Source organism: Elephas maximus, chromosome 2 (assembly GCF_024166365.1).
Source record: "Elephas maximus indicus isolate mEleMax1 chromosome 2, mEleMax1 primary haplotype, whole genome shotgun sequence".
Lineage (NCBI taxonomy): Eukaryota > Metazoa > Chordata > Mammalia > Proboscidea > Elephantidae > Elephas > Elephas maximus.
Window position 1 is genome coordinate 688,213 of NC_064820.1, and position 121,896 is coordinate 810,108.

The window sequence follows — 121,896 nt, forward strand, 5'->3', positions numbered from 1 at the left end:
TAGAAGGGCCGTATTAAAGCAGTTCTCCGTGCTGCAGTGCCCTTATTAGTCCCTTCTATTCCTGGTTGGTTAAGTGTTTTCATTATGAGAGGGCATTAGATTTTGTCAAATGCTTTTCCTGCATCAGGTGAGATGATCGTGTGGTGTTTTTTGTTTCTTTGTCTTTGTTTTATCGATGTGATTTGTTACATCATTGGCATTTGTGCGATGAACCACCCTTACGCTCCTAGAGCAGCTCTCATTGGCCGTCAAGTGTAATCCTTTCAGTGTGCTGCTAGATTCGGCTTGCCAGCATTTTCCTGAGGGTTTTGCCTCTGTATTCATAAGGGATATTGGTCTGTAGTTTTCCTGTGACATTTTTGTCTCCCTTTGGAATCAGGGCGATGCTGGCCTCATAGGATGAGTTAGGAAGTGTTCCCTCTTTTGTTTTTTTGAAGAGTTTGAAAAGGATTGGTGTTAATTCTTCTTTAAATGTTTGGTGGAATTTACCAGTGAAGCCACCTGGTCCTGGTCTTTTCTTTGTTGGAAGTGTTTTGATTACTGATTTAATTTTTTTACTTCTTAGAGGACTATTCAGATTTTCTACTTCTGTCAGTTTTAGTAGTTTGTGTGTTTATAGGGGTTTGTCCCTTTCAGGTAGGTATCTAGTTTGTTGGCATTCAGTTGTTTATAGTATTTCTTTATAATCCTTTTCATTTCTGTAAGGTTGGTAGTGATGATGTCCCCTCTGTCATTCTTGATTTTAGTAATTTGAGTCTTCTTTTTTTTTCTTTTTCAGTCTAGCTAAAGGTTTGTTAATTTTGTTGATATTTGCAGACTTTTGGTTTTGTTGATCTTCTCCATTGTTTTTCTATTCCCTATTTCATTTATCCTCACTCTAATCTTTATTATCACCCTTCTGCATGGTTTGGGTGTAGTTTGTTCTTTTGTCTAGTTTCTTCAGGTGGAAGTTTAGGATATTGATTTGAGATCTTCTTTTTTAACATAGATATTTACAGCTACAGGTTGCCGTCTCCGCAGTGTTTTTTGCTGCATACCATATGTTTTGACATGTTTGTTGTGTTTTTCTCTTCAATGTGTTTAGAGTCCGCCTCCTTCCTATACAGAGAAGGTGGAGGTCCAAGGAGGCGGGAATGTGCTCAGTGTCAAGTATCTGGGCAGACCCAGAACGAGAACCCAAGCTCCCTTTTCTGAGGTTTCCCCACTGTGCAGTGAGCAGGAAAGCTCTCAGCTGTAAAAATTAGTGACTGCGACCAGGTGTCATATGTATGAACTGCCTCCTGACGTCAGTATTAATAGTATATGTGATTATGATTTTGAAGAGTGATTTCCTATGTTATCTTCATTGAACTTGAGGTCCCCTTTGAGCGTGTCCACCTCCACGCTGAGGGAGTCCACAGGGTGACGTTGCTGTACTCCAGTACCCCTTAGGGTTCAACCAGGGTGGGACTGTTTTCCCTTAGTGTCAGCGTAGGAATTGGGAACCTGACATCCTTTGACCTTCTGCGCCCCATGTATCATGCTGTGGACATGCGGAGAAAAGGGGAAATTGAATTGTAGCCGAAGACTGCAGAGCAAAGGGTTCCAGAACTTTGAGGTTTATGCCAATCCCAGCGGGATTGGTTTAAGACATGTCTTATTTCAGTTGCACCAAAATATTCCTAATTAGGTACCTTACAGCCACACAGGCAGTTGCTTTCCACAGGGTCTTGGGGAATGGCATGTACCCCGGGTTCAAATGGAGATTGCTGATCGCTTTTCTTTGCAGACCCTCCCACTGCAGAGCCAAACACGCCGACTCCTTGTCTAAGTGCTTGGTCCTGGATGCTGACGACGAGGCTGTCCTGAACCTCATCGCGGAGTGTGAGTGGGACCTGAGCAACCCTCCTGGGAGCACAGGTTCCAGCCAGAGGGAGCGAGAGACGGACTTCCCCAGCTCACAAGGTATGCCTCACTCCGTACAACAGCTGAGCAAGTAGCTCCTGGCTTATTCTGGGATGTTTCAGTGCACGCCCGCACTCTAGAAGAACTTGCCTTCAGGTGTGGCAACTTTGCGAAGTTTTCGTACGCTTTTGAATACCAATAACTTGGCCCGTAGAATTACAGAAGGAGAAGGCAATGTGTTTAAGTTTAGTGCAGCCATACTGCACAATTGTTTAAATCGAATGCTTCTCTCAGGTCGTAGTGGGTGAGGTGTTCTGTGCCTGGCAGAACTGAAGTCCGCATCAGCCATGAGGGATGTTCACTTAGCTTTTAGAAAGCGTTAGGAGCCCAGGTCCTGGTTTTGGAACTTGAGACCCAGTTGAGGACGTCATGTGGACGGCTTGTGTTTGGCTTGTTTATGTGCCTTGCTTGGGGACTCTGTTTCTCACTAGGACTTGTTTCTGAGCTTCAGCTTCCTTATTCCTCTTCCATGATGGGTTTCTAACAACAGTGGAGGCTATGCTGAGCCTGAAAGTCCAGGACCTCTGCCCTCTTGACGGTGCCGTCCCGCAGCCCCGTGCTTGCCAGCTCCCTGTGTTTCCCAGCTGCCTCTTGGATGCCCCTGGGTCCGTGTCCTCCCCACCCTTGCAGTCTGTCCCAGGACTTCAGTGGTTCAGAGGCCACCTGATGTGAATTAGTAGGAAGATTTTAAAAAATGGTTTTGAAGGGCAGGATTAATAAAGAAGAGTTAGAACAAAGGGAAGTTAGCAGAGCATTTCAATAAAGTGATAAATCTGGGAGGCAGAGAATAACAGCTGAGTGAAGGCAGTTGCTTTTGTTCTTGTTCCCTCAGCTCAAATGAGGAAAGCCCAGAGGGAGTGTGGAGATGCACACCGAGACCGCCCATGTCCTCTCCAGAGGGGCCTGGAAGGGGGTGGTGTGGGGAGTGTACCACGAGACCACCCATGTCCTCTCCAGAGGGGCCTGGAAGGGGGTGGTGTGGGGAGTGCACCTCAAGACCGCCCATGTCCTCTCCAGAGGGGCCTGGAAGGAGGTGGTGTGGGGAGTGTACCACGAGACCACCCATGTCCTCTCCAGAGGGGCCTGGAAGGAGGTGGTGTGGGGAGTGTACCACGAGACCACCCATGTCCTCTCCAGAGGGGCCTGGAAGGAGGTGGTGTGGGGAGTGTACCACGAGACCACCCATGTCCTCTCCAGAGGGGCCTGGAAGGAGGTGGTGTGGGGAGTGTACCACGAGACCACCCATGTCCTCTCCAGAGGGGCCTGGAAGGAGGTGGTGTGGGGAGTGTACCACGAGACCACCCATGTCCTCTCCAGAGGGGCCTGGAAGGGGGTGGTGTGGGGAGTGCACCTTAAGACAGCCCACATCCTCTCCAGAGGGGCCTGGAAGGGGGTGGTGTGGGGAGTGCACCTTAAGACAGCCCACATCCTCTCCAGAGGGGCCTGGAAGGAGGTGGTGTGGGGAGTGCACCTCAAGACTGCCCATATCCTCTCCAGAGGGGCCTGGAAGGGGGTGGTGTGGGGAGTGCACCTTAAGACAGCCCACATCCTCTCCAGAGGGGCCTGGAAGGAGGTGGTGTGGGGAGTGCACCTCAAGACTGCCCATATCCTCTCCAGAGGGGCCTGGAAGGAGGTGGTGTGGGGAGTGTACCACGAGACCACCCATGTCCTCTCCAGAGGGGCCTGGAAGGAGGTGGTGTGGGGAGTGCACCTCAAGACTGCCCATATCCTCTCCAGAGGGGCCTGGAAGGAGGTGGTGTGGGGAGTGTACCACGAGACCACCCATGTCCTCTCCAGAGGGGCCTGGAAGGGGGTGGTGTGGGGAGTGCACCTTAAGACAGCCCACATCCTCTCCAGAGGGGCCTGGAAGGGGGTGGTGTGGGGAGTGCACCTTAAGACAGCCCACATCCTCTCCAGAGGGGCCTGGAAGGGGGTGGTGTGGGGAGTGCACCTTAAGACAGCCCACATCCTCTCCAGAGGGGCCTGGAAGGGGGTGGTGTGGGGAGTGCACCTTAAGACAGCCCACATCCTCTCCAGAGGGGCCTGGAAGGAGGTGGTGTGGGGAGTGCACCTCAAGACTGCCCATATCCTCTCCAGAGGGGCCTGGAAGGAGGTGGTGTGGGGAGTGTACCACGAGACCACCCATGTCCTCTCCAGAGGGGCCTGGAAGGGGGTGGTGTGGGGAGTGCACCTTAAGACAGCCCACATCCTCTCCAGAGGGGCCTGGAAGGAGGTGGTGTGGGGAGTGCACCTCAAGACTGCCCATGTCCTCTCCAGAGGGGCCTGGAAGGAGGTGGTGTGGGGAGTGCACCTCAAGACCGCCCATGTCCTCTCCAGAGGGGCCTGGAAGGAGGTGGTGTGGGGAGTGCACCTCAAGACTGCCCATATCCTCTCCAGAGGGGCCTGGAAGGAGGTGGTGTGGGGAGTGCACCTCAAGACTGCCCATATCCTCTCCAGAGGGGCCTGGAAGGAGGTGGTGTGGGGAGTGTACCACGAGACCACCCATGTCCTCTCCAGAGGGGCCTGGAAGGAGGTGGTGTGGGGAGTGCACCTCAAGACCGCCCATGTCCTCTCCAGAGGGGCCTGGAAGGAGGTGGTGTGGGGAGTGTACCACGAGACCACCCATGTCCTCTCCAGAGGGGCCTGGAAGGGGGTGGTGTGGGGAGTGTACCACGAGACCGCCCATGTCCTCTCCAGAGGGGCCTGGAAGGAGGTGGTGTGGGGAGTGCACCTCAAGACCGCCCATGTCCTCTCCAGAGGGGCCTGGAAGGAGGTGGTGTGGGGAGTGTACCACGAGACCACCCATGTCCTCTCCAGAGGGGCCTGGAAGGGGGTGGTGTGGGGAGTGTACCACGAGACCACCCATGTCCTCTCCAGAGGAGCCTGGAAGGAGGTGGTGTGGGGAGTGTACCACGAGACCACCCATGTCCTCTCCAGAGGAGCCTGGAAGGAGGTGGTGTGGGGAGTGTACCACGAGACCACCCATGTCCTCTCCAGAGGGGCCTGGAAGGAGGTGGTGTGGGGAGTGCACCTCAAGACTGCCCATATCCTCTCCAGAGGGGCCTGGAAGGAGGTGGTGTGGGGAGTGTACCACGAGACCGCCCATGTCCTCTCCAGAGGGGCCTGGAAGGGGGTGGTGTGGGGAGTGTACCCCGAGACCACCCACCTCTACTGAGGAGGGGCCTGGATGGAGGTGGTGGAGTGCACCCTGAGACCACCCATGTCCACTGAGGAGGGGCCTGGAAGGAGATGGTGTGGAAGTGTACCTCAAGACCACCCATGTCCTCTCCAGAGGGGCCTGGAAGGAGGTGGTGTGGGGAGTGCACCTCAAGACCACCCATGTCCTCTCCAGAGGGGCCTAGAAGGAGGTGGTGTGGGGGGCGTACCCCGAGACCACCCACCTCTACTGAGGAGGGGCCTGGAGGGAGGTGGTGGAGTGCACCCTGAGACCACCCATGTCCACTGAATAGGGGCCTGGAAGGAGATGGTGTGGAAGTGTACCTCAAGACTGCCCATGTCCTCTCCAGAGGGGCCTGGAAGGAGGTGGTGTGGGGAGTACACCTCAAGACCACCCATGTCCTCTCCAGAGGGGCCTAGAAGGAGGTGGTGTGGGGGGCGTACCCCGAGACCACCCACCTCTACTGAGGAGGGGCCTGGAGGGAGGTGGTGGAGTGCACCCTGAGACCACCCATGTCCACTGAATAGGGGCCTGGAAGGAGGTGGTGTGGAGGTGCACCTCAAGACCGCCCATGTCCTCTCCAGAGGGGCCTGGAAGGAGGTGGTGTGGAGGTGTACCTCAAGACTGCCCATGTCCTCTCCAGAGGGGCCTGGAAGGAGGTGGTGTGGAGGTGCACCTCAAGACCGCCCATGTCCTCTCCAGAGGGGCCTGGAAGGAGGTGGTGTGGAGGTGTACCTCAAGACTGCCCATGTCCTCTCCAGAGGGGCCTGGAAGGAGGTGGTGTGGAGGTATACCTCAAGATCGCCCATGTCCTCTCCAGAGGGGCCTGGAAGGAGGTGGTGTGGGGAGTGCACCTCAAGACCGCCCATGTCCTCTCCAGAGGAGCCTGGAAGGAGGTGGTTTGGGGAGTGCACCTCAAGACTGCCCATATCCTCTCCAGAGGGGCCTGGAAGGAGGTGGTGTGGGGAGTGCACCCCGAGACCACCCATGTCCACTGAGGAAGGGCCTGGATGGAGGTGGTGTGGGGAGTGTACCCCGAGACCACCCACATCTACTGAGGAGGGGCCTGGATGGAGGTGGTGTGGGGAGTGTACCCCGAGACCACCCATGTCCACTGAGGAAGGGCCTGGATGGAGGTGGTGTGGGGAGTGTACCCCGAGACCACCCACATCTACTGAGGAGGGGCCTGGATGGAGGTGGTGTGGGGAGTGTACCCCGAGACCACCCATGTCCACTGAGGAAGGGCCTGGATGGAGGTGGTGTGGGGAGTGTACCCCGAGACCACCCACATCTACTGAGGAGGGGCCTGGATGGAGGTGGTGTGGGGAGTGTACCCCGAGACCACCCATGTCCACTGAGGAAGGGCCTGGATGGAGGTGGTGTGGGGAGTGTACCCCGAGACCACCCACATCTACTGAGGAGGGGCCTGGATGGAGGTGGTTTGGGGAGTGTACCCCGAGACCACCCATGTCCCCTGAGGAGGAGCCTGGATGGAGGTGCTGTGGGGAGTGTAGCCTGAGACACCCATGTCCACTGAGAAGGGGCCTGGATGGAGGTGGTGTGGGAGTGCAGCATGCCCGTTGAGGAGGGGTCTGGACAGAGGCAGTGGGGCAGGGGGCACATCCCGAGACCACCAGTGTCCACTCAGTGAACTGGTCAGTGTAAGGACAGGTGGTTCCCCACAAGCACTGTGTCCTCCAGCTTATCTGAGTGGTTTCGTTTGTGAAGTGTGCCCGCCCGGGTTAATGGTCGTCAGAGTAGGATCTACTCCACTCTTTGCAGACTGTAAAGTCGCATTCGGAGGGATCTCCACGCCTGTACCACGTTATTCTAAATACTCTTTGTAGTTGGACACCTTTGAGGATGCCTTTGACCTTTGCTGAAACCACAGGTCACTCAGAGCTGATGGTCGTAGCGGTGTGGCTACCCTAGCTGAGCGTCAGTGTGTCTTCTCTTACACAAACCAGCTCTTGGTGACCATGCCTTAAAGCTGGGCCCTGGGGACTGAACAGGCTCTGGAGGAAGCATGTTTTCAAAGAAAGCTGGCTGTGTTGAAGCAGAGCAGATCAGGACAGCAGATGCAGATGTCCTCGCAGTCTGCTCAGAGCAGGGTCACTGTGCTGCGGTGGCCCTGGGGTGCCCCGTCTGCCTGCCCTCGCAGGGACCCTTCCCTGGGGCGCTTGCACTGCTCCTCCTCGGAGCAGACCGACTTTCGTATCAGTGATTCACTCTTGCTTGTTGGTGTGTTTTACTGTAATGAGAGTTTTGTGCCCCAGATAGATGTTTGTATATTTTAAAGACTTATTTTTTACTTATCAGGGGAAAATTATTACTCCTTTTGGACATCTTTCCATTAGCAGTCTGGTGGGAAAGGAGGTTTTTGGAATTGAGTTTAAGTTTTCTGGTGGGATATGGTCCTAAAGACTTTGTACACGTTTGGGAATTCACGACTCGTTTTTCCTCAGTAGTGACTGTTAAGGAAGAGGAATGCCTTCAGGGTTCAGGATCTAGAAGCATCCCCGTGAATTCTGTTAGCTGCTTTTGCATTTCTGTTCTCTCAAGATGGATGATTTTTCAGCTCACTACAGTTAACCCATTTCTTAAGAAAAGTAGGAAGATTCATATTGTTTTACATTTTGCTCGTAAAATGGAACTTGTATTTTCTCATATCCCACTACTTCACATTTGTGTAAAATGTGACCACGTGTTTGCAGGCTGAAATACAATGTTTGTTTTTAAATCGTCTTTCTCATGGCCTTACACACGCGCACACACTTCCTGAGCAGTTCCCCGTGCCCCTCTGCAGTCTGCTTCCACACCTGCCCTGCAGCCACTGATGGCCTGTCGCCATAGACAAGGCTTTCCTTTTCTAGAATTTCAGATAAATGAAACTATGTTTTTTCTGTTTTGCATCTGATTCTGAGAGTCATGCATATTGTGTGTTACAGTTGTTAGTCCCTCTTGCTGCACAGTATTACATGGTATGACTGTATCACGTGTGCTGTAGGTGAACAAGTGGATTAGTTTTAGTTTTTAGTTATTACGAGTACAGCTAGTGTAAACGTGAATGCGTAAGTCTTTGTGTGAACATGTTTTCCTTTTTCTTGGGTAAATACTTCAGAGTGGGATTGCTGGCTTACGGCGAGAAGGTATTTAATTTTATTAGGAATTGTCAGACTGCTGAAGTTGGATTGTGATACATTCTCACCAGCAGTGTGTGCTATACATCCGTGCCAACACTTGGTGTTGTCAGCCCCTTTAATTTTAGCTGTTCTTGTGGGTGTGTAATAGTACTTCGTTATGATTTTAATTTGCATTTCCCTGAAGACTAATGATGTTGAAAATATTTTCATGCGCTTATTGGCCAACTGTTAGCTTCTTTTGTGACGCTGTTCAAGTCTGTTGCCCCCTTGTTTTAATGGGATTGTTTTCCTTGGTATGCAGTTAAGAGAGTTTTTTATGATTTCCAGATACAAATCCTTTCCCAGATGTATGTATGTCCTGTGGCTGGCGTTTTCATTTTCTTAACAGCGTTTTGAGGAGCAGAAGTTTTAATTTTGATGAAGTTCACGTCATCATTTTTTTCGTTTTGTGCTTTTGTATGTTCTGTAAAGAAGTCTTCGTCTGCTCCACACTTAATGAAGATCTTCTCCTGAATTTTCTTATACAAGTCTTGTAGTTAGAGTGTTTTCACCTATGACCCACTTTTTTAAATTAATTTTAATATGAGGTGTGAGATAAAGGTCAAAGTTTTGTCCCTTCCCCCAGTATGGATAATCTAGTTGTTCCACAAGCATTTGTTGAAGAGACTAGCCTTTCTCCCATTTAGTTACCTGGGCCTTCCCCCATTCAGTTACCTGGGCCTTCCCCCATTTAGTTACCTACGTTTTCCCCCATTTAGTTCCCTAGGCCTGCCGCCATTCAGTTCCCTAGGCCTTCCCCCATTGAATTCCCAAGGCCTTCCCCCATTTAGTTCCCTAGGCCTTCCCCCATTTAGTTCCCTAGGCCTTCCCCCATTTAGTTCCCTAGGCCTTCCCCCATTTAGTTCCCTAGGCCTTGCCCCATTTAGTTCCCTAGGCCTTCCCCCACTTAGTTCCCTAGGCCTTCCCCCATTTAGTTCCCTAGGCCTTCCCCCATTTCGTTCCCTAGGCCTTCCCCCATTTACTTCCCTAGGCCTTCCCCCATTTTCTTCCCTAGGCCTTCCCCCATTTAGTTCCCTAGGCCTTCCCCCATTTAGTTCCCTAGGCCTTGCCCCATTTAGTTCCCTAGGCCTTCCCCCACTTAGTTCCCTAGGCCTTCCCCCATATAGTTCCCTAGGCCTTCCCCCATTTCGTTCCCTAGGCCTTCCCCCATTTACTTCCCTAGGCCTTCCCCCATTTTCTTCCCTAGGCCTTCCCCCATTTAGTTCCCTAGGCCTTCCCTCATTTAGTTCCCTAGGCTTTCCCCCATTTAGTTCCCTAAGCTTTCCCCCATTTAGTTCCCTAGGCGTTCCCCCATTTAGTTCCCTAGGCCTTCCCCCATTTAGTTCCCTAGGCCTTCCCCCATTTAGTTCCCTAGGCCTTGCCCCATTTAGTTCCCTAGGCCTTCCCCCACTTCGTTCCCTAGGCCTTCCCCCATTTAGTTCCCTAGGCCTTCCCCCATTTAGTTCCCTAGGACTTCCCCCATTTAGTTACCTAGGCTTTCCCCATTTAGTTACCTAGGCTTTCCCCATTTAGTTACCTAGGCCTTCCCAATTTAGTTACCTAGGCCTTCCCTCATTTAGTTACCTAGGCCGTCCCCCATTTAGTTCCCTAGGCCATCCCCCATTTAGTTCCCTAGGCCTTCCCCCATATAGTTCCCTAGGACTTACCCCATTTAGTTACCTAGGCTTTCCCCATTTAGTTACCTAGGCCTTCCCCATTTAGTTACCTAGGCTTTCCCCCATTTAGTTACCTAGGCTTTCCCCCATTTAGTTACCTAGGCTTTCCCCCATTTAGTTACATATGCCTTCCCCCATTTAGTTACCTAGGCTTTCCCCCATTTAGTTACATATGCCTTCCCCCATTTAGTTACCTAGGCTTTCCCCCATTTAGTTACCTAGGCCTTCCCCCATTTAGTTACCTAGGCTTTCCCCCATTTAGTTACCTAGGCCTTCCCCCATTTAGTTACCTAGGCTTTCCCCCATTTAGTTACCTAGACCTTCCCCCATTTAGTTCCCTAGGCCTTCCCCCATTTAGTTCCCTAGGCCTTCCCCCTTTAATTCCCTAGGCCTTCCCCCATTTAGTTCCCTAGGCCTTCCCCCACTTAGTTCCCTAGGCCTTCCCTCATTTAGTTCCCTAGGCTTTCCCCCATTTAGTTCCCTAGGCTTTCCCCCATTTAGTTCCCTAGGCCTTCCCCCATTTAGTTCCCTAGGCCTTCCCCCTTTAATTCCCTAGGCCTTCCCCCATTTAGTTCCCTAGGCCTTCCCCCACTTAGTTCCCTAGGCCTTCCCTCATTTAGTTCCCTAGGCTTTCCCCCATTTAGTTCCCTAGGCTTTCCCCCATTTAGTTACCTAGGCCTTCCCCCTTTTAGTTACCAGGACTTTCCCCCATTTGGTTACCTAGGCTTTCCCCCATTTAGTTACCTAGGCCTTCCCCCATTTAGTTACCTAGGCTTTCCCCCATTTAGTTACGTAGACCTTCCCCGTTTTAGTTACCTAGGCTTTCCCCCATTTAGTTACCTAGGCTTTCCCCCATTTAGTTACCTAGGCCTTCCCCCTTTTAGTTACCTAGGCCTTCCCCCATTTAGTTACCTAGGCCTTCCCCCATTTAGTTACCTAGGCTTTCCCCCATTTAGTTACCTGAGCTTTCCCCCATTTAGTTACCTAGGCCTTCCCCCATTTAGTTACCTAGGACTTCCCCCATTTAGTTACCTAGGCCTTCCCCCATTTAGTTACCTAGGCCTTCCCCCGTTTAGTTACCTAGGCCTCCCCCTTTTAGTTACCAGGATTTTCCCCCATTTAGTTACCTAGGCTTTCCTCCATTTAGTTACCTAGGCCTTCCCCTTTTTAGTTACCTAGGCCTTCCCCCATTTAGTTACCCAGGCTTTCCTCCATTTAGTTACCTAGGCCTTCCCCCATTTAGTTACCTAGGCCTTCCCCCTTTTAGTTACCAGGACTTTCCCCCATTTAGTTACCTAGGCTTTCCTCCATTTAGTTACCTAGGCCTTCCCCCTTTTAGTTACCAGGACTTTCCCCCATTTAGTTACCTAGGCTTTCCCCCATTTAGTTACCTAGGCCTTCCCCCTTTTAGTTACCAGAACTTTCCCCCATTTAGTTACCTAGGCTTTCCCCCATTTAGTTCCCTAGGCCTTCCCCCACTTAGTTCCCTAGGCCTTCCCCCATTTAGTTCCCTAGGCCTTCCCCCATTTGGTTCCCTAGGACTGCCCCCATTCAGTTACCTAGGCTTTCCCCATTTAGTTACCTAGGCCTTCCCCATTTAGTTACCTAGGCCTTCCCTCATTTAGTTACCTAGGCCGTCCCCCATTTAGTTCCCTAGGCCTTCCCCCATTTAGTTCCCTAGGACTTCCCCCATTTAGTTCCCTAGGCTTTCCCCATTTAGTTACCTAGGCCTTCCCCATTTAGTTACCTAGGCTTTCCCCCATTTAGTTACCTAGGCTTTCCCCCATTTAGTTACATATGCCTTCCCCCATTTACTTACCTAGGCTTTCCCCCATTTAGTTACCTAGGCCTTCCCCCATTTAGTTCCCTAGGCCTTCCCCCATTTAGTTCCCTAGGCCTTCCCCCTTTAATTCCCTAGGCCTTCCCCCATTTAGTTCCCTAGGCCTTCCCCCACTTAGTTCCCTAGGCCTTCCCTCATTTAGTTCCCTAGGCTTTCCCCCATTTAGTTCCCTAGGCTTTCCCCCATTTAGTTCCCTAGGCCTTCCCCCATTTAGTTCCCTAGGCCTTCCCCCATTTAGTTCCCTAGGCCTTCCCCCTTTAATTCCCTAGGCCTTCCCCCATTTAGTTCCCTAGGCCTTCCCCCACTTAGTTCCCTAGGCCTTCCCTCATTTAGTTCCCTAGGCTTTCCCCCATTTAGTTCCCTAGGCTTTCCCCCATTTAGTTACCTAGGCCTTCCCCCTTTTAGTTACCAGGACTTTCCCCCGTTTGGTTACCTAGGCTTTCCCCCATTTAGTTACCTAGGCCTTCCCCCATTTAGTTACCTAGGCTTTCCCCCATTTAGTTACGTAGACCTTCCCCCTTTTAGTTACCTAGGCTTTCCCCCATTTAGTTACCTAGGCCTTCCCCCTTTTAGTTACCTAGGCTTTCCCCCATTTAGTTACCTAGGCCTTCCCCCATTTAGTTACCTAGGCTTTCCCCCATTTAGTTACCTGGGCTTTCCCCCATTTAGTTACCTAGGCCTTCCCCCATTTAGTTACCTAGGACTTCCCCCATTTAGTTACCTAGGCTTTCCCCCATTTAGTTACCTAGGCCTTCCCCCATTTAGTTACCTAGGCCTTCCCCCGTTTAGTTACCTAGGCCTCCCCCTTTTAGTTACCAGGATTTTCCCCCATTTAGTTACCTAGGCTTTCCTCCATTTAGTTACCTAGGCCTTCCCCTTTTTAGTTACCTAGGCCTTCCCCCATTTAGTTACCTAGGCTTTCCTCCATTTAGTTACCTAGGCCTTCCCCCATTTAGTTACCTAGGCCTTCCCCCTTTTAGTCACCAGGACTTTCCCCCATTTAGTTACCTAGGCTTTCCTCCTTTTAGTTACCTAGGCCTTCCCCCTTTTAGTTACCAGGACTTTCCCCCATTTAGTTACCTAGGCTTTCCCCCATTTAGTTACCTAGGCCTTCCTTAGTTACCAGGACTTTCCCCCATTTAGTTTCCTAGGCCTTCCCCCACTTAGTTCCCTAGGCCTTCCCCCACTTAGTTCCCTAGGCCTTCCCCCATTTAGTTCCCTAGGCCTTCCCCCATTTGGTTCCCTAGGACTGCCCCCATTCAGTTACCTAGGCTTTCCACATTTAGTTACCTAGGCTTTCCCCATTTAGTTACCTAGGCCTTCCCCCGTTTAGTTACCTAGGCCGTCCCCCATTTAGTTCCCTAGGACTTCCCCCATTTAGTTACCTAGGCTTTCCTCCATTTAGTTACCTAGGCCTTCCCCTTTTTAGTTACCTAGGCCTTCCCCCATTTAGTTACCTAGGCTTTCCTCCATTTAGTTACCTAGGCCTTCCCCCATTTAGTTACCTAGGCTTTCCCCCATTTAGTTACCCAGGCTTTCCCCCATTTAGTTACCCAGGCCTTCCCCCATTTAGTTACCTAGGCTTTCCCCCATTTAGTTACCCAGGCCTTCCTCCATTTACTTATCCAGGCCTTCCCCCGTTTAGTTACCTAGGCCTTCCCCCATTTAGTTACCTAGGCTTTCCCCCATTTAGTTACCAGGACTTTCCCCCTTTTAGTTACCTAGGCCTTCCCCCATTTAGTTACCACGACTTTCCCCCATTTAGTTACCTAGGCTTTCCCCCATTTAGTTAACTATGCTTTCCCCCATTTAGTTACCTAGGCCTTCCCCCTTTTAGTTACCAGGACTTTCCCCCATTTAGTTACCTAGGCTTTCCCCCGTTTAGTTACATATGCCTTCCCCCATTTAGTTACCTAGGCTTTCCCCGATTTAGTTACCCAGGCCTTCCCCCATTTAGTTACCCAGGCCTTCCCCCATTTAGTTACCTAATCATTCCCCCATTTAGTTACCTAGGCTTTCCCCCATTTAGTTACCCAGGCCTTCCCCCATTTAGTTACCTAGGCTTTCCGCCATTTATTAACATATGCCTTCCCCCATTTAGTTACCAAGGCTTTCCCCATTTAGTTACGTATGCCTTCCCCCATTTAGTTACCCAGGCCTTCCCCCATTTAGTTACCTAGGCTTTCCCCATTTAGTTAACAGGACTTTGCCCCATTTAGTTACCTAGGCTTTCCCCCATTTAGTTACCTAGGCATTCCCCCATTTAGTTACCTAGGCTTTCCCCCATTTAGTTACCAGGAATTTCCCCCTTTTAGTTAGCTAGGCCTTCCCCCATTTAGTTACCAGGACTTTCCCCCATTTAGTTCCCTAGGCTTTCCCCCATTTAGTTCCCTAGGCCTTCCCCCATTTAGTTCCCTAGGCTTTCCCCCATTTAGTTACCTAGGCCTTCCCCCTTTTAGTTACCAGGACTTTCCCCCATTTAGTTACCTAGGCTTTCCCCCATTTAGTTACCTAGGCCTTCCCCCTTTTAGTTACCAGGACTTTCCCCCATTTGGTTACCTAGGCTTTCCCCCATTTAGTTACCTAGGCTTTCCCCCGTTTAGTTACCTAGGCCTTCCCCCTTTTAGTTACCTAGGCTTTCCCCGATTTAGTTACCTAGGCTTTCCCCCATTTAGTTACCTAGGCTTTCCCCTTTTTAGTTACCTAGGCTCTCCCCCATTTTGTTACCTAGGCCTTGCCCCTTTCAGTTACCTAGGCTTTCCCCAATTTAGTTACCTAGGCTTTCCCCCATTTAGTTACCTAGGCTTTCCCCCATTTAATTACCTAGGCCTTCCCCCTTTTAGTTACCTACGCTTTCCCCCATTTAGTTACCTGGGCTTTCCCCCATTTAGTTACCTAGCCCTTCCCCCATTTAGTTACCTAGGACTTCCCCCATTTAGTTACCTAGTCTTTCCCCCATTTAGTTACCTAGGCCTTCCCCCATTTAGTTACCTAGGCCTTCCCCCATTTAGTTACCTAGGCCTTCCCCTTTTAGTTACCAGGGTTTTCCCCTATTTAGTTACCTAGGCTTTCCTCCATTTAGTTACCTAGGCCTTCCCCTTTTTAGTTACCTAGGCCTTCCCCCATTTAGTTACCTAGGCTTTCCTCCATTTAGTTACCTAGGCCTTCCCCCATTTAGTTACCTAGGCCTTCCCCCTTTTAGTTACCAGGACTTTCCCCCATTTAGTTACCTAGGCTTTCCCCCATTTAGTTACCTAGGCCTTCCTTAGTTACCAGGACTTTCCCCCATTTAGTTACCTAGGCCTTCCCCCTTTTAGTTGCCAGGACTTTCCCCCATTTAGTTACCTAGGCTTTCCCCCATTTAGTTCCCTAGGCCTTCCCCCATTTAGTTACCTAGGCTTTCCCCCATTTAGTTACCTAGGCTTTCCCCCTTTTAGTTACCAGGACTTTCCTCCATTTAGTTACCTAGGCTTTCTCCCATTTAGTTACTTAGGCCTTCCCCCTTTAGTTACCAGGACTTTCCCCCATTTAGTTACATAGGCTTTCCCCCATTTAGTTACATATGCCTTCCCCCATTTAGTTACCTAGGCTTTCCCCCATTTAGTTACATATGCCTTCCCCCATTCAGTTACCTAGGCTTTCCCCCCATTTAGTTACCCAGGCCTTCCCCCATTTAGTTACCAGGACTTTCCCCCATTTAGTTCCCTAGGCTTTCCCCCATTTAGTTACTAGGCCTTTCCCCATTTAGTTACCTAGGCCTTCCCCCTTTTAGTTGCCAGGACTTTCCCCCATTTAGTTACCTAGGCTTTCCCCCATTTAGTTACCTAGGCCTTCCCCCTTTTAGTTACCTAGGCTTTCCCCCATTTAGTTACCTAGGCTTTCCTCCATTTAGTTACCTAGGCTTTCCCCATTTAGTTACATATGCCTTCCCCAATTTAGTTACCTAGGCTTTCCCCCATTTAGTTACCCAGGCCTTCCCCCATTTAGTTACCTCGGCTTTCCCCCATATTGTTACATATGCCTTCCCCCATTTAGTTACCCACGCCTTCCCCCATTTGTTACCTAGGCTTTCCCCCATTTAGTTACCCAGGCTTTTCCCCATTTAGTTACCCAGGCCTTCCCCCATTTAGTTACCTAGGCTTTCCCCCATTTAGTTACATATACCTTCCCCCATTTTGTTACCTAGGCTTTCCCCCATTTAGTTACATATGCCTTCCCCCATTTAGTTACCTAGGCTTTCCCCCATTTAGTTACCCAGGCTTTCCCCCATTTAGTTACCCAGTCCTTCCCCCATTTAGTTACCTAGGCTTTCCCCCATTTAGTTACCCAGGCTTTCCCCCATTTAGTTACCCAGGCCTTCCCCCATTTAGTTACCTAGGCTTTCCCCCATTTAGTTACCCAGGCCTTCCCCCGTTTACTTATCCAGGCCTTCCCCCGTTTAGTTACCTAGGCCTTCCCCCATTTAGTTACCTAGGCTTTCCCCCATTTAGTTACCAGGACTTTCCCCCTTTTAGTTACCTAGGCCTTCCCCCATTTAGTTACCACGACTTTCCCCCATTTAGTTACCTAGGCTTTCCCCCATTTAGTTAACTATGCTTTCCCCCATTTAGTTACCTAGGCCTTCCCCCTTTTAGTTACCAGGACTTTCCCCCATTTAGTTACCTAGGCTTTCCCCCGTTTAGTTACATATGCCTTCCCCCATTTAGTTACCTAGGCTTTCCCCCATTTAGTTACCCAGGCCTTCCCCCATTTAGTTACCCAGGCCTTCCCCCATTTAGTTACCTAATCATTCCCCCATTTAGTTACCTAGGCTTTCCCCCATTTAGTTACCCAGGCCTTCCCCCATTTAGTTACCTAGGCTTTCCTCCATTTAGTTACCTAGGCCTTCCCCCATTTAGTTACCTAGGCTTTCCCCCATTTAGTTACCCAGGCCTTCCCCCATTTAGTTACCAGGACTTTCCCCCATTTAGTTACCTAGGCTTTCCCCCATTTAGTTACCAGGACTTTCCCCCATTTAGTTACCTAGGCTTTCCCCTAATTAGTTACCTAGGCATTTCCCCATTTAGTTACCTAGGCTTTCCCCCTTTTAGTTACCAGGACTTTCCCCCTTTTCGTTACCAGTACTCTCCCCCATTTAGTTACCTAGGCTTTCCCCCATTTAGTTACCTAGGCTTTCCCCCATTTAGTTACCTAGGCTTTCCCCCATTTAGTTACCTAGGCTTTCCCCCATTTAGTTACCTAGGCCTTCCCCCTTTTAGTTACCTAGGCTTTCCCCCATTTAGTTACCTAGGCTTTCCCCCATTTAGTTCCCTAGGCCTTCCCCCTTTTAGTTACCTAGGCTTTCCCCCATTTAGTTACCTAGGCCTTCCCCCTTTTAGTTACCTAGGCTTTCCCCCATTTAGTTACCTACGCCTTCCCCCATTTAGTTACCTAGGCCTTCCCCCATTTAGTTACCTAGGCCTTCCCCCATTTAGTTACCAGGACTTTCCCCCATCTAGTTACCTAGGCTTTCCCCCGTTTAGTTACCTAGGCCTTCCCCCATTTAGTTACCTAGGCTTTCCCCAATTAGTTACCTAGGCTTTCCCATTTAGTTACCTAGGCTTTCCCCCATTTAGTTACCTTGGCCTTCCCCCATTTAGTTACCTAGGCCTTCCCCCATTTAGTTACCTAGGCCTTCCCCCTTTTAGTTACCAGGACTTTCCCCCATTTAGTTACCTAGGCCTTCCCCCCTTTAGTTACCTAGGCTTTCCCCCATTTAGTTACCTAGGCCTTCCCCCTTTTAGTTACCAGGACTTTCCCCCATTTAGTTACCTAGGCTTTCCTCCATTTAGTTACTTAGGCTTTCCCCCATTTAGTTACCTAGGCCTTCCGCCTTTTAGTTTCCAGGAGTTTCCCCCATTTACTTACCTAGGCTTTCCCCCGTTTAGTTACGTAGGCCTTCCCCCATTTAGTTACCTAGGCTTTCCCCCATTTAGTTACCTAGACCTTCCCCCTTTTAGTTACCTAGGCTTTCCCCCATTTAGTTACCTAGGCTTTCGCCCATTTACTTACCTAGGCCTTCCCCCTTTTAGTTACCTAGGCTTTCCCCCATTTAGTTACCTACGCTTTCCCCCATTTAGTTACCTACGCCTTCCCCCATTTAGTTACCTAGGCTTTTCCCCATTTAGTTACCTACGCCTTTCCCCATTTAGTTACCTAGGCCTTCCCCCATTTAGTTATCTAGGCCTTCCCCCATTTAGTTACCTAGGCTTTCCCCCATTTAGGTACCTAGGCTTTCCCCCATTGAGTTACCAGGACTTTCCCCCATTTAGTTACCTAGGCTTTCCCCCATTTATTTACCTAGGCTTTCCCCCATTTAGTTACCTAGGCTTTCCCCCATTTACTTACCTAGGCTTTCCCCCATTTAGGTACCTAGGCTTTCCCCCATTGAGTTACCAGGACTTTCCCCCATTTAGTTACCTAGGCTTTCCCCCATTTATTTACCTAGGCTTTCCCCCATTTAGTTACCTAGGCTTTCCCCCATTTACTTACCTAGGCTTTCCCCCATTTAGGTACCTAGGCTTTCCCCCATTGAGTTACCAGGACTTTCCCCCATTTAGTTACCTAGGCTTTCCCCCATTTAGTTACATAGGCTTTCCCCCATTTAGTTACCTAGGCCTTCCCCCTTTTAGTTACCAGAACTTTCCCCCATTTAGTTACCTAGGCTTTCCCCCATTTAGTTCCCTAGGCCTTCCCCCACTTAGTTCCCTAGGCCTTCCCCCATTTAGTTCCCTAGGCCTTCCCCCATTTGGTTCCCTAGGACTGCCCCCATTCAGTTACCTAGGCTTTCCCCATTTAGTTACCTAGGCCTTCCCCATTTAGTTACCTAGGCCTTCCCTCATTTAGTTACCTAGGCCGTCCCCCATTTAGTTCCCTAGGCCTTCCCCCATTTAGTTCCCTAGGACTTCCCCCATTTAGTTCCCTAGGCTTTCCCCATTTAGTTACCTAGGCCTTCCCCATGTAGTTACCTAGGCTTTCCCCCATTTAGTTACCTAGGCTTTCCCCCATTTAGTTACATATGCCTTCCCCCATTTACTTACCTAGGCTTTCCCCCATTTAGTTACCTAGGCCTTCCCCCATTTAGTTCCCTAGGCCTTCCCCCATTTAGTTCCCTAGGCCTTCCCCCTTTAATTCCCTAGGCCTTCCCCCATTTAGTTCCCTAGGCCTTCCCCCACTTAGTTCCCTAGGCCTTCCCTCATTTAGTTCCCTAGGCTTTCCCCCATTTAGTTCCCTAGGCTTTCCCCCATTTAGTTCCCTAGGCCTTCCCCCATTTAGTTCCCTAGGCCTTCCCCCATTTAGTTCCCTAGGCCTTCCCCCTTTAATTCCCTAGGCCTTCCCCCATTTAGTTCCCTAGGCCTTCCCCCACTTAGTTCCCTAGGCCTTCCCTCATTTAGTTCCCTAGGCTTTCCCCCATTTAGTTCCCTAGGCTTTCCCCCATTTAGTTACCTAGGCCTTCCCCCTTTTAGTTACCAGGACTTTCCCCCGTTTGGTTACCTAGGCTTTCCCCCATTTAGTTACCTAGGCCTTCCCCCATTTAGTTACCTAGGCTTTCCCCCATTTAGTTACGTAGACCTTCCCCCTTTTAGTTACCTAGGCTTTCCCCCATTTAGTTACCTAGGCCTTCCCCCTTTTAGTTACCTAGGCTTTCCCCCATTTAGTTACCTAGGCCTTCCCCCATTTAGTTACCTAGGCTTTCCCCCATTTAGTTACCTGGGCTTTCCCCCATTTAGTTACCTAGGCCTTCCCCCATTTAGTTACCTAGGACTTCCCCCATTTAGTTACCTAGGCTTTCCCCCATTTAGTTACCTAGGCCTTCCCCCATTTAGTTACCTAGGCCTTCCCCCGTTTAGTTACCTAGGCCTCCCCCTTTTAGTTACCAGGATTTTCCCCCATTTAGTTACCTAGGCTTTCCTCCATTTAGTTACCTAGGCCTTCCCCTTTTTAGTTACCTAGGCCTTCCCCCATTTAGTTACCTAGGCTTTCCTCCATTTAGTTACCTAGGCCTTCCCCCATTTAGTTACCTAGGCCTTCCCCCTTTTAGTCACCAGGACTTTCCCCCATTTAGTTACCTAGGCTTTCCTCCTTTTAGTTACCTAGGCCTTCCCCCTTTTAGTTACCAGGACTTTCCCCCATTTAGTTACCTAGGCTTTCCCCCATTTAGTTACCTAGGCCTTCCTTAGTTACCAGGACTTTCCCCCATTTAGTTTCCTAGGCCTTCCCCCACTTAGTTCCCTAGGCCTTCCCCCATTTAGTTCCCTAGGCCTTCCCCCATTTGGTTCCCTAGGACTGCCCCCATTCAGTTACCTAGGCTTTCCACATTTAGTTACCTAGGCTTTCCCCATTTAGTTACCTAGGCCTTCCCCCGTTTAGTTACCTAGGCCGTCCCCCATTTAGTTCCCTAGGACTTCCCCCATTTAGTTACCTAGGCTTTCCTCCATTTAGTTACCTAGGCCTTCCCCTTTTTAGTTACCTAGACCTTCCCCCATTTAGTTACCTAGGCTTTCCTCCATTTAGTTACCTAGGCCTTCCCCCATTTAGTTACCTAGGCTTTCCCCCATTTAGTTACCCAGGCTTTCCCCCATTTAGTTACCCAGGCCTTCCCCCATTTAGTTACCTAGGCTTTCCCCCATTTAGTTACCCAGGCCTTCCTCCATTTACTTATCCAGGCCTTCCCCCGTTTAGTTACCTAGGCCTTCCCCCATTTAGTTACCTAGGCTTTCCCCCATTTAGTTACCAGGACTTTCCCCCTTTTAGTTACCTAGGCCTTCCCCCATTTAGTTACCACGACTTTCCCCCATTTAGTTACCTAGGCTTTCCCCCATTTAGTTAACTATGCTTTCCCCCATTTAGTTACCTAGGCCTTCCCCCTTTTAGTTACCAGGACTTTCCCCCATTTAGTTACCTAGGCTTTCCCCCGTTTAGTTACATATGCCTTCCCCCATTTAGTTACCTAGGCTTTCCCCGATTTAGTTACCCAGGCCTTCCCCCATTTAGTTACCCAGGCCTTCCCCCATTTAGTTACCTAATCATTCCCCCATTTAGTTACCTAGGCTTTCCCCCATTTAGTTACCCAGGCCTTCCCCCATTTAGTTACCTAGGCTTTCCGCCATTTATTAACATATGCCTTCCCCCATTTAGTTACCAAGGCTTTCCCCATTTAGTTACGTATGCCTTCCCCCATTTAGTTACCCAGGCCTTCCCCCATTTAATTACCTAGGCTTTCCCCATTTAGTTAACAGGACTTTGCCCCATTTAGTTACCTAGGCTTTCCCCCATTTAGTTACCTAGGCATTCCCCCATTTAGTTACCTAGGCTTTCCCCCATTTAGTTACCAGGAATTTCCCCCTTTTAGTTAGCTAGGCCTTCCCCCATTTAGTTACCAGGACTTTCCCCCATTTAGTTCCCTAGGCTTTCCCCCATTTAGTTCCCTAGGCCTTCCCCCATTTAGTTCCCTAGGCTTTCCCCCATTTAGTTACCTAGGCCTTCCCCCTTTTAGTTACCAGGACTTTCCCCCATTTAGTTACCTAGGCTTTCCCCCATTTAGTTACCTAGGCCTTCCCCCTTTTAGTTACCAGGACTTTCCCCCATTTGGTTACCTAGTCTTTCCCCCATTTAGTTACCTAGGCTTTCCCCCGTTTAGTTACCTAGGCCTTCCCCCTTTTAGTTACCTAGGCTTTCCCCCATTTAGTTACCTAGGCTTTCCCCCATTTAGTTACCTAGGCTTTCCCCTTTTTAGTTACCTAGGCTCTCCCCCATTTTGTTACCTAGGCCTTGCCCCTTTCAGTTACCTAGGCTTTCCCCAATTTAGTTACCTAGGCTTTCCCCCATTTAGTTACCTAGGCTTTCCCCCATTTAATTACCTAGGCCTTCCCCCTTTTAGTTACCTACGCTTTCCCCCATTTAGTTACCTGGGCTTTCCCCCATTTAGTTACCTAGCCCTTCCCCCATTTAGTTACCTAGGACTTCCCCCATTTAGTTACCTAGTCTTTCCCCCATTTAGTTACCTAGGCCTTCCCCCATTTAGTTACCTAGGCCTTCCCCCATTTAGTTACCTAGGCCTTCCCCTTTTAGTTACCAGGGTTTTCCCCTATTTAGTTACCTAGGCTTTCCTCCATTTAGTTACCTAGGCCTTCCCCTTTTTAGTTACCTAGGCCTTCCCCCATTTAGTTACCTAGGCTTTCCTCCATTTAGTTACCTAGGCCTTCCCCCATTTAGTTACCTAGGCCTTCCCCCTTTTAGTTACCAGGACTTTCCCCCATTTAGTTACCTAGGCTTTCCCCCATTTAGTTACCTAGGCCTTCCTTAGTTACCAGGACTTTCCCCCATTTAGTTACCTAGGCCTTCCCCCTTTTAGTTGCCAGGACTTTCCCCCATTTAGTTACCTAGGCTTTCCCCCATTTAGTTCCCTAGGCCTTCCCCCATTTAGTTACCTAGGCTTTCCCCCATTTAGTTACCTAGGCTTTCCCCCTTTTAGTTACCAGGACTTTCCTCCATTTAGTTACCTAGGCTTTCTCCCATTTAGTTACTTAGGCCTTCCCCCTTTAGTTACCAGGACTTTCCCCCATTTAGTTACATAGGCTTTCCCCCATTTAGTTACATATGCCTTCCCCCATTTAGTTACCTAGGCTTTCCCCCATTTAGTTACATATGCCTTCCCCCATTCAGTTACCTAGGCTTTCCCCCCATTTAGTTACCCAGGCCTTCCCCCATTTAGTTACCAGGACTTTCCCCCATTTAGTTCCCTAGGCTTTCCCCCATTTAGTTACTAGGCCTTCCCCCATTTAGTTACCTAGGCCTTCCCCCTTTTAGTTGCCAGGACTTTCCCCCATTTAGTTACCTAGGCTTTCCCCCATTTAGTTACCTAGGCCTTCCCCCTTTTAGTTACCTAGGCTTTCCCCCATTTAGTTACCTAGGCTTTCCCCCATTTAGTTACGTAGACCTTCCCCCTTTTAGTTACCTAGGCTTTCCCCCATTTAGTTACCTAGGCCCTCCCCCTTTTAGTTACCTAGGCTTTCCCCCATTTAGTTACCTAGGCCTTCCCCCATTTAGTTACCTAGGCTTTCCCCCATTTAGTTACCTGGGCTTTCCCCCATTTAGTTACCTAGGCCTTCCCCCATTTAGTTACCTAGGACTTCCCCCATTTAGTTACCTAGGCTTTCCCCCATTTAGTTACCTAGGCCTTCCCCCATTTAGTTACCTAGGCCTTCCCCCGTTTAGTTACCTAGGCCTCCCCCTTTTAGTTACCAGGATTTTCCCCCATTTAGTTACCTAGGCTTTCCTCCATTTAGTTACCTAGGCCTTCCCCTTTTTAGTTACCTAGGCCTTCCCCCATTTAGTTACCTAGGCTTTCCTCCATTTAGTTACCTAGGCCTTCCCCCATTTAGTTACCTAGGCCTTCCCCCTTTTAGTCACCAGGACTTTCCCCCATTTAGTTACCTAGGCTTTCCTCCTTTTAGTTACCTAGGCCTTCCCCCTTTTAGTTACCAGGACTTTCCCCCATTTAGTTACCTAGGCTTTCCCCCATTTAGTTACCTAGGCCTTCCTTAGTTACCAGGACTTTCCCCCATTTAGTTTCCTAGGCCTTCCCCCACTTAGTTCCCTAGGCCTTCCCCCATTTAGTTCCCTAGGCCTTCCCCCATTTGGTTCCCTAGGACTGCCCCCATTCAGTTACCTAGGCTTTCCACATTTAGTTACCTAGGCTTTCCCCATTTAGTTACCTAGGCCTTCCCCCGTTTAGTTACCTAGGCCGTCCCCCATTTAGTTCCCTAGGACTTCCCCCATTTAGTTACCTAGGCTTTCCTCCATTTAGTTACCTAGGCCTTCCCCTTTTTAGTTACCTAGGCCTTCCCCCATTTAGTTACCTAGGCTTTCCTCCATTTAGTTACCTAGGCCTTCCCCCATTTAGTTACCTAGGCTTTCCCCCATTTAGTTACCCAGGCTTTCCCCCATTTAGTTACCCAGGCCTTCCCCCATTTAGTTACCTAGGCTTTCCCTCATTTAGTTACCCAGGCCTTCCTCCATTTACTTATCCAGGCCTTCCCCCGTTTAGTTACCTAGGCCTTCCCCCATTTAGTTACCTAGGCTTTCCCCCATTTAGTTACCAGGACTTTCCCCCTTTTAGTTACCTAGGCCTTCCCCCATTTAGTTACCACGACTTTCCCCCATTTAGTTACCTAGGCTTTCCCCCATTTAGTTAACTATGCTTTCCCCCTTTTAGTTACCTAGGCCTTCCCCCTTTTAGTTACCAGGACTTTCCCCCATTTAGTTACCTAGGCTTTCCCCCGTTTAGTTACATATGCCTTCCCCCATTTAGTTACCTAGGCTTTCCCCGATTTAGTTACCCAGGCCTTCCCCCATTTAGTTACCCAGGCCTTCCCCCATTTAGTTACCTAATCATTCCCCCATTTAGTTACCTAGGCTTTCCCCCATTTAGTTACCCAGGCCTTCCCCCATTTAGTTACCTAGGCTTTCCGCCATTTATTAACATATGCCTTCCCCCATTTAGTTACCAAGGCTTTCCCCATTTAGTTACGTATGCCTTCCCCCATTTAGTTACCCAGGCCTTCCCCCATTTAGTTACCTAGGCTTTCCCCATTTAGTTAACAGGACTTTGCCCCATTTAGTTACCTAGGCTTTCCCCCATTTAGTTACCTAGGCATTCCCCCATTTAGTTACCTAGGCTTTCCCCCATTTAGTTACCAGGAATTTCCCCCTTTTAGTTAGCTAGGCCTTCCCCCATTTAGTTACCAGGACTTTCCCCCATTTAGTTCCCTAGGCTTTCCCCCATTTAGTTCCCTAGGCCTTCCCCCATTTAGTTCCCTAGGCTTTCCCCCATTTAGTTACCTAGGCCTTCCCCCTTTTAGTTACCAGGACTTTCCCCCATTTAGTTACCTAGGCTTTCCCCCATTTAGTTACCTAGGCCTTCCCCCTTTTAGTTACCAGGACTTTCCCCCATTTGGTTACCTAGGCTTTCCCCCATTTAGTTACCTAGGCTTTCCCCCGTTTAGTTACCTAGGCCTTCCCCCTTTTAGTTACCTAGGCTTTCCCCCATTTAGTTACCTAGGCTTTCCCCCATTTAGTTACCTAGGCTTTCCCCTTTTTAGTTACCTAGGCTCTCCCCCATTTTGTTACCTAGGCCTTCCCCCTTTCAGTTACCTAGGCTTTCCCCAATTTAGTTACCTAGGCTTTCCCCCATTTAGTTACCTAGGCTTTCCCCCATTTAATTACCTAGGCCTTCCCCCTTTTAGTTACCTACGCTTTCCCCCATTTAGTTACCTGGGCTTTCCCCCATTTAGTTACCTAGCCCTTCCCCCATTTAGTTACCTAGGACTTCCCCCATTTAGTTACCTAGTCTTTCCCCCATTTAGTTACCTAGGCCTTCCCCCATTTAGTTACCTAGGCCTTCCCCCATTTAGTTACCTAGGCCTTCCCCTTTTAGTTACCAGGGTTTTCCCCTATTTAGTTACCTAGGCTTTCCTCCATTTAGTTACCTAGGCCTTCCCCTTTTTAGTTACCTAGGCCTTCCCCCATTTAGTTACCTAGGCTTTCCTCCATTTAGTTACCTAGGCCTTCCCCCATTTAGTTACCTAGGCCTTCCCCCTTTTAGTTACCAGGACTTTCCCCCATTTAGTTACCTAGGCTTTCCCCCATTTAGTTACCTAGGCCTTCCTTAGTTACCAGGACTTTCCCCCATTTAGTTACCTAGGCCTTCCCCCTTTTAGTTGCCAGGACTTTCCCCCATTTAGTTACCTAGGCTTTCCCCCATTTAGTTCCCTAGGCCTTCCCCCATTTAGTTACCTAGGCTTTCCCCCATTTAGTTACCTAGGCTTTCCCCCTTTTAGTTACCAGGACTTTCCTCCATTTAGTTACCTAGGCTTTCTCCCATTTAGTTACTTAGGCCTTCCCCCTTTAGTTACCAGGACTTTCCCCCATTTAGTTACATAGGCTTTCCCCCATTTAGTTACATATGCCTTCCCCCATTTAGTTACCTAGGCTTTCCCCCATTTAGTTACATATGCCTTCCCCCATTCAGTTACCTAGGCTTTCCCCCCATTTAGTTACCCAGGCCTTCCCCCATTTAGTTACCAGGACTTTCCCCCATTTAGTTCCCTAGGCTTTCCCCCATTTAGTTACTAGGCCTTCCCCCATTTAGTTACCTAGGCCTTCCCCCTTTTAGTTGCCAGGACTTTCCCCCATTTAGTTACCTAGGCTTTCCCCCATTTAGTTACCAAGGCTTTCCCCATTTAGTTACGTATGCCTTCCCCCATTTAGTTACCCAGGCCTTCCCCCATTTAGTTACCTAGGCTTTCCCCATTTAGTTAACAGGACTTTGCCCCATTTAGTTACCTAGGCTTTCCCCCATTTAGTTACCTAGGCATTCCCCCATTTAGTTACCTAGGCTTTCCCCCATTTAGTTACCAGGAATTTCCCCCTTTTAGTTAGCTAGGCCTTCCCCCATTTAGTTACCAGGACTTTCCCCCATTTAGTTCCCTAGGCTTTCCCCCATTTAGTTCCCTAGGCCTTCCCCCATTTAGTTCCCTAGGCTTTCCCCCATTTAGTTACCTAGGCCTTCCCCCTTTTAGTTACCAGGACTTTCCCCCATTTAGTTACCTAGGCTTTCCCCCATTTAGTTACCTAGGCCTTCCCCCTTTTAGTTACCAGGACTTTCCCCCATTTGGTTACCTAGGCTTTCCCCCATTTAGTTACCTAGGCTTTCCCCCGTTTAGTTACCTAGGCCTTCCCCCTTTTAGTTACCTAGGCTTTCCCCCATTTAGTTACCTAGGCTTTCCCCCATTTAGTTACCTAGGCTTTCCCCTTTTTAGTTACCTAGGCTCTCCCCCATTTTGTTACCTAGGCTTTCCCCCATTTAATTACCTAGGCCTTCCCCCTTTTAGTTACCTACGCTTTCCCCCATTTAGTTACCTGGGCTTTCCCCCATTTAGTTACCTAGCCCTTCCCCCATTTAGTTACCTAGGACTTCCCCCATTTAGTTACCTAGTCTTTCCCCCATTTAGTTACCTAGGCCTTCCCCCATTTAGTTACCTAGGCCTTCCCCCATTTAGTTACCTAGGCCTTCCCCTTTTAGTTACCAGGGTTTTCCCCTATTTAGTTACCTAGGCTTTCCTCCATTTAGTTACCTAGGCCTTCCCCTTTTTAGTTACCTAGGCCTTCCCCCATTTAGTTACCTAGGCTTTCCTCCATTTAGTTACCTAGGCCTTCCCCCATTTAGTTACCTAGGCCTTCCCCCTTTTAGTTACCAGGACTTTCCCCCATTTAGTTACCTAGGCTTTCCCCCATTTAGTTACCTAGGCCTTCCTTAGTTACCAGGACTTTCCCCCATTTAGTTACCTAGGCCTTCCCCCTTTTAGTTGCCAGGACTTTCCCCCATTTAGTTACCTAGGCTTTCCCCCATTTAGTTCCCTAGGCCTTCCCCCATTTAGTTACCTAGGCTTTCCCCCATTTAGTTACCTAGGCTTTCCCCCTTTTAGTTACCAGGACTTTCCTCCATTTAGTTACCTAGGCTTTCTCCCATTTAGTTACTTAGGCCTTCCCCCTTTAGTTACCAGGACTTTCCCCCATTTAGTTACATAGGCTTTCCCCCATTTAGTTACATATGCCTTCCCCCATTTAGTTACCTAGGCTTTCCCCCATTTAGTTACATATGCCTTCCCCCATTCAGTTACCTAGGCTTTCCCCCCATTTAGTTACCCAGGCCTTCCCCCATTTAGTTACCAGGACTTTCCCCCATTTAGTTCCCTAGGCTTTCCCCCATTTAGTTACTAGGCCTTCCCCCATTTAGTTACCTAGGCCTTCCCCCTTTTAGTTGCCAGGACTTTCCCCCATTTAGTTACCTAGGCTTTCCCCCATTTAGTTACCTAGGCCTTCCCCCTTTTAGTTACCTAGGCTTTCCCCCATTTAGTTACCTAGGCTTTCCTCCATTTAGTTACCTAGGCTTTCCCCATTTAGTTACATATGCCTTCCCCAATTTAGTTACCTAGGCTTTCCCCCATTTAGTTACCCAGGCCTTCCCCCATTTAGTTACCTCGGCTTTCCCCCATATTGTTACATATGCCTTCCCCCATTTAGTTACCCACGCCTTCCCCCATTTGTTACCTAGGCTTTCCCCCATTTAGTTACCCAGGCTTTTCCCCATTTAGTTACCCAGGCCTTCCCCCATTTAGTTACCTAGGCTTTCCCCCATTTAGTTACATATACCTTCCCCCATTTTGTTACCTAGGCTTTCCCCCATTTAGTTACATATGCCTTCCCCCATTTAGTTACCTAGGCTTTCCCCCATTTAGTTACCCAGGCTTTCCCCCATTTAGTTACCCAGTCCTTCCCCCATTTAGTTACCTAGGCTTTCCCCCATTTAGTTACCCAGGCTTTCCCCCATTTAGTTACCCAGGCCTTCCCCCATTTAGTTACCTAGGCTTTCCCCCATTTAGTTACCCAGGCCTTCCCCCGTTTACTTATCCAGGCCTTCCCCCGTTTAGTTACCTAGGCCTTCCCCCATTTAGTTACCTAGGCTTTCCCCCATTTAGTTACCAGGACTTTCCCCCTTTTAGTTACCTAGGCCTTCCCCCATTTAGTTACCACGACTTTCCCCCATTTAGTTACCTAGGCTTTCCCCCATTTAGTTAACTATGCTTTCCCCCATTTAGTTACCTAGGCCTTCCCCCTTTTAGTTACCAGGACTTTCCCCCATTTAGTTACCTAGGCTTTCCCCCGTTTAGTTACATATGCCTTCCCCCATTTAGTTACCTAGGCTTTCCCCCATTTAGTTACCCAGGCCTTCCCCCATTTAGTTACCCAGGCCTTCCCCCATTTAGTTACCTAATCATTCCCCCATTTAGTTACCTAGGCTTTCCCCCATTTAGTTACCCAGGCCTTCCCCCATTTAGTTACCTAGGCTTTCCTCCATTTAGTTACCTAGGCCTTCCCCCATTTAGTTACCTAGGCTTTCCCCCATTTAGTTACCCAGGCCTTCCCCCATTTAGTTACCAGGACTTTCCCCCATTTAGTTACCTAGGCTTTCCCCCATTTAGTTACCAGGACTTTCCCCCATTTAGTTACCTAGGCTTTCCCCTAATTAGTTACCTAGGCATTTCCCCATTTAGTTACCTAGGCTTTCCCCCTTTTAGTTACCAGGACTTTCCCCCTTTTCGTTACCAGTACTCTCCCCCATTTAGTTACCTAGGCTTTCCCCCATTTAGTTACCTAGGCTTTCCCCCATTTAGTTACCTAGGCTTTCCCCCATTTAGTTACCTAGGCTTTCCCCCATTTAGTTACCTAGGCCTTCCCCCTTTTAGTTACCTAGGCTTTCCCCCATTTAGTTACCTAGGCTTTCCCCCATTTAGTTCCCTAGGCCTTCCCCCTTTTAGTTACCTAGGCTTTCCCCCATTTAGTTACCTAGGCCTTCCCCCTTTTAGTTACCTAGGCTTTCCCCCATTTAGTTACCTACGCCTTCCCCCATTTAGTTACCTAGGCCTTCCCCCATTTAGTTACCTAGGCCTTCCCCCATTTAGTTACCAGGACTTTCCCCCATCTAGTTACCTAGGCTTTCCCCCGTTTAGTTACCTAGGCCTTCCCCCATTTAGTTACCTAGGCTTTCCCCAATTAGTTACCTAGGCTTTCCCCATTTAGTTACCTAGGCTTTCCCCCATTTAGTTACCTTGGCCTTCCCCCATTTAGTTACCTAGGCCTTCCCCCATTTAGTTACCTAGGCCTTCCCCCTTTTAGTTACCAGGACTTTCCCCCATTTAGTTACCTAGGCCTTCCCCCCTTTAGTTACCTAGGCTTTCCCCCATTTAGTTACCTAGGCCTTCCCCCTTTTAGTTACCAGGACTTTCCCCCATTTAGTTACCTAGGCTTTCCTCCATTTAGTTACTTAGGCTTTCCCCCATTTAGTTACCTAGGCCTTCCCCCTTTTAGTTTCCAGGAGTTTCCCCCATTTACTTACCTAGGCTTTCCCCCGTTTAGTTACGTAGGCCTTCCCCCATTTAGTTACCTAGGCTTTCCCCCATTTAGTTACCTAGACCTTCCCCCTTTTAGTTACCTAGGCTTTCCCCCATTTAGTTACCTAGGCTTTCGCCCATTTACTTACCTAGGCCTTCCCCCTTTTAGTTACCTAGGCTTTCCCCCATTTAGTTACCTACGCTTTCCCCCATTTAGTTACCTACGCCTTCCCCCATTTAGTTACCTAGGCTTTTCCCCATTTAGTTACCTACGCCTTTCCCCATTTAGTTACCTAGGCCTTCCCCCATTTAGTTATCTAGGCCTTCCCCCATTTAGTTACCTAGGCTTTCCCCCATTTAGGTACCTAGGCTTTCCCCCATTGAGTTACCAGGACTTTCCCCCATTTAGTTACCTAGGCTTTCCCCCATTTATTTACCTAGGCTTTCCCCCATTTAGTTACCTAGGCTTTCCCCCATTTACTTACCTAGGCTTTCCCCCATTTAGGTACCTAGGCTTTCCCCCATTGAGTTACCAGGACTTTCCCCCATTTAGTTACCTAGGCTTTCCCCCATTTATTTACCTAGGCTTTCCCCCATTTAGTTACCTAGGCTTTCCCCCATTTACTTACCTAGGCTTTCCCCCATTTAGGTACCTAGGCTTTCCCCCATTGAGTTACCAGGACTTTCCCCCATTTAGTTACCTAGGCTTTCCCCCATTTAGTTACATAGGCTTTTCCCCATTTAGTTACCCAGGCCTTCCCCCATTTAGTTATATAGGCTTTCCCCTATTTACTTACCTAGGCTTTCCCCCAGTTAGTTACCTAGGCTTTCCCCCATTTAGTTACCTAGGCTTTCCCCCATTTAGTTACCTAGGCTTTCCCCCATTTAGTTACGTAGGCTTTCTCCCATGTAGTTACCTAGGCTTTCCCCCATTTAGGTACCTAGGCTTTCCCCCATTGAGTTACCAGGACTTTCCGCCATTGAATTACCTAGGCTTTCCCCCATTTAGTTACCTAGGCTTTCCCCCATTTAGTTACCTAGGCTTTCCCCCATTTAGTTACCTAGGCTTTCCCCCATTTAGTTGTCTAGGCTTTCCCCCATTTACTTACCTAGGCTTTCCCCCATTTTGTTACCTAGGCTTTCCCCCATTTACTTACCTAGGCTCTCCCCCATTAACTTACCTAGGCTTTCCCTCATTTAGTTACCTAGGCTTTCCCGAATTTAGTTACCTAGGCTTTCCCCCGTTTAGGTACCTAGGCTTTCCCCCATTGAGTTACCAGGACTTTCCCCCAGTTAGTTACCTAGGCTTTCCCCCATTTAGTTACCTAGGCTTTCCCCCATTTGGTTACCTAGGCTTTCCCCCATTTAGGTACCTAGGCTTTCCCCCATTTAGTTACCAGGACTTTCCCCCATTTATTTACCTAGGCTTTCGCCCATTTAGTTACCTAGGCCTTCCCCCATTTAGTTCCGTAGGCCTTCCCCCATTTAGTTACCAGGGCTTTCCCCGTTTTAGTTACCAGGACTTTCCCCCATTTAGTTACCTAGATATTTCCCCGTTTAGTTACCTAGGCTTTCCCCCATTCAGTTACCTAGGCCTTGCCCCATTTAGTTACCAGGACTTTTCCCCATTTAGTTACCTAGGCTTTCCCCCATTTTGTTACCAGGACTTTCCCCCATTTTGTTACCAGGACTTTCCCCCATTTCGTTACCAGGACTTTCCCCCATTTAGTTACCTAGGCTTTCCCCCATTCAGTTACCTAGCCCTTGCCCCATTTAGTTACTAGGACTTTTCCCCATTTAGTTGCCTAGGCTTTCCCCCATTTAGTTACCTAGGCTTTCCCCCATTTAGGTACCAGGACTTTCCCCCATTTAGTTACCAGGACTTTCCCCCATTTAGTTACCAGGACTTTCCCCCATTTATTTACCAGGACTTTCCCCCATTTAGTTACCAGGACTTTCCCCCCTTTAGTTACCTAGGCTTTCCCCCATTTAGTTACCAGGAGTTTCCCCCGGTTAGTTATCGAGGCTTTCTCCCATTTAGTTACCTAGGCGCATTTGTTGAAAGTCAGTTGAACTGAGTCTATTTTTGGATTCTGGAGTCTGACGACTGATCTTCATGTCTGTCTTTATACCAGTCCCGCAGTGTCTTGAGTACTGTAGCTTTACAGTAAGTCTTGAAGTCAGGTAGTGTTAGTTCTCCAACTTTATTCTTTTTCAAAGATGCTTTCACTAGTTTACACTCTTTGCGTTTTTTTATAAATTTTAGAATCAACCTCTCATTTTCTACCAAAAAAAGTAAAAATGAAAAAAAACTGCTGAGATTTGGATAGGGATTGCATTGCATCCGTAGATAAATTTGGCAAAAATTGACATCTTCCTGATATGAATGATCTGGCCCATGAACATGGTGTATCTCCATTTATTTAGGTCTTTATTTTCAGCAGTTTTCTAGTTTTCAGTGCCACATATTTTACTAAACTTATCCATATTTCATGTTGATCCCACTGTAAACAATGTTCTTTTAATTTCATTTTCCAGGTGTTCACTGCTAGCATATGGAAATACAGTTGATTCTTGTATATTGAGCTAGTATCCTGCAAAACCAAAACGAAAGCAAACTTGTTACTGTCGTGTTGATTCCAACTCATCCTCACCCTATAGGGCAGAGTAGAACTGCCCCGTAGGGCTTCCAAGTAGCCGCTGATGGATTTGAACTGTTGACCTTTTGGTTAGTAGCCTGAGCTCTTAACCACTGTGCCACCAGGGCTCTGGTATCCTGCAATCTTGTTTAACTCTCTTATCAGTGCTATCATCTTTTTTGCAGATTCTTTAAATTTTTTTGTGTATATATCCCCCTTTCGAACATTTATGTCTTTTATTTATTTTTTTGGTTATTTCAATAATTAGGACCTCTAGAACATCATAGAATAGAAGTGGCGAGAATGGACATCCTTGTCTTTTTTCTGATCTTGGGGAGGAAGCACTCAGTCTTTCATCACTGAGTGTGATGTTTGTTGTAGGTTTTTAGTAGATGTCCTTCATCAGTTTGAAGAAGCTCTCTTCCATTCTAGTTTGCTTTTTTATCATGAAGGGAGTACTAAATTGTGTCAAGTGATTTTCCTGTATCCACTGAGATGACTATATTGGTTTTCTTTTTAGTTTTGTTAATTCAGTAAATTACACTGGTTGATATTCACATGTTAAGCCAACCCTGAATTCCTTGGCTAAACATTACTTGGCCACGTTACAGATTCTCTGTACATATTGTTGGTTTGGTTTGCAGATATTTTGTTAAGGATTTTTGTGACTATGATCTTGAGGGGGATTGGTCTGTAGTTTTCTATCCCTTTTTTTTTTTTTTGGTCTGGTTTTGTTATCAAGGTAATGCTGGCCTCATAAAGTACATCGGGAGTTTCCCTGCTTTCTCTATTTTAAAAAGACATCGTGTAGGATTGGTTTTTTTCTTACGGTTTGATAGAATTCATCAGTAACATTATCTGAGCCTGAGGTTTTCCTTGTGGGAAGGTTTATAATTACAGATTAATTTCTTTACTAGATAAAAGTCTGTTCAAGGTTTTCCATTTCTCCTTGAGTCAGTTTTGGTAATTTGTGTCTGTGAAAGAATTGACCTATTTCACCTAAATTGCGGAAGCTGTTGGCCTAAACCTGTTCGCAGTATTCACTTATCTTTTTAATGTCTCCAAGATCTATAGTTATGTTCCTTCTTTCATTTTCATGAAATTGGAAATTTGTAATTTTTCTCTTTTTTTCCTGATGAGCCCAGCTAGAGTTTTTTATCAATTTTTTTGGTCTTTTCAAAAAACCAGCTTTGAGTGTTATTGATTTTTCTCAGTTTTATATTTCATTGATTTCTTCTACTTTCATGATGTCCTTCATTCTCTTTACAATGTCTTTATTTACTCTTTTTTTTAAATAACTTTCTAAAGTGAAAGTTGGATCATTGATTTTTAGATTTTTTGAATAATATAATCATTTAAAGCTTTTCATTTCCTGTCAGTACTGCTTTAGCTGTAGTAACAAATTTAATGTGTTGTGCTTTTCATTTTTATTGAGTTCAGAATTTTTTCTCATTTCCTTTGTAATTTTATCTTTGACACATGGTTTATTTAGTTTGTTGTTTTTTCTTTTAATTTCCAAGTATTTGTGTATTTTCTAGATACTTTCTGTGGTTGGTTTCTAATTCCACGGTGATCAGAGCATTTACTCTGTATGATTTTAAATATTTTTTAATTTGTTTTATGGCCCAGCATGTGGTCTGTTGTCATGGTGTCCCGGGTGCACGTGAAAGGAATGCCCATGCCGCAGTCATTAGGTGCGGTGTCCTGTGTGTGCCACCTGTCAGGCTGATCAGTGGTGCCCTTGAGGTCTTTCTTGTCTCTGCTGACGGTGTGCTACTTCTGTCAGTCAACAGCTGCACTCATGGATTTAAATTACTTTTTAATTTCTGTATTAGATCATTTGTATATAAATTTACTATTTACGTATGTTGGGTTTAAATCTACCATCTTCCTGTTGGTTTTCTGTTCATCACATCTGTTCTTTGTTTCTTTCTTCCCTTTTTTTTCTGCCTTCTTCGGGATTTAGTATTTTGTAATACTATTTTGTAAAACTCGCTCCATAATGGACTTACGAGTTTTATCTCTTGCTTAATTATCTTAGTGGTTGCCCTAGGGTTTACATACAATATGCATCTTAAATCAGAGCCCTGGGGACACAGTGATTAAGAGCTACAACTGCTAACCAAAAGGTCTGCAGCTCAAATCCACCAGCTGCTCCATGGAAACCCTATGGGGCAGTTCTACTCTGTCCTGAAGGATTGCTATCTTATCATATTCTGTCTTCAAAAGATATTATACTTCTTTGCTTATAATGTGAGAATCTTTTAACAGTACACTTCCTTTTCCCCTCCTCTCCTCAGTGCTCTTGTTGGCATATAATTTACTTCTGCAAATGTTTTGAATGGAGGGGGATGTAATTACACGTGTTATTTGGAAGTCTGTGCAGAAGATTTTTACGTTCTTCCCCTTATAATTATTTCCTCAGCCACTTATTTATGGTGTGGACTCCTGGGTATTTATTTTCTACTTTGAGTTACCTTCCAGTACTACATTTTTTTACTACATTATTTTATTGCTCCATTAATTGCTCAAATGTATTATTTCTTGCTCAAATTGCTTCAGCTTTGGCTGCTGGGACCTCTGTCTGGTAGCTTTGTGTCCCTCTGATGGGCTCCCTTCCCAGTGTCTTCAGAGCACGTCCTTCCGTCCTGGCACTGTGAGGTCCTCCAGGCTCATCATGTATTTGTCCTGTCCCAACCCTCTGGTTCCTTTTAGTGGAGAATGGTCTTAGAAATCAGGATCTGGACACTGGGAGTGCTTACTGCTACTGGGGTGTCGCTATGCTCTCAGAGGACAGAACTAGGAAATATATGTATATATGTATATATACTGTATAAGGAGCCCTTGTGGCTCAATGGTAAGTGCTTGGCTGTAGCCAGTAGGTCGGCAGTTTGAACCCACCAGCCACTCCACAGGGGAAAACACCTGATGACCTGCTCCTATAAGATTACAGCCTAGGAAACCCTATAGGGCAGTTCTGTTTCCCTGTAGGGTCACTATGAGTCGGAATTGACCCAACAGCACACGGCCACAACAATGAAAACATACTGTATATACTCCATGATTATGAGTACCTATTTTTTTTTTTATGTAATTGTCTTCCTGTCTGTATGTACGTGCACTAATCCACATATACGCACACCTCTACAATTGTCTTTCTGCCTGTCTGTCCTCTACCTGTATGTATGTATATTAATCTATGTATACACACACCTCTATTGTTGTCTGTATGTACGTGCACTAACCCACGTATGTGCACACCTCTACAATTGTTTTTCTGCCTGTCTGTCCTCTGCCTCTATGTACGTATATTAACCCATGTATACACACACCTCTGTTGTCGTGTTTCTGTTTGTCTGTCTATATGTACGTGCGTTAACCAACATATGTGCACACCTCTACAGTTGTTTTTCTGCCTGTCTGTCTGCATCTGTGCCTGTGTGAAAGTGAGCCCATGTCCATGCTGATGTTTCTGACTCTGGTCCAGCACCATAGGGCCCTTCTGACCTTAACCCCCTTGCTTGTTTATGACTTCTTCCTCTGACCATAAGAACCTCGGATCCCATTATCTGCCACTTTCAGTCAGAATCGACTCGATGGTGAGCTTTTCTTTAATTCTTATTTTTATGCACTTATTCAGTCTTAGTGTGAAAGGAGCTCTGGCGATGCAGTGGTTAAAGTGCTCGGCTGCTAACTGAAAGGTTGGTGGTTCAAATCCACTGGCCGCTCTGCAGGGGAAAGTTGAAGCAGTCTGCAGCCTTGGAAACCCTATGGGGCAGTTTTACTCTGTCCTATAGGGTCAATGTTACGGATTGAATTGTGTCCCTCCAAAATGTGTGTCAGCTTCACTAGGCCATGATTCCCAGTATTGTATGATTGTCCATTTGTCATCTGATGTGATTTTCCTGTATATTGTAAATCCTACTTCTATGATGTCAAAGAGGTGGGATTAGAGGGAGCTATGTTAATGAGGCAGGGCTCAATGTACAAGATTAGGTTGTGTCTTAAGTCAGTCTCTGTTGAGACATAAAGGAGAGAAGTGAACAGAGAGACAGGGGAACCTCATTACCACCAAGTGAGAAGAGTCAGGAGCATACATCCTTTGGACCCAGGGTCCCTGCACTGAGAAGTTCCTTTACCGGGGAAGATTGGTGACAAGGACCTTCACCCAGAGCCAACAGAGAGAGAAAGCCTTCCCCTGGAGTTGGCACCCAGAATTCAGACCTCTAGCTTCCTACACTATGAGAGAATGAATTGCTGTTTGTTAAAGCCATCCACTTGTGGTATTTCTGTTACAGCAGCACTAGATAACTGAGACAGAATTTGGTTCCCAGAAGAGTGGGGTGCTCCTGTAATAGATACCTAAAATGTGGAAGTTGTTTTGAAACTGTGAATGGATTGAGGCTGGGAGAGTTTTAAGTGCCTAATAGTAAAAGCCTAGATTGCCTCGAAGAGACTGTTGGTGGAATTAGGGACGTCAAAGACAATTCCGGTGAGGACTCAGAAGGAAGTGAGGAGAGCTGTTACACTGGAGGTGGTGCAGATGGTGAGAAGCAGCAGCAGAACCAGAGGGTGTGAGGCAGCACCGGAGCTGACCCACGAGGCAAGACAGCTGAGTGCGTTTGCGTAGGTGGCTTTCTGGCAAAGTGGGGTGCTTCAGACCCTTGTTGATGGAGCTAGGCTTGCCGACCCATGGAGCAAGAGGTGAATGCCTTCTGCCAAAGTTTACTGGGACAGTGGGGTGCCTCCAGGCACGTATTAGTGGAGCTAAAGAGCTTTGGGACACTTGCCTCAGCAGGGCAGATGGCGGGTGGACAGGCCCAAGTCTGGAGGACAAGGCCATTGCCTAAATGGCCTCAGAGAACAGATTATTTTCAAGCCTCGACAGCTAATGTAATGTGTTCTGCTGACTAGCTTGGTGCCTTTTATCCTTTCTTTCCCTCCGGTTTCTCCCATTTGTAATGGAAATGTCTACCTTGTGCCTGTTGCACCATTGTACTTTGAAAGCAGGTAATTCTAGGTTTCACAGATGAAGAAGAATTTTGCAGAAAATGAGATTTTGGAATTGGAGTTGATTTAAGACTTTTGCTATGATATAATGGGGTGAATGTGTTCTGCATGTGGCAAGGACATGAATTTTGGGGGGCCAAAGGGTAGAATGTTATGGATTGAATTGTGTCTCCCAAAATGTGTGTCAGCTTGGCTAGGCCGTGATTCCTGGTATCGTGTGATTGTCCACCATTTTGTCACCTGATATGATTTTCCTATGTGTTGTAAATCCTACCTCTATGATGTTAATGAGGTAGGATTAGAGGCAGCTGTATTAATGAGGTTGGACTCAGTCCACAAGATTAGGTTGTGATTAAGTCCATCTCTTTTGAGATATAAAAGAGAAGTGAGCAGAGAGACAGGGGACCTCATTACCACCAAGCAAGAAGAGCCAGGAGTGCATATCCTTTGGACCTGGGGCCCTTGTGCTGAGAAGCTCATCTACAGGGGAAGATTGGTGACAAGGACCTTCGCCCAGAGCCAATGGAGAGAGAAAGTCTTCCCCTGGAGCTGGTGATCTGAATTTGGACTTCTGGCCTACTAGACTGTGAGAGAATGAATTGCTGTTTGTTAAAGCCATCCACTTGCAGTATTTCTGTTACAGCAGCACTACATGACACAGTCGCTGTGAGTTGGAGTCAGTTTGACAGCACACAACAACAGGCAGTGGGATGACTCTGAGCATCTTAGCTTGCCCTTGTGAGAAGCACAGTCACGTCGTGGAGCACTGAGTTTGTGTATAGCTCCCTGCAGCTTTCTTCATCCCAGGATCATTTAGGTCCCACTGAACTCTGTCCTGGCAGGTAGCCAAGTGGCTTGCAGATCACCTGGTTCCCCAGGCCTGTGTTGATGCAGTACTGGGCTGACTTAGGGAGTGGCCTTCCCTGGGCTTGTCACCAGCAAGGCTGTGTGTTCAGGATTGCTCTCCACTCTGAGGTCAGAGCATGCAGCTCTGGGCTGGACTGCAGGGGCCGGTCAGCCTGGGTTGCCACCAGACCGAAGAGAAAGCTTTTGTACCGTTGTGCAGGAGAACCAAAGCCTCTGCACACTCGTCTTATGGCAACGTGGTCTAGGATCTGATGTGGTGAAATGTCACGGCCATGTCAGTAGTGTGAGTTCCGAGGCACGTTGAGACCACCCCGTCTGCCTGGGCACACGTGTGTGAGTTTGCATGCGCCCTTTCCCTGCCAAGCAAATGCTTTTGTTTACAGGGAGCTTGAGAATTTCACGCTTGCCACCTTTCCCTGGCACTTTGACTCACTGGTGGGTTGTTCAGCCCCACATCCTCTGTGGTAGAATGCACAGTCACGTGGGGAGACTTGTGTTCAGTCCACTGTGGACCACAGGGAAACAAGGCCCAACTTCCACATAGCAGATGTCAGCAAGCCTGTACTGTGTGGCAGGTGTGGATGACAGAGGCTGTGTATGTTTAAATAAAACTGCTTAGTTGTGTAATTGCCTGTCAAATTTCTTTTTCTTGGGCAACTCACAGTCCACCTGTAGAGTTGTTTAATTTGAATGACTTCTGTGGGCTCAGTCATGTTGGCCATGTGTCATGAAACCAACCACTGGTCATCTTTTCCTCACTTGATTTGAGGCAGATGTATTTTACATGTATCATAACCACTTAGCAATATTATTTCTTATCTAATCAATTTAAGGAAAAATGTACTTAATACATATCATGTACTGTCAGAAGTATATGTAGTTTTTAATGAAATAAAACTGTAAAAACGTTTTTTACTGAACAGAATCCAGGCCCGTGCTGAGTCCGCAGTCAGCGCAGCATCAGTGTGGTGATTCCATACAGAAGGGACCCGAGAGGAAGAAGAGCAGCTTCAAAGCATGTTTTCCTGAGAAGCAGCTGCAAGGCCACTGCTGCGGCGAGGAGCCTGATGCCCACCCCGCCTACCTGCCGCCCTTCCTCTTCCCCCAGCAGCCAGGTAACCAGGCATGTGCGCTGAGGTGCCTTTCCAAGCAGGCAGTGTTTTCCACAGGATTTTCTCTTCCTATGAAATGTCTCCTATTCTCTTTGTGGACCTTTCTAAAATGTCTTAGGACAGAATGTAGTACAGTGAAATTTATAATCTGCCATATTTTAGTCTCATAGCATGCAGATACCCAAGTGCTTTCTGTCTGTGCACACGTGTGCACTCACACGTGTGCTCACATACATGCACTCACGTGCACTCTTTCATGCACACTCTCAATCATATGTACACGTGCTTTCTTTTAAATACAGAGACCCAGGTTATGAAAATAGCTGTATTTGAAAAATCAAAGATGAATAAAGTTAAATAATACGTAAACTGGGAGCATAATATACATGTTACATGGCATAAAAGTCAGAGAACCTTCTGACATGAGTGGACCTAGCTGCTTCTTTCAGCAATCCACTGTTCCAGGTTTTGTTCTAGCCAAGCTGATAGGCTCAGGTGAATCTCTTAGGGCTCAGGTGAAGCTGATGGGGCTCAGATGAAGCTGATGACTCTCAGGTTCAGCTGACAGGGCTCTCAGGTGAAGCCGACAGCTCGGGCCAGCTGACGGGGCTCGGGCCTGGCTATCAGGGCTCAGGCCTAGCTATCGGGGCTCAGGTGAAGCTGATGGGGCTCAGATGAAGCTGATGACTCTCCGGCCCAGCTGACAGGGCTGAGGTGAAGCTGATGAGGCGCAGGCCAAGCTGACGGGGTTCAGGCCCAGCTGTCAGGGCTGAGGTGAAGCCGACGAGGCTCAGGCCCAGCTGGTGGGGCTCAGGTGAAGCTGTCGGGGCTCAGGTGAAACTGATGGGGCTTAGGCCCAGCTGATGGGGCTCAGATGAAGCTGATGGGGCTCAGGTGACAAGTGTGCGTAAACCAAGATGTGGGCAGGGACGCACTCCCTCCAAACGCTCTGGGGAGTGCGTCCTTTCTTGTCTCTTGTAGCTTCTGGTGGCCCCAGGCATTCCTTGGCTTGTGGCTGCATCACTCCAATCTCTGCCCCCCCCCCTCTCTCTCTCTCTCTCTTCATGTGTCTGTCTTCCTCTGTGTTTTTCTAAGATACATTTCAGGTGGGATTAGGACCCCCCCTACTCCAGTGTGACCTCACGTTAGCTACAAGGGCTACATCTCCAAGGGCCCTGTTTCTAAACAAGGCCACATTTACGGGTACCAGTGGCTAGAAAGTGCCAAAAGAACGAACAAACCTGTCTTGGAAGAAGTACAACCAGAATGCTCCTTAGAAGCGAAGATAGTCAGGCCACATAACCTTGGATCTGTTATCAGGAGGGATCAGTCCCTGGAGAAGGACATCATGCTTGGTAATAAGAGGGTCAGTGAAAAAGAGTAAAACCCTCAATGAGATTGGTTGATACAGTGGCTGCGACAACGGGCTCAAGCATAACAACCATTTTAAGGATGGCACAGGACCAGGCAGTGTTTTGTTCTCTTGTACATGGGGTCACTATGAGTTGATGGCACCTAACAACAATAGTGGGCTGGAACTTCAGCACATCTTTTTGGGGGACACAAATCAACTCATAACAAAGGGCTTGTACTTTTTTTTTTTAATTCGGTGATAAAAACATCAGTCTATTAGGAAGAATACATAGATTTTCGTCCTTTGGTCGGACCGTGTGATTTGGTGAGCATGCCACAGCTAGGGCGGTAGTTCTGCTGCCGTGCAGGGTGGTGCTCCTCGGAGTGACTAGTGGTACAGGGACAGACCTGAGGTCCTCCAGTCTCCACGTTAGTTTTCACTTGCCCTACTCATGGGCCTCGGAGTGACTGGTGGTGCGGGGACAAACCTGAGGTCCTCCAGTCTCCACGTAACAGTTTTCACTCACCCTCCTTGTGGGCCTTGGAGTGACTGGTGGTGCAGGGACAGACCTGAGGTCCTCCGGCCTCCACACGTCAACTTTCACTTGCCCTACTCGTCGTTGGTACGCATGATTTTGACAAAATGTATAGTAACGGGTCGGTTTCCCTCTTAATTATTCCTCCGTCCTGCCGCTCTTCAGTGGATCTTCCATGTGCCTGCACACATTGTCTCACATGCTCTCACGCTCGCACACACTGACACGTCCTCCTGCACGCTCTCACGCAGTCACACAGTGCACACACTCCCGCAGTCACACAGTGCACACACTCCCGCATGCGTTCACACACTGTGAAAACGTCTTGAGGGCAGAGTCTGACCTCCTCCAACTTCACAAGGGGAAAGGAGAATCAATATCAACAGTCCAAGGCTGATTCCTATGAGGCGGGAATCAGGCATGCTTCCTCTCTCTGCCATCTTTACCAGTTCTGACACCAGCCATCCCTCCCATAGCACTCTCTACTGGGTTTGATAATTCATTGCAGTGGCCACACAGAACTCACAGACCATACAGTTACGGGGTTTATTAGGGAAGTAACAGTTACAATTCAGCTCCTCCGAGCTGAGCTCTCAGGCACGCCTCTCTCTGGCCCTAAGTCTCTGCCCAGAGGCGCTCAGCATTCTCTCTCCATGGGCTGGGAAGCCCACAGCGCTGTCTCCTGCTGCTGGGTCTCTGCTGCAGGGTTTCTCCTGCTGGTCTCTCCTTCGTTAGTGGTGGTGGGCTCCTCATCTCTGCTCTGGAATTGGCTCTCTTTTAAGGCAAAAGTGACCAGTCCCTTTGGTAGGCCACAATTACCCTGTCACACAGCCCTGCCCAGTCACCTGGTGGGAGTTACAAGACCATGGCTAAAAGGCCACACACAAAAGTAACTAATCACACCATACACACATTCACACCCTCAAATATCCTTGCACATACGTATGCACGCAGTCATGCACACGTACTCGCACACACCACACACATACCACACGCACTCTTGTACACATTCACACACGCATGTGCACACACATATCTTCTTTAAAGTCACAGGACTATCTGAGCCTCAGAGGAGCCTATCTGATGAGGCCCCTTCTCTCCTGCCTTACAGACTCTGCGGACACGGATGACGCAGTCACGTCTTCTCAGAAGTCCAGCGAGTCGACACAAAAGGCGGTACATCCTTTCTGGGGCTCAGGTGAAGCTGATGGGGCTCAGGTGATAGGTGTTTCTGAAAAGTACAGGAAACAAAGGATGCCTGGTGGGAGGTCCCAGGTGCCTCTGGACCAGGAGTGCCCAGGCTGCCTGGCGGGGGCTGGCAGACCCCTGAGGTCCACGGAGAGCCTCGCCAGGCTGGACAGCTCAGAGAGCACCAGTGAGAGGACCTGTGTGCACCCTGAAATCAAGGTGCCCAAGGCTGAGGAGCTGCGACCTCGAGGTGCGAACGTTGCCAGAGAGGTGAGCTGCAGTGCCAGGAACCGCGGTGCGTGGTGCAGTTCTGCAGTGTTTCTTCTTTATATCTGATGGGATGTTAGGGTTGAGCGAGTGCTACGTCTCTCTTAATGCCATATTTATAGTTCCCAGTACTGACTGCAGCCCAAATAGATGTAGCTTTGAGATTACTTTTCCTTAGTGCTGCTGTCTCTGTTTAGATAGAAGTTTGCGTCTGTGCTTCACACCGTTTCTGACGTTGATGATTCTTTCAAGGTGGAAGCACAGAAGTGAGATGAGGGGTTTTGGTGGCGTCCAGTGCTGTCTCTCTCCACACGGGGACCCTGGCGTCCCACTGGGTATGTCCTGAGGGAGGGTGTCCTAGAAGGCATTCTGGGGTATTCCAGAGAACTCATCTGATCAGCAGTGGGGCCCCGGTCCCAGCCCCCGTGTTCCAAGAAGCCAGGCAGCCTGCCCCCCTGGTGCCTTGTCCACCGACTCAGGTGGACACTTGAGGACCCACCCATCTGGACCAAGGAGGAAGTGGATGGGGTGGGCGCGGAGACCGTCCTGAGCCCATCAGCTGCCATCCTGCTCCCACACCTCACTCCTCGGAAGATCTCACCTGTGCACCCTTCTCTGGGCTTGGGGTGACCATGGTGCTAAGGGACGCTGGCCTCAGCTCCCTGTGGGAGGGACGAGCGAGGCCTCCTTGAGAGCTGCCTTCAAGCCGGGACCGTGGCCAGGCCTTGAAGCAGCCATGTTAGCCAGTCCTGGGATACGAACTGTCCCTCCCTGGGGTGACCACAAGCAGAACAGTGCTCTTCCACTGCGGACAGTCCCTGAGAGGTGTGTTCTCCTGACACTTATGTGTGACCCCACATCTGAACATGACCTCTCACCTGTGTGTGACCCCACACCTGTGTGCCACTCCACACCTCTCCATGACCTCATGTGAGAAGGGCACGGCGGGGGGCAGCGTCTGCCCTCCTCCCACTTCATAAAGGGGTAGGAGAATCAAGATCAACAGCCCAAGGCCGATTCCTATGAGGTGGAGGTCAGACATGCCTCCACCCCCCAATCTTTTTACCAGTTCTGACACCAGCTTCCTTCCCACGGCACTCTCTGCTCCTCTGCTGGGTTCAGTAACTCCTTGCAGTGGCCACACAGACCATACTCACAGTTACGGAGTTTAGTAGGGAAGCAGCTAGTTACAATTGAGGACAGCCCCTTCTCAGCTGCATCCACAAGCAAGCCCCTCTGTGGCCCTCGGCTGTTCAGCCTGGTCTCTGCCCTGCTTGGGTAAGTGTTACAGAGCTCTTTCAGCTCTGCCCAGAAGTGCCTAGAGGTACCCCACTTCGCTAGTAAGCCTCAGCCCGAGGGCGCACAGCTCTAGCTCCATGAGTCAGCAAATCTAGCTCCACCAGGTGTCAGGAGGCACCCTACTCTGCCCTCAAGCCTCCTGCTCAAAGGCGCCCAACTTTCTCGCTCCGTGGGCCAGGAAGCCCGCTGTGCCGTCTCCTGCTCCTCTCCTGGTTCCGCTGTCAGTTTCTTTGCCACTGCTTCTCACTGTCTCTGGTGTTACATCTCTCCCTCTGTCTCCTGGATCTAGGAGGTTCTCAGCACAGGGATCCCGGGCCCAAAGGATGTGCTCCATTCCTGGCTCTTCATTCTTGGTGATGGTGAGATCCTCTCTCTCTTCCCACCTCTGGGATGGCTCATTTTAAGCCTAACAAGATGGCAAAACTGACCAATCCCCTTGTTAGGGTTCCATACACCTTATTTACATGGTCCTACCCCACGAGGGTGCCATGCATCTTATTTACATTATCGGCAAGCTATCCAATCCCCTTGGTTGGCCACAAGTGCATAGTCCCACTCAGCGGTTGGGTGGAAGTTAGAAAGACTGTGAATAAAAAGGCCATGTTAAGTAATTCACTGCACCATACCCCACACCTGTTTGTGACCCCATACGTGTGTGTGACCCCCGCATCTGTGTGTGACTCCACACCTGTGCTCCCCTTACCTGTGTGTGAATCTACACCTGTACACAGCCTCACACCTGTGTGCAACCGAGGACCAGATTAAGGCATGCGAGGGTCCTAATCACTGATAATCTGGGGTGCCCCATCCTCTGCTGTCACGTTCAGACGAGTTATACGTGTACGTGTGTGTGTCTTAGCTATCCACCATGTAACTTCTTTTTAAATATGACTATAATGTTAGTGATAAAATATAAACGTAATGTTCTGATAAATGCCATTTGTTGCTTTCTTAGAAGACAAATGTAGAAACACCTCATTGTAAAACAGAAACTTATTTTGCACGATAAATGCTGAATTTTGCATCTTAATGTACCTAATACTTCGTTTATTAGCAATATAGAGAGTAATATCAACACTGTGTCTGCACGACAGACAATAAAAAACAAAACTCACTTGATAGAAAAATAAAAATTTCTTGGATATTTGTATTTCTAGTGTTTTTTTTGGGTGTTTGCTGTCTTAGCATTAAATTTTTACCCATGTTAGTATTATATTAAGTGTATGCTAGAGTGCTTCTGCATGTGTGCCAAACCTATTTTAAAGCGTTGCTGTCGTTAGGTGCCTTGTAGTCAGTTCCGCCTCATAGCAACCCTACAGACAACAGGACGGAACACTGCCCGTCCTGCGCCATCCTCACATCGCTGCTGTGCTTGAGCCCATCGTTGAGCCACTGTGTCAGTCCATCTGGTTGAGGGTCTTCCTCTCTTCCGCTGACCCTCTGTTTTACCAAGCATGATGTCCTTCTCCAGGGGCTCATCCCTCCTGACATGTCCAAAGTATGTAAGACGCAGTCTCGCCATTCTTGCCTCTAAGGAGCATCCTGGCCGCACTTCTTCCAAGACAGATTTGTTCGTTCTTTTGGCAGTCTATGGTATATTCAATATTCTTCGCCAACACCACAATTCAAAGGCATAAACTCTTCTCCGGTCTTCCTTATTCATTGTCCAGCTTTCACATGCATATGATGCGATTGAAAATACCATGGCTTGGGTCAGGCGCACCTTAGTCTTCAGGGTGACATCTTTGCTCTTCAACACTTTAAAGAGGTCCTTTGCAGCAGATTTACCCAGTGCAATGCGTCTTTTGATTTCTTGGCTGCTGCTTCCATGGCTGTTGATTGTGGATCCAAGCAAAATGAAATCCTTGACAACTTCAATCTTTTCTCCATTTATCATGATGTTGCCCATTGGTCCAGTCGTGAGGATTTTTGTTTTCTTTATGTTGAGGTGTAACCCATACTGAAGGCTGTGGTCTTTGATCTTCCTCAGTAAGTGCTTCAAGTCCTCTTCACTTTCAGCAAGCAAGGTTGTGTCATCTGCATAACACAGGTTGTTCATGAGTCTTCCCCCAGTCCTGATGCCCCGTTCTTTACGTAGTTCAGTGTCTTGGATTATTTGTTCAGCATATGTGTTATTATATATTATTGTTAACAGAACTTAGGCGATAACTACATAACACTACACAGTTAAGAAGTAACTTGACAGTGCAACGGTCGACTTACTTGAGTTCCCTCGCTCTTGCACGTCGTCTGGGGCTGCAGTTCCCATTGGCTGTTCCCCGGGACGTGCACAAGAGCATACCCCTGTGTTTATATCGGCAGAGAGCGTTGCCAACCCTCCTGGCTGGAACTGCCGGATCTGCAGATGTGGATGTACAAGACGGTGCTCTCAGAATTAATCAGAGACCTGTCACCTATTACTGTAATCTGTCCCTGCCCAGTAACTGCTCATGTTGGATCCAGCTGCATATTGGGCGAATATAGCAAGAGTTAGACTCGACTGCCCACCCCACCTCTTGTTTATTAGAAAGAAATAGTATACTCCCAAGAGACCGTCCGAGATAAGGAGTTTCAGTTACACAGGAAGGGACTGTAGGAGACAGATGTCAACGAAGGTGTTAAAATGGTAGGGGCCTCATAGCTTAAACACCCTTTTGCGTGGGTGCCCTTGTGACCCTGGGTGAGCTCTATTTCCGGCCAGCACATCCTTACACAATAAGCTGGTATCAGTTTCGTCTAGTGCCTTGCCAGTCCCCTTTCACTGCAGCGCTCCCTTGTCCTCGTGTCCTGTCTGCTTGGCATCTGTGGGTCTTTACTTTGAACAGCTGGTGCCCCTGTTTTGTTGATGCCTTAAGTACGTGCTCACCTTGCTGACTGGGTGATCCATCCCTGGTGCAACCGCTGCGGTGCACATTCCGTACCTTTGATGCCCTGTCCCCCCATCTGACATCCAGCTACAGTGCAGTGTGTGGCACTGCCATCTCTGGGGGACGTTCAGGCCCAGACGACCACGCCACCCCCAGCCCCACCACGTGTCCTTCTGTGGACAGGCTCGGGTGTCCAGCTGAGCCTAGAGCTCCCCTGGCTCGGATGTAAACTGGGATTGTGGATGTCAGCACTGTGTGTCCACTTAGGCCCTTTGTAAAGCCTCCCGACTCTACCCACAGTCTCTAGAGCACAGGTGCCATCATCACCACCTGGGGACACGGTGGCCAGTGCATATGTGAGGGCACAAGGGGTAGATAGAGCCGGCACTAGGGTGTTGGGTCCAGCGCCCAGCCATCCGTGACCTGAGGTGTTACGGTTCTCTCCCTGCAGCACGTGGCGTCCCCGCCTGGGAGGACTTCAGCCCTGGAGACAGCACTCCTAGAAGCCCTCCTGGACCTGGTGGACAGGCATTGGGGCGGCTGCAGGTCCCTGCATGGCAATGAAGCATTCCTGGGTGAGCCGGGCGGTCATGCACAGGGGGCTGTGCAGGGTTGAGGGTCGCTGGGCTGCCATGGTGTGAGACATGAGCAGACGAGGCATGCATCGTGCAAGTCAGAGGTGCTTTAGGGAGCCCAGTACCCATGTCGGACCTGGGTCCAGGACCTCCTGCTGCCACACAGCTGGTTCCTCATCTCTTGGAAGGCTCTGCCTGTCTCTTCCCTTGAGCTGAGCCTGCAGGCATCATGCAGTGAGGTCTCCGCCTGCTGTGCTCTGGGCTGGAGAACACCTGCCACATCAACCTGTGGCGACCTCATCCCTGGGCAGACGGTCCAGGTCCCCACTCTTACGTGGGGTCTGGAGACATCGGGAAGCTGTGTCCACCATCTTCTCTGGGTCCTCAGAGTGTGCTGACCATGTGTGGGGCCAGCGTTTGTGGGACTTGGGGTGACATCAGGCCAGGAGAGCGGCCCCTCTGGAGAGGACGTGGGGCCCGGAGCACTGGGCCGTCAGGCTTAGCCACGGCCACTCGGCCTGGGTTGGGGTGAGGACAAGGAGACACAGCGGCTGATGGCACTTCCCCCTGTAGCTGGGGTGCACCTCCCATGCACGTGTGTGAGCAGGGACTCAGCTCTGCTCCTGCTGGGCAGACACTGGACACCACTCGACACAGTTGTGTGGCTGCACCCTGCCCCACCCACAGCCCCACTGCTCCCTAGAGGCGGGAGCCCTGATCCTGACTGCACCTCCACACTCCTGTATCCTAGGGTCTTTGGGACCCTCAGTGTCTTCTGGCTCAGCAGCAGAACGGTAGGCTGTGTGGCCCAGTCCTGTGTCTGGCTTCCGGCAGTCCCATCTGGGGTGGCCCTGCAGGTCCAGGTCCTGGGGCAGGCTCAAACACCAGCTGCACTGTGGAGGGGCCCAAGCAAGCATCGAGGTGAACAAAGCCTTCCCAGACAGAGCTTCTGCGGCAGCCGTCTCTGGGAACCACCCGTGAGTGGACACAGAGAAACTCAGGACAGTGGTCCCAGCATAGCCTCCATGTGCCAGCCCAGAGATCAGGGGCATTTTTGAGGCTCATAGCCTGTGCTTTTTAAAATACACCGTAAGTAGTTTGATTATATTTTCCCCTCTAAACACCAGGGCTCTAATAGTGTTTATTTGTTTGTTTGCTTGTTTCCCAGCTCAGGCAAGACACATTTTGTCATCTGTTCAAGCACTCCCGTTGGCTCAGGACAAGGCAGTGCTCGAGAGTGAGGAGATCAGCTACCTGGCCCTGGAGAATGAGTCTCTGCGTGGCCAGCTGGCTGAGCAGCAGCAGCAGCACAGCACCAAGATGAGTGAGGCCCGGCTGGAGCTGGAGGCTGTGCGGAGCGAGACGGTGAGCCCTGGCACGTCCTCTTGTCCGCTCGTGAAACAGACGCCCTGACTACCTGGCCTGTGACCTGCTCTCGGGCTCTGCCCCCAGAGACCCTGATGACGTAGTTGCCAAGTCCAGTGACTGTCCCACCACGTACCTGGCTGTGTAGCACTCTCCAGCCCTAGGACACGGTACTATGGAAGTGGCAGGATTGCAGTTGTCCCCATTGTGCCCACTGGGGCCAGGCTGTTCTGCCTCCTGGGAGGGGGAAGGGGGGTGAGGAGGAGGGGCTGTTGTGACAGAGTCTTTGTGTCCTCAGTGCTCCCCTGACCCAGGCTCCCAACACACTGATCCAAGAGGATCCAGTCAGTAAGATCCAGTCAGCCTAGCTACCGTCCAGTCAGCCCCCAATGCACAACGGAACAAAACTCCACCCAGTCCTGCGTCATCCTTGTGGTGGGTGAGGATTGTACCGTTGTGATCCACGGGGCTTTCACTGGCTTATTGTTTGGAAGTAGATTGCCAGGCCTTTCTTCCAAGGCACCTCTGGATGGACTCGAACCTCCAACCTCTCGGTTAGCAGCCAAGTGCGTTAACAGTTTGCACCACTTATTTGTGGTTTAAGGAACCTTGGTGGCACAGTAGTTAAGTGCTCAGCTGCTAGCCGAAAGGTCGGCAGCTCAAACCCTCCAGCAGCTCCTCAGGATAGAGATGTGGCAGTCTGCTTCTGTAAAGATCTCAGCCCTAGAAACCCTGTGAGGGAGTTCTGCTCTGTCGTTAGGGTCCCTGTGAGTCGGAATCCACTCAAGGGCACCTAACGCTTGTGGTTTAACCTGAGGGAACTTGTGCCACCAGGGGGCACCAGAGGGCATTGAGTGGGTCCCTGCTGGCCGCCTGTCCTCCTCCAGTGGTCAGTGGTGCCCTGAGGTTCACCCTGGCCCGTGTGGGTACGCCTTATTGTCTGGGGCTCCTGGAGTGTGCTCGTTCTGAAAGGCCGGTGCTAACGGGCAAGTCACTCATGTGGGGACACACTGGGCTGTGGCCCCCCTGCCAAGGCTCTTTGCCCTGGCTTGGCTATTTATGGCTGCATAACAAATTACCCAAAACGTCACAGCCTGAGATAGACCTAAGACAGCAAGCATTTATTGTCATAGTGCCTCAGGCCAGGAACCCAGTGTGGCTTAGCTGGGGACTATAGCTCGGGGTCTCCATGCATCGCCATCAGCTGTCGGCCAGTGGCGGTCTATCCGAGGACTCAGCAGGAGGAGTGGGTGCCCTCTTCCAGCTCACTTACCTCACCTGCAGGCTCAGGTGGCTGGGTTCCCCCCACTGGAAGCCCTCGCATCTATCCCTCACATTTGTTGTCACAGCCTGGATCACCTCAGGCATGAAGGCAGAGCTACACCTCTCACAGACCAGAGTTGTGCTCATGTGGAAGCAGGCACAGAGGAGGTGGCCAGCTGACCCCGACTCCTGCCCCAGGCATGTCTGACCCTCCTGCATAGACGTTCACAGGAGACAGGAGCCTGAGCTGCTGCCCTTATGCCCCCCCACCCCACCCGCAGAGACAGAGCAGTCAAAACGGGCTGTGGCCTAGTGCTGTTGGATAGCCCAGTGAGGGAGGTGGTGGTGAGGAAGTGTGCATCAGCTCCGTCAGGGAGGGCCCTCGGGGAGGCTGGGAGCCCGGGATGCAGTGTGAGCAGCAGGGGCCCCTTAAAGCTGGGGAGGAGCAGTCACTGGGGCATGGGGCCCCATCTGTTAGGGTGGCGAGAGGTTGCCTTTGAGGACACGTCAGCATGCGGTTCCTGGACACTGAGACACAGGTAGACGGGGTGCTGTTGGTGCCCGTGGGAGTAGCAGGCAGTGAGATAGGCCTGGGCCCTTGGGGACCCCAGCTCCAGGCACAGTCAGCTCTGATGGCTCAGGAGCGGCCAGGTCATGCGTGACGGGCTGTGGCACGTGGCAGGGGCTTGAGGACGTCGCTGCTCTCACAGGGACATGGGCCCCATACATCAACTACCACCTGTGTGCATGGTGACCTGTGTGCACAGCATTTCCTCCTCGTCCCCAAGGCACAGACGGAGCCTGAGCCACAGTCCAGACCATCCCGCTAACCACTGCTCCTCCTGGGGACAAGGGCACCGTGAGCATCATGGCTTGGGCTGCCGGATGCTTCCAGACTGTGCCGGCAGGGTGTGGCTAGAGACACCCATCCAGGTCAAAGGAGAGGAGCCCACACAGCCTCCTTCAGTGATGTCCTTCACTTCAGCTGTCTTAGCTATCTTGTGCTGCTATAACAGAAATACCACAAGTGGATGGCTTTAACAAAGAGACGTTTATTTTCTCCCAGTAAAGTAGGCTAAAAGTCCAAATTCAGGGTGTCAGCTCCAGGGGAAGGCTTTCTGTTGGTCTTCTCATCAATCTTTCCCCAGACTAGGAGCTTCTCTGCTCAGGGACCCTGGGTCTAAAGGACACGCTCTGCTCCTGGTGCTGCTTTCTTGGTGGTATGAGGTCCCCAACTCTGTGCTTGCTTCCCTTTCCTTTTTATCTCTTGAGAGAGAAAAAAGTGGTGCAGGCCACACCCCAGGGAAACTCCCTTTACGTTAGATCAAAAATGTGACCTGGGTAAAGGTGTTATAGTCCTATCCTAATCCTCTTTAATGTAAAATTACAATCACAAAATGGAGGACAGCCACACAAAACTGGGAATCATGGCTCAGCCAAATTGATACACACATTTTTGGGGGGACGTAATTGAATAGCTGACACCGGCCTATTTGGAAACAGCTGGACGCACTGGGCTCCATCTGTCCAAGGGCCACAGGGACAAGGTGCATGCACCCATCACCAAGTGAGATGCAGCGCACTCTCCCTCCTGGTCACTGCACACCCTCCCCTGAAGGATACTGACAGCTCAGGGCACCGCACCGTGGTGCCGGTTCAGAAGTCACAGCATACAGAGAGGAAGCATACCTGCGGCCACTGTCAGAAGCTTCGCCTTCCACACGCCTTTGGCTTTTCGCTTGTCTGTCATAAGTGTATTTTTCTTTGTTATTAGGATGACTTGAAGCAATGCTTAGACAAGTCTCTGGAGGAGAACAGCAGCTTGAAATCTCTTCTGTTCAGTATGAAAAAAGAAGCAAAAAGCGCAGACACTGCTGCAACGTTGAACGTGCAGCTTGCTGGTAAGTTTTCTGTCCACTGGGCATCGCCAGTGAAGTGCAAGCAACCACACCCATGGACTGGTGCTGGTCGTGTGATGGCAGCAGGCAGGAGCAGCGGTGCCTTGGTGAGGGCGGGCTGTCCTGTCACAGTACGGTGGCGAGGATGTGCTCAGCAGTACCTGACGAGAGTGGGTCATCAGCGGTGCCATGACGAGGGCGGGCTGTCCTGTCACAGTACGGTGGCGAGGATGTACTCAGCAGTACCTGACGAGAGTGGGTCATCAGCGGTGCCCTGGTGAGGGCGGGCTGTCCTGTCACAGTACGGTGGCGAGGATGTGCTCAGCAGTACCTGACGAGAGTGGGTCATCAGCGGTGCCCTGGTGAGGGCGGGCTGTCCTGTCACAGTACGGTGGCGAGGATGTGCTCAGCAGTACCTGACGAGAGTGGGTCATCAGCGGTGCCCTGGTGAGGGCAGGCTGTCCTGTCACAGTACGGTGGCGAGGATGTGCTCAGCAGTACCTGACGAGAGTGGGTCATCAGCGGTGCCCTGGTGAGGGCAGGCTGTCCTGTCACAGTACGGTGGCGAGGATGTGCTCAGCAGTACCTGACGAGAGAGGGTCATCAGCGGTGCCCTGGTGAGGGCGGGCTGTCCTGTCACAGTACGGTGGCGAGGATGTGCTCAGCAGTACCTGACGAGAGTGGGTCATCAGCGGTGCCATGACGAGGATGGACCATCTGGGGGCTGTTAGAGGTACCGTGACGAGGACTTTCCAGAAGCCATCAGTGATGCCTGAAGAGGGCTGGCTGTCCTGAACATTTAGGAGAATGCCAGGTCAGGGCAGCTTCTCTGAGTTAACTGATCAAAGATACGGTAGCTCCCCTTAGGCTTCTGGGTTCTGCTCCCGTCCTACTCAACTTTGACCTGCACCCAGCTGTGTCTCAGAGGGTGGGCCTGCTCCAGAAGAGTTGGGGATCACCAGCTGCCCTAGCCCTTTCAGACAGCGCACGACCCACAGACTCGCCGTCGTCACAGGTTGGGCCACTTGTGTGCCAGTTCTGGCCTTTACCAGGACCGCAAGGGGCATGAGGGGTCTCCTGACTACAGCTCCAACAGACAGCCCCCATGACCATGGCTCTGTCACATGCCCCCCTCATTGTGACTGTGACTCTGTCAGAGCCCTCCTCACCATGACCTCACCCTATCAGACACCCCCCTCACTGTGACCATAAGTCTGTCAAATGTCCCCCTATGACTGTGGTTCTGTCAGACCCCACCTCTCACTGTGACCATGGCTCTGTCAGACGTCCCCCCATGACCGTGGCTCTTTCAGAGCCCACCCCTCACTGTGACTGTGACTGTCAGACTCTCCCTCACCTTGACCGTGACTGTGTCAGACTCCCATCCCATTATGAGTGTGACTCTGTCAGATGTTCCCCCCTTACCATGACTGTGGCTCTGTCAGACACCTCCCCCATGACCGTGATTCTCAGATGCTGCCCTTCATTGTGAGTATGACTGTCAGACACCCCCATGACCTTGACTTTTTCAGGTGCCTCCCCTCACCATGCCCGTGGCTCTGTCAGACGCTCACCCGCCGCACAACCTCGGCTTCACCTCCAGGCGTGGTCATGCATGGCTCGTCACTTTTGGGGGCTTACCCAGCCTCTTGGTTTGGGGGTTGTGAGGTTACTTTGTCACCAGGTTCACCGTAATGTTGGACGCGATGTTTGCCTTTGCCTTCTGGTTACTCTGGGAGTTTTGTAACATAGGGGTTCTGGGAGATTCTGAACTGTGCTGTCCTCCTCCAAGAGTCCCTTCACACACAGCCTTGAGGGGGAGCGTCCGACGTGGGGCTCTGAGCAGCGTGTTTCGCTCAGCCCCCGCAGTGCCCCTCACTGCTGCAGACTCACACAGGCCCCTCTCGGGCATCCCCATCCCCGACCCAGGGGGCAGCAGCAGTAGGCACAGACGTGGCCTCAAGTTCAGAGTGACCCGATGTGTACTTGGGGCCTGGAGCTCTGTCTTCACCCTGTTCCCCGAGCCTCTTGCAAGACCTGACCCCCTTCAGACTCGATGCCTTTTCTCGTAACCCAGACCCAGTTTAAACTCTAGAATGGTTCTGATTTTTAAACTGTCTGCATGTTCGTTAAATCTTGCCCTGCTTTCTCCTTCAGGACTTCAGACTAGTGTGAAGAGGCTGTCTGGTGAGATTGTGGAGCTGAAGCAGCACTTGGAGCACTATGACAAGATCCAGGAGCTCACCCACATGCTGCAGGAGAGCCACAGGTGCAGCCTGCGGGGGCTCGGTACACAACGCGGGCACAGGGGGCTGTACGGGGGCCGGGAGGGCAGCAGGGGGGGCTGGAAGGGCGTGTAGAGGAGCGCGTGGTGAGAGCCACAGGTGCAGCCTGCGGGGGCTCGGTACACAATGCGGGTGCAGGGGGCTGTACGGGGGCCGGGAGGGCAGCAGGGGGGCTGGAAGGGCGTGTAGAGGAGCGCCTGGTGAGAGCCACAGGTGCAGCCTGCGGGGGCTCGGTACACAATGCGGGCACAGGGGGCTGTACGGGGGCCGGGAGGGCAGCAGGGAAGGCTGGAAGGGCGTGTAGAGGAGCGCCTGGTGGTTACTGTGTTGGTTTGAACTTTCTTGAGCTTCTTTGGCTCAGTGGCTCAGTGAGGAAGGAGTCAGTGCCTTCCTGCAGCAGCTTTCTGAGGTATTACCTTCCAGGTGTGACCTGTGGGAGTGACCCGTGGGGCTGTGACCCGTGAGGGTGTTAATCTGTGGGGGTGACCTGCAAGGGTGACCCCTTGGGGTATGACCCATGAGGGTGTGACATGGGGGTGTGACCCGTGGGGGAGACCCATGGGGGTATGACCCATAAGGGTGTGACCTGCGGGAGTGATCTGTGGGGTGTGACCTGTGGGGGTGACCTGCAGGGGTGATCCATGGGGGTGACTTCCAGGTGTGACTTGGGGTGTCATCTGCGAGTGTGACCTGTGGAGACCACCTGTGACCCATGGGTTTGACCTGTGGGTTTATCTCCAGGGTGCGGTCAGGGGAGACAAGAGACAATAGGGCCAAGGGGCTCCCTGAGAATTGGTGTGACGTCTTGGTGACTGCCACCTGCACTTCCCCAGGGCAGCTCACGGAGATCCCATGGTTACTCCAGCAACGCAGGTGTGGGGTGTGGTGAGAGACCCCCATCAGGCTCAGGAGCTAGGAGCGGGGGACTGGTCCGGACAGAGCCTCAGTTTCTTTTCTGTGACTGTACAGGGAAAGGGCTGAGGCCACGCAGGGCAGACGGCGCCTCCAGCTTATAGGGCTGCCTGTGTAGGCCTGTCCAGCGGCTCAGCCTTGAGGTGGCCTGTGGCTGGCTCTCGCCCTCATCCCTGTCCACTCTTCTCACCCCACTCCCCCGTCCCCCACTCCTTGCCCTGCCCCCTCCTCCCCATCCCCATCCACCCCTCACTCCACCCCCTCCTCCCCATCCCCACCCCTCACCCTGCCCCCTCCTCCCCATTCCCCACCCCTCACCCTGCCCCCCTGCTCCCCATCCCCATCCGCCCCTCTAACCCAGTCCACCTGCTCCCTCTCCCCTCCCTCCTGGCCTTCCACCCCCTCACCTTCCCTCCCCACCCCTGCCCCCTTCCTCTGGGCTGAGCTACTGGCCTGCCCTGGACTTAGGTGTGGTTTGGCTGTAGGTGGCTCTCACAGGAGACAGGTGGCAAGAGAACAGGGTTCCCAAGCAGTGAGGTCTGGCAGAGTTGGGCGAGGGCAGAGGAAGGAGGTGTGCTGTGTGGAGACAGTCACAGGGCACGGAGGACCTGGTGGGCCACCTGCCTTGTCCCAGGTCACAGGGTGGCAAGCAGCTGTGTCCTGAGGGCGGTGTGCAGGGGTTGGGGGAGCTTGAGTTGGGACTCAGTGGGGTAGAGCAGGTGGCCCCACTGTGGAGAAAGGGCCTGGTCGGGGCCTGCTTTTGTCTAAGACTTGTGCTGGCTCAGCATCCTGATACCAGGTGAACAGGCCACGTGGAGACGATACAGCGGGCACCGTGCCGCTGTGCGTCCTTCCTAAAGCCCCTGCTACCAGGTCAGAATACCAGAAGGCCCTTTGTGTCCAACTGAGATTTAGAAATACTTCAGTCTCAGGTCCCTTCCGGAGTGAAAGCATTGTTTTGCTCGCAGTCAAGACCATGGTCTTCGTTACCACCCCAGCTGGAACTTGAAGAAACCGCCTTTAGCTCCTTCACCCCATACTTTTTGCCTACGGGGCCAGGGTGAGGGTCTGAGTGGGACGCAGCCCCACCCAACCTGGAAGGGGAGGGGGGTAACTGTTGGGGATGGGTGTGGGTCCTGGGCCTGGCTGTGTGGCTTTGTGCCAATGGACTTTGTGACTTTGTGCCAACGGGCCCGAGGCAGGCGGGCAGCCTGGGGCAGGTATTGGGGATGCTGAGTGGCTACTCCCTGTCCCCCAGCTCCCTGGTCAGCACCAACGAGCACCTGCTGCAAGAGCTGGGCCACATGCGGGCACAGCACCGAGCCGAGGTGGAGCAGCTGCACTGGAGCTACCAGGAGCTCAAGAAGACCATGGCCCTGTTCCCACCTCGCAGTGCCGGCCCCGGAGGCTGCTAGAGCTACCACTGCAGTGACGTGCGACTAAAAGTCACGAGACCGCGCCCTTGGTGTCTTTAACTGGTTCATATGTTGGGAGAGTTGTCTCTCCTGTCTGTAATTTTCTTATGGTTTTGGAAATGTATTTAGGGCCCAAACCTCAATTTTCTAAAAGAGGGCCCTTAGCTCAGTTTGAGACCATACGCTGACATATTTTGAGATAAAGGGACCATTAATTTTCATCAGCTATTTTCAGATGAAGGGAATGCAGTGTTTTCTGCCTAAAGTGAAAAGGAGCTGTGTGATGGTTGGAGAAAATACTTTGTTGTGCAACAAGCAATGCTTATTTAATGAACTAACATGTAGTTCTGAAAAGTTCACCTGTGAAGTGGCTCCTCGTAAGTCATCTCCTGGGATTCTTTTATAAAACAAGCACCATTTAGGTGAGCAGGAATAAACACGTTTGAAGACTTAAGAAAAGGAACGATTATATATGTGGGAAATGTACCAGTTTTGTTTTGTGGTATTAACATGTCACAGTAAAAATACCTACACGCGTCCTGGCTCTCTCTTTTGCTTGTAGTAGGTTTCTGAAAATTATGTTTTAACAACACATACAACTAGACTTTTAGTTTGAACTCTTCATATCTGGAATCATAATATATTACTTAATACTTGGTTTCCTTGGTAAAAGAAGGTAACCTTTTTAAACGATGTTTAGTTGATTTAGGAAAAGTGAGCTCATGCAAAAATAAAATGCTCTGAGCTGGCTGGCTGTCAGAATTTTATCCGGGGGGTGAATAAGAAATGGTAGCCAGGGTCTCCCCTACAGAGAAGGAACCTCTGGGCTTCGGGCTGTCCTTCTCAGGGACCTCTCTGTGGTCATGGCATGTCCAGCAGCACCTGCTTTTGTAACTTATCAGAGAAGTACGTCACCCAGATAAATTTGTTCTGGGAGAGGGAGGGTTTCTTTCATCATTAGACCATTTTTATCTATAAAAAATAAGATTTTAATATTAATCCACTTTAAGCTTTTTAAAAAAATGATCACTATGTCGTTTGTTTATGTTTCTCTTGTTTGGGTTTCCTTGAGCTTCTTAGATCTGCGAATTTGCGTTTTTCATCAAATTTTTAAAAGTTTGGCCGCAATTTCTTCAAGTGTCTGTTCTGATGCAGTTGTTCTCGCGCCTTCTGAGGCTCCAATTACACTTACCTTAGACCACTTGACATTGTCCCACAGGCCTTTTCCTCCACCCTTTGTTCCCGCAATGTTTCGGTTTGGACTGCCTCTGTTGCCCTGTCGCAAAGTTATTGACCTTTGCTTTTGCATGTCTAATCTGCCGTTAAGCTTATAAAGTTAATTTTTCAATTAATAATTTTTTTAGTCTTAAAATTCCACTTAGTTCTTTAATTTTAAGGTTTTATTTCTCATTATATTCATGTATCCTTTAACTCCTTAACCATATTCTCAGTAGCTTTACAAGATTACCGCAAGCTATTTTATAAAGTGGTTGTACCAATTAACACTCCCACTAGTAGTATGTGAAAACTTTCGTTGCTCCATATTTTCAGCACTTATTGTCAAAGTTCAGGTAGTCCAAGTCCTCTTCACTTTCAGCAAGCAAGGTCGTGTCATCTGTATAATGCAGGTTGTTAATGAGCCCAACAACAACAACAACATTGTCACAGTTTTTAATACACTCTAGAGGGTGTAATACACTCCTGTGGTTTCCATCAGCTCTCTCTGATTACCAAGGAAGGTGATCACCTTTTCATAAATTTGTTGGCCATCTCGATTTCCTTTTTGTAATGTGCCTGTTTATGTATTTTACGAGCTTTTCTATTGGATGTTGTTGTTAGGTGCCATTGAGTCAGTTCCGACTCAGAGCAAACCTATGTACAACAGAACAAAACACTGCCCAGTCGTGAGCCATCTTCACAGTCGTTGATACGTGTGAGCCCATTGTTGCAGCCACTGTGTCAGTCCATCTCATTGAGGGTCTTCTTCCTTTCTGCTGACCCTCTACTTTACCAAGCATAATGTCCTCCTCCAGGGACTGATCCCTCCTGATGACATCATGTCCAAAATACGTGAGACAGAGTCTCGCCATCCTTGCTTCTAAGGAACGTTCTGGTTATACTTTTTCCAATTCAGACTTGTTCATTCTTTTGGCGGTCCATGGCATATTCAATATTCTTCGCCAGCGCCACAATTCAAAGGTGTCAGTTCTTCGGTCCAGCTTTCACGTGCATATGAGGCAATTGAAAACACCATGGCTTGGGTCAGGTGCACCTTAGTCTTCAAGATGACATTTTTGGTTTTTAACTCTCGAAAGAGGTGTTTTGCAGCATATTTGCCCAATGCAATGTGTCTTTTGATTTCTTGACTGCTGCTTCCATAAGTGTTGATAATGGATCCAAGTAAAATGAAATCCTTGACAACTTCAATCTTTTCTCTTGTTTATCATGATGTTGGCTCATTGGTCCAGTTGTGAGGATTTTTATTTTCTTTATGTTGAGGTGCCATCCATACTGAAGGCTGTGGTCTTTGATCTTCATCAGTAAGTGTTTCAAGTCCTCTTTGCTTTCAGCAAGCAACGTTGTATCACCTACGTATTGCAGGTTGTTAATGAGTCTTTCTCCAATCCTGATGCCCTATTCTTCTTCATATAGTCCATCTTCTCAGATTATTTGCTTAGCATACAGATTGACTAAGTATGGTGAAAAGGAGACAGCCCTGACACACTCCATTCCTGACTTTAAACCATGCAGTATCCCCTTGTTCTGTTTGAACAACTGCATCTTGATCTATGTACAGGTTCTTCATAATCACAATTAAGTGTGCTCATGAGGAACCTGTACGTATTAATTAAATTGATGATTAATTTTACTTTATGTACACACTGTTAAATTTGGTTTGTTAGTATTTTGTTTAGAATTTTGTATTCCATCTACACCATCTACTAGCTGCCTGACTTTGGGCAGTTAGATTCCGAGCTTCAGTTTCCTCATTTGTAAACTGGAGTAATAATAATGCCTACTTCGTGGGGTTTTGTGAAAAGTAAGAATATTTAAACTCTAGGACACTATCTGGCACACAGTAAGCACTGTGGACTCGTTTCTATGGTAACAGGAATTCTCTCTGTCCATGGATGTTACTGAGTTTCCTTTTTAATGTTCCTCTTGTCAGGATCTGCAGCATGATTGCTCTGGTGAGTTGGCGATGGGCATTTCTCCTCCGTTCCCTCGGAGAATTTACATAAGATGGTAGTTACTTCTCCCCCGATGTGTGGTGGAACTCGCTGGTGAAGTCCCTGAGCACGGACCTTTCTGACTGCTGACTCAGTTTAACTGGCGGCTGCAGGATGTTCGAGCCTCTTCTTGCTGAATGCCCCTGGGCCCCTACCTTTGCCGCCGCCTCTGCAGCTGCCCTGAACCATGTGGCTAACTCTGGGCAGGTCGGTGAGTGGAGCTGAGGGGCGTCATGTCACGGCCAGGTGGAGCAGAGCTGGGGTGCCACTCTGATAGCTTCCTCCCCTCAGTGATCTCAGTAGCCAAGCACTGGTTACACCATAAGATTCAGGACGCCTGCTTCTCTCCTGGTGGAAGAGAGCTCTCATTCACCCCAGTCGGACTTCGTGGGAGTGAGAAATAACCTCTGTCGTGTATATTGTTGTTAGGTGCCATTCAAGTCAGTTCCAACTCATAGTGACCACATGTAAAACAGAATGAAACACTGCCTAGCCCTGTGCCATCCTCACAATCGTGATGCTTGAGCCCGTTGTCGTGCCACTGTGTCAGTCCATCTCATTGAGAGTCTTCGTATTTTTCGCTGAGCCTCTACTTTACCAAACATGATGCCCTTCGCCAGGGACTGGTCCCTCCTGACAACATGTCCAAAGTATGTGCCATCCTTCCTTCCGAGGAGCATTCTGGCTGTACTTCTTCCAAGACAGATTTGTTAATTCTTTTGGCAGTCCATGGTACATTCAGTATTCTTCGCCAACACCACAATTCAAAGGCGTTGATTCTTCTTCTGTCTTCCTTATTCACTGGCCAGCTTTCACATGCCTAGGAGGTGTACATGCCATGCTCTGATTATTAATGGATGTTTGCTGCTGTTTTCTTCTCATTTTGAGTCGTGCCACATCAGCAAATGAAGGTCCCGGAAGCTTTACTCCATCCATGTCATTAAGGTCGACTCTACTTTGAGGAGGCAGCGCTTCCCCAGTCATCTTTTAAGCGCCTTCCAACCTGAGGGGCTCATCTTCAGGCGCTATATCAGACAGTGTTCCGCTGCTATTCAGAAGGTTTTCACTGGATAAGTTTTTTCAGAAGTAGTCTGCCGGGCCCTTCTTCCCAGTCTGTCTGAGTCTGGAAGCTCAGCTGAAACCTGTCTGCCATGAGTGGCCCTGGTGGTATCTGAATACCGGTGGCATAGCTTCCAGCATCGCAGCAACACACAAGCCCCCACAGTACGACAGGGTCATGTATAGCCACTGAGATTTTGGGATTTTTCCATTGTAGTTGGCAATTATTTACTTTGGCTGAATCATTAGGACTGTGTTGACTTTCTACTTCTTGTTGTTAGTTATCGTAAGTTATATATCTAGAGAAGTTTGTCCCTATTGCCTGTCTTAGTTACTTAGTGCAGCTATGACAGAAATACCATAAGTGGATGATTTTAACAAAGAAAAATTTATTCTCTCATAGTCTAGGAGGCTAGAAGTCCAAATTCAGTACCCCAGCTTCAAGAGAAGGCTTTCTCTTTTCTCTGTCTGTGAGCTCTGGGAAAGGTCCTTGTCATCAATCTTCCCCCCGGTCTAGAAGCTTCTCAGTGCAGAGACCAGGTCCAAAGGACACACTATTCTCCTGGCTCTCCTTTCTTGGTGGTACTGATGTCCCCCTGTCTGTCTTCTTCTCTCTTTTATATCTCAAGATACAACCTAATCCTGTAGATTGAGTCCTGCCTCATTAGCATAACTGCCTCTAATCTTACCTCATTAACATCATAGAGGTTAGGATTTACAACACAGAGGAAAATCACATCAGATCACAAAATACTGGATGATCGCACAATACTAGGAGTCATGGCCTAGCCAAGTTGACACACATTTTGGGGGACACAATTCAATCCATAACGTCACCTGATTTTCAAGTATGTTGGCATAGCATGCATAATCTTTCAATGGCTGTCATTTGAACTCGTGTCCCTGTGGCAGAGATGCAGGGGCAGTGGCCTCCGTTCAAGCAGACCCTTGCCCTTCAGGCGGAGGAGTGAGGTGAGCAGAGAGCTGCCAGCTGCTGACATCTGCGGCTCTGCCTCTGCTCTGAAGCTGAGTGACTAGCAGGCAGGTGGGTCTCCTTGGCGATTGCTCTGATGGTAGGCTCCCCTGAGGCTTGCGGACTGAGGTGCCCCTGCTTTTCTGCTCCCTCTCCTTCCTTTCACAGAAGTCAGGTCAGATCTGCTTCCTCTGAGGCCTCCCTGCCTCCCCTTCCCTCCTCTCTTCTGTTCATGGCTGACAGTCACCAGCAACTGACCTGGGACCCACCTCACAGGCCCCTTTGTCATTCGTAATGTCCTTCTTTAGGCCCTCTCTCTTTTTTCTGGACCTGTTTCACCATGAGTTTACCAATCTTATTAGCCTTTTTAAAGAACCAAACGTTGTCTTTATGAACCTTCGTTTTATGGTTGTTTTCTATTTCCTTAATTTCTGCTCTTACCTTTCTATTTTTGCCCACAATGTTGTTCTTAGGTGCCACTGAGTCGGTTCCGACTCATAGCGACCCTATGCACAACAGAACGAAACACTGCCCGGTCCTGTGCCATCCTTACAATCAGTTATGCTTGAGCCCATTGTTGCAGCCACCGTGTCAATCCACCTCGTTGAGGGTCTTCCTCTTTTCCGTTGACCCTGTACTTTTTCAAGCATGATGTCCTTCTCCAGGGACTGATCCCTCCTGACAACGTGTCCAAAGTATGTAGACACAGTCTCGCCACCCTTGCTTCTCAGGAGCATTCTGGTTGTACTTCTTCTAAGACAGATTTGTTCATTCTTCTGGCAGTCCATGGTGTGTATTCAATATTCTTCGCCAACACCACAATTCAGAGGCGTCAACTCTTCTTCAGTCTTCCTTATTCGTTGTCCAGCTTTCACATTACCCATGGTAATTACAGGTATATTTGGGTTAGGAATGCTCTTTTACTTTACCATATTTTCCTGTTCCATGTTTCTTTTTCCCACCTTATCAGGTGATGTAATTGAGACATTTGCTTTTAGATGGGCCAGCTCATTTGTGTATTTACTCAACCCGTACCCCCACCCTCCTCTGAGATTACAGCCCCCTTTGCTCCCCTCTGAGGTACGTGTGATTGTCAAGTATGTTAATTAAATGTTTTCAATCCAGAGAAGGGGTGTGCACAGCCATGACTGGCATCGCTCGCCTGCTTCTCAGCTCCAATTTGTGTCTTCCTGTCTCGGAAGTCCCATCTGTGGTGTCTTTCCTTCTGTGTTAGAATTGCTTTTAGGTCTACTGGGGGCAAATTCACCTTTTGTTGTCTAAAACTGCCCTTTTTTATCCTCATCTTTGATGACTCGACTGGGGTAGGATTTCAAGTTGGCAGTTGCTTCTGTTGATACTGTGCCTGTCGGGGGTAGCTGTGTTTGAGGGGTTGTGGTCCCCAGGAATCCGGAGCTTGCCCCAGGCTGCGGCCAACTAGCCAGGCCTGGCACCGGCAGAGGGCTGTCCCAGGCCAGGCTGAGCCAGGAAGGGAAGGTGACAGGAGGGCTCGGCAGTGTGGGCTGCAGCGCCCCCAGGTCTGAGCTAACACGTGTATACCCGTGGGGAATGAGGGTGTCTCCGCTGCACAGACCACACACTAAGGACAGCAGACATGTCCATGTTTTAACACCTTTATTCATCACGTTACCAACTGGACAGACAGCGTTAACCACAGCGGACACACATGGGTGGTAGGACGCAGACACGAGCTGTGACTGACAGCTGCGAGCTGGGCAGGGGCCAGTCCAGCAGGGAAACCTAGAGCTGTGGCCGTGGACATCAGCCCCCGAGCCCAACAGCAACCTGGCTTCAGCCGTCACCTGACAGGGCGACACAGCAGTGCAGCAGTTCTACTCACAGTGCAAAAATACATCACATGTATATCTAAGTCTGTTCCCTTCCTGAAAACAGTGCAAACTAGTAGCACATGATCTCTTTCAAGTTTCTTTAAGTTGCGCGGGTTCCTTTGTTCTGTGACTGGTTTTTAAGGAGCCTAAAGGAGCCCTGGTGGCGCAGTGGTTAAGAGCTGCTAACCAAAAGGTCAGCAGTTCAGATCCACCAGCCGCTCCTGGGAATCCTTTTGGGGCAGCTGTACTCTGTCCTGTATAGTCACGATAAGTCGGAATTGACGCGAGGACAGCGGGGGTGTTCTTTTGTTTTAAAGGAAGATGAGGTTACCTAAACACCTCCTGGTGCAGGTGGGGACTGCCCCCCACCCACCTGCCTGCACCCCCCCTCACCCCGCTGCACCCTCAAGCTGTTGGGTCTGACGGTGCTCAGCAGCAGGCCAGGCAGCGTCCAGTGTATGAGAGACCCTTGGGCACGCAGACACGTTCAGCTCAGCTGAACTGCACCCCGTGCTGTGCCGGCAGTGACAGTGCTGGGGCGGGTGGGGAACTGCAGGAAGGCTGCCTGACCCCAAACCCTCTTCCTGAGAAGGCAGCCAGCAGGTGCTTCCAGCTTCCTGGGCCACGGTGTCTGTGTCTCAGCTTCTCACCTCTGCCCTCATAGCTGAGAGCAGGCACGGACCATATGCAGACCGTGGATGTGGCTGTGGGCTCCGGGGTGGGGTGGGGGTGGGGGCACTTCCTGGGCCTGTGGGGAGTCCTCTGCAGCCATTGACATGGCACATCTGGCCCTGTGGGGGGGTGAGCAGCTCGGGAGGCACCCACTCCTGCCCAGTACTCTGCCCACGGGAACACGGTGGAGTGGAGAGCGCGAATGGGTGAGCTGGGGGACGGGGACTCTGACCAGTGGACGTGGTGCAGACAAGCCCCCCCGCCTCCCGGCACCTGTCCTAGTTTACCCATCTGCCCCAAATGTAAGACTGAGGATATTCTGAGGGTATTACAAGTGTAAAAATACTCCAGTATAAATATATATCTTTTGCTCTAACACTTTAAACTTGTGCAATCTGAGCCTGGGTCCTGCTGAGTGGCTGACGTGCCGTCCACCTGGCACTGTGGCCCCTGCTGGGCCCAGAGTGCGGGCACAGGCTGTGTGACCCGCAGACGAGCGTTAGTTTCTGTCTAGCACGGTGAGCAGAAGCTAATCAGCACTGAGTTAAAACAAGCCACAGAGACAGGGCCTGCCTGTTCACAGCCCTGGACAGCACTCAACGAGGGCAGGTCCACACAGGCCGTGTCCCCCCGCCCCCAGAACGTCTCACGTCAGAGGCCGCAGGAGGGCGATGTCCACCGGGCCCATGCCGACGCAGGGTTGCGCACACACGGGGATGCTGGCCTAGGTGGCCTTGGGGACACAGGGCTGGGTGGCCACAGGGATGAGGGACTGGACAGACACAGGGATGTAGGACTGGGCAGATGTGGAGATGCAGGCTGGGCAGCCTCGGAATGGAGGCCTGGATGGACCTGGGGACGTGGGGACCAGGTGGTGCACAGGGGCTGTCCGGGTCCCGGCAGGCAGAAGGCGCCAGGAGGCACCACAGCAACCTTGAACGTGACTCCTCCTCAGACTCAGAGACGCACTGCTGACAGTGGTCAGATCTTCATGAGAAGTAAAGGGGTTCTTGTCCATCCAAGCAGCTCGTCCGCGAGTCCTGAACAGCATCTGTGCTTCAAAGACCCAGGGCTGGCAGGGTGGGGTGGGGGCCATGGGCCTGAGCTGCTGACCAGAGGGCATGGTGTGGCAGGGCCACGCTGGGTGCCCACCTAGGGCCTGTCCCCAGGCGGGCTGCTTACTCGTCTCCCTTTTCTCAGACCCGTTTTCTCCTCTGCTGAAGGCAGGCCCGCCTCTGGTTTAGGCTAAGCCTTTGTTGGCAATGGCTCGTTTCACGACAGCAGGGCCCTGTTGGTATCTCTGGGCATGTCCCTCTGCCCTGGTCCGCTGGACTCCCTTGTCTGTTCTCCAAAACCCAGCCTCCACGCAGTGGGCGTCTCGCTGGTGCTGCATCAGCCAGAGGGTCCAGTGGGGATGGGGGAGCCGCTGGGCTTAGACATCAGTCCCTGTCTGATGACCACTCGTGGAATCCTCAGCATTTTGAGTGAACGGGCTTTTCAGTGTGTGATCAGAATGTTATTAGGAAACATGTCGGATGTGGAGAGTGGTCCTGAACACCTTCCAGTGTGTGATACCTCTGCCGGTGGGGTACGGCAGTCCCACCTGTCTTCACGCCCCACCGTCAGTCCTGCTTCTTGCCACCATGGCGCGGGGGCTGGACTCCCAGATCGGGGCCTCAGCAACAGCAAGCTGACATCCTGACAGCAACTCCCAAAGCCTCAGCCATTACTCCCTCAGCCCCTGAAGCAGAGCTTAGGGGACGTGGGCTCAGGGTCTTGGGGGGCCTGTAGGGGCCAGCGCCCACCACACGCTCAGCTTTCCTGGGAGGCAGGGGAGCCAGGTGGGAGGCCGGGTGGGGCTGTGAAGTGCCAGAGGAAGGAGAGGCGAGAGGCGTGTTTGTGCGCAGAGCTGGTGCAGCTGGTGTGGCTGGGGCCGGTGGGAGGGTGGGTGTGAGCGGGCACACAGCTGGCTGGCATCTCACAGCCAAAATCACTTCCCGGTGACATGATGCACACACTCCACGCTGTCACAGGAAATCAAGCTCTCAGCTGCTGACTGAAAACACCGCTGGAGAGCGCCTTCTGCTCTGCGAAGTTCCCAGCCCCAGCACGGGGCAGCGGGCAAGCGGGGAGCCACACACAGCAGTGCTGAGTCCCCCAGCAAACGGGCAGCGGTGCACCAGTCTGTCCTCTTGGCTTTTCAGCTGAATGTTGGTTTAGAGAACTTGTAACTGCACACGCCTCCCCGGATGCTCACGTTCCTGCCCTCGCTGGCTGCATGACTGACCGTTCTTGGTGCAGGCAGGCCCACGTGACCAGGACCTGGTGGCCCTGCCTCCCCACACCTGAACGGTGTCTGGGCCCAGCATGGCCTCCAGTCACTCAGCCCTGGGAAGAATGGCAGGCCCTTGGATCCCCTGTGTGTCAGGACAGACACCGTTCGAGTTCTGTTCAGCAGTTTACTTGGTTTTATTTGTGCTGTTGGTTAGTGAGTTAGCTTCATCGGCCCTTTGGGCTCCTGGCAGGGTGTCTGGGTCAGGAGGCCAGCACCCACCCGAGGGTCTGCGTGCTGGGTGCCACATCCCACCAACCCACTTCACAGAACCCGTCGCTGCAAACCCGGTGACTGGTTTGAGTGACCCCAGGGAGGCTCTGGAGAAGCCGTGGGCTGACTTGCTAGTTGGGAACAAAGAGGTTTAGTAGGAAGAGGTGAACCCGACCCCAATCCCGAAAGTGGTGAGAAATGTGGAGGAGACTGTGTCCCCCCACCCTGCGGCCGTGCTGACCCTGGGATGGCCCCCAGACCTGAGGCCCGTCCCTGGGTCTCCACCACCGGCCCTCCTTCTGCCCAGCAAGCACAGGAATGTCACGAAGTGGGGGGGAGGGGGGCTAGTCCTGACTCACGATGTGCAGGCAGGTGCTACTTGCTGCCCTGCACCTTCTGGTCGTAGGTGCCCGCGTGCTTGTAGCCCGACACGTAGCCCGACTCATCCAGCAGGTCCACACGGCCCGCCTTGCCCTTGCCCTTTCCGGACGGGTCGAAGCGCTCCTTGTGGGAGCCCGTGAACCGGGTGGTGTCCGTGAGTCGCGACACGGTGGGCGATGAGACGGCTTTCTGCAGAAGAGCAAGGAGAAGCGTTAGCCTGAGGCACTGTGCCCACGCCCTGCCAGCCCCTCATTGGGCCCTGTCTCACGGGTGGGGGAAGCCTCGGCAGGTGGGCTTAAGCAGCTTGGAACCCTGAACCAGCCTCCTCCGAGACACGGGTGTGAAAACTCTGCTAGGTCCCCAAATCCTGGGAATATTTCTGCCAAATTTGTAAGCAGTTCTGACAGCTTCCCTAGAGACCCCACCCTCATTGCCAGCACCTTCTCTGAGAGTGCCTCTCAGCACCTTACCCATCCTCACCCCTCAGGTGCTAGTGGCCCTCACCTGGCAGCCCTAACCTGACCCTGCCCTCCGATCCCCCTCACCTGGTGGCCTCTCACCTGGCCCCAATCTCACCTGACAGCCTTCTCCTGGCCCCTCACCCAGCCTACAGCTACTGGGCCTAATCCCTTTTGGAGGTGCAGTTTAAGGCTGGGGGTGCTTAGAGAGACCCAATGCTGGGCTCCGGTGACAGTTTCTTGAGGCCTAGGGAAGGGTCTGGAGGCCATGTTGTTGGCCTGTTCCCAGTCCAGCCCCTGCCCAGTGAGCACCAGGACCCTACCGGCCAGGGGCTGCGCGTCTCTAAGTCTCTCCCCTAGGGCCCGCCCTAGGCGCTCACCGTCACCCCCGAGATGATGGGCGATTTGCCTTCGATGAGGCGGTGCACCTCCCGCACAGCGTCCTCGGCGCTCTTGTCCTTGAACCTCTTCTTGGACAGCTCCTCCAGCGCCTCCTTGAACTGCTCGAACGTGATGGTCCGGCAGGACTTCCCCCTGCGGGCGGGAGGGCGCTCAGAACCGGCTGCAGCACCCTGGCCGTTCGGGACGCCCCCTGACCCCGCACAGGGCCTCCCTCCTCCCCTCACCCCCGCCCGGAACCCGCCCACCGCTGCGCAGGCGACCGGGCACCGGCACTAAACCCAGGGCTGAGGCGCCAGGAGCGCGGGTGCGTGAGGGCCGGCAGTGCAGGTCCTCGGCCGGGCCGCGTTCCCCGTGCCCAGCGCAGCGCAGGTGCCCGGCCGCCCGCACGCAGCCCCACACGGGCGTCGGGGTAGTTGGTGTTCGTGGCCGCACGTGGGTGGGCCTGGGACCCGGCTGCGGGCGTCGCGGACGGACTCGCCTCCTGGGGCGGGCGGAACCCCCGGGGGCCGCAGCGCCCTGCGTGGGTCGGCCTGGGGCAAGGGGCGCGCCCACCCCGTTGGCAAAGCAGACCCTCGCGGCTCCCCAGACGCCCCAGCTGGGCGCGTCTGCCCAGCACGGCGCTCAGGCCGCTCCCGCCCGCAGCCCCAGGACTTGTCCACGTCGACACAGACCCCGGCTCTGCCCGCCTGGGTTTGGACTTATCCTGCCCCAGAAATCTGCCTGCAGCCCCGTCATAAATTCGCAGTCTCCTGCCGGGGGCGCTCTCGCGCTACAGGTCGTCACCTGTCCCCACTGCCCCTGTGTCGGGGGCGGGAGGAGCAGAGACCCCGCTGCCAGCCCCGCTGCTCGACAAGACAGGATATGCGCCCTGGACCTCGCCTGTCCCCATAATAGCGGTCCCCATAATAGCGGTGACACCTCCTGGAACTGGGGTTCCCCAGAGGGGACCGAGGAGTGGCTTCCGTGTCTCTGCACCGGGCCCAGCCCTGTGGCTGCTGACAGAGCTAGACACGTCAGGGGTTGTCCCTCCCTTCTCTGGGGTCCCCAGAAACCCACAGGGTCCTGCCCCCCACCACACACACAGCAGCCATAACGTCAGGAGGGCACCCCTGCCTCCCGCCCCTTCCTCTCAGCCCCCTCATGGCACCGGGGACCCGCTTTGGGGTGCCTTGTCTCCAGAACACCAGGACACCACCATGGAGGTGACCTAGCTGGGAGGAGCCCTGGTTGCCCCCTTCACAGATGAAAATGTCCTGTCTGAATTGTTAAACTCTCCATAAGGTTCCCAAAAGGAAGTACGTGTTCGGGCACAAAAATTCGGGGACAGACGCTCACTGCCCTGGGGTCTGCGTAAGGAGAGGGCCGTCAGCAGCCCAGCTGACCACAGACGACTAGTCAGGCAAATTATGGTGTCTGCCCGCACAGTGCGTGCGCTGACCACGGGCAGAGGCCAGGAAACCTCGGTGCAGTCAGGCCAGGGAGTTCCCCAGGCACCACGGGGAAAGGGAACCACATGGCATAGGATCTAGTCTAAAAGCAAATGTCCACGTGCACACACGTGCCCAGGTGTACATAAGGACACACACACAGTGCACACATGCACACATGGGCGTGCACAGGCACGCTCACCTCTTGTGTTTTTTTAAAGGCACCGAAGCTCTTCAGTACCTGCCTCAACCTGTCCCCACCTCACTACCCTGGGCGTCCACTTCCCCACTGCTGGTCCTTGGCTGATCCAAGGCTTCCCTCCTGGCCTCCAAGAGGCTCCCGGGCCCTCAAGTCCTCTGGGGCCACCTGCCCCACTTCCAGGTTCCTACAAGGGCTCTTGAGATGTGGGGTTGCAGTCATGGGGGGGTGGTGGGCGCCAGGGTGCGTGGAAAGGAAAAGCTAAATACATGGGGTGAGGGGAGGTCCTGGCCCTGTGTACACAGACCCCCCCACCCCAGCCCCCAAACGAGGGCCCGCATCACGGGATGTGATTCTCCCTCTTTACAAAGAGAACGGAACCCGAAACCCCCCCTCACCGCCCCCCCCCCCCCCCCCCCCCCGCCAGGAGTTCTCCGCAAAGGAGCTGTTTTCCCCAACAGCCGGTCGCCATCGGCAACAGCTGCAAATACAAACTGTCCCGGAACAAAGCTTGGGGAAACATCCTCCGTGAGCAACTGGACCAGAGGACACAGCGTACTCTGCTTCTACACAGAGTGTGGGGTCGGAGACTCCCTCCGAGAAGGAAAGATGGGGAGGCCCCACCCCGCCTGGGAGACAGGAGGGGTCCTCATGCCCTTACCTGCGGGAAAGGACCCCAGGTGGGCAGAGGCGGAAGCCCTGGGCCCTAGGGGGCAGAGGAGGCGGGGCCATGGGGACCCCTCCTAAAGGCCGCTCTCCCCGCCCCACAGCGCCCCCGCCCCGTGCCATACAGGACCCCCAACAGCCCCTGCTAAGGCCCAGCCCCTTTCCCAGGGCCCCGCCCCCTCCCACAGCCGCTCCCAGCGGCCTGTCCCCTCCCCGAATCCTCCGTTCCTGGGATCATCCCGCCCCCACCCCCACTCACGTGTGCCTGGGCCTGAAGCAGCGGGCAGTGGGGGACAGGGGACTTAAGGGGAGAGGGAAGGCAGGGCCTGCAAGCTGGAGTCTCTCCAATTAGCTTTCCTCGAACCTGAAGCTGCTGGTCAAGAGTCCTGCCTCTGCTTCCTGTGCCCACACGCCCTCTCACCCCCCTCTCTGGGACAGGTGTGGCCGCAGCACCCCCACCCCACACCCCTGCAGGCACCTGGTCCAGGATGCGCCACCTCCGTGGACATGGGAGAGGGGATGGAGTCACCCAGGCTGCTTTGGGGAACCAGCACCCCCAGAACAGCAGGGCCCAACCGGGAGGGGGTGCCCGGGTGGTCCCCTCTATGATAAATGCGGGGTGTGGGGGTGAGGGAGTCCACTCCCAAGGCCGCTGGCTCTTTCCCAGGCTCCCAGTGGTGGAAGGTGCTCCTCCGTGGCTGAGATTCCCTCCTGTGCCCACAGTTAGCAGGGCCTGGCCCTCCACAGCCCCCCACACCATTGTCTGCACCATCCCACAGTGCCCAGGCTGGCACCTGAGTCCAGAGGGCGGCAGCTGCTCTTAGCCAGTGGAGAGCTGGAGACAGAGCTCAGGGCGGCGGACCCCGCTCCACCCCCACCCCACCGTGAAGGCGGGAAGCTGCTAGGACGACGGCACAGAGGCTCGGCCCGGTCAGATCTCCTGGATTTGACCCAAGAATCTAGAACAGGGTTGGGCAGGGCTTACACAGATGCCGTTTATGAACAGGGAGCCATTCCAGGCACAGGAACAGGTGTGGAGATGGACCCACTGTGGGCAACCACCACCATGGCTGGGCCTGGAGGAGATAACTGTGCAGGCCTTTGACTGTCTGGCTTCTTGTGCTTTATGTTGTGTTAATTAAGGAGTCAGGACGAGGCTGACTTGTGATACTTATTGACAGGAAAAATGTACGTGTGTGTGTGTGTATTTGTACCTGCATGTGCATGTTTGTGTGTGAACGTGGGTATGTTTGTGTGTCTCAGTATGTACGTGTATGTTTGAGTGTATCTAAGTGTATGTGTGCGTGTATGTGTGTATGTTTGCATGTGTATGTCTGTGTTTGAGTAGATGTGTATTTGTGTCTCGGTATGTTTGAGTGTATGTTTCTGTGTTTTGTGTAGTCATGTGCTGCATAACGTCCATTCAGGAAACATCCAAACACATATATGCCATGGTCCCATTTTGTGTAGTCATGTGCTGCATAACGTCCATTCAGGAAACATCCAAACACATATATGCCATGGTCCCATAAGGTTATAATAGCATTCAGAAATTCCAGACATAACTGGACATAGCCAACAAAACAGCTTTGATAGACGTGCCGTGCCTGAGGGTGGGGTCCACGCCCTCAGGCTGAGATCTGAGAGGCCGGACCCTCGCCCTAAACTGCCCATGATCCTGGGCTGGATGACCAGAGTGACATCTGAGTGGCACTCCTCAGGACCCCCGAGCCATCCCGGCAGCCATGGGCCTGGGGACATAGTGTGGCCGCGGGCACTCTGTGGCTCAGGCCCACGCACAGATGAAGGTGGCAATGGACGATCTGTGAAGAAGCAGGCCCTGGTCAGCAAGGGCTGCTGCTGTGCCCTCTCCCTCTGGGCGAGCTCGCTCTGTGCACAGCAGGCCTCCCCACCCCCCACCCGTGTGTCCTGGGCTGTCAAAGGCACCCGTGTCCCCTGCCCCTGTCCCTGCCTGGGTTGACATGTGGACACAGGCCTGACGTCGGAGCCGGTGACCACACTGCCGGCCTGGCACATGGCCTCCCTGCGCGGCACCAGGCACCGCCAGTGTGAGTCACTGTGGCTGGGGTGCGGGTGCCAGATGTGGGGGTCTGCAGGCCCGGCAGCCCTCTCTGCCCATCTGCACCAGAGTTCCCTAACGGGCGGGTGCACACAGTCTCCATGGTGCCTGCAGTGCCCCCCTCCCCCGCTGCCGTCTGTCTGGAGCACCCCTAGAGCTAGAGGGGACAATAGAAGCCATTCCCCAGAGACGCTTAATGGCATCACACTCCTCTTGGCAACAGAGCCAGCTTGTTCTGCAAAGTCAATTAGAACTTGAGAGTTTTCTCTGCACAATGGGCCTGGCCTCTCACGATGTTGCCCCTCCCTCTCAGTCCTGCTGGACAGACTGCAGCTCTGTCTGGTGAAGGAGTGCCCCGCGCCCGTGAGCTCTGCATCCGCCTGCTCCCCATGTCCTGCCCTCTGTGCTCCAGGGAAGGCAGGACCACTGACCACTCAAAGGCTCCTGGGACGTCTGTGCCCAGGACGGAGGAGGAACCCACCTGCACCCAGGATGGAGGAGGAGCCCACCTGTACCCAGCCGCTGCCCCAGGTGCCTCCAAGGCTCAGGGGGGCCCCAAGGGCCCTCAGAAAGCTAGACTGGCTCACATGCAAGGTCTTGTCAGGGGTCTGGGACAATTGGACACATCCCTACACCATGGGGCCCCACGTCGAGCAAGACTGTGTCCCAGAATGGCCTGTCACCAGAGGGCCTGGGTGACTCAATGCCAAGGGCTCTCAGCTAGGGGGGTGGGAGGAGCAAGGGGCAAAGAACCACCCACCAAGCTTCCAAGGGTGGCACGGCCCCCACCAGGCATGACTCCCAGGCACAACCTCCCATCAGCCCCCGCCTGACGCCTGGGTGGGCCTCGCAAGAGCATCTGCCCCAGGCATTGGGGTGTGGGGCCAGGCTTTGGGAGTGCCTCTGAAAGGGGTATTTGCCCCACAGAATCCCAGCTCTCCGCTCCAACCCTCTCCTCACAGACGCCTCCAGCTGCCCCCCGTGACGTCTGGCCCCTGCAGGGGCCGCATCACAGTGGAGTCATTATCACAGTCTTCGCTGTTGAGTGACCATCCCTCCCAAGAGGTCATGTTCCCAGCTTGCCCTTCGATCGTTATTAGGTACCATCGAGTCAATTCTGACTCATAGCAACCCTATGTACAACAGAACAAAACACTGCCTGGTCCCGTGCCATCCATACAAACGTTATTATGTTTGAGCCCATTGTTGCAGCCACTGTGTCAATCCATCTCACTGAGGGTCTTCCTCTTTTCCGCTGACCCTCTACTTTACCAAGTATGATGTCCTTCTCCAGGGACTGATCCCTCCTGACAACATGTCCAAAGTATGTAAGACGCAGTCTCGCCATCCTTGCTTCTAAGTACCATTCTGGTTGTACTTCTTCTAAGACAGATTTGTTCATTCTTCTGGCAGTCCATGGTATATTCAAAATTCTTTGCCAACACCACAATTCAAAGGTGTCAATTCTTCTTCAGTCTTCCTTATTCATTGTCCAGCTTTCACATGCATATGATTGTGATTGAAAATACCATGGCTTGGGTCAGGTGCACCTTAGTCTTCAGGGTGACATCTTTGCTCTTCAACACTTTGAAGAGGTCCATTGCAGCAGATTTGCCCAATGCAATGTGTCTTTTGATTTCTTGACTGCTGCTTCCATGGATGTTGATTGTGGATCCAAGTAAAATGAAATCCTTGACAACTTCAATGTTTTCTCCATTTATCAAGATGTTGCTTATTGGTCCAGTTGTAAGGATTTTTGTTTTCTTCATGTTGAACTGTAATTCATACTGAAGGCTGTGATCTTTGATCTTCATTAATAAGTCCTTCAAGTCCTCTTCACTTTCAGCAAGCAAGGTTGTGTCATCTGCATAATGCAGGTTGTTAATGAGTCTTCCTCCAATGCTGATGCCCTGTTCTTCACATAGTCCAGCTTCTTGTATTATTTGCTCAGCACACAAACTGAATAAATATAGTGAAAGGATACAACCCTGACACACAACTTTTCTCATTTTAAACTTTGCAATATCCCCTTGTTCTATTCGAATGACTGCCTCTTGATCTATGTACACATTCCTCATGAGCACAACAAAGTGTTCTGGAATTTCCATTCTTTACAATGTTATTCATAATTTCTTACGATCCACACAGTCAAATGCCTTCCCATAGTCAATAAAACACAGGTAAACATCTTTCTAGTATTCTCTGTTTTCAGCCAGGATCCATCTGACATCAGCAATGATATCCTTGGTTCCACGTCCTCTTCAGAATCCGGCTTGAATTTCCGGCAGTTCCCTATTAATGTACTGCTGCAACCGTTTTTGAATGATCTTCAGCTAGATTTTATTTCCGTGTGATATTAATGATGCTGTTTGATAATTTCTGCATTCTGTTGGATTACCTTTCTTTGAAATGGGCACAAATGTGGATCTCTTCCAGTCAGTTGGCCAGGAAGCTGTCTTCTACATTTCTTGGCATAGACAAGTGAGCACCTCCAGCGCTGCATCTGTTTGTTGAAACATCTCAATTGGTATTCCATCAATTCCTGGAACCTTGTTTTTTGCCAGTGCCTTCAGAGCAGCTTGGACGCCTTCCTTCAATATCATTGGTTCTTGATCACATGCTACCTCCTGAAATGGTTGAATATCGACCAATTCTTTTTGTACAGTGACTCTATGTATTCCTTCCATCTTCTTTTGATAATTCCTGTATTGTTTAATATTTCCCCCACAGAATCCTTCAGTATTACAACTTGAAGCTTGAATTTTTTCTTCAGTTATTAAAGCTTGAGAAATGCTGAGCGTGTTCTTCACTTTGGGTTTTCTAACTCCAGGTCTTTGCACATGTAATACTTTACTTCTTGAGCTGCGCTTTGAGATCTTCTGTTCAGCTCTTTTACTTCATCATATCTTCCACTCACTTTAGTTACTCCATGTTTAAGAGCAAGTTTCAGAGTCTAGTGCCCTTCCAGGGGTAAATAAATGAATGAATGAATAAACGGACACCCAAAAAAGGACACAGCTGTCAGGCACTGGTCTAACCACTCCCTGGGGTCAGCAAGCCTCATCTGCTGTGCCTGCCCTTCCCTGTGTTCCCCTGGGGAAGCCTCAGCCCTGTGCACACCTCAAGGAGGCCTCAGGTCCTGTAAACACCTGGAGGGGGCCTCAGGCCCTCCAGTGCCCAGCCTGCAGACCCTTCCCCCCATGTCTACCCACCCACGTCCTCTCCCCCAGCTTCCCTGGGTGACCCCACTCTGAGGACACGGTGGCCCCACAAACACCTGACATCTCCACCCTGGGCCTGTGACGTTGGGGAGGTGGTTGTCAGGGCTGCATTTCCCTGTCCTGTCCTATGTCACTGTAGTGGAGGAGCTGGTCACCAGTGACGCCTTCGCCTGGACACAGGCCCAAGTCCAAGAAACAGCCACGCTGTAGGAAGTCCTGGGGTGCTGTACAAATGGCCACATGTGGTAGTCAAAGCAGAAGGAATTCATTCTTTCTCAGCTCTGGGGGTCAGAAATCAGAGTTCATGGTGTTGGCAGGCCATCCCTCTGGGGAAGGAGACTTCCTTGCCTCTCCCAGCTTCTGGTGGACCCAGGAGTTCCTTGGCTTGTGGCCACATCACTCCCATCTCTGCTCTGTCTTCACATGGTGTCTTCCCTCTGTCTCTCTGTCATTGGGTTTAGGGCCCACCAGGATAATCCAGGATGATCCATCTCAACCCTTGACTTAATCACACCTGCAAAGATCCCATTTCCAAATAAGGCTACACAGGTTCTGGGGCCAGGTTACGGTCGTATCTTTTCAGGGCCACATGGACCCTCCACATGCCTGCTCCAGAGAAGCGGAGGCCTGAAGAGGCTGCGTGGCTCTGAGGGCTGAGCCCAGCCCAGCTCCTCACCCCGCCCAAGAATGGCCTCTGTGACCCCATCCCATCTGTGGCATGACTGTGTGTACCAGGCTCTGTGCTGACCACCGCTGGTGACCAATGAACAGGGCAAGCAGAGGGGCCTCCCCTGAAGAACGTTCTAGAGAAGAGGGCCGCCTCCACCTTTCAGCCCCAGGAGGAGTGGATAAGGGCAGTGGGTAAATTAGAGGGAGGGAGGCCGGAAGTGAAGGGAAATGTTCCTTTGGGTGGAACGGTGACTGTCCGGCGGAGGCACTGAACCCAGTGAGAAGCACACAGGGTACCTCGCCTGCAGACCGCAGCTGCCCGGTCAGCATGGACGAGCCCGCTGGTGACTAGCTGTCACCAACACCGTGCTGCACACGTCCACCTTCTCTAGGAGAGGCACACGGCTGCTGAAGAGACTTCATGGTACCTGAGAACACACGTGCCAGGGGCTCTGAAACAACTCCCACACCTGCTGGTCAAACCTGATAGGACATCAGAGACTCCACACACAAAGTGGGGCCCAGGCGGAGGTGTGCCACTTGCCAGGTGGGGGCTTCAGGTGTGGGCATCAGGTGTGGATGTCACGTGTCAGGAGGTCGGGTGTGGGGAGGTCAGGTGTGAGGACAAGCATCTGTAAAGGGAGTGGCTGGCAAGGGTGAGGGCTGCAGATCACTTGGGGGAGGGGCTCTGGTGGCAAAGTTCGACCTTCCACCTGGAGGAGGACCAGGGGCCGCAGGAGGTGGGGAGGGTCCTGGCTAAAGATGGCAGGTGCGAGACCCACGGTGGACAGTGCCTGGCACCAATTCCAGGGCTGTCAGGGGATGAGGTCCCAGGCAGTAAGGAGGGCCAGAGGGGCAACATCACAAAGAGGCAGTTCTTGGGAAGACGTGGGCCTGCAGGGGGTCTGCCTGGGGGCAGCAATCCTTCCACAAAGGCCTTCTGTGACCTCAGGTCTGCCTCTACTGTCCACAAGAGGCCCGAACAGCACTCTGAGCACGGTCACAACTCTAGCCGCCCTAAGCGCAGTCGCTCCTTCGACCACGGCCCCGCTCCAGTGAGGTGGAGAGGATGGCGTCTTGGGAGCGGTTCCATCTGACACCACCCCTCAGCACAAGCTGGAACCTGCTTGCCACACAGACACCCCAGGCGCCCCACTTTAAAACCTCTGCCCGTGGGTCCTTGGCGACCGCCTGAAGGGCGAGGTCTGAACCGAGCACCTTCAAGAGCTGGCTGAGCTCCGGCCTGTCTCCCCGGGGGACACACAGTGACAGAGCGGGCCTGCAGTCAAGGGCCACTTCCCAGCCCCTGCTCAGTGTCTCCTGGAGGCATCATGACAGGGGCCAGCAGGCAGTGAGCATGTGCGCAGCCCACAGAGCCCCCACCTGGCTGGCCAGGTCAGCAGCTAAGCCACCAGCCCCAGACAGGCCTCTTTGGCCCCAGCTCCCAAAGGTGGGGAAGGCAGGCGTGGCTTCCTCTGCCCCCCATCTGCGAGGTGGGGTCGCCCAAAGCGCCAGGTGACGTGCAGCCAACCCAAGGGAAGCCAGCATGTGTGGGCTTAAGGGAAGCAGCAGGACAGAACCATGGGGGCCATACCCTCCTCCCCAGAGACACAGACAGACATACAGACACAACGCACAGATACAACACAGACAGGCAGACACACACAGACACAACACACACAGACGGGCAGACAGTACAGGGTGGGCAGCGTTCACAGGTGGGGCTCCTCACACTTGTCCCAGGGACACTCCCTGTGCCCCGGGGATCCTGCCTCACTGCTGTCAGTTCCCACGGGCGGGCAGAGGCGCCCTCATCCCAGTTAGCAGCAGGCTTCCACACAAAGCTAGTGAAGGACTGCAGAAACTTTGTTTAAAGTTTACACATGGTAACATCACAACAAACAGACGCTGCCATGGCAACAGGGTCCAAACAGAGGCCAGCGGGTATCCGGGGCTGGCGTTGGGCCCGGAGCCACGGCAACCAGCCATCAACAGAGCAAGTGACCGGCAATCAGGCTTGTCACAGGTCATGGGCGGGCAACACCCACACCAGCCCATCATGGCCCGCCACACCCCTGGGCAGGGCAAGGTGGTTCTGCCATGGCCGAGCTGCTGCCACCTCCAGCGGGCACAGCAGTCTCAGGTATTGCACCCTAGAGTACCACCGACCCCACAGACGAGGCCACCCCCCAGAAATCTCACTCTACAAAGTGCAAAAGTGAAACAACCCCAGGTGGCCCTCTCCAACCGCTCACCACCTCCCCTGAGTACCTGGTTCCCCCGCTCAGTTCTCCAGCCCCTCCAGCAGGACCCCATGAACTGCCAACCTGGGGCATTGCCATCCTGGCCGCTGCCATCCTGGGCTCGCCTGGCCTGGGCACCACATCCCTCTCTGGTGTATCTATCCTCAAAATGGAGTCATAACCATGCTAACCACCTAGGGACCTGGCGAGAGTGCTAGAACATTAGTTCTGCTTGTGTCTGCATGCATGTATGTGCACACAGGTGTGTGTGCATGTATACTGTGTGCACACGTGCATTTCTGTGAGTGCATGTGTGTATGCGTGTACGTGTGCATGTGCGGGTATGTGTGTGCCCATGCCATGTCTATGCATGGGTGTATGTGTTCATGTGGATGCATGTATGTGTGTGGGTGATAAGTGTACATGTGAGGTACGTGCACATATACCTGTACCCGTGTGTGCACCTGTGCACGTGCACATATGTTTGCGTGTACTGTAGCCTGACGGCAAGCTTTGTGGAAGGAATTGTGGGCAACGGTTAAGAAAACCTCCACCACCTGCTGCCTGACACAGGGCAAGCCGGTGGGTGACGGAGGCCGAGTGGTCAAGGACGGGAGCCCAGATGGGCCTGCCCGGCTCCAGGAGCACTCGGCCCAGCGTCGAGCCCCCTGTATTCCTGGGAGCATGGACCCACCTCGCCTACACGCCTGGAGCAGGGACCCACCGCACCCACACACCCACACCTAGTGAGAGGTCTCCTGGCAGCAGAACCTAACTTCAACCTCCTGAATTCTCCCAGTTATGCTTCCCCTTTGAAAAGCGCTTTCCCTTCGTGAAGGATGGCCTGAATCTAAGTACTATTTGTTTATCGAGGAGATTCTGTAACACACACACAGGCACTAAGCAAAGATAAAGCTGCTGCAGAGTCAGTTCCAGGAATGATAATCACCACTGGGACGTGCGGATCCTTCTGGTGTTCCTGGATTGTTCTAGATTGCTCTCTCCCTAGCTGCATCCACCTATTATGTGCGTGGAGGGAGAGCTGCATGTCTATGCATACATGTGTGCAACATACATAAACACACATGCTCATGCCCATGTGGGCAAAACTAGCTCCTGGGTCAGCAGGTCAAACATGGGTCATCACAAGAAATAGACTCCATCCTGTCACAGCCTCCCAGGGCCACGGGCAGATGGACAGGCCAAGCGGGCCTGGGCAGACTTGGGGTGGCCAGAGCGGCGGGGTGTGCCGGCTCAGTGTCCACCCACCTCCTCACAGCTGTACAGCCCACATGGCTGTTTTCTCCTGCAGCCTCTCATGGGCTGTGTGGGGCAATAGGTAGCGGAATTAACTGGTAGTTTTAGCCCTGTTGCCCATGTGCCCCTGTGGAGACAGCAGGAGCCCAGGGGGTTGAAAATTTTGGGGGACCAATCTGGACAAATTTCACGTCCCTCAACATGGCTTTCCACAAGGAAACATCCTCCCACATCGCGCCACAGGGAGAAGCATGAGAGGAAGGCCACCTATCGCAAGTGGGCACCCGGTTTGCCGCCCTGTGCCAAGCCACCGGTCACCAGGTTCACACATGGCCCAGATTCCACACACAAAGCCAAAACCCTGTGGGCCAACCCCAGGTCTTAGGGAGAAGCACAGCCTACGCACCTGCAGGCCTCTCAGGCCCCCAGGGTGCAGCTCTTCTCCCACCCATGCACCTGAGGGACTCCAGGGTGTGACCTCCAGGGCGCGGCCCCTCTCCTACCCCCGCACCTGAGGGACCTCCACAGTGTGAACTCCAGGGTGTGGCCCTTCTCCCACCCCCTGGCCTGGCCCCTTTGAGAGTCCAGGCCATGAATGACAGGGGGTGGGTGGCTGCTCGAGGTGAAAAGACAACAAGGTCTCAGCAACTAACAACCAAAGTGCAGCATACCAGCCTCGAGGGCACACGAATCAAGAACAACGTAAAATAACGCAGGCCTAAGCGTGTTCTTCCAACAACAGGCGACTAGGGGGACAGGCGCTGGGCTAGGGCAGCTGTGACTTCTCAGGTGTGACCGTGGCACTAGGAGTGAAGGGGGCTTTACCTTCAGAGGTGCTTTGACGTGTGGGGGGAGGCGCGGAAACATCTCTGCTTACCCCCACATGTCCAGGGAAAAGATGTGTGAACACGCACACACATGCACAGACGTGCACACACACACAAGGACACATGCCACACATGTACACACCACACGTGTACTGCACACAGGTACACACATGCACAGGTATGCACAGAATGAAACACACACACACACATACCCATACAGGGACATGTGCACACATACACACACATGCAAGCACATATACCCTCATACACACAGGGACACACATGGACACATGGAAGCTGTGTGGTGGAGACACAGGTCTGCCCTGGACCATTATTTCAATTTTTCTGCACACGGACATTTTCACAGTGGACGTGACAAAGAGCCGCGGGAAGGAGTGGCAGGATGGGTATCAGGCACCCTGCCCCGCACTGGGGTGCCGTGTGGCCAGTCCCACACTCACTTGATCTTGCTGAAGACAATGTCCACGTCAGTGACGGTCACGGTTCTGCCATCAATGACCTGGCAGTCTCGGCACAGCTTGGACCAGTTCTTCCCGTGCATCTCGCGGCCCGTGGCCCGCGTGTCCCCATGCACCGCAAACCTGCGGAAGGCTTCCTCCAGGGCGCTGAGCTCCGGGGCTGCTGCGCCCTCAGGGGCGCCTTCTGACTCCTGCGAGAGCCGCTTGGCTGCTTTCTCCCTCGTGGGGTCCCCCGGAGACTTGGGAGGTGTCTTGTTGGCGGCCTTGGTAGTCTTGGCCTTGCTGTCAGCCATGCTGCTGGGAGAAGTGGAGAAGAAAGCGGTCATTGTGGTCATCCCTGCAGGCACTCAGATGGTGCAGGGGTGAGATACAGGAGACCTTCCGGGGCAGTGCGTCCAGCCCCGGGGCCTCCTCGGGTGAGATACAGGAGGCCTTCCGGGGCAGTGCGTCCAGCCCCGGGGCCTCCTCGGGTGAGATACAGGAGGCCTTCCGGGGCAGTGCGTCCAGCCCCAGGGCCTCCTCGGGCGAGCTCCTGGTCAGCAGGAGGGCGCAGAGCCAGCTGCCCATGAGGCATGCAGGAGAGAGGTGTGGGGAGCACTTTGGCTCCTCCCAGCACCTGCACCACCCCCCCATGATGGGGGCTCCTCTGGGAGAGCCGGGGGCCTCGGGCCAGGCGGCTGGGGGTCCAGCCTGGCCACATGCAAACCCAGTCCCCCGGGCCTCTGGCCCCTGGGCCCCCTACTCACCTCTGCCCCCACTGCCCTCCCTGTAGTCTTGAACCCACAGCCTCCCATTGGCGGGCTGTGTGAGGTGGCCTGCAGGGGTCACAGGGACAGCAGCTTGCATGTGTCTGAGCATACATATGTGGAGCCTACCACTGACCGGAGCAGAGTGTCGGGTCCCTGGGGGCTTTGAGGACGTCCCGGGTTCATGTGCCTCCCTGCTCGTGCCCAGACCTGGCAGAGGATGCCATCTGGGCTGAGGCCGGGCTGGGACACAGGCCATGGAGGCCAACCCCGCCGGGCCCTCAGGGTCCCAAAGATGTCCCTCCATGCCCCAAGACAGGATAAGTCTCTGAACCTGAGGGTGCTGCCACTGCCCCTTGAGAGCAGGGGCAACGTGTTACCACAGTACCACCAAAGTGGGTACAGGCAGACCCGAATCCAGGCAGGAGAGTCCATGGTACCCTCAACCCCAGATTCTGGGATCTCAACACTTTCTGGCTGAAGGACGGCAGGGCCCAGCATGGGGGGCTTTCTGAGAAACCAGACTGCAAGACTCCCCAAAATAGACAGAGGGATCTAACGAAGCTAGCCCTGACCTGAGCGCCCCAAGGCCCCCCACCTGTCCCCTCCCACTCCCAAGATGGCCCTGACGCGCAAATCACTGGCCAGAAAACCATCCTCACCTTTAGGGGGCACCAGGACACCCTAAAAATGGAGGGCTGGTGGGGGGAGGGAGGGGACAAGAGGCCAGCGTGGAGAGCAGGAATTAAATTAGGGACATCGCAGGAGACCGGGCCTGCAGGAGAAAGTCCACAGGCCCGCCCCGGGGCTGAGCCCTGGGGCGGGCCTGTGGATGGGAGCGGCCCTCCTCCACAAGGGCAAGGGTGCCCAGTGATAGCTCTGAAGGGATCCCAGAGGTAATAAAGGCAGGGAGGGGCCTGGGGTCAGGTTCCGGCTTTATCACTGACACCATTTCTGTGTCTGAAACAGTAGTTTCTCAGGGGACTGGCCACATGTTCACCACAGGATCTCTGATGTCTTGAGAAGGAAAAGCTGCTCAGAATTTTCTAGAAGTGTTAGTCAGTTTGCAGAGCTGCTGTGCGAACGCTTCATCGAAGAGGAGAAATGTCTTTTACAAAGCTTCAAACTCAGTCTAAGAAATGTCTTGTGAGAAAAAAAGGTGGGAAGAAACCACAGCAAGATGGTATCGGGCTTTTCTTTGGGTGTCAGGATGATGGGTAGTTTCCTCTCGTGCTCATCTGTGTTTTTCACATTTCCTACGGGTGCTATTTTACAATGAGGAAGAGGTAAACTGTTTTACATGGCACTGAACCATGACACCCAAGCCAGAGAGTGAGGCCTGCAGCAGGCTCCGCCCCACCCTCCAAGGGACAGGACCTGGGTGGGCACTGCCCGGGCCCCCCGCCCTCAGTGTGCATTCCCTGAATTCTGTGGGGCAAACAGGCACACACGGCATGGAGCGTCTCCGGGGAGCTGGCAGCCAAGGCTCCACAAGTCCCACGGATAGCGGTAATGCCTGCGAGGTGCTCTAGGTATTCTGGAGATAAACTGAGATACGTACGCAGATGGGGGTTATCTGAGAACCTCAACATGTGGGACCCAGCTAGAAAGAAGGGAGACAAGGGACAGCCCAGGAAAGGCAACGGGAGGTGGCACAGCCACGCAGGGCCGCGCACCTCACTCACAGGAGAGGACTTGGCACTCACTCAGGAGTGTTTCTAAGTGCGCATGGAGCTCAGCCTTCACAGTAGATTAAAGAGGGAGAAAGAATGGACGCGATACAAAAATGCCTGCCCTCCTAAAGGCTACCTTCTAGTTGGGAGACAGGCAATAAACGCACAAATAAATACTGTATCATCCGGCAGTAAGAAGTGCTCTGAGGAGAAATGAAGGCAGGTAACAGAGGGGCCCGCAGGCGGTTTTAGACAGAGCGGGAGTGGAACATTAGAGTGGAGACCAGCAGGAAGTGCGGGGACCAGCATGACGATCACTGGGAGTGGCACACTTCAGCAGCACGGTGCCGGCGCGGCACAGACGCTGGCCTGGGTGAGCTAGGCAGACTGCAATTCTGACTCAGGTCAGGCACGCCCACCACAGCCAGGTGGCCATGAGGGGAGAGTGGCATGAAGGTCTGTGCAGAAGAGACTAAGAGAGCACAGATCAGGCTGGCATCAGGTCTCTCCTCTGCAGCCCTGGGCACCAAACACGCAGACACTTTAAATGTTCTGAGGAAACTGCTTAAAACTGAGACTATCTTCTTTTTTTTTTTCAATTTTTATGGTGCTTTAAGTGAATGTTTATAAACCAAGTCGGGCTCTCATACAAAAACTTATATACACCTGCTGCATACTCCTAGTTGCTCTTGAGACAGCACACTCCTTCCCTCCACTCTCTATTTTTGTGTCCATTCGGCCAGCTTCTGTCCCCCTCGGCCTTCTCATCTCCTCTCCAGACAGGAGCTGCCCACATAGTCTCATGTGTCTACTTGATTCAGGATGCTCACTCTTCACCAGTATCATTATCTATCCCATTGTCCAGTCCAATCCCTGTCTGAAAAGTTGGCTTTGGGAATGGTTCCTGTCTTGGGCTAACAGAAGGTCTGGGGGCCATGACCTCCGGGGTCCTTCTAGTCTCAGTCAGACCATTAAGTCTGGTCTTTTTATGAGAATTTGGGGTCTGCATCCCACTGTTCTCCTGCTCCCTCAGGGGTCCTCTGTTGTGTTCCCTGTCAGGGCAGTCATCAGTTGTAGCTGGGCAGCATCTAGTTCTTCTGGTCTCAGGCTGATGTAGTCTCTGGTTTATGTGGCCCTTTCTGTCTCTTGGGCTCATAATTACCTTGTGTCTTTGGTGTTCTTCATTCTCCTTTGGTCCAGGTGGGTTGAGACAAATAGATGCATCTTAGATGGCTTCTTGCTATCGTTTAAGACCCCAGACTCCACTCTCCAAAGTGGGATGCAGAATGTTTTCTTAATAGATTTTATTATGCCAATTGACTTAGATGTCCCCTGAAACCGTGGTCCCCAAACCCCTGCCCCTGCTACGCTGGCCTTTGAAGCAGTTTATTCCAGAACCTTCTTTGCTTTTTTAGTCGAGTTGTGCTGATCTCGCCTGTATTGTGTATTGTCTTTCCCGTCACCTAAAATAGTTCTTATCTATTATCTAATTAGTGAAAACCCCTCTCCCTCCCTCTCTCCCTGCTCTCGTAACCATCAAAGAATATTTTCTTCTCTGTTTAGACTATTTTTTGAGTTCTTATAATAGTGGTCTTATACAATATTTGTCCCTTTGCAACTGATGAATTTCACTCAGCATAAGCCTTCCAGGTTCCTCCATGTTATGAAATGTTTCACAGATTCCTCACTGTTCTGTATCGATGTGTAGTATTCCATTGTGTGAATATACCATAATTTATTTAGCCATTCATCCGTTGATGGGCACCTTGGTTGCTTCCATCTTTTTGCTATTGTAAACAGTGCTGCAGTAAACATGGGTGTGCATATATCTGTTCCTGTAAAGGCTCTTATTTCTCTAGGATATATTCCAAGGAGTGGGATTACTGGATCGTATGGCAGTTCTATTTCTAAGTTTTTAAGGAAGCGCCAAATCGATTTCCAAAGTGGTTGTACCATTTTACATTCCCACCAGCAGTGTATAAGTGTTCCAGTCTCTCCACAACCTTTCCAATATTTATTGTTTTGTGTTTTTTGGATTAATACCAGCCTTGTTGGAATAAGATGGAATCTCATTGTAGTTTTGATTTGCATTTTTCTAATGGCTAATGATCTTGAGCACTTCCTCATGTATCTGTTAGCTACATGAATGTCTTCTTCAGTAAAGTGTCTGTTCATATCCTTTGTCCATTTTTTAATTGGGTTATTTGTCCTTTTGTAGTTGAGTTTTTGCAGTATCATGTAGATTTTAGAGATAAGACACTGATCAGAAATGTCATAGCTAAATACTTTTTCCCAGTCTGTAGGTAGTCGTTTTACTCTTCTGGTGAAGTCTTTGGATGAGCATAGGTGTTTGATTTTTAGGAGCTCCCAGTTATCTAGTTTTTCTTCTACATTCTTTATAATGTTTTCTACACTGTTTATGCCATGCATTAGGGCTCCTAAAGTTGTCCCTATTTTTTCTTCCATGATCTTTATTGTTTTAGATTCTATATTTAGGTCTTTGACCCATTTTGAGTTAGTTTTTGTGCATGAAGTGAGGTATGGGTCTTGTTTCATTTTTTTGCAGATGGATATCCAGTTATGCCAGCACCATTTGTTAAAAGACTGTCTTTTCCCCAATTAACTGACACTGGGCCTTTGTCAAATATCAACTGCTCATACGTGGATGGATTTATGTCTGGATTCTCAATTCTGTTCCATTGGTCCATGTATCTGTTGTTGTACCAGTACCAGGCTGTTTTGACTGCCGTGGCGATATAATAGGTTCTAAAATCAGGTAAAGTAAGGCCTCCTACTTTGTTCTTCTTTTTCAGTAATGCTTCACTTATCCGGGGCCTCTACCCCTTCCATATAAAGTTGGTGATTTTTTTCTCCATCTCATTAAAAACTGTAGTTGGAATGTGGATCAGAATTGCATTGTATCTATAGATGGCTTTTGGTAGAATTGACATTTTTACAATGTTATGTCTTCATATCCATGAGCAAGGTATGTTTTCCACTTATGTAGGTCTCTTGCAATAGTGTCTTGTAGTTTTCTTCGTATAGGTCTTTTACGTCTTTGGTAAGATTTATTCCTAAGTATTTTATCTTCTTGGGGGCTACAGTAAATGGTATTGATTTGGTGATTTCCTCTTTGATGTTCTTTTTGTAGGTGCAGAGGAATCCAGCTGATTTTTGTATGTTTATCTTGTATCCCGATACTCTGCTGAACTCTTCTATTAGTTTCAGTAGTTTTCTGGAGGATTCCTTAGGGTTTTCTGTGTATTAAGATCATGTCATCAGCAAATAGAGATACTTTTACTTCTTCCTTACCCATCTGGATGCCCTTTATTTCTTTATCTAGCCTAATTTCTCTGGCCAGGACCTCTAGCACAATGTTGAATAAGAGTGGTGATAAAGGGCACCCTTGTCTGGTTCCCGATCTCAAGGGGAATGCTTTCAGGCTCTCTCCATTTAGGATGATGTTGGCTATCGACTTTGTATAAATCCCCTTTATTATATAGAGGAATTTTCCTTCTATTCCTATTTTGCTGAGAGCTTTTATGATGAATGGGTGTTGGACTTTGTCAAAGGCCTTTTCTGCATCAATTGATAAAATCATGTGATTCTTCTCTTTTATTTATGTGGTAGATTACATTAATTGTTTTTCTAATGTTGTACCATCCCTGCATACCTGGTATGAATCCCACTTGGTCATGGTGAATTATTTTTTGGATATATTGTTGAATTCTATTGGCTAGAATTTTGTGGAGGATTTTTGGATCTAAGTTCATGAGGGATATAGGGCTCTAATTTTCTTTTTTTTTGTGGTGTCTTTACCTGGTTTTGGTATCAGGGATATGGTGGCTTCATTGAGTGAGTTTGGTAGTATTCCGTCCTTTTCTATGCTCTGAAATACCTGTAGTAGTAGTGGTGTTAACTCTTCTCTGAAAGTTTGGTAGAATTCTGCAGTGAAGCCGTCCGGACCAGGGCTTTTTTTATTATTATTATTATTGGGAGTTTTTTTTTATTACCTTTTCAATCTCTTCTTTTGTCATGGGTTTATTTAGTTGTTCTACCTCTGTTTGTGTTAGTTTAGGTAGACAGTGAGTTTCTAGGAATTCATCCATTTCTTCTAGGTTTTCGAATTCGTTAGAGTACAATTTTTCATAGTAATCTGATATGATTCCTTTAATTTCAGTTGTGTCTGTTGTAATATCGCCCATCTCATTTCTTATTCGGGTTATTTGCTTCCTCTCCTGTTTTTCTTTTGTCAGTTTGACCAATGGTTTATCAATTTTATTATTTTTTTCAGAGAACCAACTTTTGGTCTTGTTAACTCTTTCGATTGTTTTTCTGTTTTCTATTTCATTTAATTCTGCTCTAATTTTTATTATTTGCTTTCTTCTGGTGCCTGAGGGTTTCTTTTGTTGCTCTTTCTATTTGTTCAAATTGTAGGGATAATTTTTTTTTTATTTTGTCCCTTTCTTCTTTTTGTATGTGTGCATTTATTGATAGAAATTGACCTCTGGGCACTGCTTTCACTGTGTCCCAAAGGATCTGATGGGAAGTGTTTTCATTCTTATTGGATTCTATGAAGTTCCTTTTTCCATCCTTGATGTCTTCTACAACCCAGTCATTTTAATCAGGGTATTACTCAGTTTCCAAGTGTTTGATTTCTTTTCCCTGCTTTTTCTGTTATTGATTTCTACTTTTATGACCTTATGGTCAGAGTAGATGCTTTGTAATATTTCAGTGTTTTGGATTCTGCTAGGGCTTGCTTTATGACCTAATATGTGGTCTATTCTAGAGAAATTTCCATGTGCATTGGAAAAGAAAGTAGACTTGGCTGCTGTTGGATGGAGTGTTCTGTATATGTCTACGAGGTCAAGCTGGTTGATTGTGGCACTTAGATCTTCTGTGTCTTTGTTGAGCTTCTTTCTGGATGTTCTGTCCTTCACTGAAAGTGGTGTGTTGAAGTCTCCTACTATAATTGTGGCACTGCCTATCTAACTTTTCAATGCTGTTAGAGTTTATGTATCTTGCAGCCCTGTCACTGGGTGGATAAATATTTAATATGGTTATACCAAACTCATATGGTTATATGGATATGGATATAGTTATATGGTTATATCCTCCTGGTATATTGTCCCTTTAGTTATTATATAGTGTCCTTCCTTATCCTTTGTCATGGATTTAAATTTAAAGTCTATTTGGTCAGAAATTAATATTGCCACTCCTGCTCTTTTTTGATTGTTGTTTGCTTGATATATCTTTTTCCATCCTTTGAGTTTTAGTTGGTTTGTGTCTCTAAGTCTAAGCATAGAGACAGATCGTGTTTTTTATCCATTCTGCCACTCTCTGTCTCTTTATTGGTGCATTTAGTCCATTTACGTTTAATGTGATTATGGATAGGTATGAGTTTAGCGCTGTCATTTTGATGTCTTTTTTTGTGTGTTTTTTTTTTCCCACTTGATGTTTTGTGCTGAGTAGCTTATGTTTATGTATTGTCTTTTCCTCTTATTCGTTGTAGTTGGTTTTGTTTCTGCTGAGTCTCTATTTTTTTCCTTGTGTTTTATTTTGATGAGCAGGACTGTTAGTCTCCTTTTTGGTTACCTTAATATTAACTCCAATTTTCTAAGTTTAAAGCTAACTTACATTTCTTTATATCACCTTGTCTTCCTCTCCATATAAAAGATCTATGACTACATTTCTTAGTTCCTCTTGTTTTAATGTTGTCTTCTTTTACCCATGACATCGCTGTTTACCTGTTTTGAGTATTTTTTTATCTTGATTTATTTTTGTGATTTCCCTATCTGGGTTGACATCTGATTGCTCTGCCCAGTGTTCTAGTCCTGGGTTGATATCTGATATTATTGATTTTCTAACCAGAGAATTCCCTTTAGTATTTCTTGCAGTTTTGGTTTGGTTTTCACAAATTCCCTAAACTTCTGTTTATCTGGAAATATCCTTATATTTGAGAGACAGTTTTGCTGGATATATGATTCTTGGCTGGCAATTTTTTTTTCCTTCGGTGCTTTATATAAGTCATCCCACTGCCTTCTTGCCTGCATGGTTTCTGCTGAGTTAACCAAGCTTATTCTTATTGACTCACCTTTGTAGGTGACTTTTCATTTATCCCTAGCTGCTCTTAAAACTCTCTCTTATCTTTGGTTTTGGCAAGTTTGATAATAATATGTCTTTGTGACTTTCTTTTAAGATCTACCTTATATGGAGTTCGATGAGCATCTTGGATAGATATCTTCTCATCTTTCACGATATCAGGGAAGTTTTCTGCCAACAAATCTTCAACAATTCTCTCTGTATTTTCTGTTATCCCTCCCTGTTCTGGTACTCCAGTTGCTTGTGGGTTATTTCTCTTGATAGAGTTCCACATGAGTCTCACGGTTTCTTCATTTTTTTTAATTCTTTTTGTCTGATTTTTCTTCAAGTATCCTGGTGGCAAGTGCTCTATCTTAAATCTCACAAATTCTGCCTTCTACTTGCTCAATTCTGCTCCTCTGACTTTCTTTTGAGCTGTCTAATTCTGTAATTTTATTGTTAATCTTTTGAATTTCTGATTGCTGTCTCTCTATGAATTCTTGCAGCTTATTAAATTTTTCATTGTGTTCTTGAATAACCTGTTTAATTTCTTCAACTGCTTTACCTTTGTGTTCCTTGGCTTGTTCTGCATATTGCCTCATCTCCTTCCTGATCTCCTTCCGGGTGTCTTGAAGAGTTCTGTATATTAATCTTTTGAATTCTGCATCTGGTAATTCCAGGAAGGCACCTTCATCCAGAAGATCCCTCAATTCCCTGTTCTGAGAGCTTGTTGAAGTGATCATGGTCTACTTCTTTATGTGATTTGATATTGACTATTGTCTCTGAGCCATCCATAAGTTATTGTATTAGTTTATTTTATGTTTGCTTACTGTATCCTAGCTTCTTGCTTTGTTTTGTTCTGATATGCCCAAATAGGCTGCTTGAGTGAGCTAGCTTGCTTGTTTTTGCCTTTGAAGCTCTAACATCCTGTCACCAGATGGCTAGAGCTGTTACCAGGTATATGAGCCTAGGGGTCCATTCACTTTTCTTGTATGGATTCAGCTCAGGTGTCCAGGTAGTTGGTCATCAAGTGTGTGGTACAGGCTCTGTCCTACAGTCTTAGAGGGGCAGGAGTGATTGGTATAGGTACATGTATCTGGTTGCAGCAGGGGGTCAAGCTCTGAACAAGACAGGGGGCTGACAACCATCCCCCAAGTATCTGTGAGGAAAGCTCATCCCTATTCCCTAGAGCACACAAGTTGGTAGGTTGTGTAGACAGACCTTGGGCACCCAATGCTTTTGGTTGTGAGGATTGGGAGGTATCAGTTATCCTTGGACCCCAGTCGTGGGTGGTTGGGTGACCTGAGTGGAGCCACCAGTCCTTAGGCCCCTGATGTGGGTAGGCGAGGACCCTGTTTAATAGGCAAAGTGGTGTCAAACATCAAACACCCACCTCTCCCGCACACCTGAAACAGTTGCAGTCTGGTAACAACAGCCTATTCTCCTGAAATAGGCCTGCATGGGTCCATGCAGGGGGGAAAGTTATTCAAAGTCTGTGGACTATTTATGCCTGGACAGGAGCTGCTTCTGTCCTGAGCTCCCCAGATTAGTGGAGCTGGCAGATTATCTTTTCCCCCATTATGAATTTATTCCTTCTCCAAGGCTGGGAGAAGGGCTCAGGTCACGCAACAGGACCTATCTCAGGCCCAGGGAAATTGAAAGCCACTGAAGCCAGCTTCAGGGCATGGGGTGTGGTAAAATATATGCAAGTACTTAGCTTTTGCCAAGAGTGCTGTTCTTCTCTGGTTCTGGAGGTATGAGTAGGCTATGCAGCTGGATGTTTCTCCCTGAGGAAACTGCAGCCTAACGGTACCACCAGCCTGCCACAGCCACTCCCGGGAATGGTTCTGAGGGTTCCTGGCAATTCAGATCCCACAACTCCTCTCCACTTATGAACCATCTCTCCCTCCCCCTGCTGCTCAGTCCATTTCCTAACTTTGCCTTTCATGTTCAAGGCTTCTAGCTTGTCATAAATGTAATCTTTTCACTTGTTTTTTGGGTCTTTGTTGTAAGAGGGTTCACTGGAAGCATCTGACTACTCCGCCATCTTGACCCTGCCCCCAAAACTGAGAATTTCTATACTCACTCAGACTATCACTCAAGTGTGAGGGTAGAATAATTTCTGTACCCAGAGAGAGTCACTGCATCAAAAACAATTGGTTGATGTCCAACCATTTCAGGAGGTAGCATATAATCAAGAACTGATGCTATTGAAGGAAGAAGTCCAAGCTGTACAGAAGGCATTGGAGAAAAAACAAAGCTCCAGGAATTGACTGAATACCAACTGAGATGTTTCAACAAACAGAAGCAGCTCTGGAGGTGCTCACTCATCTGTGCGAACAAATTTGGAAGACAGCTACCTGGCCAACTGACTGGAAAAAGATCCATATTTTTGCCCATTCCAAAGAAAGGTGATCTAGCAGAATGCAGAAATTAATGAAGAATATCATTAATATCATGCAAAATTAAAATCTTCTGAAGATCATTAAAAAGCAGCTGCAGCACTACATCAACAGGGAACTGCCAGAAATTCAAGATGGGTTCAGAAGAGGACATGGAACAAGGGATATCCTTGCTGATGTCAGATGGATCTTGGCTGAAAGCAGAGAATACCAGAAAGGTGTTTGTTGTTTGCTTGTTGTTGTTGTTCTTAGGTGCCCTCGGGTCAGTTCTAATTCATAGCAACCCTATGTACCACAGACCAAAACACTGCCCAATCCTGCATCATGCTCACAGTCGTTGTTATGCTTGAGCCTATTGTTCCCACTATGCCAATCCATCTCACTGGGGGTCTTCCTCTTTTCCGCTGACCCTCTACTTTACCAAGTATGATGTCCTTCTCCAGGGACTGATCCCTGCTAACAACATGTCCAAAGTACGTAAGATGCAGTCTCGCCATCCTTGCTTCTAAGGAGCACTCTGGTTGTACTTCCTCCAAGACAGATTCGTTCATTCTTTTGGCAGTCCATGGTATGTTCAATATTCTTCACCAAAACCACAATTCAAAGGCGTCAATTCTTCTTCGGTCTTCCTTATCCATCGTCCAGCTTTCACATGCACATGATGTGATTGAAAACACCATGGCTTGGGTCAGGCGCACCTTAGTCTTCAAGGTGACATCTTTGCTTTTCAACACTTTAAAGAGGTCCTTTGCAGCAGATTCGCCCAATGCAACGCGTCTTTGGATTTCTCGACTGCTGCTTCCATGGCTGTTGATTGTGGATCCAAGTAAAATGAAATCCTTGACATCTTCAATCTTTTCTCCATTTATCATGATGTTGCTCATTGGTTCAGTTGTGAGAATTCTTTGTTTTCTTTATGTTGAGGTGTAATCCATACTGAAAGCTGTGATTTTTGATCTTTATCAATAAGTCTTTCAAGTCCTCTTCACTTTCAGCAAGTAAGGTTGTGTCATCTGCATAACGCAGGTTGTTAATGAGTCTTCCTCCAATCCTGATGCCCCATTCTTCTTCATATAGTCCAGCTTCTCATATTATTTGCTCAGCATACAGATTGAATAGGTATGGTGAAAGAATACAACCCTGAAGCACACCTTTCCTGACTTTAAACCATGCAGTATCCCCTTGTTCTGTCCGAACGACTGCCTCTTGGTCTATGTACAGATTCCTCATGAGCACAATTAAGTGTTCTAGAATTCCCATTCTCTGCAATGTTATCTATAATTTGTTATGATCCACACAGTCGAATGCCCTTGCATAGTCAATAAAACACAGGTAAACATCCTTCTGGTATTCTCTGCTTTCAGCAAGGATCCATCTGACATCAGCAATGATATCCCTGGTTCCACATCCTGTTCTGAATCCGGCCTGAATTTCTGGCAGTTCCCTGTCGATATACAGCTGTAGCCACTTTTGAATGATCTTCAGCAAAATTTTACTTGCATGTGATAATGATATTGTTTGATAATTTCTGCATTTGGTTGGATCACTTTTCTTGGGAATAGGCATAAATATGGATCTCTTTCAGTCAGTTGGCAAGGTAGCTGTCTTCCAAATTTCTTTGCATAGACGAGTGAGGACTTCTCTCGCTGCATCTGTGTGTTGAAACATCTCAATTGGTATTCCATCAATTCCTGAAGCCTTGTTTTTTGACAATGCCTTCAGTGAAGCTTGGTCTTCTTCCTTCAGTACCATCGGTACATGATCACATGCTACCCCCTGAAATGGCTGAACATCGACCAATTCTTTTGGTATAGTGACTCTATTCCTTCCATCTTCTTTTGATGCTTCCTGCGTTGTTTAATATTTTCCCGATAGAATCCTTCACTAAGAAGTGTTTTATTACCTATACAAAGGCATTCGACTGTGTGGATCATAACAAATTAAGGATAACACTGCAAAAAATTAGTATTCCAGAACAACAAATTGTACTTATTTGGAACCTGGACATAGACCAAGAGGCAGCCATTCGAACAGAACAAGGGACTACTACATGGTCTAAAGTCAGGAAAGGTTTGCTTCAGGGTTGTATCCTTCCACCATACTTATTCAATCTGTGTGCTGAGCAAAAATCCAAAAAGTTGAGCTATATGAAAAATGAGGCATCAGCATTGGAGGAAGACCCATTAACAACCTGTGTTATGCAGATGACAAAACCTTGCTTGCTGAAAGTGAAGAGAACTTGAAGCACCTACTGATGAAGATCAGAGACTACAGCCTTATGTATAGATTACATCTCAACATAAAGAAAACAAAAATCCTCACAAGTGGGCCAATAATCAACATCATGATAAACGGAGAAAAGACGGAAGTTGTCAAGGATTTTATTTTATGTGGATCCATAAGAAACATCCATGGAAGCAGCAGTCAAGAAATCAAATGACATATTGCACTTGGCAAATATGCTGCAAAAGGCCTCTTTAAAGTGTTGAAAAGCAAAAGTGTTACTTTGAGGCATAAGGTGCACCTGACTCAGGCTATGGTACTTTCAATTGCCTCATATGCATGTGAAAGCTGGACAATGAATAAGGAAGACGATAGAAGAATTGATGCCTTTGAATCGTGGTGTTGGTGAAGAATACTGAATACACCATGGACTGCCAGAAGAATGAACAAGTCGGTGTTGGAAGAAGTACAGTCAGAGTGCTCCTTGGAAGCAAGGATGGTGAGATTTTTGATAACATGTCTCACGTACTTTGGACCTGTTATAAGGAGGGATCAGTCCCTGTAAAAGAATATCATGCTGGGTAAAGTAGAGGGTCAGCGAAAAAGAAGAAGACCCTCAATGAGATGGATTGACACAGTGGCTGGAACAATGGGGTCAAGCATAACAATTGTGAGGATGGCACAGGACCAGCCAGTGTTTCATTCTATTGTTCATAGGGTTGCTATGTGTTGGAACCAACTCGATGGCACTTAACAACAACACAGACTATGACTCACGTGTGAGGGTAGAGTAATCTCTATACCCACACAAACTATGACTCAAGTGGTTTGACAGAACAAAGACATTTGCAGACATACAGGCACTCAAAAACTTTGTCACACTGTTCTAGGAAGTTACTGGTGACTGTCAATATTCCAGGAAGATGAGCCAGTAAACCAAGAAAGAAGAAGGTGTGGATGCAGAAATCCATGGCTTAGACCCAGAAGAGAGGTGAAGGAAAGCCCAGGAGAAAGCAGGTGGCAGCCCAGACGGGAAGGCGTGCCTAGGAGGAAAGACGGGGAAACAGAAAGTTGATCTATGGTAGGACTGACTGAGAGCTTGGGGAAGTCAAGGAAATGACAAGGAAGATTTTGGAGGTGGAAAAGAACATCGCTTTGATCCACTCTGGGATTGTCAGGCCCAGGAATGTCCGCTGCCCAGCAGCGCAACAGCTGTGACATTATATACATTTCTTTCTGGAAATCTGTCCCAGAGTGTGACGCTACTATGCAGTCAATGTGTTTGCAGTGTTGTGGTGCTTGGATGGAATCAGTGTGGAGTCAGTTCTCAGAAGAGGTTCAACTACAATTTCAGATTGAATATTCTGATCCACACATGATGATGTAAGAGGCAAAGGGCCCCCTAGGACAGGCTGCAGCGGGGCAGAAGGAGGCAGAGGAGAGGCAGGAGGAGCAGTGCTGTCATCCCACCATGCTGCCCCATCTGTGGGTGACACAGGACACGTTGTCTGGGCTGCAGAGGGGACAGGACGGGATACTAGCCGGGGCTGGGGAGGAAAGCCTCTTGGCCAATCCACAGAAAATGTCTCAGCTCTTCTCTCCCGGGTGTTTTGTTTTGTTTTACCACGAACATGTGTTACTTTAATAAAATGTAATTGCTTTTTTCTTTTAACAAAAATAGAATAACGAGTTAGGCTCTATCTGTTGATGTGGAAAGATATCCACGGTTTTTGCTAGTTCTGTGGAGAAGCCGAATATAGACTAGCAGAAATGACGCATCCCATTCTGAAAACAGAAAAAGGGAGCTAAAGACAGGTGGACTGGAGACTGGGGAAGGATTTAGGGAACCCTGCCTGGTCGGGGCAGGGGGAGCACATGGTTCCTGCGCTCTCTTGTATGTGTGAAACATATGTGCCATTTTCATAATGGTAGTAATAGTAATAAATTTAATTTACAAAGAAATTCAGGCACTGCCAGAGGCTCTGCCGGAATATGGGCATGTCTAGACTTCCACACTAACAATTAAGACTAGCCTACCTGGGCTGCCTTCTCCAGTCACAGGCACGGGCCCGCTGGGCTCCCCTCTCCTCTCCTGGCCCACATTTTCTGGGGGAGGTGCGGCGGGTCTGCGCCCTGGGCAAGGCAGACCTCTTGTCCCCTCCCACCTGTGTTGCTCCACTTTTCTTCCTTTAGGGAAGATAAGACAATTTAGTAAGAGTCTGGAAGGAAAGCGTTAAAAGGATGTGTGCCCGTCATTCCCCGGTGTGTGTCCTGTGTTCCCAGGTGTGTCCTGTGTTCCCAGTTGTATCCTGCACTCCCAGGTGTGCTCTGTACTCCCAGGTGTGTCCTGCACTCCCAAGTGTGTGCCCTGTGTTCCTAGGTGTGTCCTGCACTCCCAGGTTTGTACCTCAACTCCCAGGTGTGCCTTGCACTCCCAGGTGTGTTCTTGCACTGTCAGTAAGCAGAGTGGACTCCTCCTGACCACGACCCCTTCACAGGTGCAGTGGGTGGGGTAAGGCAGGTCACAGGTCACTCTGGCCATGGGCAGGCAGTGTGGATGCTCCCTCGCCCATTGATATGGATTGAATTGTGTCCCCAAACTACATGTATCAACTTGGCTAGGCCATGATTTTCACTATTGTGTGATCATCCAGCATTTTGCCATCTGATGTGATTTTTCCTATGTGTTGTAAATCCTATCTCTATGATGTTGATGACATGGGACTAGCAGCAGGTATGTTAATGAGGCAGTACTCACTCTATAAGATTGGACTGTGTCTTGAGCCAATCTCTTTTGAGATATAAAAAAGAGAAGTGAACAGAGAGACATGAGGACCTCATACCACCAAGAAAGCAGTACCACAGCAGAGCGCACCCTTTAGACCCAAGTTTCCTGCACTGAGAAGCTCCTAGTCCAGGGGAAGATAGATGACAAGGACCTTCCTCCAGAGCTGACAGAGAGAGAAATCCTTCTCCTGGAGCTGACGCCCTGACTTTGGACTTGTAGCCTGCTAGACTATGAGAAAAAATTTTCTCTTTATTACAGCCACCCACTTGTGGCATTTCTGTTATAGCAGCACTAGATGACCAAGACACTCCTGCTCTGGGTCTCAAGGATTTTCAGCACCAATAGCCCAAAGAGACTTCTCCCAAACACAAAGACAGCAACGCCCAGGACCCAGCCCCGTGAAAGCCCAGGGTCTCTTGCCTACCCTCTCTCACCCCTTTACTCCTTGGGCTGCACATGCACCTGGGGTTCAAGAGGAAGGAGGAGGCACACAGCAATCTCCATGACTCTGACCACCATGCCTCTCCTAGTACCCCCAGGCGGGGGGGGGGGGGTCCCAATAACTGCTGCATCCCTCGGAGCACTCCCCAGGCAAGGAGGGCCCTCCATCATGCCATCTACTGTGGCACCCTGGCACGCGCTGCAGCCTGGGTGTGGTTCCCATGCAGCCACAGCCTCCACGCTCCCCAGACACGCTTCCAGGGCCTCAGCCCACTGCCAAGCCCTCAGTCAGAGGAGGAGCAAGGGGCAGAGGGGGGCAGGCGGGAGGGTGGGGAGGAGGGTGCTGGGCAGCTCGGCACACCAGCCCACTCCTGTTCTCAGAGCCCCACGCCCCCTGGCTCTTGCCTCCCACACTCAGACCAGCTTCCCAAGCTGCCTTAGCCCCGTGACCACTCTGTGCCCACTGCTCACACTGCCACCAACCCCCCACCCCAGCCTCCAGGGTCATTGCAGCCCTCTCCAGTGGCCCCTCCATGCAGGAACTTGTGCCCTGCCAGTGTCCCCACCTACTTCCCGGGACCCTGAAAGATGCACGACAGACCAGTGTCTCTTGCTTTGTGGGAGCTGTCTGGGACACCTGCCCTGCCCGGGGGCACCTCCCCTCAGCCTGGGGGCACCTGCGTCAGCCCCTCCTGTCCTGAGCCCACCAGCCAGGATGGCCCCTCTGGCCACCAGACCCCACATAGCACCCTGGCTCCTGCTGTGTCCAGGGGCTCATTGCCCGAGGGGGGAGGGGCCCCAGGGGCAATCATACAGACTTCTAGCTCTGCAGGCCTGACTGGGGACTCCAAGACCTGCCTGCACCTCAGACTTTCCACCCATGAGTGGGTGCAGTCCTGCCCTCCCAAACACAAAGACCATGGACACACAATTCCTGGAGAAGTGGCTCTAGCCTGGGTGTCAGGGGCTCCCTCATGAACTGGACATCACTGTGGGTGGTGTCACAGGGTTGGGATCCTGGCAGCTGTGGCAAAGGAGGGTCCACTGTCAGTCCCTGATTCTGCAGAGGAAGGATCCACAATGACCCAGAGGCCGTCGGGGCTGGGGACTGCCCCCCAGCTCTGGTCCTGGTCAGTGGACACAATGTGGCCCCAGCTGCACCGGGCAGGTCTGCAAGGCCCCAGCCCCAGCTCCTCAGCACCTTGTCTCCCGAAGGCAGAGTGCCTGGCTCCCAGGGGTGGTTAGGGGCCCTGCAGGTACAGGGCTTCTGGAGGGGTGGGTGTCGACGACCTTGTTAACGGGAGAGGCTGGCTCCCACAGCCCCTGCCCAGGCGGCCCTGGCTTCACCCCCACCTCATCCCACAATGCCCAGGAGGCTCCTGCAGGGCCCCAGCACTGAAGGAGGGGCAGGGTCAAGAAGGGGTGCCACTCCACCGCAGCCGGACCCGAGCACTCCAGCCCCCTGGAGCCCTTAGACCCTCACTGGGTCAGCAGACGTGAGCTGAGGCCCAGGGTCTCGCCAGGCCACCGTGGTGGCTAAGCCCTGCTTCTACATGGAAACCTGGTAGTCAGCCCCCCAACCCCCCACCTCCCCCCCACTCCAGCCCCCCTGCTGGCAGAGAAACCTCCATGGGCGTAGAAATGAAAACATTCCTGAGGAGCTGATAAGGCCAGTGGCCCTCCATGAGCCAGGGAGTGACGACAGCGCCACTCTGTGTTTGTCTTCAGGCTCAGGTCTTGGGGTGGGGGTCAGGGCTGACTAGGGACAACCCACATCCAGGCTCTGGCCATGGGGACGCCTTCAGGAAACACGAGACTCTTAAGGCCAATCCTGAGACCCCAAAGAAAGTGTGCAGAAAGGGCAGGAGCTGAGAGCAGTCCTCTGGTATGGAGAAAGTCTCCAGAATGTTCCACAGGGGCTCCCTTACAGCTGGATCCTGGGAAGCTGACCAGTGAGGGAGAAGGGACAGGAAATGACAGAACAAAACCCAGATAAACCCTTCTCCCCTGCCCCGGTGGCACCGAGGCGTCTCGGCTGTGTTCAGATGGTTAGTGGAGCCTCCTGCCTGGGGCACTGGCTGGTCTTGCAGGCATAAGGGTCTCGATCCACCCACCTTGAGCTCAGCCAGGTTGCTTCAGTGTGCGGGACCCTCATTGGCTGAGGCTCGGGCAGGTGGGATCATGCAGCCTGGGGCCCAGGGAAAAAGAAGCAAGGAACCAGGGTCCCCTGTGCCAGGTCAGGCCCCTGAGCCTGTCCTCTAGGCCTGGCCAGCCCCCCAAAGCCAGGCCTTGCCCAGCCACTTCCTATGTCCTTCTCCTAGGCCCGGCCCCCTACAGAAACAAAAGGCCATTCAAGCACCTGCTCCACCCCCTTGGACGCTCAGTTGGAATGACTGATCCTCTCAGATAGCTGCCTCAGTTTCCCTCCGGATGTGTGGAATAACACCCGGAGCCTGGCTATTTCCAGAACAACCGATTGGAAGCACATCTGCACATGGATATAAGAGTAAGGAAATCAGGACAACCTGCTCTGGTGTTGGAGGTCCAGAGAAAGAAACCCCCCGGGGCGACAACACAGGAAGCCTCCAATGTCCTGAGTGGGCTCAGAACCAAGGACAGTCAGGAAGTGAGCAAGCAGCCACGTCTTGGAACCACCCGACCCCACTGGCTCAGAGTCCAGTTATCAGGTACTCACTGCCAGGCTGTCCCAGGGCACCTCCTGTGGCTGGAAGAATGGAGGAGGCCAAGGACGTCCCAGACTACCTCACAGCTATGCGAGGCTGGCAGGGTCTCTCGGGGCCAGGACCCTTGGGGTGATGTTCAGGGGTCTGCTGAGACTTTTGACAGCAATCCCAAGCAAGCAGGGGACACCCAGGTGACTGCTGGCCCACAGCGGCTCCCGTGGAAGATGAGAATGAAAATCAAATCCCACGTTGTTTGAATATTGCACATCCAACTCTGCATCTTTAAAACAGCACACAAGGTGTTCCGCCAACAGAGCACCTATTACGGTCTGCGTTGTGTCCTCCAGAAAGAACCGTTCAAGTCCCAACCCCTGGCACCTGGGAATGTAACTCTGTTTGGAAACAGGGTCTCTGAAATGTTATCAGTTAACATGAGGTCATCCCGGGGTAGGGTGGGTCTCGATCCTATCTGAGCGGTGTCCTTGTAGAAAAGCAGAGACACGGAGACAGGGGACAGAGGGAGGGCTCCACATGAAGCTGCAGCGGCAAACCAAGGAACATCTGGGGCCACCAGAAGCGTGGAGAGAGAGTCATGAATCTCTCCCAGAGCTTTCAGAGTGACTGAGGCCCTGCCGACACCCTGATTTTGGACTCCTGGACTCCACAACTGTGAGAGGATAAATTTCTGTTGTTTTAAGCCAGCCGGTGCATGGTACTTTGTTACGGCAGCCGCAGTTCAGTCACACAGCAATTGAGACCTAAGGGGCAGCATCCCTGCAGAGGGAATAGCACGTGCAAGGGCCCAGAGGAGGTCAGGCCATTGAGGTGCTAGGCGCAGACAGCCCAGGGGCAAGAGTGGTGGGAGGGTGATGGGGTCAGATCCTGGAGGCCCTTGGAGGTCAGGTCAGGGTGCGCGATGTCACACTAAGCCAGCACAGGTCTTAAGTAGGGGGCATGGCATCTGTCTTCTATGATGCCCATTCTGGCCTTGAGTGGAGCATATTTGGTAGAAAAAAGGATGGGTACACATACGATGTGAGGAAAGATAATGGGTGGAGAAGCACAGAGACCCACAACATGAAATCTGCTAATGTGGGGAGAGTTCTGATGCATTCGCGTGCTGTACGGCCATCTTCTAGATCTCACTGAGTAGCTCTCACTGAACGAATGACCAGGCCTCAGGAAGACCCTGCAGAATCTCCAATCCTGGGGGTAAGGCAGCCGAGGCTGGAGTAGGGGTGCTCTGAGAGACGCCATGGCTGAACAAACAAGGTATGCGGACACACCAGTGTCAACCTGAAGCCTCACAGAGAATTGAAAGGGTTTACTCACGTCCAGGCAGGCTGAGGCAGCAAGGCTGACTCAGGGAACAGAGAGGATCCAACCAGCCAGCAGAGAAGAGCTGCAGGAGGGGCTGTCTGCTCCTGGTCAATGTCACTAACCCCAGAGCCTGGCTGACAAATGGGGGCACTTCATAATGAGTGGACATAGTCATACACCAGGCCACAAAGATTCTCTCTGCCCTAAAGTCAGCCAATGGTTTGAAGAGGCCCAAAAAGAGCATTTTGGTTAGGAAGGAAAATGGCAGTATTAAGCAAAAGCTGAGGTAAGTTAGTCGCTTTTTGTGGATTAGACATGTGGAAAACATAGGCACATTTAACATGAAGCACGAACTCTGCGAAAGAGAAGTGCGCATCGCTGGTGTGTTGTTCTTGAAAGCTTAATCTTAGGACCTGTGGTTCTGTCCCAAAGGCGGCACACAGACTAGGTGAAGTGCTTTCCCATCTGGATGCCCACTGCAATCTACTGGAGCTTGGAAAACACAGATGTCACACTTCGCTTCCTAGGATGAGGCTAGGATGAAGGCTGTCTTAATCTTCTACTGCTGCTGTAACAGAAGCACCACAAGTGACCGGCTTTAAAGAACAAGAATTTATTTTCTCACAGTTCAGGAGGCTAGGAGTCCAAATTCAGGGCACTGGCTCTGGGCAGAGCCTCTCTCTGTTGGCTCTGGGGTAAGATCGTTGTCTCTCTCAGCTTCTGTAGTCCTGGCGTTCCTCCATTCCTTGGTGATCCCCACATGGCATCTTGCTTCTGTGACTAATCTGTTCTTTTATTAACTCAGAAGTGACTAGGACACACCCTACACTGTTATGACTTCTTTAACAAATAAAGAAAACCCTATTCCCCAAATGGGATTACATTCATAGGTAGATGGATTAAGATTCCAACATACATGTTTGGGGAACACAATTCAATCTATAGTACAGGCCAACTCTCGACTGAGGGCAACTAGGAAAAATGGACACTTGGAAAACTCATCTTCCTGAAGACATCTAAGCAGTAACAAGTGAGACAAAAATAACCAGCCAAGACCTCGTTCTGGAACAGGAAGTGGGGGTGCTGAGAGACTGAGCACTGCTTTAACAGCTGTTCCTGAGGGGATGCACCCTAGGGGTAAGGGTGAACTGGGAGTAGACTGGCCCTTGCAGGGATTACAGCTCAGCTCCTCTGAATCCATGAAATTAGATTAAGGTGATCCTGGACTGACAGTGCCCAAAAGTGCCAGGCAGGACAAACACAAACACTCTCTGCCATCCTAGACATCAAAGTATTTCTATGAATTTTTAGAAATACATTTTACAATAAAAAGTAATCAGGCACATGAGGGGAAAAAAAAGAATCAGTAGAATCAACAAGCAGTAGAAATGATCCAGAGGTTTCAGCTATTGAAGCTTGATCAGACACTGACTTTAAAATAATTATGTGCACTATATAAAAAGAAACAGGACAAGATGGTGAATTTCAGCTAAGAACTGGGAAACTGTAAAAATATACATCGCAGTTTTGATAAAAGAACCAATTAGAAATTCTAGCCCTTAAAAAAAAATTTACAATAACTAAAATTCAGAACTCAGTGGAAAGGTTTAACAGCACAGCAGATTCAAAAGAGCTTTAAAGAGAATTATTGTACTGGAAATTGGGTCAAAAGAAAACACCTGGAAGGAAACAGGGAAAGAAAAAGGATGGGTAATACAGAAGAGACAGTGATAGGCTGGGTTCAGTGAGATGGTATAACATACATGTAATTAGAGTCCTGGAAGGAGAAGGAGAAAACAGCAAAAAAGGTACCCGAAGAATTTTCCAAATCTAATTAAAAGTGTCAGGTTATAGGTTCAAGAATCCCTACAAATCCCAAACAGGAAAATTTTTGCTGAAAATCAAATTCAAAGAAAAGATCTTAAAATTGGCTAGAGAAAACAGCTGTATTACTTTCAAAGGAGCAACTATTATACTGAGAGCTAACTTCAATAAAAACATTAGAAATCAGATGGCAATGGGATAATACAATTAAAGTGCTGATGGAAAAGAACTGTCAACCCCAAATTCTTATATCTAGTGAAAATATCTTTCAAAAATGGGATGACATATGATGCCAACAGACTCGCACTAAAATACTAAAGCGCATTCACTAGGCAGAAGAAAAATGCTCCCATTTCAGAGATTCAACAGCAATAAGAACAATGAAAATGAAAATATGTGAACAAATTAACTATCAATGACATAAAACAAAAATACTATTTTAACAAATATTGATAATACAAAGTAAAAATAACTGTAATGTAATGTGAAATTAAAATACATGATAGCCATGATACATGAGTTGGAAGGAGGTAAGTGGGGCTAAGTGTTCTAAGAGCACTGCATTTATGGAGAGAGGCTGAAAGTACTGATTAATATTTAAAAAAATAGATTAGACTTGATAAATCAAAAGTTCCTATTATCTCTAAAGTAACCACTAAAAGAACAGTTAAAGAGTAACTTCCAAACAAATGAGGGGAAGGAAGATGGAATATTAAAAACATATTTAACCCAAAAGAAGTTAAAAAAGAAAAAAAAGGAAGAAGGAACATAGACAAGAAAAGGAGAACTAACACAGTAAAATGGTAGATTTAACTCAAAGTTATCAGTAATTACATTAAATATAAATGGACTATTTCAATTAAGTGACAAAGATTGTCAGAGTGGATAAAAATAAAACAAAATTAAACAAAGCCCAACTATATGCTGTTTATAGGATATGCATCTTAAACATAAGGATTTTGAAAGTTTGAAAAAATAAGAATAGAAAAATAAATATCATGCAAACACTAATCAAAATAAAGCTGCTGTTCAGCCATAACGAGAAATGAAACTCTGATACGAGCTATGGCATGGATGAACGGCATGGATGAACCTTGAAAACATTACGCTGGTGAAAGAAGCCAGACACAAAATGACAAATGTTGTCTGATTCCACTTACATGAAATATCCATAATAGGCAAATGCACAGAGACAGAAGGTAGATTAGTGGTCACCAGGGAGTGGGGGAGGAGGAAATGGGGAGTTCCTGCTTAATGGGTACAGAGTATCTGTGTGGGGTGATGAAATATTTTGGAAATAAATAGTGGTGATGGCTGCACAACATTGTAAATATAATTAAAAAAAAAAAAAAAACCCATTGTTGTTTAGTCAATTCTGACTCATAGAGACCCTACAGGACAGAGTAGAACTGCCTTGGGAACACAGGGTTTCCAAGGAGCAGCTGGTGGATTCAAACTGCCCATCTTTTGATTAGCACCCGAACACTTAACCACTGTGCCACCAGGGCTCCATGCATATAGTAAATGCCACCAAATGTAAACTTAAAAATGATTAAAATGGCAAATTTTATGTTATTTGTATTTTACAACAAAAAAATTTAAAAAGAAAGATAATATAGTTACATTAATATCAGGAAAAGTAGACTTTAGGACAAAATATATTACTGGAGATAAGAAGGAATATTTCTAAGTAACAAGAGGTTTAATTCACCAAGAAGATAGAAAAATTTCAACTTAACATACACCTAAACAACACAGCCTGAAAATGAATGAAGCAAAATATTGACAAAACTAAAGGGAGGAATAGAAAGTCCATACACAGTGGAAAATTTTAAGATACCTCTCTGAAACTGATTTTTTTTTTAAAGTTAAAAAATTGGTAAAGATATAGAACACTTGAACACCATGTCACAAACTTGCCTAAAGAGCACATGTAGACTATAGTACTCAATAGCTGCACAATTAACGCTCTTTACAAGCACACACAGAAGATTTACAAAAACTGACCACATTAGACTGTGAAACGTGTCAACAAATTTCAAAAAATTAAAAGTATACAGAGTATGTTTTCTGAGTATAGTAAAATTAAACTAGAAATAAAAACCAAAATGATAACCGGAAAATTCCTATATGATTGAAAGTTAAAAAATATACTTCTAAATAACTCAGCGATCATAGGATATTCCACAGTGAAAATTATAAATACTGTGAACCAAATAAAATGAAAATACAACATGTCAAACTTGTGGGAGGTGGGGAAAACATAAGTAGATATAGATGCAGATGTGAACGTAGATCTAAATGTAGACACAGATATATCTGAAAATCAGGGAGCTAAGCAGCCATCTAAGAAGTTAGAAAAGAGCAGCAAATTAAGGCCAAATAAATAAATAATGAAGGCACAAGTGAAAATTAATAAATTAGAAAACAAATCTACAATAGAGAGAGAGGGTCAACAAAATCAAAAGTTGGTGCTTTAAGAACCCTAATAGAGTTGATAAATACCTGAAGAGATTAAGAAAAAGAGAGGTAATAATATCCAATGTCAACAATGGAAGATGAGAACACCCCTAATTAACATATTAACAGGTAATAACAGAGTATTATAAATAACTTTAGGCCAATGCATTTGAAGTTTCAAATGAAATAGACAAATTCCTTAAAAAAAAAAAAAAAAAATTCCCAAAACTGTCACAAGAAGAAATAGAAGCTCTAGACATTCTAACTACTAAGAACTTCAGTCTTTACTTAAAGGTTTTCTCAAAAGAAAAACTCCAGCTCCAGATTGCTTCGTCAGCAGATTTCACCCAACGGCAAAAGAAGAAATAATGCTGATCTTACACAAATTATTCCAAAGAAGAGTAAAAGACAGAACACCCTCCAATCCATTTCAGAAGGTTAGCACAATCCTGGTACCAAAATCCTGGTTACAAGAAAAGAGAATTTTATGCCAATCTCATTTATGAACATAAATGCAAAAGTCCTAAACAAAATATTAGCAAACTGAATCCAGTAATACAGAAAAAAGCATCAAAACTTTACAATCAAGTTGGGTTCATGCCAGGAATGCAAGATGGGTTTAACATTAAAAATTAATCAATGTAATTCATCACATTAATAAACAGAAGATAAAAATTATCTCAATAAATACAAGAAAACCATCTGACAAAATTTAACATCTACTCACCATAAAAATACTTAGCAAATTAGAAAAAGACAGTCCCTTAATTTGATAAAGAATACCTCCCAAAACACCTTGCAGAAATCATCACACTGTGAAATCGGACCAACAGTAGTGTCTTCAGAACCTGTCTAACTTTGGGGGGCATAATGCAAATCAAGAACAGCTCAAGGCTGATCCCTATGAGGTGGGGGTCAGACATACCTTCTCTCTCCAAACTTTTTACCAGTTCTGACACCAGCCATCCCTCCCACAGCACTCTACTTCTCTTTGGGTTTGGTAATCTGTTGCAATGGTCACACAGAACTCACAGATCATACTTACAGTTAGGTGGTTTATTAAGGAAGCAACAGGGTACAACTCAGGATCAAGATCAATAGGCTAATGGACCACAACTACCACAGCCTCCACCAGACTGAGTTCAGCACAACTAGATGGTGCCCAGCTACCACCATCAACTGTTCTGACAGGGATCACAATAGAGGGTCCCAGGCAGAGCTGGAGAAAAATGTAGAACAAAATTCTAACTCATGAAAAAAAAAACAGATTTAGTTGTCTGACAGAGACTGGAAAAACCAACCCCCAGAGTATGGCACCCGGACACTTTTTAACTCAGTACTTAAGTCACCCCTGAGAGTCACCCTTCCACCAATGATTTAAACAAAAGAAAAAAACAAACAAACCCATTGCCAGCAAGTAGATTCCGACTCATAACCCTATAGGACAGAGTAGAACTGTCCCATAGAGTTTCCAAGGAGCACCTGGGTAGATCTGAACTGCCAACCTTTTGGATAGCAGCTGTAGCACTTAACCACTATGCCACCAGGGTTTCAACCAATGATTAGACAGGCCCATAAACTAAGTTGTTGGTCTTGCAAAATTCTATCATTCAATCTCCTGCATTGTTCCTATCACCAAAGCAGTATTTTCCAACTACTATATCCTTCTTCTTTATATCCAGCTTTCACATTCCAATAACCAGTAATTATCAATGCATCTTGATTGCATGTTCGATCAATTTCAGACTGCAGAAGCTGATAAAAATCTTCAGTCTCTTCATCTTTGGTCTTAGTGGTTGGTGAGTACATTTAAATGATAGTCAGATTAACTGGTCTTCCTTGTAGCGTATGGATATTATCCTATCACTGTCAGCATTGTACTTCAGGATAGATTTTGAAATGCTCTTTTGGATGATGAATGCAACACCATTCCTCTTCAAGTTGTCATTCCCAGCATAGTAGACTAGGATATTGATGTCTATGCGTTTATACGTTCCATTTCATTTTTGATGATTTCCAACTTTCCTAAATTCACACTTCATACATTCCAGGTTCCAATTATTAATGGATGTTTGCAGCTGTGTCTTCTCATTTTGAATCATGCCACATCAGCAAATGAAGGTCCCGAAAGCTTGACTCCATCCATGTCACTAAGGTCGACTTTACTTTGAGAAGGCAGCTCTTCCCCAGTCATCTTTTGAGTACCTTCCAACCTGGGGGGCTCATCTTCCAGCACTATATCAGACAATGTTCTGCTGCTATTCATAGGTTTTCACTGGCTAATTCTTTTCAGAAGTAGACTGCTGGGTCCTTCTTCCTAGTTTGCCTTAGTCTGAAATCTCAGCTGAAACCTGTTCTCCATGGGTGACCTTGCTGGTATCTGAATACTGGCGGAATTGCTTCCAGCATCACAGCAACACACAAGCCCCCATAGTACAACAAACTGACAGACATGTGGACCTCGCCAGATGGTATACACAGGAAACAAATCGACTACATCTGTGGAAAGAGATGCTGAAAAAGCTCAATATCATCAGTCAGAACAAGGCCACGTGACGACTGTGGAACAGATCATCAATTGCTCGTATGGAAGTTCAAGTTGAAACTGAAGAAAATCAAAGCAAGTTGACAAGAGCCAAAGCACAACTTTCAGTATAAAAAAAAAAAAAATTTTTTTTTTTTTTTTATTTAGAAACCATCTCAAGAATAGGTTTGACGCATTGAACACTAATGACCAAAGACCGGACAAGTTGTGGAATGACATCAAGGATATCATACATGAAGTAAGCAAGAGGTCATTGAAAAGACAGGAAAGAAAGAAAAAACCAAGATGGATGTCAGAGGAGACTCTGAAACTTGCTCTGGAACATTGAGCAGCTAAAGGAAAAGGAAGAAATGATGAGGTAAAAGAACTGAACAGAAGATTTCAAAGGGTGGCTCGAGAAGACAAAGTATTACAATGACATGTGCAAAGAGCTGGGGATAGAAAACCAAAAGGGAAGAACACACCCAGCATTTCTCAAGCTGAAAGAACCAAAGAAAAAATTCAAGCCTCAAGTTAAAATAGTGAAGGATTCTATGGAGAAGCATCAAAAGGAGATGGAAGGAATACACAGAGTCATTATATCAGAAAGAATTAGTCAATGTTCAATCATTTCAAGAGGTAGCATAGGATCAGGAACCAATGGTACTGAAGGAATAAGTCCAAGCTGCTCTGAAGGCATTGGCAAAAAACAAGGCTTCAGGAATTGATGGAATACCAATTGAGATATTTCAACAAATGTATGTAGTGCTGAAGTGCTCACTCATTTATGCCAATAAATTTCGAAGACAGTTACCTTGCCAACCGACTGAAAGAGATCCATATTTATGCCTATTCCCAAGAAAGGTGATCCAACCGAATGTGGAAGTTATTGAACAATATCATTAGTATCACATGCAAGCAAATTTTGCTGAAGAGCATTCAAAAGCAGCTGCATCGATATATCGACAAGAAACTGCCAGAAATTCAGGCCGGTTTCAGAAGAGGATGTGGAACCAGGGATATCATTGCTGACGTCAAATGGATCCTGGCTGAAAGCAGAGAATACCAGAAGGATGTTTACCTGTGTTTTATTGACTGTGCAAAGGCATTTGACTGTGTGGGTCATAACGAATTATGGATAACATTGCAAAGAATGGGAATTCCAGAACACTTAATTGTGCTCATGAGGAACCTGTACATAGATCAAGAGGCAGTTGTTTGGACAGTTGTTTGGACAGAGCAAGGGGCTACTGAGTGGCTTAAAGTCAGGAAAGGTGTGCTTCAGGGTTATATTCTTTCACCATACCTATTCAATTTGTATGCCAAGCACATAATCCGAGAAGCTGGACTATATGAAGAAGAATGGGGTATCAGGATTGGAGGAAGGCTCATTGACAACCTGCATTATGCAGATGACACAACCTTGCTTGCTGAAAGTGAAGAGGACTTGAAACACTTACTGATGAAGATCAAAGTCCACAGCCTTCAGTATTGACTACACTTCAACATAAAGAAAACAAAAATCCTCACAACTGGACCAATAAGCCACATGATGATAAACCGAGAAAAGATTGAATTTGTCAAGGGTTTCATTTTGCTTGGATGCACAATCAACATCCATGGAAGCAGGAGTCAAGAAACCAAGAGACACATTGCATTGGGCAAATCTGCCGCAAAGGACGTCTTTAAAGTGTTGAAAAGCAAAGATGTCACCTTGAAGACTAAGGTGCACTTGACCCAAGCCATGGTATTTTCAATTGCATCATATCTGTGTGAAAGCCGTACGATGAATAAGGAAGACCAAAGATGAGCTGACACCTTTGAATTGTGGTATTGGTGAAGAATATTGAATATACCATGGACTGCCAAAACAGGAAATAAATCTCCCTTGGAAGAAGTACAACTAGAATGTTCCTTAGAAGCGAGGATGGCGAGGCTGCATCTTAGATACTTTGGACATGTTGTCCGGAAGGTATCAGTCCCTGGAGAAGGATGTCATGCTTGATAAAGTACAGGGTCAGGGGAAAAGAGGAAGACCCTCAACAAGATGGATTGACACAATGGCTGCAAAAATGGGATCAAGCATAACACCTTTGTGAGGATGGCGCAGGACCGGGCAGTGTTTTGTTCCATGGGACACAGGTTCACCATGAGTTGGAACCGACTCAATGGCACCTAACAGCAAGAACAACAGCATAAAACAAGTGAGACTAAATGGACACATCAGCCCAGGTGCAAGGACAAGAAGGCAGGAGGGGATAGGAAAGCTGGTAACGGGGAACCCAAGGCCAAGAAGAGGGGAGTGTTGACACATAGTGGGGTTGGCAACCAATGTCAAAAAACAGTATGTGTATTAATTATTAAATGAGAAAGTAAATTGCCATGTAAACCTTCATCTAAGGCACAATTAAAAAAAAACAAAAGATCGACAGGCTACAGCTCAGGATCAGGATCAGGAAGCATGTAGGCAAAGTCTCCCTTCTTCAGTGCAGGGCAGTTCTCTCAGCTCTTGTCAACTGTGCAGGCCTCCTCTCACTCCACTGAGGACAGATCTCCTGTCAGTCTTCTGAGGATAGGCCTCCCCTCAGCCCCCTCAGCACAGGCTCCTCTCAGCCTCCTCAGGACAGGCTCCTCTCAGCCCCCTCAGGACAGGTTCCTCTCAGCCCCCTCAGGACAGGTTCCTCTCAGCCCCCTCAGGACAGGTTCCTCTCAGCCCCCTCAGGACAGGTTCCTCTCAGCCTCTTCAGGACAGGTTCCTCTCAGCCCCCTCAGGACAGGTTCCTCTCAGCCCCCTCAGGACAGGTTCCTCTCAGCCCCCTCAGGACAGGTTCCTCTCAGCCCCCTCAGGACAGGTTCCTCTCAGCCCCCTCAGGACAGGTTCCTCTCAGGCCCCTCAGGACAGGTTCCTCTCAGCCCCCTCAGCACAGGCTCTTCTCAGCCTCCTCAGGACAGGTTCCTCTCAGCCCCCTCAGGACAGGTTCCTCTCAGCCTCCTCAGGACAGGTTCCTCTCAGCCCCTTGGGACAGGTTCCTCTTGGTCCTGCCATCTGTTGCCACCAGCTCTGCTGCAGGGCCACTTTCAAGCCTGTCACCTTCTTCAGTGTTACAGCCCTGACCATGTTATAGCTCTTTTAAGAGGTTCCTTGCCTCCTCTCTCTCTGCTTCTTCTCTCTTCTTTCTTCCTTCTGCTTCTTCCTGCTGTTTCTCTTCCTGCTTCTTTCTGTCTGAAAAAATCTCTGTGAAGTTTGCTGCTTATATACACAAACTCCTCATCAATATCACGGCATGATACGCCCACCATGGCCACGAACTGACCAATCCCCTCATTTGCATAGTATCTTAATCTGGGTTCTCTAGAGAAGCAAAACCAGTAAAGCATATAAATATATACAGAGAGAGAGATTTATATCAAGGAAATAGCTCACACAATTGTAGAGGCTGGAACATTCCAAGTCTGTGGATCAGGATAGAGGCTTCTCCTGATTCACGTAGCCACAGGGACGGGTGAACCCAAGATCAGCAGGTTGAAGAGCAGGACTCTTGCTCGCAGGCTGTGCAGATAGACAAATCCCAAGGTTGGCAGATAAGCTGCTAGCTCAAGTCTCAAGAACCAGGGGTCAGATGAACAAGAGGCAGCTGCAGGATCCAGAACAAGCCAAAAAACTTTGCAAGGTGAGCAGGAAGGAAGTAGGCAGCAGGAAGTGGAGAGATGAAGGCTGAGGGGACAGTGAGTCACCACAGGCCCCACCCTCACTGGTACCACTCAGCAGATTCCACCATGGGGTGATCACATCAAATTTCAATAGGAAAGTGATCACAGCATTATACCACTGCCAAAACACTGAGAATCATGGCCCAGCCAAGTTGACACACAATCTTAACCGTCACACATAGTAGGCTACAGACACCTCATTTGCATAGTCTATTGACCAGTCTCCACAAGGTGCACATCAGTCACAGGGCAGGCTGCAGCCAGGACCAGACAAAAAGTATCAAACCAAGTTGTTTTACAGCTTACCCAGCAAATATAACAAACCCTTTGGGGCAGAAAACTAGGGTAGAGGTAGCACCTCAGGGCTTAGGGGAAAAAATCTCTGTTTTTCCAAAGAACCAATGCAAAAGGCTACACAAAGAAATGCATTTCACCACACTTACCAATGTCATATTGAATGCTTTTCTTTTCAAGTTTAAATAAGACAAGGATGTACGCTATCATCACGTCCATTCACTGTATCAGCACACAGGTAAGAAAAGGAAATAAGGGATACGAGCACTGGACGGGAAGAAATAAAACCGCTACTCTTCACAGCTGCGATGATTGTGTACGTACAAAATTCAGGGGAATCAACAGATGATTACTATAATCAATAAGTGAGTTTAGCAAGGTTGCTAGATACATCGTCAGTAGATCAAAATCAAACTTTACTTACACGCACCAGCTGAAACAGACAAGAAAAGGTAGTTTCTAAATAAACCATTTAAAATATAAAATGTAATGAAAAAATATCAATTACCTGGAATAAATCTAACAAAAGATGTAAAAGACTATCAACATAGAAAACTGTAAAGCATTATTATAAGGAATAAAAAAAAACTTAAATGGAAAGCTATATTATCAACATGGATTAAAATCTGAATATACAGAATATTACTCAGCCACAAAGAGAAATGAAGTACTGATACATGCTACAACATGGGTGGATGGGTGGACCTCGAAAACATTACGCCGCATGAAATCAGTCAGTCACAAAAGCAAAGATGTTATATGGCCCCACTCACCAGTACATGAAATATCTAGAACAGGTAAGTGTGTAGAGATCACGGTTTATCAGTGGTTACCAGGGATGGGAGGGAGAAGGGAAGTCACAACACCTAGGGGACACTGAGCTTCTGTTAAGGGTGATAGGGAAATTCACAAACGGTTTATGGTGATGGTTTTAACGTCACTGGACTGTATGTGTGAAGACTGTGGAAACGGTAAATGTTTGTTACCGATATATTCACCACAATAAAAAAAAAAGTCCGAATATATAAAGGTGCTGTTATGGATTGAATTGTGTCCCCAAAAAATATATGCTGTAAATCCTAACTCCTGTACCTGTGGTTAAGCGTTTGGCTGCTAATCAAAAAGTTAGGAGTTCAAATCCACCAGCCGCTTCTTGGAAACCCTAAGGGGCAGTTCTACTCTGTCCAATAGGGTCTCTATGAGTCAGAATTGACTCGATGGCAACGGGTTTGGTGCCTCTTTTTTATATATGTGGTTAAGTGTTCAGCTGCTAACCAAAAGGTCAGCAGTTCAAATCCACCAACCACTCCTTGGAAACCCTATGGAGCAGTTTCACTCTGTTCTATAGGATCGCCATGGGTTGGAATCAACTTGACAGCAATGGGTTTTTTAGTTTTATACCTGTAATTATAATCCCATTTGGGAATGGGTTTCCTTTGTTATGTTAAGAGAATCAGTATAGAGTGTGTTTAAGGTAATCACCTTTGAGATATAAAATGAGGAGATTAGGAACAGAGAAGCAAGCAGAGATGGGGGAAAGAGATGCCAAGCCACATGGAGATGACCCAGGAGCAGAAGCTCAGAAGAGACAAGGACCTTTCTCCAGAGCCCACAGAGAGAGAAAGCCTTGCCCTAAAGCCGGCACCCTGAATTCGGGCTTCTAGCCTCCTAAGCTATGAGGAAATAAATTTCTTTTTGTTAAAACCACCCACTTGTGGTGTTTCTGTTATAGCAGCACTAATGACCAAGGCAGATGCCAGTCCCTCCTAGGTTCATCCAAAGTTTTAATGTAAGCCAAAGAAAAGTTCCCAACATTCTTTACGTCTAGGCATCCAGACAGGCGGAATCCAAAACGTATACGGAAAGGCAAGGGACCAAGAATAGGCAAGCAATCTTGAAGAAGAACAAGGTGGGAAACTTTGCTCCACTGGACATCAAGATTATTATAAAACACAGAGGTGAAGACAGTGTGACGTGTGGTGTTGGTGCAAAGACTGATAAATCAGTCATGGAGCGGACACAGCCCCAAACAGACCCAAGCATACATAGACACTTGATGAGGAGAAAAGTGGCCCTGCAGAAAAAGAGGGAAAAGATAAACTTTTCCATAAATGGAGGTGGGTCAATTGAATAGACATTTGGGGAAAAAATGAAAATTGACCCATAGCACCACCAGTTGAGGTATATGGTAGATCAAAGTGGGAAAGAAAAACAATAAAGCTTCCACAAGGTAATGTATTAAAATACCTTTAGGTCTTTGGGATAGGGAAAGATCTGTTGCACAGGACACAAAAAGCATGATCTGTAAAGAAAAGGATTGTTACATGGCACCAGATTAAAATGAAGAACTTCTGTTCATCAAAAAACATCATTAATGGAGAGAAAAGGCCAGTCACAAGTAGATGTTTGTTACACATAGCAAATACTGGCTGGTATCCAGAATATATAAAGAACCCCTACAGATCAATAACAAAAAGATAGATAACTCAATAGAAAAATTGGCAAGACAACTCCTCAGACAAAGATTAGACCATAAGACATAAAATCATACTGGTAAAGAGTGTGCTTCTTAGCTCTGGTAGACACATGAGGCTATGTGGGCAGCTCCTGTCTGGAGGTGAGATGAAAAGGCAGAGAGGGGCAGGAGCTGGTTGAATGGACATGGGAAATACAGGTTGGAGAGAAGGAGTGTGCTGTCACATTGTAGGGAGAGCACCAGGGTCACATAACAATGTGTATATAAGTTTTTGTATGAGAAACCGACTTAAATTATAAACTTTCACTTAAAGCGCAAAAAAAATTTTTTTAAAAAATGGGCAGGAGACTTGAACAAGTACTTCACAAAAGAGGATATCCAAATGCCCAACACACACAGAAGTGCAAACCTCTTTAGCATAATCAGGAAATGCAAACGAGACTCCATATCAGGTAGGACTACACACCCACCAGGATGGCTAAAACTAAAAAGACTGACAATGCCAAGTGCTAGTGAGGCCACGAAGCCACAGAGAATTGGTGGAGGGGATGTGAACTGCTTTACCCACGTTGGAAAACAGATTGGCATGAACCAGGAAGTCTGATGATGTGCATAACCGACCCTCTCCACAGTCCCACTCCAGGTGTGTGCCCAGCAGAAATGCTGGCATGTGTGCCCAAAGACCACCACAGGAATGGCAAGAGACGGACATAACCCAAACACCCATCCAGTACACAATGGATACACAGTGGTGTGCCCACAGAAGGGGATACTACACGCAGGGACAATGAACAGACTGCAGCTATTCCCAACAGCACGATGGATGGAGATGAGCCACTTCCATAGGGTAAGTGCACTGATTTCATATATATATAAACTTTAGAAAAATACCAACAAAACGACATCATAGTGTTCGTGACCAAGTGTGATAGTGGTAAAACTACAACAAAAAGCAAAGACCATTCCCCATCCCCCCCCCCGCCCCCACCACCACTGGAAGACAAGAAAACAGCAACCAGGAGTAGCTGGTGTGCACAAAATAAAACTGCAGATATGACTCCAGGGGGTGACCAGGCACACCCATGTAGGACAAGAAGGTGCTGGCTATAGGAGCATCTGGGGACAGAACAATCTGGCAAAGGCTGGGGTAGAAGAGCCAGGTGGTGGGGGTGAGTCCAGATGAACCTCATGACATGATTTTCCAGCCTAGGCTCTTCCCACAGCCCACTCCTTAAATAAGGATGGAGACCTTTCAGTGATTCCCAGCCAGAGCCCTGGGAGGAAGTTCAAGGGCCAGGAGGAGGGGGTCAGACACCAACAGAGGCACCCACACTGTGTCCCTTGGAGGACAAAGGGGATGGGCACTTGGGTGGCCTCTGGAGAGCCAGGTGAGCTGAGGGGAGGCGACACACACTTGGGGCAGACGCTGTTAAGAACTCGGGGCCAACAATGGGCAGGGCAGTGTGGAACAGAGGCCGGGCTGGCTTCCAGGGGCTAAAAATGCCATGCTCGGGTCTGGGCCTTGCTCTCTGGACCTTGACGCAGTGCCCCCATTTCTGAGTAGGGACATGGTTGGAAAATACTCAAGGGAGAGTAACCCATTCTTCCTGTGTAGGGCAGTTTCGGGAGGAAATAGGACCACTCCAGCAGAAAGCAATGATGGCTCTCAGAGAAAACGGCAGCAAGGATGCAGAAGGCCTCGCACAGAGAGACTGAGTCGCAACGTCTGCAGAACCTGGTGCCTCATCGAGTGTAAAGAACCAGGAGGACCAAGCAAAGAGGCCTGGGAAGCAGCAGTCATCTCCAGACCAGTGTGCAGTGGGGGAGGGTGAGAGGGGGCTGACAGGGCCGTCCCCCCAAAGGACGTCCCTAAGCCAGGAGATCAGAGCAGCCGGCAAGGACAGAAGGTCCAGGGGACGAGCGCGGGGTCCAGGAGGGGCTGGGTAGTGCCTAACCATGGGGACGGGGCATGGGGAACAGGACTGCGGACCCACAGAATCGAGGTCAGGGGTGAACATGTGGTTAGCTACCATCCCTGATAAAGGATGACCTCTGGATCTGCCCGCGGGGTTCCTAGGGAAAGGGCGGACTCTATGCTCCAACAACGGCCATGCAGACTCACAGCCCGGCCACTCGCTCTCCTTGCCGGAGATGTAGACACTCTACCCTCCCCTGGAGCCTGGAGGAACTTCCATAAATGCCTTGACCACAGAATGCAGAAGCGACACCAGGCCATAGAAGGTGGCACGGCTCTCACTGGGTTCCCCCAGGACACAGACGCGGGCACCCTGAACTGCGGGGAACTATTGCTGCAGAGACCATCCACAAAGGGACAGAGGAGCCCGCCACCCCACCAGCCATGTCAGTCTTCCGGAAACAGGACTAAGCGAAGGAGCCGCAACAGCCTGGCCCGCAGGTACCATCAACACCAAGTGGAGCAGATGAGGTGTTCCACCTAGCCCAGCCCAAATGGCAGATTTGAGAGCAAAATAAATGCTGTCTTGTTTTAAGGCTTTGGGGCGTCATGTGGCCTAGCATTAGATAACCCAAGCAAGGAGAGCCAGCGTGGGGCTGAGGGTCATTAAGCAAACAGGCATCTCAGGCAGGAAGAGCACTGTGGACGCCTCCACTGATAAGAAGGGTGTGTCCCAACTTCACGCGCCTGACAGGGCACGAGTGACCAGGGCAGCACTCAGGCTCTGGGAAGCTCGGGGTGCCAGATGGAACAGCAGGTGAGGCATTTGTTTAGCACTCACTCTGGAGTAGGACCTCCAGGCCTGCTGCCCCCCTCAACCCCACCCACAGAGGCAGTGCAGAACCTGACTGCCCTGTCGTCCACTGTACAGTGGAGATGGGTCAGGTGGGCTGCTGTGAGTCTGAAAAGGGGTTGCGGGAGAGGCTGGGTGGCTGCTCCCAAGGGCAGGAGTGTTGGCTCACTCACCTGGCATCTGGACACACAACTGTTGAACGAGTGGGTACCAGAAGTGGCAGATGAGACCTCAGGAGGGGTGGATGGTACCCACAGGAGCCAGGGAGAAAGGATCACGGGGGATAGCAGGGCGTCCCATTTATTGTGCCAAAAGGCGAACGCCAGAGCACAAAGCACTCTCAGTCTTCCAAGCCGCCAGGCATCGGGGCAGCAGAACGCCAGGCAGGCACAGCTCAGGGGCTTGGAGAAAGGTGAGAACCAGCCCTTCCTTCACAAGTGTTGTTACAGAGAAAGGAAGTCACGCAAGCACTCCTCCCAGGGCGGGCTCGCCTCCCAGTGCCTGGGATGGAGAAGACGTTTCCCTACAGCAGAAGACGTTTATATTCCTTCCCCAGGGAAGGCCCTGCACCTGGGCATTTGGGCACGAAGTTACTATTGACAGTTGCCTTATTATCCTTGCACGTCCACAGCTGAAGGGTAAGCATGGGACTAACAACGGTCTCAATTCCCACATCAGGAGCCGGGGTTTGGGGACAGCTGCTGTTTGTCTGCCTGGTTTTGATAACAGTCCCCCGCTGTCCTGTACGCACCCGTCCCTCCTCCAGGCCATGTGATTGGGGGAGGGGCTGCCGCCCACAGAAGCTGCACCACTGACCCCAGCAAAGCCAGTCAAGGCCATTCCCAGGACTGGCACATGGATGCTCAGAAAGGAGACTCCTTCTCTGTGCGGGCATCCACTGAGCACAGATGTCCTGCATGGGGAATGCAGGGGGCCGGGGACATGGGTGGCTGGGATGCTGTGGGCCAAGGTTCAGTGGGTCAGGGTTTCAGCGGGTCAGGGTTTAGTGGGTCGGGGTGCCGTGGGTCAGGGTGCCATGGGTCAGGGTGTCATGGGTCAGGGTGCCGTGGGTCAGGGGTGCTGTGGGTCGGGGTGCTGTGAGTTGGGGTTCTGTGGGTCAGGATTCCACAGGTTGGAGTGCTGTGGACTGGGATGCTGTGGTATCTTCCCCCGACAAGGAGGGCACAAGTCTCCCCAGGAGGGGCTAGGCAGTGGGGAGAGAGTGCACAGAAGAGCTGGAGCTGGCTCCCGAGCCCCGGAGGCCCTGAATCCCACACCGGCGGCTGCACCCTTCCTTCCAGTCACAGGAGCCAGTGAAGACCTGCTTAAGCAGCCTGAGTTTGATTCCTGAGGTCCTGCCTGATGCAGAGCCTGCCTGGTGGGCCGTTTGCGGCTCAAATGGCCTGGGCACTAGGCCAGCACCCTTGGTGGACATGGCCAGGTGCTGCGGGTAACCCCGCAGCCATGGAAGCAGGAGGTTCCTAGCCCCAAGTGTCCTATCAGTGGTGGCTCTGCCTGCTGGCCTGGGCTGAGTACGGGGCATATCCTGCTTCTCCAAAGCACAGCCCTGCCCCTCACCTCACGCCCAAGATCCCCCGATCTGGTCCCTTGTGCACGCGCCTGGCCTCACAGCAACATCACCAGCTATAAATAGGCTGGGCTGCAGCCGCCTCAGGAGGAAGCTTCTAATTCTCAGGGCTCTCTGCCTGCGGCTCCTCCCGCCCCAAGGAGGCTGCACGGTAGGGCAATCGGACCGCAAAGCGCCCCTCACACCTGAGTGCGCAATGAGTGCTTTAAAATTTCTCTTTAAAATTCCCCTGAGATTTGCACATTTTCCACAGTGAGCACTTACAGCCCATTTTATCGCAGTTAGAAGTGATTTACTGACACTTGAAAGGATTCAGGAAGGCCAGTCAAACCAGGGCTGAGATGAAAACACAGGCAGCACAGCTGCCTCCAGCCACAGCACCAGCCTGCAGCCTCCTTCGCCGCGTGATGGTGGACAGGAGAACCGCTTCACGCAGCCCTCAGGTTACGGCGCCTTTCTGAGCCGGAGGTTTCTTCGTACCTCTAAGGAGAGCCGTGGCCCTTCCCCCATAAACACACACACACCCGCACAATTCCAGGACGCTCACCCCCTCCTGCCTGTCCCCGGCCCCAAGACCCATCCGCTGTGGCTCCTGTGGTGGGAAGGGGGTCTAGCACCAGGGACGGGATCACGGCTACTGTCGGATGCCACAGCGCCCAGTGTAAGGATGGGGCTGGCAGTCTGCCTGACCGCCAACCCCCAGCCTGGCACACGCACACACACACGTGCACACACGCACTTCTGCCTGCCCCAAGTTCTCCACCCAGTGTACTTGGTGCTCCCGCCAGCATTTACTGTTCGCCCACCAGGGGCCGGGAAGGTCCTGGGTGGCACAAACAGTTTGCTTTCAGCTACTAAGAAAGCTTGAAGGTCCAAATCCACCCAGCGGCTCCACAGGAGAAAAGCCTGGTGACCTGCTTCTGTAGGCTTACAGCCGAGAACCACTCTATGTCGCAGTTCTATTCTGCAACAGGCAGGCTTGGTTTGGGTTCTTTTTCAGGGGCGGGGACCCTCTGCAGGGTTTGCTATCCTTGCGGAGGGGAATCCCAGGAGGCAGAGGTGGAAACCCGTCCATTTTTCTGTGGCTCCCAGAGACCTTGCACACGGATGTGTGATCAACGATCAGAGGTGGGCGGCACAGACAGAGTCCCTGCAGAGGTGTCTGGCCCTCAGAGAGGACACGAGGGCGTTTAAGACAGCAGTGTCGGCAAAGCTGGCCTCTGAGGGATTTCTTATCACTGCATTTTAAGGATTCATTCACCCAACTGAAACACTGATGAAAGGTTCCCTGGGTCCTTGGGAGCCAGGGCACTGCTCCCCAGAGGGTGTGAAAAAGCAAACTTGGCAGCCGGCGCCACTGTCTAGATGGCTTCTTTATATGCAAACATGTGATAAGATAGCATGACACCCCTGGGGGAGTTTCTGTATTGGCATACTGTGAACCTCCACTCTCACCTATAATGACAATGGTGTCAATGACACAGGAGGAGGACCCATTAGAGATCTGGCCTTGGACCCCCAACCAGCAGCAGAGTCATTGCCAAAGGGTCAAGTTCATTCTGCGGCTATGGACACCAAACGGGCCTCGCTGTGGTCAGTGATCGTCTCAAAGCCTTGCTGTGTTCAGAAGCCCTAATTTCCACGTCTCTCTGGAAGACATAGGGACGCAGCGGCTCGGGCAGGGCACCTTGGCCTAGTGTCAGTAAATGGTGTTTATGGAGCCGGATGAGGAGAGGGCCGGGGCGCGCGCGGCTGCGGCCGGCTCCGGTGGAGGAAGGGGCAGAAGGGGGCGTCCTTTGTCGCGCTAAACACGGACGCTAGGAAAGAGGAGGCTGTATTCGAAGCCCAAAGCGCCTCTTTTAGGGCCCAATTATAACCCGTTCCTTGCCAGACTCGCCCCTGCGCAGCCGGCCGAGTGGGTGGCGCGCGCCACCAGACCCGCGTTTCCCAGCGCAGCCTCCACGCCGCCCGCGGGAAGCCCGGATCCGAGCTCCAGCACCGCCTGGCAGCCCGAGGCCCCCGGACGGCGGAGCTCAAAGAGGGACGGCGCACTGGCCCGGCTGGCTGCGGGAAGAAGCTCCAGGCCCGCGGGCGCAGGTGGCAGGCAGAGCCGGGCGGGTGAGGGCCCTGCGCCCTGGCGGGGAGCTGTTCACGCCGCACCCGTGACCCTGAGCCGCACCCCGCACGAGCCCTGGCGGCGGCCACCTGGGAGCCGCTTACCTCGGAGATGCAAGGACTGCAGCAGCGACGCCGTCGCGACCTGGCCCCGCCGCCGACCCGAGTGCCCAGCGCGCTGCGCTCGCGCCACCGCCCCCGGCCTGCCCGCCCCGCCCAGGCCTGCCCCCGCTCCGCCTCCGGACCCGCCCTTGGCCCAGCACCGCCCCTCGCCCTGCTCGCTCATTGGCCGCGGCGCCCGGTTCCGCCCAGACCCCGCCCCGGGAGCGCTCGGAGCGCACCGTGCGGGGGAGCGGGGCTCCGAGCGCCGCCTCTGCCTTACAAGGCCGGCTCCGCGCAGGGCCCGCTGGCCATCGGGCGCGCCGGCTCCACGCAGGGTGCGGCCCGGGCCTGCGGGCAGCGGGAAGCCCACGCTGGGA

General features: G+C 49.9%; 3 protein-coding genes across 42 annotated transcripts in view; 2 read left to right on the forward strand and 1 right to left on the reverse strand.

The window, feature by feature from the left end:
• Positions 1 to 8,710, forward strand: part of LOC126062243 (centrosomal protein of 72 kDa-like) — a 24,732-nt gene extending 16,022 nt beyond the window's left edge. Inside the window, exons 5-10 of one of the 33 annotated variants that reach the window (XM_049859557.1) lie at positions 1,769 to 1,944; positions 2,777 to 2,977; positions 3,518 to 3,637; positions 4,238 to 4,537; positions 4,658 to 4,729; positions 5,793 to 8,710. In XM_049859557.1, coding sequence (XP_049715514.1) covers positions 1,769 to 1,944; positions 2,777 to 2,977; positions 3,518 to 3,637; positions 4,238 to 4,537; positions 4,658 to 4,729; positions 5,793 to 6,706 — 1,783 coding nt within the window. In that variant the 3' untranslated portion in view covers positions 6,707 to 8,710. The other 32 variants (XM_049859592.1, XM_049859619.1, XM_049859582.1 and 29 more) reach the window with 32 other exon arrangements.
• A 23,646-nt stretch (positions 8,711 to 32,356) lies between these two features.
• Positions 32,357 to 57,598, forward strand: LOC126062371 (centrosomal protein of 72 kDa-like). Of its 6 annotated transcripts, XM_049859898.1 has the most exons (8): positions 34,414 to 38,612; positions 39,253 to 39,444; positions 42,442 to 42,788; positions 47,403 to 47,526; positions 48,695 to 48,891; positions 51,929 to 52,055; positions 54,210 to 54,321; positions 56,508 to 57,598. In XM_049859898.1, the coding sequence occupies exons 3-8, from the start codon at positions 42,585 to 42,587 to the stop codon at positions 56,662 to 56,664; spliced, it is 921 nt and encodes a 306-aa protein (XP_049715855.1). In that variant the 5' UTR covers positions 34,414 to 38,612; positions 39,253 to 39,444; positions 42,442 to 42,584; the 3' UTR covers positions 56,665 to 57,598. The 6 variants fall into 6 exon arrangements, with proteins under 6 accessions (XP_049715840.1, XP_049715848.1, XP_049715831.1 ...); XM_049859891.1 differs by lacking the exons at positions 54,210 to 54,321; positions 56,508 to 57,598 and adding an exon at positions 52,299 to 52,418 and having other exon boundaries at positions 34,412 to 38,612; positions 51,929 to 52,213; XM_049859883.1 differs by lacking the exons at positions 34,414 to 38,612; positions 54,210 to 54,321; positions 56,508 to 57,598 and adding an exon at positions 32,357 to 32,541 and having other exon boundaries at positions 51,929 to 52,333.
• A 5,365-nt stretch (positions 57,599 to 62,963) lies between these two features.
• TPPP (tubulin polymerization promoting protein) lies at positions 62,964 to 121,607 on the reverse strand. Of its 3 annotated transcripts, none has more exons than XM_049859955.1 (4): positions 121,523 to 121,607; positions 81,282 to 81,596; positions 68,210 to 68,363; positions 62,964 to 67,560 (listed from the first exon to the last, which is right to left on the reverse strand). In XM_049859955.1, the coding sequence occupies exons 2-4, from the start codon at positions 81,590 to 81,592 to the stop codon at positions 67,366 to 67,368; spliced, it is 660 nt and encodes a 219-aa protein (XP_049715912.1). In that variant the 5' UTR covers positions 81,593 to 81,596; positions 121,523 to 121,607; the 3' UTR covers positions 62,964 to 67,365. The 3 variants fall into 3 exon arrangements, with proteins under 3 accessions (XP_049715912.1, XP_049715905.1, XP_049715898.1); XM_049859948.1 differs by having other exon boundaries at positions 81,282 to 81,593; positions 121,523 to 121,578; XM_049859941.1 differs by lacking the exon at positions 121,523 to 121,607 and adding an exon at positions 96,462 to 97,406.
• Positions 121,608 to 121,896: the final 289 nt, after the last annotated feature.

Bases quoted from the DNA above. Each gene is read 5' to 3' on its own strand.
- LOC126062371 (XM_049859883.1), top strand. From the start codon at position 42,585: ATGCCTGGTGGGAGGTCCCAGGTGCCTCTGGACCAGGAGTGCCCAGGC. The intron at 42,789-47,402 runs GTGAGCTGCAGT...CTCTCCCTGCAG, and splicing joins GTGCGAACGTTGCCAGAGAG to CACGTGGCGTCCCCGCCTGG. The intron at 47,527-48,694 runs GTGAGCCGGGCG...CTTGTTTCCCAG, and splicing joins TGGCAATGAAGCATTCCTGG to CTCAGGCAAGACACATTTTG.
- TPPP (XM_049859955.1), bottom strand. From the start codon at position 81,592: ATGGCTGACAGCAAGGCCAAGACTACCAAGGCCGCCAACAAGACACCT. The intron at 68,364-81,281 runs GTGAGTGTGGGA...TCCCGCCCGCAG, and splicing joins ATTGTCTTCAGCAAGATCAA to GGGGAAGTCCTGCCGGACCA. The intron at 67,561-68,209 runs GTGAGCGCCTAG...GCTCTTCTGCAG, and splicing joins CCATCATCTCGGGGGTGACG to AAAGCCGTCTCATCGCCCAC.